A 144179-nucleotide genomic window follows, 5' to 3' on the forward strand; every position below is an offset into this window, starting at 1 on the left:
AGGAACTTCTTTAATGGTCAATGTTTCTCATGTAATAATTTTGGACACAAAGCTGCTCAATGTGTTGCTTACAAAACTATCATGACTAGAGAAGCACGAAATCAAAGGAATGTGACAGGGATCAAGAAAAGTTCCTATAATAACTTTTCTCTTCTTGAAAATGAAATAGAATGCTCAATATGTAACAACTTTGGCCATGAAGAATCTGAATGCAGGAGTAAATTTCAGCAAATAGCTCAAAAACAACAAACTCCATTAAATCCCAAAATATGGAGAAAGAAAGAATCGCAAATAGAAAGATGTGGTATAGCCTTGTATGCAGAAGGACAAGAAAACTAGTGGTACATTGATAGTGGATGCTCAAAACACATGACATGTGACAGAGAAAAACTACACTCATATAATGCCTTAGAAAAGGAAAAGAGTGTCTCATTTGGAAATGACACTCCTGCTATCATAAAAGGTAAAGGCTCTATTTTATTGAAAGGAAAAGTTAAAGATGGGAATGTTATGTATGTTGATGGCTTAAAACATAATCTGTTGAGTGTGAGTCAAATGTGTGATCAAGAAAATGAAGTAGTTTTTCGATCAAATGGATGTGTTGTTCGTGAGCTTGATATAGGAGAAATTGTGAATAAAGGGATTAGAACTCCAAACAACCTATACATACTCAAAGGAGGACAACAATAGTGTTATCTAAGAAAAAATGATGAAAACTGGCTATGGCACAGAAGATTGGGACATCTAAGCTTTTCTCTAATAAGAAAAGCATGCAGATTCCAAGTTGTTCATGATCTTCCAAATATCAACATTCTTGAAAATACTATATGCAAATCATGTCAATTCGGTAAGCAGACTAGATCTCAATTCATCGAAAAGGAAGGGTCAGCTAGTAAGCCTCTTGAACTTGTTCATACTGATTTATGTGGTCAAACAAGGAAAAGGTCACCTCATGGAAAAGAATACTTTATATTGTTCATTGATGATTTTTCCAGAATGTGTTGGATAGGTCTTCTAAAGCATAAAGATGAAGCATTTGAAAATTTCAGAGACTTCAAAGCTTTGGTAGAAAATGAATCATATCACGAAATCAAATCCCTCAGATCTGATCGAGGAGGGGAATTTACCTTAGACGAATTCTCTGACTTTTGTGAACAACATGGAATAAAAAGGCAGTTCTCCACTGCAAGGACTCCTCAAAAAAATGGAGTGGTAGAAAGTATGAATAGAACTGTTCAACAAATGGCTCGTGCTATGCTAGATGAATCTGGAACTACTGCAACCTTCTGGGGTGAAGCTACATTCGTCGTCATCACTATTCCCAATCAAGCAAATGTTCAGGTAAACAACACTCAAACTCCACATGAACTTTAGTATGGTAAGACTCCTACTATAAAATACTTCAAAGTTTTTGGAAGCAAAAGATGAGGATATAAATGTTACAACAAAATACTTGGGAAAATTATTGAAAGTATTGATGTTGTGGTTGATGAAGCATGCAAAAATCCAAAACAGATAAAAAATGAAGATTATGACAATGAAGAAGATGAGGATCATTTTCCCACATCAAATCACACTGATTCTGAAGAAGAAACCAATGAAGCACCAGAAGAAGAGATAACGATAGAACAAAAGACTTCGTACATGTATGTTTAGAAAAATCATCTAGAAGCTCAAATCTTAGAACAAAAAGGGGCAGGTGTGTAGACTAGAAGAACCATTACCGAAGCTTCAAGCTATCTAGCATTACTATCTTCCATTGAACCTCAAAATGTAAATGAAGCATGCAAAGATGAATGTTGGGTCAAGGCCATGAATGAATAACCTGAGAAAATTGAAAAGAATAATACTTGGGAATTAGTTCCTAGACCTCATGATAAGAATATCATAGGAACTAAATGGATATTCAAAGAAAAGCTGAACAAAAATGGAGAAGTTATTAGAAACAAGGCCAGACTTGTTTGTAGAGGATATGCTCAAAAAGAAGGTATAGACTTTGAAGAAACTTTTGCACCTGTTTCTAGACTTGAAGCCATCAAAATGTTTCTTGCACTTTCTAGTTTTCAGAAATTAAAAGTATACCAAATGGATGTAAAATCTGCCTTTCTTAATGGAGACTTAGAAGAAGAAGTCTATATTGAATAACCAGAAGGATTCATTCTTGGAAATGATGAAAAACTTGTATGCAAACTCAGGAAAGCTCTTTATGGTCTAAAACAGGCTCCAAGGGCATGGTATTACCATCTTGACAAATATCTCCACCAACAGGGTTTTTCAAAGGGGTCAGCAGATAGCAATCTATATACAAAGATGGACATTCATAAATTGCTAATAATTGTTGTGCATGTTGATGATATCATTTTTGGTATCAATGAAGAATCCATGAGTCAGAATTTTTCTTCAGTAATGCAGCAAGAATTTGAAATGTCCTTGCTTGGTGAGCTTACATACTTTCCTGGTCTACTAGTTTAGCAAAATAAAGATGGTATTTTTCTCTCACAAACCAAATATCTCAAGTAGATTATGAAAAAGTATGGCATGGAAGATTCTAAACCAGTATGTACTCCAATGGTAACAGGATGTAGTCTAAGCTCAAATGATAAATTAGAAACGGTACATCAACCAACTTACAGATCCATGATTGGCAGTCTGCTTTATCTAATAGTACCAGACCGGACATCATGCATGCAGTGCGAATAGTTCGAAGATTCCAAGCAAATCCAAAGGAATCTCACCTATTGTTGGGAAAAGTATCCAATACGGAATGACCCTATCCCACTCTAAGGGTGATAGTACCTCAGCAACAACCGAATGCAAAGCTATTCAAGATTACTTCTTTATGAGATGTAAGAGAGAGGAGGAAGAGATCCACTAACCGTTATCTTCCGCTAATGATTGATCCAATCTTCCCTCTTTGCTGCTTGCTCCCAGCTCCTTGCTCTTTCACTGACCCAGCTACACAAAGATCCTGCAAAAGCACAAGAAAAGGAAACTACAAGAAGCATACATCCATAATTGATTCAAGGATTAGAATAAATCAAATATACAAGCATCAATACGCCACAGAGACACATGCATATAGAAGAACCTCAAATGCTTTATTAATGGAAGAAGTAAAGTTCTGAGAGTGTTACAACCATAAGAGGCCCAATCCAGCAACACCTCCCAGCAGAAAGAAATCTCCTCTTCACCTCCTTCAAAGCAATCACCCAATAGTTCTATACTCAAACCAACATCACTTCCTTACATTCACAAGATTCCAGCCTCTATAGACCTCATGAGAGAGCTCTATATATAGGAGTTTTGGAGAAAGGATGAGTCAGCTTGAGCTTGGCATGGAGCTGACTAGTGTCCTCTCCCACTTCAGTTATACTTCAGTTCTTGAGTCCACTTGGAGTTTCTTGCTTCCACTTGGAGATCTAGATCCTCTTACTCATCACAAGGTGAATTCTCTGATCCAAGTGTCATTTTGGAAGCTTCCTGGGCATTTGACACCTTGCAGAATGACTGTGCCACTTGGCCAATCTCGCCCAGCGCAGGTAGCCTTCATTAGATTTGACATTCAGCGCAGGTACAGAGTGGAGCAGTTGACATTCAGCACAGATGCTCAGTGGAGCAGTTGACATGATCCAGAATTAGCTTGTTTTTGAGTGTTTTCAGGTGGAGAACTGATTTTCAGTGCTGTGGTTTGCTGACCTTGTTCCTCTAGGGGTAGGAACAACATGTTTAGGGACTTTGGATCCCTCAGATTATTGACATTTCATGCTTCATGCTGTAAGGCACAAAAATGTCTATAACAGTTGCCCCCTAAAGTATGAGGTCGTTTATCGGGTGAAATGCTTTATCAGGAGGATCCGAAGTTCATTCAATCGTTGAGAGGTGCCCTGTAATAAAATACAATACAATACATTATTTTTCATTCTGTTTCATGATCTAGCTGAGGCGGGCATTCCCATGCTCAGCTTTATAAATTCATTTTGGTACATAGAACAGACGATCGTCTGATGGTAGACTGATAATTCTCTGCTGAAATTATCATCCTTTGAGTAGGATGATCATCTGCTGCAATGATGTACATATCAAATGTCTTTATATCCTAAATATATATCGCAGCCCGGATGGATGAAACTAGATCCGGGGTCTTCAAAACTCGTTCGATCTTCACTCTAAGTACAAGTCGATCCATGTGAGAATTGCGCTGAAGTCGAACATGGAAAGACATCGCTTGATTACCGGTCAATAATGTAAACCGTTAACAAGCGCGAGAGGAATCACCAATAAGGACAATGACCCTCAAGGTACTGCAGTACAATTCACGTGGTGTGAATAAAGGACTTGGCGTCGAACACCACGCAAAATCTTCTGGTCGAAGGTCATTGATGTATACCTGTCGCCGGAAGTGAGAAACTTGCCATTGAGGCATGCAAGCTTCAAAGTACTGGGGGGTTTGTTCCTAGATCAACTTCTTGGATAATGAGCTGAAGTCGACAAGAAGCGATCTGTCAAAGGAGGGCCTTAATGAATCCGACATCAATGACACGGAACGGAGCTAATGATTTTAGTGGAGGTGAAAACAACCTGTGAGATATGATTCAGGGTGGCGATCATGGGTGGATGAAGGATAATGTATGGCAGTGGATGGGACACGGTTGACTCTTTCTGAACATATCTCTTGAACATATAACGGCACTGATGTGATGGATTGGTAGCATTACCCCAAATGTGGATGGTTTGGCGAGGACCATGGTGATGAGACCGGTGAATGAAACAACCCAACCCGATGTGATACGGAGGACAAAGTGTCATGTTCAAGAGCGACTTGCTACCATTAAAGCTTTGAGGTTCTCCCAATTTTTCCCCAGTCATTTCTGACCAGTACCTCTTTATTTTTGTCAAGCTTGAGGAGGATAACATATGCTTGTTCTATAACCTGCCCTTCGGGCAAGCCCATCGCTATGTTTTAACGAGCCTAGCGATAGGGAAACTCGTTCTCGTCTAAAGACAAGTTTGTCGCTATTTAATCATTTTAACGAGTCTAACGACAAGGAAAACTCGGTCCTTTTCATTTTTAGAGAGTCTGAAAAGGTACAGAAAGTTAACTCCAAAATTCCTTTTTCGTCATCTAATCCCTTAAGTCCGAAAAAGTATAAAACAATACAGAAGGGATGAGTTTTCGATAAATTTAACGAGCCGAATAAAACAAGCGCTCGACATTTTTGTGCAATAATCCCTCAGGTCCAAAAAGATTAAAATCTAGAGGAGGGATAGCTCTTCCGATCATTTTAACGAGCTAGAAGGCCAAAACTCGGCAAACTTTTCATATTTTACGAGTCAGGAGAAAAGAGCTCAAAGAAGACTCGTCTTTTGAGGAACGAGTGATAAACAGGGATAGCAGCAGATTCCAGGTACAGGTTGGAATTTTCCAATCACGGCAGTGTCACAAGGATGGCTAAGTGAAATCACTCTTCGCAGCTGTTCCTCAAAATGGGTAAACAATCATATGCGGGTGAACGATCGGCCAAATGGAATGGAGGTGGCAAGTGCAAACACGACCAAGGCTTTTTATGGCTAATAAATTTACGATCACAATGGTTATTTACCGGGATAGGTTCATTTTTTAATGAGCTTAAACTCTGGAGGAAACTCTTGCTCACGCTTTTCTATTTTTTAACGAGCATAAATTCCACGGTAAAACTGCTCGATCTTATGTTTATTTTTTAACGAGCATGAACTATGTATAAAACTGCTCGGATCTCGCTTTTCTATTTTTTAACGAGCATAAATTCCGCGGTAAAACTGCTCGATATACCAGTCATAAGATAAGAAATGTCTCCTGCAAGATTCCAATTTTTATAGAGCTTGCACCTCACATAAGCTATGCTCCCTCTCATCCTTTCTTTATGCAAGTTCGGAAACGGCTAATCCCAAAAACAGATAAATAACCACTCCTAGCTTGCACTCCAAAAGGTTTGCATGCCCCCACGTATAAAGTACAATTTCAAGGCTGCCCCTACTTATCCGATAAAACATTTGTTTTAAAGGGTGAGGCTTGCCTCTTCCTGGTTACCCAAAGATTTTTTTGTTAACACCATCAAACGAAAACACTTCCTCGGCACTGTCTACCGAAGTAGACAATGGTGAATGACCTTTGTCAAACAAGTAACCTTATCAAAAGAATCTTGTTCTAGAACAACCCCTCTTCCATCCACGGACGGGGTACGGACTAGTCATATTCTTTCGCGGAAATTCTACCTTATACCCAAGGTTTCCTCTGCCCGAAGCAGACCAGGATGCATGCCCCCTGGGTTCCAGTCCCATCTTTCCGAATCACTCGCACTCATCGGGAAGGAGGACTGGGGGTGGAGACATTTCTTGAGTGAATAGACCATTGAGGGTTGGTATTTGACTATTTGCGATGCGTGATCCTGGAAATGAAAGTTGGTCTACGAGCTTGACCATTCTTCCTTCGTGTGGAAAACACATTACTCTAAAGAGTGAGGAGACTATAGCTCCCATGCAATATATATAGTCTCGTCCAAGGAGTAGGTTATAATCCAAGGGTCCTTGAACGACCATCACGTTCATTTGAACGGTCTTCCCTTTCAATGTAACAGGTACATTGGGGAGGATCCCTAACGGTCGACTAGTTCCTTTATCAAAACCCGAGAGATTTCTTATCTCAGGCAAAAGCTCCAGGGAACCTAGTGCTTTCCAAGCAATAGAGGAAAGGATACTCACAGATTCCCCTTCATCAATGATAGTTCCAGCCATTACCATTCTATAAATTTGGACGATGATTCTGAATGGTATACTGGCTGGTAACCGGGGTCTGCCTAGTTGGTTCCAATCAAAGGACACAACCAGGTTGCTTGGTGGCGGGACCGAATACACGGCCGGATACGACCCTGACGATGTTCCTTCCTGCGATAAAGGAATGGGCGCATTGCCCTGATGCTCATCAGAATCTGTGTTGATGAAAAGAATCTGGATGGTGTCATCCTTATTCTCTTCAGTGAGGGTGTCATTTGAAGATGAATCTTTAGTGACGGTGTCATTTGAGGATGAAACCTCTGAAGGAAGAACCGGGTCAACTGCCGTATCGACCTTTAGACTTTCGTCTGGTATGGATTCAGTAGGTTCATTTTCAATGACTGACGCTTCAGCTGACCACTTGAGAGGGCCAGCTGTATTTTCAACCAACGAAGGACTTGGCACGAGTTTTTTGTATCCAGGAGGAAGCATTACCGGTGAAACCGGACGATCTTCCAAAACTCTCTTCGCTTCGTCTAAGAAGGAACAATGGTGGATGGCATGATCGCCTTTACACAGTTTGCACGGGGATCTTATTCCCCCTCTTTGTCTTGAACCTTCACTTTCGCTGGTTGACGGTAAGCATTCAACATGGCTATCAGAGGTTGATGCTCCCGAATTGTGCAAACGAGGTGACCAGTCCCTTAGTATCCGGGGAATACAGGGACAATCTCTATGGAAGTGGTCTCCTCTACATATGACACATGGCGATTTAGGCCCGGTCTGTGCTGTGTGTGGATTTTTGTCAGATGTCTTTTTCTTGCCCCCAGTCGCCTTAGGCTCCTTCTTCTTCTTCTTCTTCTTCTTCTTCTCCTTCTTCTCCATGGGAGCTTGGCTTTTGCCGGCTCTACCTTGCGAAGATGAAGGATTGGAGGAAGAGTTATAGGAAGTTGAAGGCTGGTGGGCAGCTCTAGACTCATCTAACTGTTGACTCGACTGTTCAGGAACCATGGTGGTCTGAACTACATTAGTTGAGAATAGCCAAATAGGCAGGCCAATTGTCAATCCTGGAAGCGACAATGTGGCCATGTGGGGCACACCAACTTCTCCCCAAGAGGAGAAAGGACTAGGATTTCCATCATGTGGAATTCCTTGGTTGGGGCGTTCCATGTTCTCAACCTAAGATCAACGCGGGAATAGGAGGTGATTATGTTCCATTTAAAATAAATTTTATAACGACGCTTAGACACAACTTGCTTTTTCACTTTTTAAGAGTCGAGAAAAAGCTAAAGATGACTCTAGTCTCCTTCGATGTTTTAACGAGCCCGAAGTGACAAATGCTCGGATGGACTTTTTCAGTTATAGAGTTTGAAAAAGGCCAAAAGAAACTGCTCTGGAGTTCTAGGCAGAGGGTGTGCCAAACTTTTCGCAAAACCACATAATACGTTTTATGGTACGAGTGGTCGATCTTCGTGAATGCTGTGTTCACTGCATTGCGATCAGTAGGGCGGCCGACACGGTTTCCTATTGGATAAAGGCTTTGTTCCTATAGGGGTCTCCCAATATATACGCGACGGTACGTGGGAGCACAAGTCCGTATTGATACTTATCGCTTCACCGTGGAGGAATCACCCAACCACTCAACGCTAAGATATCACGTTTAACGACGCCGGAACACGTCTCTAGCTTAGACCTCTATGTGTTTGCGTTATGTTTCAATGCGTTGTTATGTAAATTCAATTTATTTTAAGGTTGATCTTGTTTAGTAGTTTGCCTTTAAGGATCACCACGAGATGTATAGTAACACTCCTAAATGCAGTCTAAGATGATAAGCAAGCTTTTCAATCTTTCAACTTTGAAAATCTTAACTACTGAGGGAAAAGAAAGATAACACCTTTTCACACAGATCATAGAGCACACACTAATGCATTTTTCCTAAATCAACATGCAAGCTGTCATAATGCACATGCACAATGCAGGTATTTCTTTTCTCTTTCTTTAATGTTGGCGTAATACAAAAAGAAAGCTGTTGTATAACTTTGAATTCAATTTCAAGTGAAAGCAAACAAGCTTGTCCAAAATCAAAAGACACCTTAAGATTTACTTGTTTCGACACTAGAAATATATAAACTCAAACCATATGACGAAAGCAAAAGCTCAATCAGGTATGAACAGCAAACAAACTAACTCTTAGGATCAAAACGACACTTAATCACAGGTCTAGATCTAAGAGGCCACAGCAAGACTAGTTCACTTTCGTTATGGGAAAATGTAAATGATACAAGAAATACACAAAGAACAAACACAGTTTCTTTATACAACCGAGGCGGAATAGTGGCAAGGAAAGTTGGTTTCAGATAGGTACATTGACTGGTAACAGGCAGCAAAAACAAGGGTGAAAACAGGGCAAGAAACAACAGGAAACCCCAATAGCACAAGGCAAGACTGGTCCAGCGCAGGTGGTACACAGGCAGTTTGACCTTCAGCGCAGGTAGCCCCTTCGGGAACTGCGCTGAAATGCAGACAGCCTTCACATAGCCTGCACTAAAGAATGAAACTTTCGTTTCTCTTGGTTTCCGGGTCACAGATTGCTCAAAAATTCACAGTTTTTGGCCAAATCAGAAGCTATCAGTCAAGGACACACTAAGGGATGACAAGGAGGATGAAAAGCTATCACTAAGAGCTTATTAGAGTCCTTGTGGATCAGCTCTTCAAATCGTAAACTTGCCCAGAAACTGAGCTAGAGTAGCTGCCCTCTACTTTGCATTTGAAAGATTCAAATACAGTTCGATTCGGTACTCCCTTTGTTTATGAAATGAATAGCAAAAACACAAACAACCGACAAGATACGATCCCCAGCGGAGTCGCCAATTTGTTGTTGGGAAAAGTATCCAATACGGAATGACCCTATCCCACTCTAAGGGTGATAGTACCTCAGCAACAACCGAATGCAAAGCTATTCAAGATTACTTCTTTATGAGATGTAAGAGAGAGGAGGAAGAGATCCACTAACCGTTATCTTCCGCTAATGATTGATCCAATCTTCCCTCTTTGCTGCTTGCTCCCAGCTCCTTGCTCTTTCACTGACCCAGCTACACAAAGATCCTGCAAAAGCACAAGAAAAGGAAACTACAAGAAGCATACATCCATAATTGATTCAAGGATTAGAATAAATCAAATATACAAGCATCAATACGCCACAGAGACACATGCATATAGAAGAACCTCAAATGCTTTATTAATGGAAGAAGTAAAGTTCTGAGAGTGTTACAACCATAAGAGGCCCAATCCAGCAACACCTCCCAGCAGAAAGAAATCTCCTCTTCACCTCCTTCAAAGCAATCACCCAATAGTTCTATACTCAAACCAACAGCACTTCCTTACATTCACAAGATTCCAGCCTCTATAGACCTCATGAGAGAGCTCTATATATAGGAGTTTTGGAGAAAGGATGAGTCAGCTTGAGCTTGGCATGGAGCTAACTAGTGTCCTCTCCCACTTCAGTTATACTTCAGTTCTTGAGTCCACTTGGAGTTTCTTGCTTCCACTTGGAGATCTAGATCCTCTTACTCATCACAAGGCGAATTCTCTGATCCAAGTGTCATTTTGGAAGCTTCCTGGGCATTTGACACCTTGCAGAATGATTGTGCCACTTGGCCAATCTCGCCCAGCGCAGGTAGCCTTCATTAGATTTGACATTCAGCGCAGGTACAGAGTGGAGCAGTTGACATTCAGCGCAGATGCTCAGTGGAGCAGTTGACATGATCCAGAATTAGCTTGTTTTTTAGTGTTTTCAGGTGGAGAACTGATTTTCAGTGCTGTGGTTTGTTGACCTTGTTCCTCTAGGGGTAGGAACAACATGTTTAGGGACTTTGGATCCCTCAGATTATTGACATTTCATGCTTCATGCTGTAAGGCACAAAAATGTCTATAACATCACCTTCATGCAGTCAAAAGGATCTTCAAATATCTTCAAGGAACACAAAAAATTGGTTTATGGTATCCTAGAGATACAGATCGTACACTTCATGCATATACAGATGCAGATTGGGCAGGAAGTGTTGATGACAGAAAAAGAACTAGTGGTGGTGCATTCTATATGGGTTCCAGGTTGGTCTCTTGATTCAGCAAGAAACAAAGTTCAATTGCATTATCTACAGCTGAAGCAGAATACGTGGCTGTTGCATCTTGCTACACACAATTACTTTGGATGATGCAAACCTTGCAAGATATTCACATCATATGCACTCCACCCATCTCCATTCTATGTGATAATACAAGTGCCATCAATATTTCAAAGAATCCAATCATGCACTCCAAGACCAAGTAGATACCCATCAAATATCATTTCCTACGTGAACAAGCGCTTGAACAAAATGTCAAGTTGGAGTATGTTCCCTCCAAAGAACAAGTTGTTGATATATTCACTAAACAACTACTCAGAGTGACATTTGAATATCTCAGACAAAAGCTGGGAGTAGTTTCTGCATCATCCTGCTGTTAAATCCTATTTTTCAGAAAAAGGTGGTTATATGCGAGTTTCATGAAGTGGAGTCACATACATACATGAGTTTCTGTGGACACAGCTGTGTATATGTTGGTTTAAAGAAAAACAATGTGTCAGACTCAAGAAAAAAGGGGTCTATTATGGATCTATCAATTATCTGCTCTATTTGATGATGCTTTCAATCTTCTTATATATTGTGAACAGGTGGAACAGGTTCAAGGGGAGAACATGGTTAATGATATTTTGGGAACTATTGATGGACATTTACAGGTTGCTGGTTTGGATGCTGGATGATGATGCTGGTAAATGTTGCTAATCATAGTTGTTGATGACTATCATGGTCTTGTTTAAGACATTTGGTCTCTATGATATATATCATGTATATCTTTTACTGTAACGGTCATGAAAAGACCTAACTTGTAACCCCACTATGCATGGGATGAATGATGTAATGTTTCTTGACTTGTATAAACAATTGATATATCCCCACTTGGTTGGGTGGATGAGTCAAATTTGGTATATCCCCAATTGGTTGGGAGATGGATGCATGTATGAGTCATTGGTGATAGGCAAGTCATTTGTGATGTATGTACAGAGTCATGTTCTTCTTTTAGAACATATTTTCGCAGACTTTTCTTATGGTCAGGGGGAGCATGGACTTGATCATGGGAGCTCAATCAGCACTTCAGCATATCATAGAATTCAACATCCACTTAGGGGGAGCATGCACTTAGGGGGAGCATGATCCTTTGCCCTTGATGTCAAAGGGGCAGAGTGACTTGGTGTGGTTGTTGCCATCAAGTACAAAGGGGGAGATTTTTATAATTATGATGTATGTGTTGTACTTGATGGAAACCCACTTGTAGCAGAAAAACCCTCTTGTATATGGTAACTAGATGAATCTACAAAAGATATATCATATGTGACAAAACGCATGACAAGAGTGTTTACAAATGTGATGAAATGCAGGGCAGCTTCAAGGAATCAGGTCAGAAAGCAACTCACTCAGATGATAGACCACAATACTATAGGTTAATAGCACAAAGTTACAGATCAAACCACACAGAATGAAGAAAGAAAGGTATATGCAGGTTCACCATTGACCAAACCATGTATACATGCAGATTCACTGTATACAAGTCGTGTATACATACACATGCACTTTCACGAAAGGAAAAGCGCGTATACCTTGGAAAACTTAATGTTTGGTTCGAAGTATTTGGTCCATGGTATTTTGATCCATGGTATTGGTCCAAGGTATTGGGTTCGAGGTATTGACCCCAAGTATTTCGTCCATGGTATTGGTCCTAAGTGGTTTTGGACCATGGTATTGAGAAAGACCTAAAACTATAAAAGGAGGAGAAGAGCATAAGGCCAAAGTGTGCAAGTATCAAATATCTGATATAGTGTGAGATCTAATATGAAGGTTATTGGCTTATGGTGTTGTGATGGATCTGAACTAAGGAAGAACCTTAGCGCTTGATGAAGGATAAGATCTAATGATGCATCAAGATCTTAAGGCTTGAAGTGAATTATATTTATGTGGTTTGATCATGTATCTGAATAATTGGCGCATGTTGTAGTCTGTAAATATGATGATCTGGGTATGATTGAAGTCTGGAATATTTTTTATGTTTAAATCATCTTTTACAAATCTGTACGCAAGTTCACTTCATAAAAGAAGCATATACATGATGGTTCTACATATCAAAACAACGTATACATCATAAATTTGATTTGCAGATCTGTACGTTGGTTTGCTTTGAGGAAAGAATGTATGCACGTAGGTTCGACACATGGAAGTAGCATATACCTTATAAAATATGTTTTAGTTGCTTCTATTTTGCTGTTGCAGTGTTCTAGGTTATTTCTTTGGTTTTGGTTACTGTATTCTGGTGACAAAATTCTGAATGATCAGAGTGATTGATTGATTCGGTTGTGGTTGGCTCAAAAGGGAGATTGGTTGATGTAGATATATTTGATGATTGAATGATGTTGTTGATGGATCCAGTCTGAAAATTTATGAAACGTGCTCCCTAGAAGAACAAGAGAAGGTTGTAGCCTTCTGTAGGCTAGCACCTATGTACTAGTAAACATATCAGCTAGTACAAGAGCTAGGGGGTTGTAGCTCCCTTCCAATAGAAGCTGGAGAATGAGAGAAGGTTGTAGCCTTCTGCAGGTAGAAGCATGTGTATTGGTAAACAAAATTATCTTATTATTAAAAGGAGAAAGAGACGATTGCAATAGGTGGTTTTCACCCACATTTGGTTTCCACCTTATATCGTGGTGTTCATGTGTGTTTCTTATGTGTGATGATCTGTTCTATTTTACTGCACCTGGTTACTATTTATATGGTTCTGATGCTCTGATTAAAGATAAATATATGATGAACTAACTAAGTCATAAGTTTGTTGGGTATACGCTAGTTTCTCTAAACATAGTTCTGTGTACATGCGAGTTCCCTTAACTAAAGTTGCGTATATAAATATGATTATCGAAATGAAAAATTATTAGTTTGATAATACTGATTCATCCCCCCTCTCAGTATTATTTCCAACAACCTGCTCTGTCATTTCTGCACATTTTCTTCTCCCGCTTTAATCTCCTCCGTTGATCTGTCTCCTCATTTGACGACCATCGCATCACCCACTCGCAAACTAGCTTGGCCCATCTCCACCATTGATCTGCCTAGCTAGATCTGAGAGCCATCGCATCACCCACTCTCCAACTAGCTTGGCCCATCTCCACCATTGATTTGCCTAGCCACATCCGACACCTGTCACGCCATATCGCACAGATTTCTGTCTGATCATTATCCTCCTGAGGGCACGCGATAAGAGTGGTTTCCCCATGCTAGATGTCTCCTGGGGAGACTAATTGCGTGAAATCTCAAAATATAGCTTATGGTTTTAAGGGCATGCAAAATACAGCTTATAACCTCCGCAAACATGCTTCCATTTCCGCATGTTTGTTTTCCCTGCGATCTAATCTCCACTGTCCATATGCCAATTCATCCTACCTGTCCATCTCTTGACTTAGCCTCTACAATATAATCTTATTCGTCCATCTTTTGTTAAACCTGTTCATTCATCTATTCACTCAACCTTTGTGACATAATCCCCACTGTTCATCTTGTTAGTTAACCCTATTCACCCATCTATCTACATACCCTCCTGCAATGCGATCTCAATGGTTCATTTTTCTTTCACCCAACTAATCCAATGGTTCTTATGCACTATTGCTCATTACATCCTCTTTTGACCAATGTTTATCTTCGATTGCTCTTCCTCTTAACCACTGACTTAGCTTAGTTTAATTTTCTTACCTGTTAGTCTATTTTTAATGCTTTTACTTCTGTAACTTAGAGAATTAGCATTAGATTAGTGATTGCTCTAGGAATTCTACTTAGCATAGTTGTTTGATTGGTTAGCTAGGGTGTGATGTGAGTTTAGCATTACATGATTGTTTTCTTCATTATTGTTGTAGAGTAGCTCTCCCTTAGAATATATTTTCTCTTCTTCTATCAAAATCAAGCTTCTTCGGACCCTATAGAAGTCTGGCTTGGAACCCCTGGGGTCTCTTGCTAGATGAGTAGTGACAACAGGCAGTACCTTCACTTCTACTTGTGCATATATCACTGTAACCTCCAAGTTTTTATGAACCTCGGATTAATAAGTAAAGCCGGTAGACCTGGGAGTTGCAGCATTCTTGCTGCAATACCTAGGCTCATCAATCAGTATGCCATGCCGCGTGAGGAGATGTCAAAGAATTCCATCTCATCCTAGATGTACCTGTGCAGGCAGCCACGGTACTTGAGAACCAAATGCTTCTCAGAATCCTTGATACCCAACTTCGTGCGAAGGGTATGAAAAACATTGGTAAACTTTGGCACATCTTGGTCCCTTCCCTGTCGCAACATTGTCCACTTTATGTATTTATCCTCATAGCTCCCGATAGGGTAGTACTACTCCTTGATGGCATCCCGGAATGAGTTCCAAGTGGGTGAAACTAAAAATAGTGAGTTCGTACTTTCATCCTTCTACTCACAATAGGTTTCCCACCAGTCCTTGACGTGGGGGGCTGCTTTGAGAAGTGAAAAAGTGATATTTTCCTGGCTGGAAAAATCATGAATGGAAAAATATCCTTCTAGCAGATTTAACCATTTATCCACTGCATTTTCATCTATATGACCCTCAAATATGGGAATGTCAAACTTAACTTGTACCTTAAAGGGTCTAGTGCTTCCAGAGTAGCCGCCGGAAGTAGATGCATCGCCCTTGGGTAGCCACTGAAGGATTTGGGCAAAGTTTTCCATCATTGCATTCCTTTGTTGCTTGAGGGCTTCTTCGAGCAAGATTTTGATAGGATCTCTTGCCCCCTCGTCTTTCTTTTCATTCACCATGGAAGGCCATCAGGATTTGCAAATCTAGTCTTGCAAAGGTTCAACCGATTCAAGCCCTAACTCCTTATATCCCAACCTTATTGGGGACATGTAAAGAAAATAGAGAAAGAGTAGACTGCTCTGATACCACTGATCCAGATTTAAACAGGAATGCAAAAAATTATAAATATAACCATAAATACAAGTATACATACAAATAACACTTCATTTCATTAATATCAAATAATGAAATATGCTTACAAATAGAATGGAAATAAGACTAGCTTGGGTAATGTTAGCTTATCTCTGAGAAGAGATGTGATAGCTACATGCCTCTAAAATTCATTACAATGAGGCTCAAGAGCCTTTTTATTATTGAACAATAAGAGAAAACCCTAAACAACCAAAACTCGAACCCGAGGAGATATAACACCAAGATTTTATGGGCCCCGTTAAGGTTAGTTGGACAACCAACTTCCCCGGGTCGTGACTTGGTCATATTATCTCTGTTTGAGGCGCATGATACCTCATTGTAAAGATATCTCAGAGGACTATGATGGAAAAGATGAATGTTTAGATTGCCAAAAAAACGTTGTTTAGGGCCTCAAAATGGCTCCGGAAGTTTAGGACCCGAAAAACTGCTAAAAATAGTAAATTGTGCTACAGTTAAGGAAACTAAAAAATTGAAAGAAAAAATGGTGGGGGTCCAAGTGGAATTGGCAGGTGGCCACCAATATCCAACTGGATAATTTGTGCTCCTGATAAGTCAAGTCCCAACTTGACTGCTATCTTGTAGGTCTGAATCTGGAACTCAATTGGAAATAGGACTTGCTTCGCATAAACAAGTTCATAGGGAGTATGTCTTGTAGTTCTTCTCCATGTGGTGCAGTAGGCCCATAAAGCTTCTAGAAGCTTTTCTGCCCAGTCCCTTCTGTGAAAGTGTATTGTCTTGGTGAGGATTGCTTCAATCACTTTGTTGGTAGATTCTACTTGTCCATTTGCTCGTGGATGGTATGGAGTAGATTTTTGATGCTTGATTTTATATTCTTCCACTATATTTTGCACTACTATGGATGTAAATTGGTTTCCTTGATCTATTATAATTTCTCTTGGGACACCAAAATGAGTAAAAATATCCTCAAAAGCAAATAAAACTACAACATTTTCAGTACCAAAATAAAGTGTTTTAGCTTCTACCCATTTAGTAACATAATCAGTGCATACAAGAATATATATTTTTTGTTTTGAAGATGGATTAATTGGCCCAAAAAAATCCAAAGCCCATTTTTTGGAGGCTTTAATGAGTACTTGAGGTTGTAGTGGCATTAGGTATGAAGGAGTAGGTTTCCCCATTCTTTGACAGCTATCACACCTCTTAACATATTCCTTGGCATCCTTAAAAAGGGAAGGCCAATGATATCCTAAGAGAAGGACTTTATAAGTAGTTCTTTTGTCAACAAAATGACCCCCACATGGTTCATCATGGCATGCTTTAAGTATTTCAGGTATTTCATCTTCCCTACACACCTCTGGATGATGAGATATGGTCTTATGTTGCATAATTCTTCATTTATCCATGAATAAGATGCACTTTTTTGGATTATTCTTCTCTTTTCTCTAGGAAACAAATAGGAGGGTAACTTCCCTGTAACTAAATAATTGGAGATATCTGCAAACCAAGGTGATTTAGTAGACTCTGCAAAAATATATTTATCAGAAAACTTATCCTCTACAGGTGTATCATTGTTGTCACTTTGAATTCTAGATAAAAAGTTAGAAATTGTGTTTTGCTTTCCAGGTCAGTCCAGAATGGTGATATTAAATTCTTGTAATAGTAATAGCCATATTGTTACTCTACCATTAATAACTGGTTTATTCATTAAATATCTAATGGAAGAATGGTCTGTATGAATGAAAGTTTCATAGCCAATGATGTAATGTCTAAATTTATTAATGGCATGAATGAAAGCTAAAAACTCCTTTGCAGTTACAGTATAATTTAGCTCTACAGGAGTTAAATTTTTACTGGTATAATAAATGGCATAAGGAGTGAGGTCTTTTTGTCCTAACTCAGCTTAGCTCCTAGAGTTGTGTCTGAAGCATCAGTTGATATATGGAAAGGAAATTTCCACTTAGGTCCTTTTAAAATGGGTGCTTCGAAGATCTTGTTTTTCAAAGTTTCAAAAGCCTTTTGACAATCAGAGTTCCAACTGAAATCACAATCTTTGGTGAGTAATTTGAAGAGTGGAGATGCAATCTTTGTAAATTTTTATATGAATCTTCTGTAATATCTAGTAAAACCAAGAAAACTTCTAACATCTCATTGACAACTTGGGATTGATAATTTGGAAATAATTTCCACCTTAGATGAGTCTACCTTAATTCCATTTCCTGAAATATGGTGACCTGAAAAAATTCTTCATTAAGCATCATAAAACAATTTTCATGACTTAATGAAATATTTTCTTCTTTTCATCTTATGAGAACGTTTTCTAAATTTTCAAGTGCTGAATCTTCAAAAGAATTTCCATAAACTGTAAAATCATCCATATACACTTCCACACAATCATGAGTAAGATTAGAGAAAATTCCTAGTACTTCTCTTTGGGATGTTGCTAGGGCATTGCATAATCCAAAAGGAAGTATTCGATAAGAATAAGTCCCCCATGGAAAAGTGAATTTGGTTTTGTCTTGATCTTCATGGTCTACATGAATTTGATTATACGCACTAAAATCATCCAAAAATAAGACATATTTTTTTCCTGCTAATGTATCTAAAACTTGATCTATGAAAGGATGTGGAAAATGATATTTCAAATTTTCTTTATTCAACTCCCTGTAATCAATTCATACTCTCCATTTTCCATTTTTCATAGGAACGATTACTAGGGGTGAAACCCATTAACTACCTAATATTGGATAAATGAAATTTACATTTAACGGTTTCTACAATTCCTCTTTAACAATTTATTTTAAGTTTGGATTCATTCTTCTTTGTGGCTGTCGAACTGGTCTAGCATTTTCTTCAATATAAATATGATGCATGCAGGTTTTAGGATCAATTCCCTTCATATCAGTATATTCTTATGCATATGAGGAAGAGTTTTTTTGCAATATTTCTACAAGTTTGTTTTTCTGTAATTCTTCCAGGTTTTCATTGATGTTCAATATTTTTCCCGGAAAAAATTATATCGAAGAGTTTCCAAATTTTTCCATAGAATATAAATACATTTTTCTAGATGATAGATATTCAATATTACATTGTTCTTGAAAATTTTGACTATTGTCACAATATAAAGAGGGTTCATTATTTTCTATTGAATTTAAAATTTGATCTTATTCATTTATTTGTGAAATAGTGAAAATTGGTTGTATATCATTATCATCATCTATCCATTCTTCATTTTCTACTTCTATCATTTTTTTTGTAGGTGGGTACAATGTAAATTTCTTTGTTGAGCTTCCATCTGAGATAAACATGTCTCCTGATCTACAACTGATAAAAGCATCGACTATAGATAACCATGACCTTCCTCAAATTAATGAATGTCCTCCTAAATTATTCTTAGGTGTTAGAATCATGAAATCAACAAGATATTCTGAAGAATCTAAGGATACATATATATCTTCTAACACACCATCATGTTTAATTACAGATCTGTTTGCTAATTGTAACAATGTTGGTGTGTATTGAAGATTATGAAGTTTTAAGTTATCCATAGTTTGTTTTCTCATTATGTTTATGGCTACTCCTAGATCGATCAGTGCATTTGGTATTTCAGTTCCATTTATGTGTGTTTTCGCAATGGGGCTTCCTGGATCTAAATATTTTTGAATTGTTGTCTTCCCTATCATGATATCCGCAATTCTCCCAACTAGATGAGTTATTTTCATTTCTTTTCTTTTTCTTCTTGATCCTTTAGTACTCAATTCCATAATTGATTTTGCAAAAATCAATATTTCTTTTATTGCTTGTAATAAAGGAATTTTTATAGAGACATTTTTCAATTCACCTAACATATCATAATTAGGCAATATGATTTGTTTTTCTACTCCTTTATCGATTTTAAACCTTTCAAGAAAAGGTGGTCCTGATATAGATACTAAAGATTGTTATATAATAGGAGTATTATTAAAATGTGTAGGATTTTTTTTTTCAATATTTTCTTTCTAAGGAAGGGAAATCTCTTCTTCAGAGTTATTATTATCTTTTTGAGAATTCTTTTCTATTTCCTAAATAACAATAGATGGTTTCTTCCTTTCTAATATTCTACCAGACCTTAATTGAACATGTTTCAGATCTAATGGAGTTATCATATAAGTTTCAGGATTTTGTACTTCTAACTTGTAAACAGGTTGTGAAGTTTTATTGTTTGGATTAGGGAGTGGTTGAACGGGTAATTCATTTAGTCTTTGTGAAAATGGAAAATAAAGTTGTGGACTTACATTTTGAGCTTGAGCTTGAGGTAACTGGTTTTTTTGATGGAAGTATTGTGGAAAATTTGGATAAGGTGGTGGATATTGTTGATATTGAGAGTATCTTCCATAAGGATTTTTCCATACTTGATTCGAAGATTGTGGTTAAGCCCAAGGCTTCCATGGCATAGGTGGATTCCAATTATTTTGTGAAGATTGCACAATTTTTTTAGGATTAAAACCTTGAGTTTGATTTGTTTGAGGATTTTTCCGTGGTCTTTTGGCAATAAAGTAAACAGGGTCTCCCTGATTTTGAATTCCTTGTTCACTAAACACAATGTTCAGACCTAGTATAGATGGACATTCTTTTGTATCATGATTTTTTGCACATATAACATAGGTTTTTATGCCTTTTAAATCTAAAGGACGTTCTCTCAGACCATGTTTCTTTCTAAACCTAGGACAAAAGATGGATAATGCAGCATTTTCAACTTTCTGCTTGTTTTGTATTTTAAGGGTGTCAATTTTCTCGCTGAGACTCCCTAAAATATATGTTTTAAAGTTATCAAGAAAACTACTTATTTCTGCCCTACTTACTTTTTTCGATTGTAGATTTATTTACTCTTCATAAAAGATGACCCCTTGAACTTTTCCCTGTTCTTTCTTTACCTCTTGAAATATGTACACATAGATCACAAATATATACAAATGGTAACTGAGAAATATCTCCTTTTCCCATTACATTGACAATATCAATCCACTCATCTTTAATGGATTTGAGTAAGAGAGCTTTCAAAGTTTCCTTATCCAAATTATTCATTTTCGCCCTTTTGATATTATAAACAAATCTTTCGACAAAGTATTCAAGATTCTCATATTCTTTTTGTACCATTTTAAAGACTACATCTTTATTGCTATGAGGCATAAAATAATCCTTATATTTCTCTAAGAATGCATCTTTCATTTGTGCCCATGTCTTTACAGAATTCGTTTCTAAACTCATAAACCATTTTAATGTTGAATATTTTAAGGTGGCAGGGAACAATTTTAGTTTTTGAGCATCATGAAGATAATCATATGATTTACATAATACTTCAAATTCAAAGAGAAATTTCTTTGGGTCTTTACTTCTTATTCCATGAAAATTGGGGAAGATAGAAGGCAAGATGTATTTCATTATTAATGTTTTATCCTCATCAAATATAGGGAACCCAAAAAGTTCTATATTTCCTCTTCCTCTACCTCTACCGCCTCATATTCCACCTCCTCTGTTTCCTCCTTCTACTCCTCCAATCCTATGTTTTTCACCATTGACATTGTGTACTTCTCCTTCTCCTTCTTCACCCATGATGGATTCCTCAGAATATATATCTGGTTCTACAGCAGGATGATCTAGGTTTTCCTCTAGTTCTTTTGGATCCTCTATAAATTGTTTGAAGTAAGTTTCTTCCTCTTCTTCTTCAATAGGCACTTCCAACTCTTGAGTTAGAAGTTTTTCTCCAGTTGAAGATAAAAAATTATTCTAGTTGTTGGAGATGTAGGATCTACTTCTATTATAGCCTCTGTTGATGAAGTTGGTGAACCTTTAGATTAGATTTCAGATCTTAATACTTGAGGAAGTCTATATTGGACTACTATGGATGGAATTCGAGTTTGTGTGGGTGGTGTGGAACTATGAGGTTGTGGTGGAGTGAGTGATGATGTAGGAATTAAAATTCTTCCTCGACCTAAAAACCTACATCTAGAGTCTCTTTCCCTATGCATATCATGTTTTTATTTGGTTTTTTCTTTTAAGGCTTCTATTTACACTTCCCTAGCAACGACGCCAAAATGTTTGGTAAAAATTTAGTTTTCTTAAATTGCAAGAATAAATTATCGACTAGAGTTGGTAAAATTATGAAGTGCAAGTGCATTATATATGCTAGAATCCTTTCCCTTCATTTGTAAGATGATGGTTATGTTTATTTTGGGATTTTCATTGTTATCTAGAGTTAGATTTCTACAAATTAATAAGTGGAAGTTAAGATATTGTTAGATTTAAACTACCAGGTCATATCTATATTGAGTATCATCCTAAAATATATTATGTTATTCATCCTAAAATTATGAACCTATCTAAACACTTTGCTTCTATAAAACGGGGTATTGAAATTATGCTAATGATCCTTCAAAAGCTTCTCTACAAAATATATCTAAAGAGCATGGAAGTAATCTTCTAATTGCTAACTACATAGTAGATACAAGTTCTAATTCTAAAATCATGAAAATACTAACTGTAATTAAGCGAAAAAAGTTGAGGAACTAAACATTAAATGACTGTAAGCACAAACAAAATAACGAAATAATTGAGTTATAGTGAGATGATGAAAACAACAAAGTAAGTAAATTTAAACTAGAATGCAGTGATAATGCAATAACAAAAAGTGATTAAATGTAAAAAAGCATAAAGAAATGAAATGAAATAAACTAAAACCTTGACTATCTACAGGGACCCTCCGCATCTAGTAGGTGTAAATCACACTCACACACACATAAAATCATAGAAAGGTAACTTCAATGAATACAAGAACAAAGTTTTGTTTCACAATTGTTCAGAAATTAACTATTACTTCCTCCTCATTATTTACAGAGGATACATAATTATATATAAAATGCATGCTCAACAGTTTGGGACTTCTATGCCTACAAGTCTGTTAATAAATCCTTATTCAAATTTGAAACTAAATAGAAAAAGTGTTATCTCATCAATTTTCTATTTGGAAAGCAAATCAAGGAAACATGATGCATTTGGACTTTTGTTGCTACATTCTTGACCCATGCGTTTGACCGCACCACTATGTCATTCCTTTAGTGAATTTGCTCAAGCGAATAGGAGGATATCCATGAAGGGATCAATCTTCAACTACCCATGTGCTTATTTACTTCATTCACACATGAGAACCCTGCAAACCATGGAGGTGGCTACAGGTTTATAAAATAGTTGCAGAATCATGTTAATTCCGTAGCTAATTCAATCTTTGACATAACAATAAGACACATTAATGAATATGAAAAATAAGGCATGTAAGAGCTTTTACCTTATCAAAATCTATGATTTACTACTTTTATTGAATTGATAGTGATGATGAAAAAGAAGAAAATGGAGAAAAATGGATGTCAAAACAAAACAATTATGGAACTCTACAATATATATATATATATATATATATATATATATATATATATATATATATATATATATATATATATATATATATATATTTGTTTACCATGTCTATTATGTGATGATTTATGATTTACATGTTACGCAAATGTCTATCTAACACATAGTTATCCAATGCATCTATTAATGTATTCATGCATCTTGGAATGTGATGATAAGTAATAAGATCAAAAGTCTTGTTCCAAGAGACGAACTCACAAATACATTCTAAAAATCTGAGGGTTTCTAACTAAATATTTTCCATTAAGTTGTAGTACAATGAGTTGTGAATCAAGTTTCACGATTAACTCTCTAATGCCAAGAATGATAGCTTCTGACAAAAGTACGATGACTGCACTATATGTGGTAATGTTATTAGTCATATGACCTAAACATATACTTTGCAAATTCACTAACTCACCATTAGGGTCATAGATTTTCCATGCAGTAGAAGATAGATTCTGTGTACTACGATAAGAATCATCAGAAAAATCGATGTAATGGTTGGATGACATCTACAAACCAAGTAGAGAATTAGGTAAGCAGAGGAAAACATTTGCAAAAGAAAAGTAACAAACCAAAACCACACTACACACTAATGAAAACACACTAATATACAAAAGTATTTACATGAAAAATCATGCATAATTCTTCTTTAAGTAAAGCTCGTTTCGAGGCTTAGCGAAAGAATTTCCTTCATAATCTGATAACTCATAGGCACCTTTTTGTAAAACACGTTTAACAATGTAAGGAACATGCCACATTGGTTTGAATTTACCATCTCCCAATTTATCATTGGCTTAATCATATAGAAATACCAAGTGACCCTCAGAAAAAAACACGATGAGAAATAATTTTATCATATTGAGCCTTAACTCGTTTCTTCTGGGCTTCAATTACTAACACTGCAATAAGGCGAGTTTCATTGATCCTTTCGAGGTAAATTAAACGTTCCTCCTTAGGTGAGGTATTAGGGAGTAATTTGATAGCTAGTTTCAGTGAAGGAATTTCACACTCAATCAAAAGAGTTTCCTCTAGACCATAGACCATCTAAAAGGGTGTGAATCTAGTGGTGATCTTAGCTGCGGTTTGGTAAACCCAAAGAGATGAAAATACCATGAGATTCCAATTTGATTTATGCATCTCAATGGTGCGTTGAAGAATGGTAACCAAGACTTTGTTGACTGCCTCAACTTGGCCATTGGCTTGTGGAGAATAAGGAGTTGAGTTGTCATGACGCAAACCTAACCGAGCAGTGAGCTCTGTCATCATGTAATGTTGGAAATGAGATCCATGATCAGTGACTATGGCTTGAGAGACACAAAATCAAGTTATGACATGGTTGAAAATAAATTTAGCGGCATTTTTACTATCAGCAGCACATGTGGGCATCGCCTCGGCCCATATAGTGAAATAATCAATGGTGACGATGATATAACCATGCCCCCGGCTGAGCAAGGGTTACATTTCATGAAATCAATACCCCATTTAGAAAAGGGGCCAACAGTAACAACTGGGTGTAGGGGTGTGGGTGGGTTATGATGTATATGCTTGTAAATCTAGCAACCATGACATTTTTGGACTGCTAAAATACAATCTTTAAATATCAAAAGCTAGAAATAACCAGTGTGAAGGATTTTTTGAGCAGTAGCATATCCTGAGATATGACCACCACAAGCCCCATAGTAGTAGTCATTTAGGACTCTCTCATCTTCTTCAAGTGTTAGACATTGATGAAGGATAGAATTGACATCAACATGGTAAAAAGTATCGCTAAAGATTCGATAGGGTTGGGACTAATGTCGAATGCAACGACATTCAGGATTGTACAACTCTAATCGAAAAGTTTGGGTTTGGATATAAAAAATAATATCCCTGTACCACAGGTTAAGGGTGCTGATGGGAAAAAGAGTTTCTTCGGGAATGAACTCATCAAAACTTATAGATGTGGTCATGGAGGGAAAGTCACAAATTAACTTGGTGAAAACCAGTGATTTCTTTTATTTGGCATTGAAAATTCCAAATGAAACTCTTGAAGGATAAAAATCCACTTAGAATACCTTTCCCCTAGTAACAGACGAGTCATAATGTAGGTCATGTGGTTGCATTCAGAAATCACAATGGTTTTCCACAAGAGAATATAGTGTTGAAATCATTGAACATTGTGAACAGCTGCTAAAGCAAGTTTCTTGACATGGGCATATCAAGTTTTAGCACCAATAAGATTTCAGCTTAAGTATTAAATCACGTGTTTGTTTCCATCATCATCATCATCTTGCACCAATACCATGGCAATAGTACTTTCGATTGCATCCAAGTACAAGAAGTAATCATGGTGATAATTGGGAGGATGCAGTAAAGAAGCACTAATGAGGGTGTTCCATAAAGCATCGAAAGACTTTCCAAAAATTTCATCCCAAATAAATGGGATCCCCCTTTTTAGCAAATGAGTAAATCCTTTGGCAAGTTCAACATAAATGGGCACAAAATGATGAAGGAAATTAGCTTTCCCTTGCAAGCTCTGCAACTTGTGTAAAGATGATGGAGTGGGTAAATTCACAATGGCCTCAACTTTGAGGGGGTCAATCTAGATGCCTTCTTTAGATACAACAAACCCTAGGAGATGACTAGATTCGACACAAAAGACACACTTATGTGTATTTAAATGAATATTGTAGTGTCTACAACAAAGAAAACTTACTCTAAGGTGGTCAAGATGTTCATGACGCTTAGCAGAATGGGTTCGTAAGCAGTCAAGATATGGTTGAATGATGTGTTTAATGTCATGAAAAGCAGAATACATCGCTCATTGGAAGGTAGCTATTGGGTCTAAATTGTGTATGAAAATTAGAGTTTCATTTATTATCAATTCAGGTAAGTAAACTTTGAGGATCATCCACTATATATGGACTTAGAGACATACTAAACTATGCTAGGTGAAGAAATGCCAAAGCTCCCTTATAGGAGGTCTTTCATTGGGATCTCCAACACCTATCTAGTCATTTAACAAAATGAAATCTAAAGACATTGTGACAAGTGTAATAAATATTAAAGCTCCCTTACACGAGATTGTTCATTCATATTTCTAATCATCTTAATCAACAAATTATTTAAACTAATGAAATCAAACAAATTAGATTCATTGAAAGAAACAGTAATACTTTCTTACAAAAGGTCATTCATTAATATTTCAAACATATGAACCTAATGAAATTTACAAACAAACATAAAATGAATTCTTACCAAAACAAAAGTGTACTTGCTAAACAATGGGGGCCCTTCCAAGGATTCACAAGCACATCAAAAGAGAAGTCAAATGTAGAAGATCAAAGAAGCTCCATTTTATTTATCAGCAATTGCAAATTGCAACTACAACTTCTACATCCCAAGAGGCTCTAAAATTTCCATTACAATGATTCCAAATTCTAACTTCTCATTACAACCTATAAGATCCTAAGGTTCCAAATTCTAACTTCTCAATTCTAAATTCTAAATTCCAAAGTTACAAATGAAGGAGATAACACTCCTATTTATACAAAAGTTATGATAACAAACTCATAATGATGATCCACTATTCCGTCTTCAAATCCACATATCTCTAAACCAATGGTGACACATAAGCCTATCCTCCATGATCTTCTTCATGAGGTCCATGATCTTATCCATGAGGTTCATGATCTTCCCAGATTCGAATTTGAACATAGAGTGCCACATAAGGGTGCCTTAGAAGCTTCCTTTGTACCTACACATTTCGGTAAACTCATTCTAATGGTTAGGTATAAGTATAAGCATATTATTTTCTAATGTTTAACCACACATTCACTTAAAAATAGTAAGAATTAATAATGTTTTGGAAAACACAAAGGTAACCCATATAATGATGAAAGTGAAGCAGATGTGATGACATGGTGGTGGAATAGAGGTGAGAAAATGTGTGAATGGAGTGAAAGTGGATGTATTTTAAGGATAATTCTTTGGCCCAACATACCCCCAAACTCAAGGTATTGCATGTCCTCATGAAATCTATTACATTACTTTTTGATACTTGAGCTTTGGCTTAAACTCTGCATGATATCATTTACTTAACTTTTGCAAAGTGTTTTTGATGAATTGCAACTTGGTTGGTGTTTCCGGGAAAACTACTGTCGATTCGAACTGCTAGTCCCACTAAGCTGGGTAGCTATCTTAGAAACAAACAATCAAAGAAATTCAGATTTCCTTTAAGTGTAATAGATAAGAGGGAAGAAAAGAGGACCAATTTGGATCTTCTGCTTTGATCCTTGCTTGATTTCTCTTTCCCTTGATAGAATTTGCCACTCCTCTCCTACTTGTCCCACTTTAAAGAGTCCCTATAGAGTCAAAGTAATAGAAAACCATCAAAGAATCTCTATCTAAAACATCATAAACAATGCAGAATCAGAAACACATTGACCATACAATTGCATTCATAAACAATAAGATTCACAAACACACGATTATATGGAGGAAAATTCAAAGAACTTTATTAATAGTAGAAGAGAGGATTACAACCCAAATGTTTGATCCAACATCATACTCCTAGCATAGGAGCCCTATTCACCTCATGAAAAGCAAGATCACCCAACAATACAATGCCTCTTCTCACAAATAAACCAACAACACTTCCTTACAAATTACAAAATTCCATCCTCTAGATCTCTTAGATGAGGGATCTGTTTATAGATGTCTTGCAAGGGTGTGAGTCAGCTCTGGATTTTTTATTAGTGTCATTCCACTGATAGTTCTTGGTTCCACTTGGAGATTTCATTGATCTCTTACTCATCCCTGGGCGAATTTAGAGAGGAAAGTGTCATATGAGAAGTTTCTGGAAGATTCCATGAGCTTCCACTTAGCAAACTGTCTCTGCCATTTGTTTATTCTCGCTCATCACACCCTACAGAAGGCCATTTCAGTATGCATCACACCTTGCTAGTCTGGCAGCCAGTATGCATCACACCTTGACCATGGAGTAGTCAATGTGGTCCAGTTTTGGCCAGTTTTGAGTATTTTTTCAGGTGGAACTTCTGGGAAATGATGTAATCAGTTGACCATGATCCTTTAGGGTATGAAACAACACTTTTAGGGACTAAAGAGATTTTGGTTTATGGACATATGAGTTTGGAGTTGCGGTGCCCAAATATGTCTATAACAGTTGCCCCCTAAAGCATGAGGTTGTAAATCTTCTGATGTCGGGTGAAATGCTTTATCATGAGGATCCGAGGTATTCGAACTAGAAGGTGACTTGTATGAGATACAGTGCAATAGATCATCATCATATTATTTTCATGATCTAGCTGAGGTGGGCATTCCCATGCTTAGCATCATAAATTCATTTTCATGTACATAGGACAAAGTGATTCTTCATATGAAGAGTCATCTTATTTTGCTTAGATGACTATTTGTGTAGATTATGTGCACATTTTATGTCTTTATGTTCCTGAATATATCGCAGTCCGAATGGATGAAACTAGATCCAGGGTCTTCTAACTCGTTCAATCTTTTCTTGATTGTAAAAGTCGATCCATGTGAAAAGATGTTCTGAAGTCGAACATGGAAAGACATCACCTGATTACCAGCCAATAATGTAAGCTCTTAACAAGCACGAGAGGAATCACCGATAATGATAATGACCCTCAAGGTACTACAGTACAATTCGTGTGGTGTGAATATATGAGCTAATGTCGAACACCATGCAAAATATTTTGGTCAAAGGTCATTGATGTAAACCTGTCACCGAAAGTGAGAAACTTGCCATTAAGGCATGCAAGCTTCAAAGTACTGAAAGGGTTGTTTCTAATTCAACTTCTTGGATAATGAGTTGATGTCAACAAGAAGTGACATATTGTAGGAGGGCCTTGATGTATCCCACATCTATGACGTGAAACAAAGCAAATCATTTTTCTGGAGGTGAAAACGAGCTGATGATATAAGGTTCAGGAATGGCTATCATGAAAAATGAAGGGTGAAGGTATAGCAGTGGATGAGGCGTTTGCTGGATGGTGAATTCTCTGAATGACTTCTCTTGAATATGTCGAAAAAACTGATATGGATTGGTAGCGTTAACCCCACGGATGGTATGAAGGACCAATGGTGATATGGTGAACGGAATAACACAACCTGACTCAATCATGGTGAGGGAGTGAAAGTGTCATGTTCAAGAGCGACTTGGTACCAATAAAATTCTTCAATTTTTCTTCCCTTTTTCCCCAGTCATTACTGACTAGTACCTCTTTATTTTTGTCAAGCTTAAGGAGGATAACATATGTTTGGTCTATAATTTTCCCTTTGGGCAAACCTGTCGCTATGTTTTAGTGAGCGTAGCATCAATGAGACTCGTTCTTGTTTAGGTGGACAAGTTTGTCGCTATTGTTTTAACAAGTTTAACGACAAAGATAACTCAGTCCTTTTCATGTTTGGAGAGTTTGGAAAGGGACAAATAGGAAACTCCAACAGTCCTTTTTCATAGCATAATCCCTTAAGTCTGAAAAAAGTATAAAATAATATGAAAGGGATGAATTTTTTATCGCTTTAGCGAGCCGAGAAAGAAAAGTGCTCGATCTTTTTGTTTGATAATCCCTCAGGTCCAAAAATATTAAAATATATGGGAGGGATGGTGTTCCCCTTATTTTAACGATCTGGAAAGGCCAATGGCTCGACAATATTTTTATACTTAACGAGTGTAAAAATAGTTTAAAAGCGACTCGTTTTTTAAGGAACGAGTGGTATTTTCGGGTAGCAACTAGTTCCAAGTAAGTTTGGAACTTCTCAAAACATGGTAGTGTGAAGAGGGTGGCAATCTAAATCACTCATCGCAGCTATTCCTCAAAAGGGTAAACAATCAAGTGGAAGCATATGATCAACCAAATGAATGGAGGTGACAATAGGAACACAACCAAGGTTTGAAAAGGCTGATAGTAGGGCAATCATGAAGGTTATTTACCGAAGGTGGATTCATTTTTTAACGAGCTTGAATTGGAAAAAACTATGCTCAGTGGCAAGTTTATTTTTTAACGAGCTTAAACCTTACAGGAACATTTCTCTTGATATTGGTCAGAGATATTTGGTTTACCATTTAACACGTTAGATTCTTTCATCGGTCGCTCAACCTGCTCAATTTCTCCATCAAATTGATTAGAAATACACATAGACATGCCTGAAAGTTGAATTAAAACTAACATTTTACTTGAAGTACATGAATAGTAACATAAAAGTAGTTTTACCCCTCATTTTTACCATTTCATTTCGAATTTGGGATTTTGGAGCTCTGGAGTGGTTTTCCCCCTCAAATTTCATCAGCTGATTTCGGGAGATCTAGTGGACTATTCTCCACACTGTCAGGACTAAGTAGGAGCTAACCCTGAGCTCTTAATTTTCATTCCATCTTTTTCTGATTTTGAGCAATCTTTTCCTTGGTTCTAGGCCCCTGGGGTGTAAAGAATGCGTTCTCTATCCATTGCACCTAGTTTGCATTGAAAAGTACGATGCATACTGAGATGGACACTTGCCAGTCAGTATGCATCTCACCTTGCTAACTGGCAGGGTGCGATGGGCGCAGAAAGGAAACTTTACACAGTGATTTTTCATGAAATTTTTGCCTATTTTTGCTCAAATTTGGATCTTAATTCATCTGTTGCCTGTGACTCAGATATTTATTGGATCAAGATGGTCGTTACATGGCATGAACGCGAACATGAAGAAGAAGACAAAATTGCCTTACATGATCAGGGTACTGTTACTGCATTGTGAAACTGTGGTTTTCTCAAATTCTTCCGTATATCTAGCATGAGGCAACAAATCAGTTTGTTGCAGTATTTAATCGATGCTTGGGATCCGATCAACCAGGTATTCCAGATTAGAGGCAAATCTATTCCACTAACAATCGAGGATATCTACTTTTTGATAGGGTTATCGAGGCGTGGTGCCCCTTTTTCACTGTCGGGATCCGCCCGTGGGGGTGAATCGGCGAGAGATTATATCCGTCAGCTTTGTAGAGATGGATCTTAGCCTAGCAGATATGGCAAGATCAATATCCGGGATGTCACTAATTAGTCTTTGAGGACCATTTTATTCACCTTTGCTAGATTTGCTGGTAGTGCGGCTCTTCTTTTGGCAAATAGATCTTATGTGCAGTATGCTCTGGAATGCCTGTAACCAAAGGTATTCAACTAGTGTGAGGCGGTACTTCTGTTGATAAAATAATAGCTCTCTAAGGTAAAGAATGGAAGATCCAACAACATGGGCTATGGTTCCATTTTGACTACTTTTGCCTTGGAGAGGATCCCACTGATGCAGCCTCAGCACATTTCACTAGGATTGCCAGCACCGAGAGAAACCAGGATGCAGAGATGGGTTGATCTCATGGCTAGACATGCTAGTCAGCCACAGATTTCTTTCTCTGATGCCTTCCTTGAGTGGTTCGACCATCAGGAGATGGTCTTCATAGAGTATCCATATGTCGGGATGGATTTCCGTGGTGACCCAGATTTGGTGTTACCACCTTGTGAGCAGTGGAGTGTGATAGGTAAAGATGATTTGACCATATATTTGTTTATCAGTTTTATACTATTTTTGTGATTTATCAAGACTTCCCATGTACTTGTGCAGATGTTGGACCTGTGCAACTAGTGGCATGCCCAAGGGTGGCAACTAACATTCCAACAGGAGAGGTTGTAGGTAGGGTTGTCCTTCATGATCTAGACACAGTAAAGACCCTGGCAGTATTACAGGATCAAATCGAGGGTCTTACCCTTGATATTTAGGATGTGAGGACCGAAGTGTTACCTTTGAGGTTACAGTGCCATACTACTAGCATGTTGAGTCGATGGACTAGGCTCTTGCATATGATCGCATAGGCAGTGACATGTTATCACCAACATCATTAGTATAGGATGCTTTTTTGTATTTGCTTTTGAGTTTCTTGGTCGCATGACCGTTTTTGCCTTGTACACAAAACATTATGTGAAACTATAAACAGTTACATATTTTTGATTTTCGGAGTTTATTTTGGTTAAGTTATGTGATCCAAATGCAAGTGTTGATATGAAATGCTTTTCTTTACGAATGCTACAAATGTCTATCTAACACATAATTCACTAATGAATCAGTTAATGTGTTTAAGTTTCTGGAAATGTGTTGATATTGAATGGAATCAAACTGCCTTTCCAAAATCCTAACCCTTAGGAACATACGATAGGTAGCTAGGTTTCAAACTAAATAGACACTAGTAAGCTGTAGAATGATGAGTTGCGAATCTAGCCTGACAACAAGTTGACATATGCCATGTCAAATGGCATTAGAGAGAAGCTCCATCAATGTGTTGTAATCAGCGATGTTGTTCGTTTATTGACCAATACATATCCCTTTGAAACTCACTAACTCACCGCTTGGAGCAAAGATGGCCCAGGCTGCAGAAGGTAGGTTCCGCATTCTATGACTAGCTCCGTCGGTGTACCCAACGAATGTTTCCAAAAAGTCCAATGTCTACAACAAATAAAAATTGGATTACCTAACCAAAATTACAATTCTTGACGAAAACAAAAATGTAACAAAAGCATATCTATAAAGAGATTACTACGCTTGATCAAGCATAGTACTGCTTAAGATACAACCTGTTTCGGGGTTCCGATAGTGGAATTCCATCATAATCTACCAGCTCGTAGGATCCTTTTGCTAATACTCTCTTAACAATGTAGGGGCCCATCCATAATTATTCGAACTTACCTGCTCCTAATTTATCAGAGTCCTGGTCATAGATCAAGACCAGGTCACCTTCCGAGAAGACACGAGGCTTGACATTTTTGTCAAATTGCACTTTGACACATTTCTTATGTGCTTTGTTAGCCAGTGCAGCATCACGATGGGTTTCATCCAAGTGGATTAGTTCCAAGAAACAAGCCTCTTCCTCTGAAGTTTCGGGAAGTAGATCGATTGTGAGCTTGAGAGATGCAATTTCACACTGAATTGGCAAGACAACTTCTAGACCATACACCAACTGAAAAGGCATAAATCTGGTCACATTTCTCACTGAAGTCCTATATGCCCATAGAGTTGAGTACAGGATCAAATGCCAATTCCGTTTGTGGACTCCAATCATTCTCTGCAGCATGCGCTTAAGGACTTTGTTGATCACTTCAACTTGTCTGTTAGCCTGCGGATAATATGGAGTAGAACTATCATGGGACAGTCCTAATTTGGCAGTCAATTCAACCATCATGTGATTGCGAAAATGCGACCCATGATCTACGACTATAGCCTGTGGAACACTAAACCCAGAGACTACATGATTGAAAAATAAAAGAGTAGTCGTTTCACCACTATTGTTTAATGTAGGCATCGCCTCGGCCCATTTTGTAAAATAGTCGACAACAAATATGATATACCCATGCCCCCGACCGAGGTGGGGTTACATGTCATGAAATCTATGCCCCATTTAGCGAATGGCCCAACAAAAACTACTGGATGCAGTGGTGCAGGTGGCAATCTGGTTTTGCGATCAAAGATTTGGCAAGCCTGGCAACTTCTGACTACAATTATGCAATCTTTGAAGATTGTGGGCCAGAAGTAACCAGCTCATAAGATCTTTTGTGTAGTAGGGTAACCAGATAGATGCCCCCCACATGCACCTAAATGACAATCATTCAGGGCTTTCTCAGCCTCCTCATGCGTAAGACACCCTTGCAAAACTGTATCGACACCACGATGGTAAAGTGTATCATTGATGATCATGTAGTCTTTTGCTTGGTATCAAGTACGTCATTGTTCCGAGCGAGAGGTTTTAGGCCTAAAGGTTTGGGTTTGGAGATAGATTAGTATATCTCTGTACCGCGGGTCGCTTGATGATATCAGAAATAGAGTTTTATCCACGATTGATGCTTTAGATGTTAAATCGTTGGACGATGATGGGAGGTCACAAAGTAACTCCATGAAGACGAGAGATTTCTTTGATTTGGATTTGGTGAATTCCAGATCAAACTCTTGCAAAATGGCTATCCATTTGGAATATTTTCCCCCTAGTAATTGACATGACAGAATGTAGGTCATAGGGTTGCAATCTGACAAAATGGTAGTTTTGCAAAAGAGTATGTAGTGTCGAAATCTCTGTACTGCTTGAATAGCTGCTAAAGCCAGCTTTTCAACATAGGAGTACTTGCTTTCTATATCATTTAAGTTGTGGCTTAAATAATACACTGGATGTTCTATTCCATTGTCTTCTTGTACTAAAACCATTGTGATGGTTGTATCTGTAGCGACGAGATACAAGTTAAAATATTTTTGATAGTCAGGAGCATACATTAATGATGCTTTTACTAGGGAATCTTTTAAAGCATCAAAGGAAGCTTGTGCAACCTGATCCCAGTTGAAGGGTACTTCTTTTTTCAAAAGACATGTATAACCTTTAGCAAGTTCTGTGTAATTTGGAATGAACCTCCTTAGAAAGTTTGCTTTCCCTTGGAGTTTCTGAATCTGAAACAAATTTGAAGGTGGAGGCATGTTGATGATTTCCGGAACCTCACATGGGTTGAGTCGAATTCCATCCTTATAAACTACAAAACCAAGTAACCGACCAAAACCAACACAAGACACACACTTGTGTGGATTGAGTCGTATCTTGTAGTGTCGGCAATGTAGAAATATAGCTCTCAAATGTTGCGGGTGGTCTGTCCACTTCGTGAATGAGCCGGTAGATCATTGAGATACGATTGAACGATGTGTTTGATGTCATGGAAGGTGTAGTTCATTTCCCTTTGAAATGTTGCCCCTGAGTTCTGCAAACCAAACGGTAGTTTGTGGTACATGAATGTGCCCCATGGACATATAAATGCAGTCTTCGACTGGTCCTATGGGTGGTTATTGATTTGATTGTATCTAGAAAATCCATCCATAAATGGAAATACTTCGCATCTGGCACATTCATCAATTATCTGGTCGATGAAGGGTGTAGGGTAGTTGTCCTTTGGATAAGCTTGATTTACATCCCTATAATCGATGCACACTCTAATCGTTCATTGATTTTTCATCACAGGAACAATATCCAATACCCAATCAGTTAGAGGAATAGGATAAATGAAACCAGCATGTACAAGTTTTTCAACTTCTACCTTAATGGCAGCAGCTTTCTTCAGGTGAACCGGTCGAAGCCATTGTTGTACTGGTTTGACATCTGGATACATCTTGATTTCATGCTCAACGATACTCGAGTCAATTCATGGCATTTCTTCATATGACCATGCAAAGACATCTCTAAATTCATGAAAGAGAGCACTGTATATTTCCAGTTCTGAAGGAGAACAAGATTTTCCAACATGTATATTGTCTACAACATTAGGTTTGGTTGAGATATTAATGGCAATAGTTTCTTCAATATTGGATAGATTTCACTTGGAATTCATCATATTTACAGTATTTGATAGAAAATAAAAAACTGAAGGATGATTAAGGTCATTAGAATAATCTTCATTGTTATCTTGAAGCTGGGAATGATGGTGGTGATCTTCCCATGGTGCCTCTCCTATCATCATTGACTGAATGATTCCTTCATCTGTAGAATGTACATGAGACCAAGGATTAGAAGAGGTGCCATACTCTAGAGACCTATCTATCCAAACACTTGCCGAGCCTTGATTTGGGTTCACCACAAATGCCCAAAAAACTGATTGCTACAACAATTCTATAGGGCTTGGGGGCAACACCTGGCAATGATTGACACTATCAAAAGGTTCAGAGTTCTTCTTAATCTTTGTCGATGTAGAAGATATCATGTGACAGGTATCCACTGTGGCCACTTTTGTCAGATTACTTGGAGGCGGAAGGGCAAAAGTACCCATTAAGTAAGGGTCTTTTAGGAGACCTACTCTGATATTTTGAAGCAATTGAGAACTTCCATGGATCAATGGAATTCTTTCGGTAACTTGTGAATTTTTGGGGAGGAAGGTCAGTTGGTCAATGATTGTAATTCTACCTTGGAAGGGGAATGCAATCTTTATAAAATATGTTGACACAACAGTATCCATAGCATAAATCTAGGGCCTGCCCAGTAGGATATTGCAGTCAAGGTTTCCATCAATGACCTCAACTTCAATTTCTACTGTCTTGCCCCCCAGTTCGATTTGCAAGTTACTTAATACCCCATACGGCATGTATGTTCTTCCATCGAATGTTTTTAATGTCGTTGATTATCGTGACATAGGTGGAGAGCCTAAAGTTTTCCAGCAACTCATTGAAATAATACAGGTAGATTCCCCCTCATCAATGATTGTTTGATGAACACTTTTTTTGAGGGCTTTTACTTGTATGAGGAAAGCGAGCTGGGCCAGTAACTAAGGTTTGTATCCTTTATGATTAAAGGCCACTAGATTGGAATCCGTTGGATCAATCCCACCTATCACTAATAACAAAGCCTGCTTTTGGGAGGGGCAATTATGCAATACTTCAAGTGTTGACATAGTGGATGGCGATTAGGCCAGATCCTCCACTATATTATAATTCTGTGATACTCAAGCACGAGGATTAAACATCGATTTATGCATTACTTCCTTAGGTGGTTTTATTGTTAATTTAGGAATGATTGGTGGAACAACTTCTGGCGAAGTTGTTGTTGAACTACTAGGTTGATCTGTGTAGCCTTGCTATTCAATGACTATGGGTTCCCATAATCTTTATTCCTTGTTGATATCAAAGTACCATTTTGCTATTTTGAGATGGATAACATAAGCACTTGGAATGGGGAAGCATGATTAGTAGCAACCAGATTAGTCAATACCACTGAGGTATTTGAAGTCTTTAAAAACTTTGTGACCATAGCTCAATGTGGACAATCTCTTGTGTAATGGTCCTCATCACATATGAAACATGGTTGATTAGGTTTCTTTCATCCAGTAGGGTTTCTAGAAGATTTCCCAGGAGTAGAATCTTCTTGTTTCTTCTTTTTGTTTGTCCCTTTCTTCTTGCCCCTTGGTTGCTTTGGATTTTTGCCCTTGTTGGTTCACACGGCATTAATCTCTAAGGGAAGAGGTTCTTCATTTGCTTTTTGACTAGAAACTGCATGGGATTTTTTAGATGTAGCCTTTTCAATTTTCGTGCTTGTGGTACCATTCATGCCATCATCAACATGAGAGTCCTTGTGTGATTTAGGAGTGGGAGGAACAAAAAATTCTGGTCTAGGAGCGTCAGAAATTTTGTCATAGAGCATGCCAGATTGAGTATAGATCAAGTATAAATATTGTGCACAAGCAATGATTTGCTCTTCAGTGACAACTCCTCCCTTAGCCACATTCTCTGTAATAGAGGGCAATAATGACTTTATAAACCATTCAGCTAAAACCTAATCAGGAACATACATCTTTACCATTCGACGACGACACCACCACTCATGAATATGATTAGAAATGTGAGTGGCTATCATCTGTTTAAAGTTGGTAAGGAGATCTGTTCCCATTTCGTACATTATGGGTAACTGAAAATGGGTTGAAAAGGTAGTGGCAAGGGTGTTGAAATTATCGAACAAAGCTCTAGGAAATTCAATATACCATTTTTCTGCCAGACCAGTGAACGTTCGTTGAAAAAGGTGAACCTAATCAAATCATCATTCAAGGTGTTAGATGAGCACCACAAATGGAAGGTCATTACATGATTCGATGGATCTTCACCTGGATTTCCATTGAATTTAGGAATATTAGAGGGAAGTTTATGAGGAATCACTCCCCACCAAGGGGCGTAAGCAATTGGATCATTCGTGAACCAGTTTAGATCTAGTAATTCTAGAGTTGCTACAAAAGGCGACTATTGATTCAGGATAGGCGAAGCATACCTAGGGTAAGATGGAATCACCTGAGCAGTAGGTCTTTGCATACCAACATTATGTATTTTATGCTGATAACTTTGACAAGGGTGATGGGAATAACCATTATAGTATGGCTGTTGATAACCGTTTTGAAACTGTGGTTACATGTTACTTACAAAGCCTTGTTGCTCAAGTCCTTGGTAAGATTGCTAGAATTACGGTTGTTGATATTGTACCAGCCATGGTTGTTGGAAAATTTGCTGTTGTCCAATACTGGATGATTGACCAAGATGTGGAGAGATAGTACCTATTTGAGTCTAAGTCATTCTAGGTAAAGAGGCACTAACCTGAGGTTGTGATTGAACCGCAGAGATAAGAGGTTGTTGCAGTGCAACCTGAGAGACTTGAGGTTGACACAAAATAGGTAGTGCTTGTACTTGTGATACCGTCACAATAGCAAGTGTAGGAGGAATACTCGACACAGGTTGGACTGGTTGCATTGAATATACAACCCTTGGTTGTTGAGGCAATATTGGTACCCAATTGCTAGATGTAATTCCAGTTTGACCTGAATTTTGTTGTAAACTCTTATACGGTTGTTCTCCAAGAGTGTTACACTAAAAAATGTCACCTTGACTACTCACAGTTAGTATGGCTCAAATCAACAGTCATGCTACCCTCTTAGGCAAGTCTCATGCCTCTGTTATCCATCTCAAACTCAAAGAAGAGAGAAAGTCTTGTAAAAACTATGTTTATCTCTGGGGTCGCAGGTTCTCTCTAGCCTTACCTGCGGGGACGCTGACCATGTTCACAAAATCTGCGTCCATGGACGCTCTGTATGTTAAGGGACAGGTGCGTCCCTCTGTAAAAGGCAAAATGCGCGAGTTTTATCTTGAAAAAGTTACTTGTGGTTACTTCTAGAACATTCTAGAGGTCGGTTTGATGAAATGGATGCGCCTCCAGTTGGTTCATGTATCTCTATTAAGGGGGAACTTATCCCATCAATAAGGGAGCTATCCCACCCAAAGAGGGGGATGATCCCATTGATAGTGGACCTGAATAACCTCTTTACAGCACTATAAATAAAGGCATTGAGCCAGAAGGAGGAGAGGTTGGAGCTATACATTTTCTTTGGGTAAATGCTGCAGGATTTAGGTCTTCCATTAGAGCCTTTGTGAGGAGAGATTGTCTTCACTTGATTCTACTTGGGAGAGGGTGAGCTTTGTCAAAGTAGAGGAAAACCCTTGATGGACCCTGGGAGGAACTTGCACAACACCAAGGCCAGGTTGTAAGAGTTTCTTTGTTTCGTTATTAATACAAACTGGTTTATTTTTCTCAATAGCTTGTGTTAATGAGTTATTTCATGTGTTCCTTGGTCTGCATGTTGAATATATGTTTTATCATATGAAATGCAAGTGCTTGGTAATTGTTTGATTGTTTGTGGTTGCAGGAATTGACTTGAAGGAGGAGCTCATCCGGATCGTCAAGAACGGACTTCAACAACAGCGTTTTGGAATAAGGTAAGCCTAAACACTTGTAGTTTTCATGTTGTAAAAGGTGTATTTAGAGAAAGATCACTCCATTTTGTCTTGTTTGTCATTAGAACGTCTTAGACTTCTAGGAAGGTCAGTCGTGTCCGCACCCTTGACAAATTCCGTGTGACAAATTGGCGACTCCGCTGGGGAATCCATTAATGAGAGAGTCTTTTCCTTTATATGAACTTTGCTTTGAGAAAATCATTTTTATTTTCTGGTTTTTGACTGTGAGAATTAGTATTTGGGTGGCTTAGCTTTAGATTTAGTTAGATTTGGTTTTTCTTCATTTTTCCAGAAGGACGCACCCTCTGAGTACTGCACAGTGCGTCTTTGGACGCGCTGTTGCCGTTTGCACAGAGCGGGGCCGCACCTGTGACAACGGGTTGCCTGCGTCTTCCTGTAAAACTTAAGAAAATTCCATTTTTGCTTTAAATTGCTTTTAGATTTTGTTTTTCCTTAGTGTTTTCTGCCCAGATCCTTTAGTACCCTATCAAGAATTTTCACCTGAACTAGTTTTGTGAGCTTTGAGTGTTTTAGTGGTTTTCAACGAAGTTTAGACCTAGGGTTTGATTTTTGGAAAGGCTTTGTAGTGACTTTGATAGTAGAAAGTTGTCCAGCCTTAGATCTCTCTGGTTAGTCAACCTTCTTAGAAGTCGGGCCTGTCGTAAAGTCTCCTTGTGTGAGCAACTTGCCATTTGAGTTGTTTTGGGTCAAATTTCGAATTGCTTGTTTATAAAGTATTGATTTCCATTTTACAAAAAGAACAAAAAGATTAGAGTTTTGTTTTGGCTAGTTTTTGATTCTGTAATAAGCTAGTCCTTGATTTGATTGTGATCAAGTAAAACACCTTAGAAATAATCATTGTTAGTTTTGGCCTCGTTAAGATTGCTTAGAATAAATTTGCCTTTAGTTTGCTTATGAGTGCATTTTCATAGATTTTAATAGTCGTTAAGATTGATTTTTGGTTATATTAGATTTATTTGCTTTATTAAAAGAAAAATACAAAAACATCTTCTTTAAAAGTCTTGTTTCAAGTAGCTTTTTGTTTTTGAAAGAAGAAAAGAGTTTTTTTTTTTCGTGCATGTAAAGAGAGGTTATGTTTTTATGCTTGGAAAAGAAAAACGAATTGTTTCTTTGATTGTCTTCAATTAAGAAGTTGCTTTTATAAAGATTGCATTCTCTCAACTTTTTAGTTAAGCAATTCATCGAAAAAGTAAAGTAGTGGACAAATCATTCTAGGTGCATTTTGTAGTGGTTTCGAGTCGAGTCAACACACCACTGGTTTCACTTCCATCACCTTTTGACTTAAGAAACAACCTTAAAAGTAACGCTTAAATTAAAATCAATCTAGTAATCTTTATTTTTCTAGGGCTCTGAAGCACCAACATAGCTTAGGCTAGGGTCTTGGAGTAGGTGAGTACTTAACTCTCCAAGACTACAAAACCAAACAGATAGTCTATCTTGAGTAGAACAAATCCAATTGTTTCAGTTACATTCTGGGAAAGCTCCTCTTAAAGGAGAAGCACGAGCTCGTGTCCGAACCAGTGAGGGGATCATTCCTCCCTCGTTGGGAACGACGCCAGGCAGTACGTATTACAAACGGTAAACCTCGGATTAACCATTGTCGAGGAGCCAGGGGTCACTTATCGGTAAACCTTGGATTGTTGTCAAGGAGCCGGTAAGGGGATTGGAGCTTGCTACTCTGCCCTTGCGTGCTGTCGGAGTTTAGACTGTTCCCCCAGGTGTAATTGTTGTGATTGGTAACCTTAGTGGCCATAATATCTAGGATTCTACCCAAGGTGACGGTGGAGGGAAGGTCCCACTGTACCTGGAGCAGACGTCGGTTATACTCACTTGGATTTTCTGGGGGGTTCGCTTCACTTCGAGACGGTTAAAGTGGAGGAACTTGGTCCAGTCTATTCATTAAGCAGGTTGCCGGGGTAACTGTTCCACCCACCATTTCTGTACTGAATCCTGCGAGGTTGGGCCTAATCACCAACTAGCGCTTTTGGTCCGGAAGACTACTGTTTGTGTGTGGTTTGACGCTCTAGATTATTTAGGCGTGTGCTTCAAATTTGTTTGCTTCTTTAGAAGACTTTAGGTGGTTTGATTTGAAATTTTTACTTTGTTTTCGTGTGTTGTAGTTAAAAATCTTTAATTGTGGCGGAATTACCGAGAAGGTCCCGTCGAATTGCGGGCCAGTCTCCTGAAGTTGTTTCTGTGGCCGAATTGTTGAGAAGATCCCGTAGACTTAGGGGATCCCCTCCTCGAGACGACCCAGGTAATTTAGAAGGGTTAAAGGTCCTTGTAACTCCTCCTAGTGGCAGTAGAGTAGGATCACCTGAAGAAGGAGAATTTTCCTTGGTAGTCCATCCAGATTACCAAAGTTTAGAAACAGGTTACAATCCCGAAGCTGTTACAGTTTCCGAGCTTGCTGGTAGTTTTTCATCTGCCAGTGAAACAGGCGAAGAACCTGAAATTTCCGAACCTGTTACTCCAACTCCTAGTGTTCCTGATTCACCAAGAATAGAAAGAATTATCACCGAAAATCTTCCTGTTGGATTAATTGCTATAGAAGAACTTGTTCCAGAGGAAGAAATAGGCGTTTCTGATTCTGAAGATCTAATTACCCTTGATCTAAGGGAGCGTGAATCCATCTTTTACAGTCCTCCTAGAAGTGAATCTTGGTACCTTGCATTAACCAATTTTTTAGACAACTCAGTAGGTTTTTCTACACCTCGTACTCCTATTCCACCTAGAGGAATTCATTCTCCTGTAAATATGTCTGGTCAGTCATCTGTGTTTTCACAAAGTCCTGAATCATTTTTACATGGCGGTCCTTCTGTTCCTACTGGGTATCAATCACTTTCTGGTACCTTTGCGGGAGCATCTCCTCAACCCGTTGATCATGGGTTATTAGTTGGAAACAGTGGTAATGTACCATTGAGTATAGGTGATGTTTATATGATGTCAGGTTCAACTCCCATTAACCAACCTCAAGGTGGCCAATTACCGCCTGGGGGGCAACCTTCGTTAATGCCTGGGGGGCAACCTCAAGGTACTTCATTCGTGACTGGGGGGCAACCTCAAGGGTATCAACCCCAGCCTCAATATGTACCCCAAAGTCAACCTCAGTATCAATATCAACCTCAAGGATGGCAACCTCAAGGATGGCAACCCCAAGGGTATCAACCCCAAGGGTATCAACCTCAAGGATACCAACCTCAAGGTCAAGGTCAACCCCAGTATTCGTATTTACCTCAAGGTTATCAACCTACGGGTCAATACCCTGGTCAAAGTTATCAACCACCTCAAGGGCAATCATATGGGACTGCACCTTACAGTTATCAACCCTATCCTCAATACGGCTATGGATCTCAGTATCCTCAACCTGTTACGAGTCAATACCCTGGAATGTTAACATGGGATCCGTCACAGGGTCAACAGATGTCGCAACCAAGTATACAGTCGGTACCTCAAGCAGGACAACCTGCAGTTCCTGGTCCACCCCAGCAACCGCAACCTGTCCAGTCAAGTGTTCAGACCCCTGTAACTTCCGTAGTTACTCAGCCGCCAATTGCACCTGGTACTCCACCTCACACGGCTGCAGCAACTACCGCTTCATCTACCATGCTTACTTCTGGAGTATCGGCAGCTCCGGTTTCTACTGTCCCTGTAACCACTCCTCAGACATCTGTACCGTTGTCTGGACCCACGGTTCAAACCACAGTCCAGATGCCTGCAGGCCAACCTGGTACAAGTACGGTTGTTACTACTCAACCTCAATTTGTTCAACCTCCGTACCAGGGACAGTATCAACCTGGGCAAGCTGCCCAACAACCGGTTTACCAGTATCAACCGTATCCTGGGTACACTTATCAACAACCTCAACAACCCCAGTACGGTCCGGTTAATCCTGGTTTTCCAGGAGGATATAATATCCCAAATGCGACTCCTGTTCCTAGTTATCCTGGATATCCTCCTCCTGGGGCTGGTATTGTGACTCAGAGTTTTAGAGATCCTAACCGGCAGTTACCGTTTATTGCAACTTTAGATTTACCCGACTTGACGCGCCTAACGAACGATCCAATTCAATATCTTCAGTTCTGGCCGCCAATGCCAAATAAGTTGCCCAGCGATATACCCAAGTTCGAAGGTAAGTCTGGAGAGGATCCGTCTAATCACGTGATGACTTACCACCTCTGGTGTGCATCAAATTCCATCTCAGATGATTCCATCCGCTTACGTCTTTTCCAGCGTACACTCATTGGTCTCGCAGCCAAGTGGTACATTGAGTTACCACGGGCCTCTTTTTACAACTTTAGCCAGTTAGCTACCTCGTTCTTAACTCATTTTCAGTTACCAGTCAGATACGATAATGGTACAGAATTATTAACTTCGCTAAAACAATCGACGTCCACGTACATTTCTGATCACATCCATGAGTGGAGACGTCGAAGAAGATTAGTGAAAGTTTTTATCCCGGACCAAATCTTAGCTGAATGGTTTGTCAAATCATTATTACCAAGAATTACTGAAGATGTAGCTAAGGCCGGAGTAGTTACTGAGGAGCAAGTCATTGCTCAGGCACAATACCTTGACTTAGTTTACACTCAGTCGGGTACGTTACACGAGAAAATTCCGGATCTTCCAAAGTCAAACCAAATCGCTGCTGCTCCTTCGGGATCTCATGCCGCTGATGGTATGATTGGTATCGTGACTACGAAGAGTAAGAAGAAGTCTTCCAAGGCCTCCAATACTCCAATTATCACTTTGCCTGATTCTCCGACAGGAGAGTCTTCTCCTCCTGAACTTACCGCCGACATTCACGCTGTAGAGTCATCTACGGCCAAATCAAAAAACGGTGGAAAGAAGAAAGGAAAGAAGAAGGCAAAGCAGACAAGGCTCCAAAGGAGAAAACGGAAAAGTCGGAAACCAATGACGAAAAACGCAAACCTCGATATCCTTGTCTTATTTGTGAAGAAGATCATTTTACGAGAGACTGCCCTCATCGGGCCGAGGTAGTGAAAATAGTCAAAGGTTCTCCCACTCCTGCTGTGTTAAAAAATCCATTTCCAGAGCAGGAGAATAAGATGATAGGTTCTTCTTCGAATGCCAGTGAAGAACCCATTTTGATGATGTCTCATGTCAGGATTGCGACTCGATCGCAAGATTATGGTAGTAAGGCTCCTGTTGATGGTAAGGAAGCAGAATCTTCTCACTCTAACCCATCAACCTCAGCTCCTGGTTCCGATCCACTACAGATCGAAAAACCTAACCCAGACTTAGTGATTAAGCCGCCCGCCAAGGGTGTACTTCGAAGGTCTGCTTTCAATCCACATGCGAGAGCAGCCCAGAATTACAACATTGTTGAAGACTTAGCTGTTTCACCTTCAGCAATGTCGGCACTCGAAGTGCTGCAATCATGTCCAGCGCAACGGAAATTGCTTTTGTCGGCTATCGGAGCTGTCGATGTTCAGGACCCGAACCTAATGATCTTTGATCTAGAAAATAGTACACCGCGTCTCCCCCATCAAATGGCTTTCCAAATTCCAGTGATAGTCAAAAACAGGCCTATTCATCGGACTGTGATTGATGAGGGAGCTTCTACGTGTATTATGTCGATTCAATGTTGGAGATCGCTTGGTTCTCCTTCGTTGAACCAATCCCCCACCATCCTTAAGGCCTTTGATGGCCGTGGGTTCCGTCCGTTTGGTATTCTACAAGAATTGCCTATAGGGGTCGAAGGAAAAACCGTTAGTCTGGATGTGGAAGTGGTTGATGCCCCTCTAGACTACAACCTTCTTTTGGGTCGAAGTTGGTCATATGCTATGACAGCGGTCGTTTCATCGGTCTTCAGAGTCATTAAGTTTCCACATAACGGTAAGATCGTGACTATTGATCAGCTGACATACTTTTCATCCGATCCAGCCTCTTCAGAGAGTATTCAACATGTTGGTAAAACGACAATCCCTTATAGGGACATTGGTGTAGGTTTAGTTAAGGATTCCGGTTTACTGGGAACTTTTCCTCTCCCTCCACTCAATGCAGACCCTTCGTTTGCAACAATTCATATGATCACGTCAGAAAACATTATTTATGATGATCCTTGGTATGTTCCCTCTGACTCTGAGCTAGACTCACTCGGTGATGTTATGCCGTTGAGTCCGTATGAGATTGCTTATGAAGCTCTTATGTCTTTTACCGACTTTCATTCAACCGAAGTCGACCAAATGAATGTGGTCAGTGAAGAGTCACTTTTCACCTCACCCTTAGAACGGATAACGTTTCCCGAAGAAGTGTCATCTGACGAACAACTTCGCGAAATCCTAAGTGTAGATGATCTACCATGGGAAGATCTCCATCACAGATCTTCGTTTTTACCTAAGGATGATGCATTTGAAAATGATTTTTCATCTATCTTTACCGCTGAATATGTCAAAGACGCTCAGGATCCAACGAAACATTCTGATTCAGAGCTGAATTTAGGGAATATTTCTCGTACTATTCCCATTGATATTTCAGTGAAGCCCGGAATCGAGGAGAACATTCATATAGGTGCCGCATGTACTGAAGAAGAAATCCAAACTTACAAGGCCCTATTCCAAGAATTCCGCGACGTGTTTGCCTGGTCTTACGAGGAAATGCCGGGAATTGATCCTGCCATTGTTGTTCATGAAATCAAAACCTACCCGGATGCTAAACCCATTCGGCAACGGTTGCGTCAGATTCACCCTCGAAAAGCGGCTGCGATTAAAGCAGAAGTCGAAAAGCTGTTGAAAGCAGGTTTCATTTATCCGATCCCGTTAACGGATTGGGTATCGAATATTGTTCCCGTCAATAAAAAACAAGGAACAATAAGAATCTGTATCGACTATAGGGATATCAATCGAGCTTGTCCAAAAGACAACTATCCTACGCCTTATATCGATCAAATTATTGATGATTGTGCCGGAAGTGAGATGTTTTCCTTCATGGATGGTTTCTCAGGCTATAATCAAATCAATATTCTACCTGCCGACCAACCAAAAACGGCATTCATTTGTCCATGGGGGACATTTGCTTATTGCAAGTTACCTTTTGGACTTAAGAATGCCGGGGCCACTTTTCAACGGGCGATGTCTTATGCATTTCATGACATCAAGCACATTGTGCAACCCTATCTCGATGATTTGCCTGCTCATTCTTTACGTCGAGCTGATCACCTTGTCCACCTACGAGCAATCTTTATGAGGTGTAGGCATTATCGGATTCGGTTGAATCCCCACAAGTGTGTTTTCTGTATAGAAACAGGTCGATTGCTGGGATTTGTTGTTTCAAAAGCCGGCATTCGCGTCGATCCCTCGAAAGTCGAGGCTATCATCAAATTGCCTCCTCCTTCGAGTTTGCGCCAACTCCAAAGTTTGCAAGGGAAAGCAAACTTTTTACGCCGATTCATCCCAAACTACGCCGAGGTCACTAAAGGTTTTACACGGTTGTTGAAACAGAACGCACAATTCTTTTGGGACGAGATTGCCCAACAATCTTTTGATGCATTAAAACACGCGTTGACCCATGCACCGTTATTGCATCCTCCCAACTACAACCAGGACTACTTCTTATACCTCGCAGCTTCGCATTCCACCATTGGAATGGTGTTAGTTCAAGAAGATGAATTCAAAGCAGAGCATGTGATATATTATCTTAGTAGAACCTTAAATCCCACTGAGTTAAAATATTCGCATGTGGAGAAATTGGCCCTGGCAGCCGTTCAAGCTGTCCAGCGTTTTCGTCACTACATTCTTCTCCGCAAGACTACAGTTATTTCGGATTGCAACCCTATGATTTATATTTTGACAAAACAACTGCTAGGGGGCAAGTACTCTAAATGGATTGTTATCCTGCAAGAGTTCGACTTGGAGTTCGAGAAGTCCAAGTCTAAGAAATCTTTAGTTTTTGCGGAATTGATGTGTGATTTCCCGAGTGCTGACACAGAGACTGTGGCAGAGGAGTCCATTGCGGACGAATCTTTGTTTCTTATTAGCACTTTAGATCCGTGGTATGGGGATATAATCATCTATCTCCAAACCCAAACCTTTCGGCCTGAAGCTTCCAAGGAAGACCGTCGAAAAATTCGGTTTCGATCCCAGCAATACAGAATTATTGGAGATACACTTTATCGCCGGGGGGCAGACTTAGTTTTTCGACGTTGTTTAACTCACGAAGAGGCTGAGAGAGTTTTGAATGATTGTCACTCTGGAGCATGTGGCGGTCATATGTCTGGGTATGCCACAGCTCAGAAGGTGTTGCGCGCTGGCTATTTCTGGCCGTCTATGTTTAAAGATTGTATCCTTGCTGTCAGAACATGCCACAACTGTCAAGTGTTTGATCGAAAGATGCGCGCTCCACCTGCTCCTCTCCACCCTATAATTGCCGCTGGTCCATTCGCCAAATGGGGCATTGACTTTATTACTTGTAACCCTCACTCGGCCGGGGGGCATGCGTATATCATCCTCGCGGTTGATTATTTTACAAAATGGGCCGAGGCGATGCCTACATTCGACGCAAGCGGCAAGACAGCTGCAGTTTTCGTATTCAATCATATCATAACTAGGTTTGGTGTCCCACAAGCAATCATTACTGACCATGGGAGCCATTTTCGAAATGTCATGATGACTGAGCTTACAAGCCAGCTTGGTTTGCGCCACGATAGCTCTACTCCTTATTATCCGCAAGCCAACGGTTTGGTTGAGTCAATCAACAAAGTTCTAGTCATCATGATTCGACGGATCATTGGTATCCATCGAACGAATTGGCATAACATGTTATTTTCGGCGCTATGGGCATATCGAACTTCAGTGAAAAATTCAACAGGTTTCACCCCTTTCCAGCTAGTTTATGGCTTAGAAGCTGTGTTACCTATTGAATGCGAAATCCCATCACTTCAAATGGCTGTCGAATTACTTCCAGCTACTTCCGAAGAGGAGAAACGGTTATTATACTTGGCTAAATTAGATGAGACTCGACGTGACGCTACTTTAGCTATCGAGACTCACGCGAAACGAATGAAAGCTCAGTACGATAAAAATGTAACCCCTCGAAGTTTTTCGGAAGGAGACCTAGTACTATTATATGATCAAGCTAACGATAAGCTAGGTGCCGGAAAATTCGTTCCCATGTGGCATGGGCCCTACATTGTAAAGCGAAAGCTAGCAAAAGGGGCTTATGAGTTAGTTGATTTTGATGGGGACTCTTTGGGTAAACCCAGAAATGGACTTTACCTAAAGAGGTATTATGCTTAAAATGATGGGTATGGAGAAATTTTTAGATAGGTTAGATTTCCTTTCTAGCTAGCAAGTGTGTTAGTTTAGTCAGTGTGCTTAGCTTAGCGAGTGTGGTTTTTCGTCATTATTCTGGCTTATCTTGGTTTTACTCTTGATATTGTAGATGTCGACGCCTCTCCAAACATACATTGGATTTGCTGATGGTGCTTGTCGTAATACACGGAATATCTCTTCCGCAGCTTGGGTTATCTATTCGCCCTCTGACGAGTTAGTTTCTATGCATGGGGTAAGCCTCGGTCAAACAACGAATAACATTGCAGAATACAGTGCAGTGGTTGAATTATTATCCGAATCTATTTCATTTGGAATTCGACGTTTGATAGTGAGGTTAGATTCTGAACTTGTTGTATTACAGCTTAATAGAGTTTATGCCATTAGAAATCCTGTGTTATTAAGGTTGTTTTTGAGAGTGCGTCTCTTGGAACGTGAATTTGATTACATTGAATATCAACATATTCCAAGGTCTTTGAATACATTAGCAGATGCAATTGCTTCTCGAATGTTGGACAGACATTTACGATAATCATGCAAGTAAATTTAAAAACATTTCATCACATATGTTAAACAAGATAAGCCGGTAATAGTGATATATATAGATAGAAGTGTGTCAAAAAATATATACATCGTCTTCGATCATAGGTTTAAAACACCTTATGATCGGCAAAATGATAGTACAAAAAGTCAAAAATGTCACATGTGACTACAAAAGTGACTAGTCAATCACTGGTGGTGCTCTCTGTACGACACCACTGCGCGGGCTACCTTACGCAAAAATCTCCTAAACGGTCCAGGGACCGCGACTACGAAGCGCTGAAGCCTGATAGGAATGTCGTCCATAGTAGTCTCAGGTATATCTGCCGTGAGACGCTCTAGATCATGCTCCAACTCAGCTAGTACTTCTGCTGTCGCATCCTGTGGGGCCGGTACCGGTGCAGCTGGATGTAGTCTATCATAAGGCCGGAGGTTGGCTGGACGCTGTGGACCAACATCTGCATTTTGAAAAAATTTTACTATTAGTTTTGAGACGATATATATAAAAAATACAAAAAATACATAACTAGAAAACTTGTGAAAATAAAAGTACCTCTGTCGTCCCATTGTTCTCCCTGTGGAAGAACCATGTCCGGATCACCTCTGAAATCCATTCCGGCATACGGAAAGTCCTGTATCACAAAAAGCTGGCCCTCTAACCAGTCAAAATAACTATCTGAGAATCGAACTACTGTCGCGCCCTCGTCAGGATGCCGGGCCATCACCGCAACCCATCGTATCAGCTTTGGCTGCCGAGGACCCAAGATATCAACAGTGAGTTGCTGAGGGATCAGCATTGGAATTCTCTCCAAGGCAAAGCTCACGACTATAGGCCCATATCCAAAAGTCTTTAGTCGTCCGTTCTTTGCCTTGGTCAGTTGGCTCTTCATATGAGCCGACACAGCTTCACACCAGTTGAAAATGGTGCCTTGGTAACAGTCAATTGCCATCCGCATTTGGGATCCGGAAGCAATGTGTAAAGCGGCCGCGCCGCAAATTCTGGTAACCGTGAACGCTATGACTTTGAGTTCCGGTAGAGTGATGTGTTTTATCTCTATGCCTTTTGAATGGTGAGCCCCACGTGTGCACCAATCCTCGCGGAGACTATCAAGGGATTGGCCACCCGGCCTAGTCCCCGCAAGACTGAGTTGCTCACCTCTGTTTGGCAAGCCAGTGAGAAAGTATACATCCGAGGGCTCTATCTCGAGCTGGTGCCCTCCTATGTAAAAGCATTGTTCTTGTACGTTCCATCGCTCAACCAGCCATTCCAAGAATCTTACCTGGCCCCTCATGCCCGGTATGGTCCAATATTTGTATAATCCGCATGCTCTTAGGGCATCCAGGGAAGGTTGATGATTTATTGCAGCTTCATCTTCCTCTACATGCTCTCTTTCTCTCCAGTCTAACATGATTAATGCCCTGCACATCAAAAATAGCAATTAGAAATTGATTTGGGAATTTTTGGTGGTTTTTTGAGAGAGTTGGGGTTTTGAAATGCGCGTTTCTCGGAGGACGCACCCCGGCTTTGTAGCACAGGGCGCCCGGACGCAGCTGGCCTGAAGGCGGGCTGCGTCTTCCGACCGTTTTCCCGTATGAGAAAAAGTCGGGGGACGCAGGTCACCCGAAGGGCACCTGCGTCCGCCGAGAGGCGCATTCCAAAACCAAAACCCTCCCAAAAAATGAAACTAAGACCTAAAAATTAATTCTAAACGGATAGAAATGCAGAGTAGGATGTGTAAAATACCTGGATGAGACGGCGTTCGATTCCGACGGTCAGATTTTCCGCAGCGACCACGGGAAGTTTCTTGTCAAAAGCTCCTTTTTCAACCTCAACAGTGAAACGGTAAAAATGACATGGTAAAAGGTCTTTTTATAGGTTTTTTGGATGAATTAGTTCATTTTTTACCATGAAAAGATGTTTTTGAATGTATTTTTGCCTATTTTAAACAGGTATGAGTAATGTGTTGCTTTTGTGCAGGACAAAGGGATTTCGAGGGAAATTGTAATTTTTCACAAACAAAAATATCAGAGTCATCTTTTAAGCCCTTTTCTGACTCCTAAAACATGAAAAGATCGCCGAGTGTTTCTTTTTCACTCGTTAAAACGGAATTAAAAGACGGTCCCCTTTTAGCTCTTTTCTGACCGCAAAATCAGGAAAAGATTGCCGGGTTTTTGTCGTTTCGAACTCGATAAGGAAATAAAACGACGTGTCCTTGATCGCTTTTTACTTTTCAGGTCAACGACACTATTATGAAAGTACTCCTTGGTCGCAAGATCAAGCGGTTCCCCCAGGTATTATTTTATACTTTTTCGGGCTTGAGGGACACAAATATACGAAAAAGTTCAACGTGGAGTCTCCTTTAGTTTTTTCAGACTCTCTAAAATTGAAAAACGCCGAGTTTCTCCTATACTGGGCTCGTTAAAACTTTTACAGTAGAGGACCTGTTCAATTACAAACAGGAACGAACCACTCCTTCCTAGGGTTCGAATTTAAACTAGGTTGGACTCGTCCGAAGGATGAGCTTATAATCAAGCATATGTTATCCTCCTCAAGCTTGTTAAAAATAAAGAGGTACTTGCCAGAAATGGTGGGGGAAAAGAGAGAAGAATGAACCTGTTTGTCACCTTTTGTCTCAGAAGAAACTTTATTACCACTCTTGAACACGACACTTTTCATTCACCTGGGTTGGGAAATCTTTTACCTCACAGTTGACCAAATCACTTTGAAAGTCTTTAACCGGGTTTCGGGGATTAACTTTGAGTTATTCGTCACCAAGCCATCTGTTGTGTCGTTATGTGTTCAAGAGGTCTGCAAGCAAAACTTTCATCTGCAAAATACTTGTCATCCATTTGACCATCCCTGAGTCAGTCCTTACAGCAACATTTCTTCAACTTGAACAATGATTTCGTGTTGCGGGCTTGCCTGCAACGGGTCGCTTTCTATCGACATCGACACATTATCTAGAAAGATGACTTAGGAATCGACAGTACCTTGAAGTCTGCATGCATCAATGGCAGGTTTCTCGCCTTTGACGTCAGTTTACATCATTGACTTTCGATCAAAGGATTCCGTGAAGTGTTCGACATCAAAACATCTATTCACATTTCACGGGTTGTGCTTGGTACTTTGAGAACCATTGACATTACTGGTGGTTTCTCTCACGCTTGTTAACAGTTTACATCATTGACTGGTAATCAAGTGGTTTCTACCATGTTCGACATCGAATCATTTAATCACATGGCTAGAATCGTACCAATTCGGGAAGTAGAAGTGAAGACCCTGGATCTAGTTTCTACCATCCAGGCTGCGAGGAGTTTTGTATTCATTATCTATGTAGACTAATCATAAACAGATGGCTGCGTCCATACTGTGTCTACAAAAGTCTATTAAAATGATGTACTGCAAGATCATTCCTGTATCAGAATAGTTAGTCCATTAGTTAAAGTTTTGAATCTGAGTATGGGAATGCCTACCTCAGTGATGATATAATCTTATCCATGTATTTTGTGTTGAAAATTGCAGGTTCCAACCAGGCCATCCACAAGACAATCCTTGAAATGATAAAGCGCTTCACCCTTCCTAGAATTACAAAACCCTATTCTATTCCAGGCTTCGCACTTTAGGGGGCAATCTGTTACACTAAAAAATGTCACCTTGACTACTTACAGTTAGTATGGCTCAAATCAACAGTCATGCTACCCTCTTAGGCAAGTCTCATGCCTCTGTTATCCATCTCAAACTCAAAGAAGAGAGAAAGTCTTGTAAAAACTATGTTTATCTCTGGGGTCGCAGGTTCTCTCTAGCCTTACCTGCGGGGACGCTGACCATGTTCACAAAATCTGCGTCCATGGACGCTCTGTATGTTAAGGGACAGGTGCGTCCCTCTGTAAAAGGCAAAATGCGCGAGTTTTATCTTGAAAAAGTTACTTGTGGTTACTTCTAGAACATTCTAGAGGTCGGTTTGATGAAATGGATGCGCCTCCAGTTGGTTCATGTATCTCTATTAAGGGGGAACTTATCCCATCAATAAGGGAGCTATCCCACCCAAAGAGGGGGATGATCCCATTGATAGTGGACCTGAATAACCTCTTTACAGCACTATAAATAAAGGCATTGAGCCAGAAGGAGGAGAGGTTGGAGCTATACATTTTCTTTGGGTAAATGCTGCAGGATTTAGGTCTTCCATTAGAGCCTTTGTGAGGAGAGATTGTCTTCACTTGATTCTACTTGGGAGAGGGTGAGCTTTGTCAAAGTAGAGGAAAACCCTTGATGGACCCTGGGAGGAACTTGCACAACACCAAGGCCAGGTTGTAAGAGTTTCTTTGTTTCGTTATTAATACAAACTGGTTTATTTTTCTCAATAGCTTGTGTTAATGAGTTATTTCATGTGTTCCTTGGTCTGCATGTTGAATATATGTTTTATCATATGAAATGCAAGTGCTTGGTAATTGTTTGATTGTTTGTGGTTGCAGGAATTGACTTGAAGGAGGAGCTCATCCGGATCGTCAAGAACGGACTTCAACAACAGCGTTTTGGAATAAGGTAAGCCTAAACACTTGTAGTTTTCATGTTGTAAAAGGTGTATTTAGAGAAAGATCACTCCATTTTGTCTTGTTTGTCATTAGAACGTCTTAGACTTCTAGGAAGGTCAGTCGTGTCCGCACCCTTGACAAATTCCGTGTGACAAAGAGGTAACAATGAAAAGGCATACTGCCCCCCATATGGTGGAAATCCAGTGTTTAAAGGATAGATTGGCCTTTGAAGACATACAGGATCAATTTTTTGAGTTTCAACATAAGAAATACCAGATGAGACACCGGATGAAGAATAGGAACAGAGCATGTCGTCGAAACAGTTCTTGAATGGACTCTAGCTAGTTGTTGATAACTAGCCGGGACAAATGGTATACCAGCAAACATTGTAGGAATGGCAGCAGGAAGCTCTGCTATAGCCGTGTCAGTTGACACAGTCCTAGATGTTGATGGTTGCTTAGACATATTTAGTCTATCCAAAAGATTTCCTAGCGATTCGACAGGAACTTGCGATGAAGGATGATTAAACGAACTAACTTCTGTAGTAGAAGGATATAAGTAGATCCTAGTTCTAAAATGTAATGGAGTACTAGATGGAAGATCCTCTACTATCTCTTCTATGGAAATTAGTCTAGGTGGAAGAGGTAGACCGTCAGGTCCGTAAAATATTTCTGGAGCCAAAGAAGGTATAGCTTCTATAATAACAGATACTGGAGGAGTGGTACCTTCTAAATTCTGGAATTCAACTTCTAGATGTTCATGTAAGTGAACTTCAGTCTTTGGTTTAACTCTAGATGGAGTTGTCTCAGGTATAAAAGTGCCTACCGTTACACTAGGATTAGTTCGAATGTCCTCTTGTAACCATGGAGCTTCTTTTGTAAAAGCAGATGTACTAGAAATGATTGGAGTAATTGTAGTCTCTGACGATGTTGAAACCCAAGTTTCAAATAGATCATGTGAATTGGACTCAGTTAAATGAAACCATTTTTCCCAGAATGGTTTCATCTCTGGAGTCAAAGATGGTTGACTCACTAGTCTCCACAAATGACAGGGTTTTGATTGACTTTCTTCCATGATTGTGGATTACTTGATCAACTCAAAATTAAAAGGGAAAAAGTTATTCCAAATTAAATAAATTTTAAGACACTTTGATGCAACTTTGCTTTTTCAATTTTTAAGAGTCAAGAAAAAGATAAAGGTGACTCTAGTCACCTTCGATTTCTAATGAGTCTGAAGTGACAAGTGCTCAGATGGACCTTTTCTTTTAAGGAGTCGAAAAGGAATGAAAGTGACTACTCTAGAAATCTAGACAAAGGGATTACCAAACCAATCGCAAAACTGCAAAATACGCCTTGGTGATAAATGATAGAGAAATTACTAAGGACTTATGTACGACAGTCAATCTTCCCGAATGCTGCGTTCAGTGCAATGTGATCGATAGGGCGGCAGACATGGCTTCCTAAGGATAAAGGATATCAGCCTATTATGGTCTCCCATTATATACTCGACGGTACAGGGAGCACAAGTCCGTACTGGTACTTGTCATATCAAAGAGGAGGAATCACCCAAACTTCAATGAAAATGATAGTTACCAGGTTTTACGACGCTGAAACATGTCTCTAACCTAGACTTCTAGATGTGTTGTGTTAGGTTCCAAAGCATTTTTATGTTCATTGAGATTTATTTTAGAGTTGATCTTGCTTAGAAGTTTGTCTTTCAAGGTTCATCGCATGATTTAGATGTAAAATTCCTAATTATGCAATCTAAAATTATGAACAGTCATTTATTTTGTTTTAGCAATGAAAATCCTAGCTACTAAGGAAAGAAGAGTATGATTCTTTCAGAATAGAGAAAAGAGCACACACTAAATGCACTTTTCCTAAATCATGTTTCACACGCAGTCTAAAAGCAAATGAAAATGCATGTATTTGTTTTTCATTTCCTTAATGCGAGAATTCTCAAAAAGAAAACTAAGCACAGATCTGAACTATTTTCTTCAAAGCGACATTTCGACAATTTCTTTTCAAAAAAATGAAAGGAACACTAAAACAACACTTTTCAATTTTGAATGGAAAATTGCTTTCAACACTTCAAATATTAACAATCCAAATCAAATACAATGATAAAAGTATAATAAACTATCTAGAGGAGGAAGACTCTACGACACTCTTCTTTTTGACTTAAAATGATAGTTACGAAACTTTTTTGCATCAAAAACGACAGTTCGATTAAGCTACTTTCGGCAAAGGAGGACAGTAAATGATGGACAAATACATAAAAACATTTACAAACCCTAATCAATGGAGGTTGAATAATGTAAAGGAAGGAGGCTTTAGAAATGAGATATTGATCATGAACAATAAAACTACTGAATAAAGCTGAAAATCAGGAGGAAAAAACTAACTTTCAAAGAGAGAAACAGTATCAATCAATCATCGCACCTGCAAAACAGAGAAACAGGGATGCATCTCACGTGCAAAACATGGTAGGTGCAATGCATATAGGCTGCCCAGTTATAGACAGTGCGATGGACCAGGGAGCAAAACTAAGTTTGGTTTTCGCTCAAAATTTGCAGTTAAGTTCAATGATTTAGGCTAAGTTATGATGGACAGTAAAAAAAGAGTATAGGGGTATGATCTTATGAGGTTATCGAGCTACCATGAGGGCACTTAGGATGCTTGTAAGTCAGCTTTTTTAGTTCATAAACCAAGCCAGAGATTGACTGAAGCAACATTTATCTACTTCGCAATTGCATAGCAAAGGCGGTTTGAAGGCCAGCTGGCTAACTTCAGGCTCCGTCTGTAGTTTATAAAGCAAACAATAGTAACAAACAAACAAACTATTCAATCCCCAACGGAGTCACCATTTTGTTTTCGGGAAAACTATTGTCGATTCAAACTGCTAGTCCCACTAATATGGGTGGCTATCTTAGAAACAAACAATCAAAGAGATTTGAGATTTCCTTTAAGTGTAATAGATAAGAGGGAAGAAAAGAGGACCAACCTAGATCTTTCGCTTGATCCTTTCTTGATTTCTCTTTCACTTGATAGATTTTTCCACTCCTCTCCTACTTTTCCCACTTTAAAGAGTACTTGTAGAGTCAAAGTAACAGAAAACCACCAAAGCATCTCTATCTAAAAAATCATAAACAATGCAGAATCAGAAACATATTGACCATACAATTGCATTCATAAACAATAAGATTCACAAACACACGATTATATGGAGGAAAACTCAAAGAACTTTATTAATAGTAGAAGAGAGGATTACAACCCAGTTGTCTGATCCAACATAGAAGCCCTCTTCACCTCATGAAAATCAAGATCACCCAACAATACAATGCCTCTTCTCACAGATAAACCAACAACACTTCCTGACAAATTACAAAATTCCATCCTCTAGATCTCTCAGATGAGGGATCCATTTATAGATGTCTTGCAAGGGTGTAAGTCAGCTCTATGTTTTTTATTAGTGTAATTCCACTGATAGTTCTTGGTTCCACTTGAAGATTTCATTGATCTCTTACTCATCCCTGGGCAAATTCAGAGAGGCAAGTGTCATAAGAAAAGTTTCTGGAAGATTCCATGAGCTTCCACTTAGCAAACTGTCTCTGCCATTTGTCTATTCTCACTCATCGCACCCTATAGAAGGAAGTTTCAGTATGCCTCGCACCTGGCTAGTGTGGCAGCTAGTATGCATCACACCTTGACCATGGAGCAGTTAGTATGGTCTAGTTTTAGCCAGTTCTAAGTAGTTTTTCAGGTGGAACTTTTGGGAAATGATGAATCAGTTGACCATTATCCTTTAGGGTATGAAACAACGCTTTTAGGGAAAGCGCCCTTGGTTTATGGACATATGAGTTTGGATTTGCAGTGCCCAAATATGTCTATAACAATTGGTTCTTGTGTTTCAACCATATTTTGCTTGTTGCATTCAATTTTAATGTATGATATTTTCATAATTATAATTTGATTTTTAGTGCCAAGTATTTTGTTGGAATGCATCATGGTTGGTTCTTGTGTAACAACCATGATTGTGTTAGCATCCAATTAACTTTTAAGTACTTTTTTACAAAGCCATTTATATGCTCATGTAATAGTGAATATATTTTGAAAGTATGTGGGTTTTAGAATGTGATATATGAATATGGAAAAATATGAAGGTGACAAAGTATGAATGTAAATGTATCCCCCCCCCCAAACTGATGGTTTTGGCAATTTTGTGAAATGAGGAAAGGAATTTTTTTTCCAAAAATTATCATTCTTGTTTTTCAAGGAATTAAATGGTTAAAAGTTAGAAAATATCATACCTCAACTTACCCTTTCAAAAATGGATGAGAGTTGTGCATGTGTGGCTACAAAATTCTGATCATAGTCTTCTTCACTTGGCTGTGAAAATGGTGGATGAAGTCGAAAAAGTGAATCTTTTATTATTGCTGCATCTACTGCTAAATCTGTTGTTGGATCTTCTACTGAATGTTTGGAATCTACTATTGAATGCGGCTGGAAATGTATAAGGCTTGGAAGGTATACAAAATTCAGAATTTACACTTCCCCCCAACCTTATTTATTGACTTGTCCTCAAGTCATTTACATTAAAAACTGAAAAGTAATGAAAGTAATTCTGCTTCCTCTGCTACAAAATGATTGGTCTTCAAGTCTTCAATGCTCATTGGCACAATTCTTGTCATGTGAATAAATGTTTCGGTGTCGAACATAACAAGAAATTGTTAACTTAGTGGCCATTGATGAATGCCACTAGTCAACACGAGAGCTCCCATCTTTGATGTGGATGAAAGTCAAGATGCCTCGAACACATCTTTCTATGTATGAATGAATTTGTTATTGTCGAATACTCAGAAGATCCGATGAACGAGGGACATTGATGTATTCCCTTGTTTATTGGCATGATAGCTTGCCCTTAAGGCATGCAAGCTTCAAGGTGTTTTTAGAAAAATATTTAGACTCAAGGACTATGGGCTCAATGGTGTATGGAAGCAAGGTTTTATTTGTAGGGGTAGGAAAAAGGAAACTGACAATGAATAGGAAACTGGCAATGTGTTGCACCAAAGTGGAACAAAAAGCTTGGAAATGAGCTTCGTTGATTTTATTGGTGGGTTAGGTTTGATGAAAATGTAATGAAGTGTATGTGGATAATGAGAAATGATTAATGACTCTTGCTGGAAAAAAGTGAATTTTCGCATGCAAAATTACAAATATAACAAATTTGCTCATTAATTCTGGAATTTCTACTAAAATAGTTGAGTTTGACCAGAATTGACTAGCCACCTGTAGACGTCAAATTCAAGTGTGGATAGGTATTTAACCATCCTTGTATATTTAGGAACAAACCCCAACTCTTCGAATTTTCTAATCTATCATGCAACATGTCAAACCATTAAGCTATTATAGGAATTTGCAAGAACTTGTAATTTTCTAGAAATTTTGTTTATGATCTTGGACTTGTTCTTTAGAATTTCTCATGAAATTGGTCTTTTGAAGACCAATTGTGCAGACAATTAATTTCCTTAATGATCATTTTGTCACCTGAAATCTGCAAAAAAAACTTGGCATAAAAAAACATTATTGTGTTAAAAAAGGAATGGCCAATTCCTTGATGATTCTTACGCAAAAATTAATGCCAAATGAAACAGTTTAAGGAGACTCAAAAGCATAATTATAGTCTAATTCTTGATGTCGATAATAGTCCATTTCTAATAAATACCCATGAAAAATAAATTAGTTACGTGTGTTAGATGGTTCATGGAATGTGCATGGAAAAAATCTTTGCATTAGAGATTTGTTGTGTCCCTTTGAAATCTGCACTTTTCATCATGGATGTTTGATATACAAGCTGGTATGGAAGCCACGAATAAGATCAACAACATTGTATGGCTCACATTGGAAAAAACCCTTCGATTTCCTCAAAAACATCTTGTTTGACACAGTAAAATATAGGGTACTTTGGCACAACCTACACAAAAATCTACTTCTGATCATATGCATAGTTCATTTTAAACAACTGCCCACTCAAACAATGATGGAAATTGATTAAAGCTTGGAGCTGGTAAATGTGTAATCAAAATTAAAGATTTTTGTCATAGGTGCAACAGAATTGCACACTTATCTTTATGTTGGGACCAGAACTGGTATTGACTTCAAATCAAAAACTCTAATAGTCAATTATTAGTCCCTAAATATATAATTAAATTCCATGACCAAGGATTAATGTTCACATGTGGTAAATGAGCCATATAGCACAGCCAAAGAAACTATTTCCAAACTGAACTCAATGAACAATATTGTAACCTAAGCAATGTTGAAAGGAAATTACTTGCCCTTTTGCATTCATTTTAGTGAAATGAAAATCATATTTTTTTTGAAGTTTCCACAAGCCCCTAGATTTTAACCCTTGATAATTGAGAAAATTGTCGAGGAAAAACTGCGATTCTATTTATTTCCTATGTTGAACTGTTCTATGAATTGCAAGTCTGATACTCAGGTTTTTGTTCCAAAAAATCACTCATATTCATCAAATACTAATGCAAGGCACCAATTCTGCATTTTATGTAAACATCCTACCAAACAACTTGTAGGGCGTTGCACAAAATCAAATTGTTATCAAATAGGAAAATGAACATGCTCTTATGCACAACACACACATGTTATTGATGCACAAAGATTCACGAGAACGCGAGTATCCTTTGGGATTTCATAGCCCAATACCTTGCAGGACTCGGTAGATAAGCGATGGTACAATTTTAAAAACCATTTTTTCTTCACGCAGTCACTGAAATAGGGTCTCAAAGAACCATGATTTCCTCTCAAACCATTAGGATTCCAAGGAAACGATTTTTGGGTTATGTAATTCATTCCGTTATGGAAAACACCCATGTCTTCATTTTTCCATATTTGTTTCGGTTTGATAAGAAAACATGTTTCAAAACGACATGTCAAAACTACTACGTCCTCTGTTTGAGTTTCCAGTCAAAATGAATGTCGGAATCATACCCACCTCAAGGGCCAAGTTGCTTCTCATTCTCTCACCAAGTTGTACTTCTATACAGGGTCAAAATACCAAGGAAATAAGCTTGAGTTTCTCTACTACGTTCTTTTTGGAGTCTAGGCTAGTGTCTTTTGCTGGTGCAAGTTGGACATGGCCAAGATTTGTTGCTTGCTTGGCTATAAATGTTGCTTGAGGGAGTATCTCCTATGTAGAGGCTTTTAGTGGTCTAGCTAATGCTCAATTTCTATGAAGTGGAAGATATGCTACATTTGGTCCCACAGAAAATTATGCATGCAATCGATAATTATCAAATTGGTAAAATGGTGTCGCAAAATATGCATCAAATAGCTTAAATTGCTCAAATTTTTGGTGATTGCTATTTTGGCACTCAATATGGTGGCCTTATGCATGGAGATGTTTTGGATTCTTGGATACATAGCCTCACTACATAATTCTAAATCTTCCCAATATATAGTAAAAAAGTAGAGAAAGTCGCGCCAAAAGCAGCAGTTCATCTCGTTGTTTATGACGCCAAAAGTTCAATGCTGGGAGCTGGGAGCTATTGTTCAATGCATATTCATATGCGTGTACCTTCCCCTCTAGTAGTGAAAAATAGCAAGAGAGTGAGAATACAGTGTAGCAGAATTGTACGCAGCAATTCTGTACAGTTTCATATGGATCTGTACAGCCAAAATCGTAAAGCAGAGCCATATAGGCGCAGGAATAGAGCAAGTCATACAGTGGTTTGCTATTGTTTTTTCGATTTATATGTAGGCAGATTTATCATTTTTTGTACAAATTTGTTTTGCATTGATTTGATTTACCATGCAGTATGCTTGTTCAGCATAGTGTGGAGGTTTCCTTGTCAGATTTTGATCGAAGAAATGCGTAACTGATTTATTTGTTGAGCGTGAATTTATAGGCATGAATTTCTTTTATTGCTTCCACTATTTCTTTGTCTTTTCCAACTACTGTGTGACTGATGTTATTTTCAAAAATAGCATAGTCCAAACTTGGATGGCACTTTCTAGGGTGTTAGATTTTATTTTTTTTTATAGATAAATGAAACATGTATGGAGCATTTTATATATTGAAGCAAGTGGATACTAATGCATTATGCCTACAGTTATCACTATATATGTTACTTCAGCTATCACTATATATATATAAAACTTAGTGGTGAATGTCGATTTGCTTTAAGTTATTTGACTTGGTGATGTTAGAAGATAATGAGGTGCAGATTGACTTTAAAAAGAATCTTTGAATCTTATTCCTGGTCAACATGCATTATTGGATGTAGGTTGCCTTTAAAAAAGGCTTTGAAGGATTGAAAAATTCATACAAACAAGTGAAACCCGTTCTAGTGGCCAACAGAAACTACACTACACTTTGGCAGCACAAAAGTATAGCCATTGGCATTTTCCATATATTTCCAATTCCTTATTGGGCATATTCATTTTCATTTGTTGTTTGTTGTTTGCAAAACCCACGTTTTCCATCGATGTAATGCATTGTGTAATCAAGCAAATTGGAAATAGCTTTGATATGATTTATCAGTATTGAAAGCATTCTGGTGTAGTTTTAATGATTTGTGCAAATTCCGAGCAAGAGTTTTTTAGTTTAATTTTGAAAATAAATCAATAGATTTTCTAATCTTCCTGATTGCTCGAAGCACATGAAGAGAGCATACTAACTTATTGATTTTTTTTATTTTTTTTTAGGTTAGCGTGGATGAAGTGGCTCACGTAAATTTATTCATGAGAATTTTTGATGATTTTTTTTATTATTATTTCTGTTTTTCGAAAACAAGACTAAAAGAAAACCATATGAGATCTCATTTTATTTTTCTAATCTATTCTACCTTAACTTGAAAGATTTTTTATTTTATTTTTCTAAGTGAAAGAATGCTTTGAGTGAAGCCACCTACAGACTAAGAATTCAAAAATCCTCACATCAATATTTAAAACTTTTACCTAATTATTTGTGAGGATGTGAGTAACCTATCTTATTCTTGGAGTTGGCGCAAGTTTCTTTTGAAACCGGTCTTCAATATTATCATTGCTCTCCAAGAAGTACTTGTTTAACATCTTCAAATTTCTCATCTGGAGATGAATTAGTAAGAAATGAGGGGTTTGATAAAAATGAATTCAAAATCAAACTAAGTATGAAAAATCAGAAAGCTCAACTTGAACACCTTTATGAAGATCCTGCTGCAAGTTTCTTTTGAAACCGGTCTTCAATATTATCATTGCTCTCCAAGAAGTACTTGTTTAACATCTTCAAATTTCTCATCTGGAGATGAATTAGTAAGAAATGAGGGGTTTGATAAAAATGAATTCAAAATCAAACTAAGTATGAAAAATCAGAAAGCTCAACTTGAACACCTTTATGAAGATCCTGCTATCACCGGGTTTCACAAGTTAGTCCATAAAAAGAAATTGCAATAAAAATAACTTCCTAAGTCTATCTCTAAATCATCCTCCCTAGCAGCGACACCAAAATGTTGGGTCTAAAATACGTATGAAAATTAGAGTTTCATTTACTATCAATCCGGGTAAGTAAACTTTGAGGAACATCCAATATATATGGACTTAGAGACAAACTAAATTAAGCTAGGTGAAGAAATGCCAAAGCTTCCTTACAGGAGGTCTTTCATTGGGATCTCCAACACCTATCTAGTCATTTAACAAAATGAAATCTAAAGACATTGTGACAAGTGTAAGAAATATTAAAGCTCCCTTACAGGAGATTGTTCATTAATATTTCTAATCATCTTAATCAACAAACTATTTAAGTTAATGAAATCAAACAAATTAGATTCATTGAAAGAAAAATTAATACTTTCTTACAAAAGGTCATTCCTTAATATTTCAAACATATGAACCTAATCAAATTTACAAACAAACATAAAATGAAAGCTTACCAAAACAAAAGTGTACTTGCTAGACAATGGGGGCCCTTCCAAGGATTCACAAGCACATCAAAAGAGAAGTCAAATGTAAAAGATCAAAGAAGCTCCATTTTATTTATCATCAATTTCAAATTGCAATTACAAGTTCTACATTCCAAGGGGCTCTAAAATGTCCATTACAATGATTCCAAATTCTAAATTCTCATTACAACTTATAAGATCCTAAGGTTCTAAATTCTAACTTCTCAATTCTAAATTCTAAATTCCAAAGTTACAAATGAAGGAGATAACTCTCCTATTTATACAAAAGTTATAATATCAAACCCATAATGATGATCCACTATTCCCTCTTCAAATCCACATATCTCTCAACCAATGGTGACACATTACCCTATCCTCCATGATCTTATCCATGAGGTCCATGATCTTATCCATGAGGTTCATCATCTTCCCAAATTCGAATTTGAACATAGAGTGCCACATAAGGGTGCCTTAGAAGCTTCCTTTGTACCTACACATGTCAACAAACTCATTCTAATTGTTAGGTATAAGTAAAAGCATATTATTTTCTAAAGTTTAACCACAAATTCACTTAAAAATAGTAAGAATTAATAATGTTTTGGAAAACACAAAGGTAACCCATATAATGATGAAAGTGAAGCGGATGTGATGACATGGTGGTGGAATAGAGGTGATAAAATGTGTGAATGGAGTGAAAGTGGATGTATTTTAAGGATAATTCTTCAGGCCCAACAGTAGTGCTAGTATTTTTTATACCAAAATGGATTTTTTTGTAGGCAAAGTTTCACCATGGACAAATAAAAGCAGTTTTATGTTGATGAGAGGGAAGAATTTTAATCTAGTTGCAGCCAAAAAAATCGTCCATAAATGAAAAAATCGCACTCTTGACACATTCATCAATGATCTGGTCTATAAAAGTAGTTGGATAATTTTTTGTCGGACACGCCTGATTGATATCACAGTAATCAACACAAACATGAATAGTCCCTTATTTTTAGTCATAGGGGCAATGTTTGAAACCCAATTTGTGAATGGAATGGGGTAAATGAAACCAACCTTAAGATATTTTTCAACGTCTCAACTTATGGCAGCTGCCTTTCTAGGTTGCACTGGGTGAAGACGCTAACGAACATGCTTCACATTTGGATAAGTAGGTATTTCGTGCATAACTATACTCAGATATATGCTAGGAATTTTTTCATATGACTAGGAAAAGACGTCCTGGAATTTCCCAAAGAGGGCAATTTAAATCTTGATCTCATCTGGAGAATGAGAAACCCCAACATGGATGTTTTTGACAATTCCCGATTTAACAGAAATGTCGATAGGCATCGTAGTATTAATATTCCTCATGTTTCCCTCAGACAAAAATTCATGCACCAAAATATTCTTTTGAAGTGGGTGAGTCAGTGCATGGGAAACTAAGGTATCCTAACATGATGAAATCTATAGAATACTTGGGAGAAATGATAAAGAATGATGGGAATCATTCCAGGGAGTTTCTTCAGGAGACATAACCTTGGTGATACTCTCATCAGTGGGAAATCTCTCTTTAAAGGGATCTGGAGAATCCCAAGAACCAAGACAAGGGGACTCTGAGTACATGTCTAGATGCATACTAAGATTAGTATGACTTTCATAGGTCACCTTTGAAGCCAATAGTTTGATAGGTTTTTTCATTAGGTTGAGTAGCATAACATCACTAAAATATTCAACCTGATCATGATGAGTAACAATCCAAGGATTGTGCAAAGTGGAGATCATGTTGATGAAAGCGAGGTTTGGAGGTGGGAGGGAAAAAGTTCCCATTAGAGCAGAGTATTTAAAAATACCTTCCCCCACACTCCCATGAGTCATAATGGATTTCAGTATTTCCCACATATGGCACATTTCCATTCAAAGATCTAGAAGAGAAAAAAACTAACTAATCAATGGTGACTATTTTCCCCTCATGAGGAAAACAAAGCACATGGAACAAAGTAGAAACCACACAAAACATAGCATGGGTCCAACTTCGACCAAGTAGAAGGTTATAATTCGAATTAACATCACGACTTATACTTCTAAGTTAATGGTTTTCCCTTCCAACATTATGGGAAAGTTTGTGAGAATAAATTATGGACGAGATCCTCTGCCATCAAAGGATTCTAAGGTGTTAGTATACTGGTTGAGAGGGGGAGAGACAATATATTTCCAGCATGAGATAGACATAATGCAAGTCAAAGCGCCCTTATCAACCATGGTTTGATGAATCATCTTCCCATTGTTCATGACTTGGATTAAAAATGAAAGTTGATGTGGAAGACGTGGAACATGATTCTCTAGATCAAAGGTAATCAGACTTGAATCAGTAGGGTCAATTCCTCTTATAGAGGATAGTATTTCTTTCTTCTATGATGGAAAACTCTGGAGAACTTCCAAGGTAGACATCACCGAAGGAACTTGAGCTAAATCTTCGACAATATTGTAATGTTAGGAAGCTCACACATTTGAATTGTAAGATTATTTCCAAAGGAAACAATTAGAAAGTGGTTGAATAACAGAGTCATTACTAGGTCTCTCAATATGAGGAGGACCAGAACTGGGTGGAGTAGAAGTGGAAGGTGTATCAGCGACTTCTATCTCTACAACCTGTTTGGGAGGAGTCGGATATTCTTTTAACCAAGTGGAAATAGAAATAGGCACTGTCCCTTGAGTTCCTTTTAATAAACGACTAATTTTAGCGGGATAGGGAAAATCCTTGGTACAGTGATATTCCTCACAAATGAGGCAAGGATATTTGGGCTTACATTTAGATGCATCATCAATAGATGATTTTGGAGGATCCTGTTTCAGGATATCAGATTTGGCTTTTCCTTTACCCTTCTTTATACCTTTGGAGGTTTTGTCTTCTGCGGTAGACTAAACAAAATTAACCTCGAACGTTTTACAAGGAGAGTTGGACGCAGTGGTTGGAGAGTGGACGTTTTAAGATGTTCAAAGGCCTTTGTTGCTTCCGGAGTCCATGAAAATTCATCTTTCTTCAATAATTTTGTTAGAGGTGCTGCTATTCTCCTATAATTCTTAACAAACTTGCGATAATACCCTGTCAACCTGAGGAATCCTCGCAAATGCTTTATGGATGTGGGGATTTTCCATTCCTTAATGGCTTTAATTTTGCTAGGGTCTACCTTAGCTCCTTCATGAGATACAATATGACCCAGATATTCCACCTCCTGGACTCCAAAGAAAAATTTGGATCTTTTTGCATATAATTGTTTCTCCTCCAATAGTTGTAGCACCCTGTCAACATGTTCAACAAAAAATACTAACACAAAATTTTCTAAGGAATGGTTTGAAAATTGAATTCATTAAACCTTGAAATGTTGAAGGTGCATTGGTAAGGCCAAAAGGCATGACCAAAAATTCATAATGACCCTCATGAGTTCTAAATGTTGTTTTCAGAATGTCTTCAGTCTTCATTCTGATTTGATGATATCTTGAACGAAGATCCAACTTGGTGAAGTAAATTGATCCATTCAGTTCAACCAGTAATTCATCAGTGACAAGAATGGGGAACTTATCTTTAATAGTGAGCTTGTTGAGCTCCCTATAATCCAGACACATGAGCCATGCTCCATCCTTCTTGTGCACCAATACTACTAGAGCAGAGAAAGAAATTTGACTCGGTTGAATTATACCAACCTCTAGCATTTCTACAACCATATGTTCAATTTAACTCTTTTCGACATAGGGATATCTGTATGGCCTAATGTTTGGAGGAACACTTCCTGGAATCATATGAATAGCATGATCATGATCACGCATAGGTGGGAGACCTTTGGGAGTCTCAAATACCTTGGAATGATTGTCGAGGACTTTTTGGAGATATGGAGAAATAGATGATTCCGATGTGGAAACATCTAGCGAACATAATTGTGCAATTACACCTCTTTTCTCCTTTTTTAGAAGCTTTGTCATACCATTAGAGTTGATTATCTTTCCTGGTTTCCCTGCCATACCCCTTAATTCAACTTCCTTTCCTTCCGTAGAAAATTTGATGAAAAATTCTTGAAAATTAAAAGCTATTGTACCCAACGATTGTAGCCATTGGACTCCTAGTACAACATCAGCACCTCCCATTGGAATGGAAAGCATTGGGCTAGTCAATACATATTCTCCCATGGATAGCTTGATATTATGGTACTTTCCAGAGCAATTTATTGTTCCTCCATTTGCAATCATCACTTGACACTCTGGTGCTGGATATAGGAAGCAATTCAATTCTTTTGCTACCTTACAATGAATAAAATTGTGGGTGCTTCCTTAATCAATCAACACTATTACCTTTTTCTTCTTGATTTGTCCTTCTATCTTGATGGCTTGAGGAGTGGTAATTCCCGCCAATGCATTACAAGATATGGTCGGATCTATTTGTTCTTCATCTAGGCTTTGTTCCTGAAGTATATCCTCTTCTTTTGACCTTTCTTGCTCCTTTTCTTCTTCCTCATCACAATCTATGTAGAATAATTTCTTCTCGGCACACTTATGACCTTTAGTGTATTTGCTATCACAACTGTAACAAAGCCCTTTTGCTCTTTTTTCTTCCAATTTTTGTGGTGCCAACCTTATAGGTTGTGGAAGACTAAGGGCAACAACACTTCCGTCTTTATAGTTATGAGTGGCATGCTTCTTGGTTGCCATAATTTTGCTTTCCATTTTTCTTGCTAACCTAAATGCCTTCTCTAATGAATCAGGTTCCCAAAGGCGAACATCATGTTGGATATTATCCTTTAAAGACCCTATGAACACATCAATCCTATGCTCCTCTGGAATATCTTTTACCCTTATGTTTAGTTTTTGGAACTCCTCAATGTGCTCCATTATTGAACCCTTTTGTTTGAGACTTATCAATTGGCTAAAAAACGTGTTGCTTTTTGTATCCTCATAATGTGCTATCAATTCTTCCATAAAAATTTCCCAAGTGATAATTTTTTTACGAGAGCAAAGCCATTGATACCATACAAACTGATTTGGTTCCAAATATAAAGTTTCCATATGTACCTTTTGTGTGTTTTGCACATTATTGAGATCGAAGAATTGCTCCATCTGTAATATCCATGTTGCGGGATCCTTGCCATAAAACTTCCTCATATCGATTTTTAGAATATGGTGGGTCTTTGATCCAACATTAGAGTCTATGGAGTCATGATTAACATTTCTTTTGTTCTCATCATGAGTTTCCTTTAGTACCCTTTCACCATTACTGACCCTTTCTTGTAGCAACTTCTTCAATTCTTCCATGTTTGTCTTCAAATCTATCTTCAAATCGTCCATCTTAGCTTCTACGGCTTTCTTTAAACCATCCATCTTAGCTTTTACATCTTTCTTTAAACCATCCATCTTAGATTTTGTTCCTTTTTGTGCAAGTGACACTTGTTGCACTTGGTCTCGTAATTTTGCTATATCATGTTGCATTTCTTCCTCTTCTTCATATGTCATGCTAGAGCTTTCAGGTTTCTTACTAGGTGTTTTCATTTTCTTTCCTTGGGGCATCAATTACCAATAATAATGCTTTACTATGCCTTTTGAATTCCTTCAAACCAAGCTTACTCAAAAATTTAAAAAAAAACTACACACCTTTTTTCACTTTGTATAAGCCTGATATTGAATCTGATGTATCTTTGTAATTTTGAATCATCCAGTTCTGAAATTGCGACCTGTCGTAGCCATTTGTGTCCTCCTTACAATGCCACTAGTCTGATCCAAATTGGATTCTCCAAGAAAGAGTTATGCACAATCTCCCACAGCGACCTGATTATAGACTAGTTCAGTAGAGTGAACTTGTATGAAGTGCCACATGTCACTGTTTCGACCTTTGACTCTGACAAACATATACAAAAAAACTATAGTCCATCCTCTTTCTGTATCTTCTTACAAAATTTCAATCCGATGCTCAGAAAGAAAGTTATGATGATTTTCCCCAAGTCACCTGTTTGGAATGTAATTCAGGAGTCTACAGAAAGACCAAATTCCTCAGATCATATCTCCGCAAATATAGCGCCAAAAGCTCTGAAATTGGGACCTGAGGTTTAGCACGATTTCTTCTCAAATGGGTTTTTTTTTCAACTTCTAAAACATCGCAGAAAAAAAGTTATAGTGACATTTCATGAAGACCTATTTGGAGCAGCAAAACCCTAGAATCCAAAGCTCTGATACCAAATGTTATGAAACCAGCTCAAGAAAAGATAGAAAAGATAGATCAATGCCTTAGAATTCAGCCTCTTCGAGGGGGAAACCTCCTTTACATTACATAAATGAACAATTCTTGGATGATTCAAATGACAAAACCTCATTTCTATATATAGAAGTCTAAGGAGTCACAATATAATCCAGCCGACCTAACAATAATAATATAAAGCCACAAAAATAACAATAGAGGGATTCTATGGGGCACAGTAATAACAATGTGGGGGCAATAGGGGCTCAACAACATTAATAAGGGGTATAACTACAATAGTAATGGGGTAATCACTAGTATTATAGGGACCCAACATTAGTAGATTAGCATTCAACCTTCAAGGAAATCTTATGCACAATCATGCCAACTAAGTTACATGCTATAAAGCTCAAGTTGTACATAACTTGTGGAAAAAAATAATCTGACATGTGATGTTTAATACTTGTCATTTTATTCAAACAACATTTCATTCTTTAAGGCATAAACTTGGTCAAGTACGTAAACAACATGTGCTCAAATAAAAACATGAAATTAAACTTTTCTAATAGTCATGAATTGTTTTTAACAAAAGCAACTAAAAGGATTTCAATCAATATCATGTAATACTAATTTCATCTCCAAGATTTGGTTGTTGTTTAAATGGACATGATACCAAGTATTTTCAATTTCACAGTTAAAAGACAAACAAACAAAATAAATGTTCAAAATACAATCAAACAATAAAGAGAAGATATCATGGAATGGACAATGAAATTATAAGAAAATCGTTTACCTATCCACCGATGTATTGTATGGCATTCCTAGAACATTTGCTTGTCCAAAAAAACCAATGAGGTGAAAGAATCACAACATTAAAAACCATAGGAATCCCTACTAGAAACATTTCCAGAGTCGATGCCTCAGATTCCTAAAGTATCTTCAACAACAAATGAATCATATCCAAATCATGGTCGATATTGTCTCCCCATCCTTTTTCCAATCACATTTCCTGTAACCTACCCACACCAGAGTCATGTAACAATCAAACGAAGGCATTGACATTCGTTTTTATCTTTTATATCCATAAACTTTGAATCTAAAAATCTTTTAACACAAAACAAATATAATACTAATATTATCTTATATATTTGGATGTTGTTTAAATGGATATGATACCAAGTATGTTAAATTTTCTAGTTAAAAGACAACAAAATCAAAGAGAAAGTTAAAAATACAATGAAACAATAAAGAGAAGATTTCTTGGAATGCGCGTTGCAATTATAAAAAAGTTTTTTTACCTATCCACCAGTGTCTTGAATTCCTAAAATTGCTTGCCCAAAATAACCACAAGGTGAAATAATCAAAAGATTAGAAAACATAGGAATCCTTTCTAGAAACATTTCCAAAGTCAATGGATGAGGTTCCTGAAGGATCTCCAACAACAAAAGAATCATATCCAATACATTCTTTGCATTTTCTCCCCATCATTTTTCCAATCCCATTTCTTGTAATCTACCCACACCTGAGTCTGGTAACATTAAAATGAAAGATTTTATATTTTTGTAGAAAAAAATGGAGATTTATCAAACATGCTAACTGCATGGTACATATACTCATAATCATTTGCAGAAAATAATATTAAAAGATTTTATATTTTTGTAATAAAAAATTAGAGATTTGTCAAGTAGGCTTATTGCATGGTACAAATTTTTTTTCTGCAAATGTATCCATAAATATGGTGGATCTTATTCATAAATATTTGCAGAAGATTTGTCAAGCAAGAAACATGTATGGCTTTCGAGTCCTAGTTGTTTGAACGTTTGACATATTTGATGTAGATTTAGTTTTGTTCTTCTTTATTTGAGCTTTGAAGTCCATTCATTTGGTGAGCCTATAATAAGAGTACCTCTACCACCATAACCCTTACACGACGTAGGTGCCTAACTGCTTCCCATCCTGCAAGTTGCTACAAATGCAAAACAACAAGAGCCATACCCACAGATTATTACAGACTTTGACTGTTAACCTAACCATTGTGAGTATGAAAGGGAATTTTACTATTTGGAGGGCCTAGAAGGTTTCCTAGAAGATCACCTCTCTACTCTCCAGAGTTGGCCTTCAAGGTTTTTAGATTTGATTGTGATTTTACTTCTGGTCTCTTTATTTTATATAGGAGTCACTTTGGAAGCCCCACTTTTTATGGATGTCATTATACCTAAAACAGTATCAATGACCTACTTTAGTAGTCATTTGTTGGAAATTGATACATTTAACTTATATTTTCTTATTTTATCTTATCTACCAGTTTAACATGTCCAAAAATTGTTTTGCAACCAAACAAAGATTCTCAATAGATGCACTAATACAATCATCAATCATCCAAGTGAAGCTTAAGATATCAGTTTAGGCATAGGCAGCAAAAGAAAACAATTTTCTATTGAATAGCCAGTATTGAATAATATTTTTGAAATATAATAACATAAACAACTAGGAAGAATGTCAACACACCTCTCTTTCAACCCCTCAACAACTACCATTAGCCCGCTGTAACAATATAATATTATGGCCAACCAAAAAGAAATAAATTTGAAATGAAATGATGATGACCTTGGGTGCAAATAAACCCTGAATATTTTTCGAGAATCAAGCTCCAAACCTGCAATTTTATCTTCAACCCCAAATACAAGTGTCTACACAATTTCTCCACAATGAATTATTGCCAATGGATAGGAGGCATCCTTTTATAGGCTTGCTTTACACTTTATATGGAATAAAATATAAATGAATACTCTAGAATTTCCTAGATGTGGGATGCTCTAGTAAGAAAGCCTTCATTATGACCTTGAGATAATCAAACCATCCAAGTGTCACCCTTCTTTACTAAATTCTCCATTAAATATTGTTTTTCATTAACATCTATGCCTTTGTAGAGGCTTCTCCATGCAACAACCCCTTAAAATAGGGTTGATTCATCATAAATAACATTATAATAATGCCAAACATATGCATACAATTTCTTAACAAACAAAATCAATATTAAACTACAAATTTTTGTGAAAAATGGTTCCATCAGTACAACGAAGATTAATTAAATTAAGAATTCACTTTAAGTTTCAACGGGAAAATAAAAAATAGATATTAAAGGATTAGATGCATTTAAATAGGGATTAGAAAATGTTATAAAGTGTTACGTGTTCTAGCCCTTACCATCCACCATGTTCAATAGCATCCTCTGCAGAAGCATCAAACATGCCAACCATTGAAGAGTGCATGAAGATTGTCTCCAAAAATATACCTTTTGTATATTTGGCCTAATATCCAAAAAAAAGGAGGTGCACTATTTAGATTATTGTTTGATGATACTCTAACTTCCTCATTGATATCTTCAAAGTAGCCAACAATTACACTAATCAAAGAAAAAATATAATAAAGAATTCTTACATGTCAATATTGTTTAGGCTGGGGAATTGCAAGTTTTTTGAGAACATCATAACCAATGAATGAGTTTTGCATGATAAATATTAGCAAGTATGAAATCTATATAAAGATGGAAGATAAAACACACACATGCAAAAATAGGAAAAACATGAAACAACTATGAGAAGTGGCCCTAAATATAATAGAATCAAAAAGTACCAAAACAAGAATATAGACATAAAAATCAAGATATTTCAAGGTTATGAACCAATGATAATTGCATATTTCCTAGGAAGAAAAAAACCCAAATAATAAGGTTCATCCAAGTTATAATGGTCACAATTAGGTCCAACTACAAATTTCTTCCACTCATATAAGTAGGAAAACATTGTAAGACATGGATCGTAGTGGGTTACATGGCTTCTCACTAATCAAGATAGTGCAATAACATATTCATGATATTTCCATTATGATTAGATAGGATATTACCTCTATTTGATTCATTTCACGTGCTTCACCTTTGTCAGGGAAATCCAACCTGGAAGAAAGGTGTGTTATAGCATAACCCTATTGCTTGCCATCCAAGCAAGGAGCTTTGACGGACCAAAGTATAGTCTTGTGCACGTTGCTATAAAGTGAAAAAGTGGAATGATATGGGAGCCACTGAGAAATAATTTGTCTTATGGTATTGTTGGGGTATGATTGATTATATAGTACTAACCATTATAGGAAGGTGCAAATGGGAGGAGTATTTGTTGGTAATACAATATTTCCTAGAAGTAGGACTACCTAATGCAGGCATATTATTGGATTCAATTATCTCATAACTTAGGTGCTTGTGTAAGATTACATACATGCAAACTCGAGTGATCTGAATTTTACTTGTGTAATAAATGTGGGCAACTTCTCACTAACAAGAATTTTCAACCCAGACATGGTTGAACTAAAGGACTAAAGGAAATTATAAGATAACATAAGATAAGATAATTATGTTAATGTAAAATAAATTACCACACAAGTATGTCAATTCGACTATTAAGTGTAATGAACTCAATACAAAGGAGGAGTATTAAAAAGTATACTATATAAAGAACAAGAAGTAGAAACATGAAATCTATAAGCAAAAACACAAGAACACCATCATATTCAAGTGCAGGCAGCCACAACAAGAGGTAGATGTATAGAGGGAAAGGATCTAGGGACTAGTTCATGATATACTAGATCTACCTCCCCAAACATTAGAGGTTTAATGAAGGAAACTCAAGATAGGATGATGCCCTGAAGAAGAGCCAGGGGAAGATTTGAAGCCTCTTCTATGTGGTTGTGTGGATGTTATAACTTGCTATTGATGTCTAGGTGATCTGATATGTCTGTTGGTAAGTGATCTAGTATGGCGATATCTTTGACATTGATGGGGAGGGGGAGTGGCCCCTATGGTATGAAATGATATAGAGCTAGAAGCAATGTTGTCACCATCCTATCTCTTAGTGACATCCCCTCATCTAAACACTCACACAAGGACAAACAATATAGAGATTGTCCAATTCCTATTTGATTACAAAGAACACATGTAAAAAATTGTTTCGCAACAAAAATAAGGTGTGGACTAGTTGTGGTCCACACAGTGATGTTATAGTCCTGGATTCCCATTGCTATTACATTATCTGGTGATGAATCATTTAGAACTTCCATGCATATATCAATTTTTTTGACTACCCAAAGACCATAGAGAATTAGATATGCCTTAATGCATTAGATGTCACTGAACCATTAGCACGTCCATTATTAATGAAATTAACTTGTTATGTTTTCATTATTAGTATTATATATCTTAATTATATTTTATTATTATCAAGATTAATTCCATGAAACAAATAGAAGAATGCGAGATATAAGCACACTACCAGGGAAAAACCCCCCTCGAGGGGAAAACCTAGTCACAAATTCTTCCTTCATTGGATTCAAGATGAGACGACCAAGATCCTTACAATCTAAAATATATACTCCTTCCATCAAGTCATCCTTGTCACTATAATACCATCGAGAGAGCATCACTATAATAGAAATCAGCTCTGAGACCTCCTCATTGTAGTGCCATCGAACCCTTCTCATTGATTTTCACTTAAATCTTCATTGATGAAGCATTGAGCCCTTACCACTATAGTCATACCTTTAAACTTAGACCAAACCATGATTAATTTAGTTATACATTTATTCATTGTTGTGGTACCAAAACAAAGTTATTGAACCTGTGTTAATTCGAGCTTCATGTCGGAGATATCTGCACTTCATTACAGAGAGATCCAAGCTTGTCATTATGTGATTTATGCGAGCTTCTTCTATTGCGATTTCTTACATTATAAATCATTATCATCAAAACATCCTTAAATCCATCCATGAATTTTACATCTGACTTCTCTAATTGAATAATTTTGGTATAATTTTTGGTAGGAGTAGAATTTATCTTTTTGGAGACAATATTGGGCATTACATTAGAAGATGCTCCTCGGTCCACTCAACAGTTCCACACAATATAATTAAATATTTTCAATGTTAAAAAAATTAGGTGTTTGTGACTTTGCTTGTTTTCTTACAACAACAACATTCACAGTAGTCATCTACTTTGTTTCAGACACCTCTTTTCAATCAGATTTATCCTAGGTTTCTGCATGTTTCTCTTTTACTTCAAATTTGCTAATGTTTTCTGAAGTGAGCAAGGTAATTTTTTGAAGGTCTTCTCTCTGACAAGGAATGCTACAGATATCATTCATGGAGATGTTTGATTTTGTTTTCATGTCCTCAATACCACTAAATTCCATGGCCTCTCTTGTTGAAGGAAAAGTAAATAGGTTCACTTTTCATTGTGACTTGTAATGATAATATTATGAAGAAAAATTGTGTTCCTTGCATCATGGGTTTCATGAGAAAGATGTGTTTACCATTGGTCAAAGAATTCTTCTTGATGTCTTTAGGATTTTTATGTATTATCATAAATATTATGAAAGTCATAAGGTAAAAGGTCAAAGGATATGTTCCAAGATAAGTGTCACTATCATCTTGCAAATCCTCTCTACGAATTGTAGTAAGTCTCCTTGACATGTCGGCTTAGATTCAAAGGTTGTCCTGTCGGCTTGATGTATCATCATTGACCTATATATATATATCTATATATATATATATATATATATATATATATATATATATATATATATATATATATATATATATATATATATATATATATATATATATATATATATATATATATATATATATATATAGATATATCTTTGGAATAATATATATATTACAGTCATCAGAAAGGGAACAAATACACTGTGATATCTAATCGGTAAGTGAAATTCAGATATCTCTCAAGAAGCTCGATATATCTCTCGAGGTTTATAAGTGAAGCTCATATATCTCTTGGAAATATTGTCTTGACATATCTCTCAAAGTCTTCAGATCTCATATTACAGTCATCTAATATACAGCGGACATATTTCTAAGGATAGAGTCTTAGAATATATCTCAAAAAATTTGACATATCTCGAAGGATAGAGTCTCAGCATATATCTCAATAGCTCGGACATATCTCGAAGGCAGAGTCTCAGTGTCCCGGTATTTATCTCAAGGTCTTCATATATCTATATGTGAAGCTCAGTATGCTTTCCGGAAGCTTTTAAGGATATCTCTAAGCCTATCAATCATGCTCGGATATATAAGCCTAAAAGGTATCCTCGGGACATCCTTCATATCTGTGATATATCACTCACTGTAATGGATATACTTCAGTACTTATAAAAGGATTACATATATGCAACCACAAAAACAAATTCTCAACATAACGTTATCTGCTGGCATAACTTATCTCTGGTGTAATCAACAAGGAATCAAAGGATTTTGGCATGTCAAGGAAAGAAGGTGTTGAAGATAGTGACCAGATAGTGAAGACATAAGGAGAAGGAGAACAATGAAGTCAAGACAGTGAATCAAAGACCAAGCAATGCATAGAATAGTGACACTTATCTTGGAGGTAATCTTGTGTTTATTTTGTCAAGGGTCTTGGTATTCATCTAAATATCTATAAGAAGATATTCAAAGGTTTTACTCTGAAGAGGAGAGGTTTTTCCCTTGCTTGGAGCCAACATCCTATGTACTTCTTTTTATTTTTGATCATCCATGTTGATAATTGTTTGAATAATTGAAGAACACACTAATAAAACAAAGTTGATTTAAGAAGACAACACAAAAATTTATCAACAAGTTTGGAAGAATCACTAAATCATGAATTTCCCTAGATTCTTCAACATGGAATAAGAGGTATGGCTCATGTAGGGAATGAAGGAGATAAACTATATCAAAGTCTCAGTTATAAGGGTCTCAGTACAATCACATTAAACAATGTCTCGGATAGAAGTGTCTATACCAAAGTCACTGAGGAAATATCTGCAATACAGATATGTCTATTCCAAAACCTTGATCTTAGATTGGCTAGTTTAGTTTGTAACCTTTAGATACTCCATGTGATTCTTAGATATGAAATAAATTAAATTGATCCTATATATTCTAGAATAAATCTAACTTGGAAAATAAAGGCATAGTCCCGGTACCATCGTTTTGCTTGAAAGCATGTATTGCAATCCATTATTAACTATTCTAAGGAAGGACTTGCTAAAATATAAAGGGGTATGAAAGAAGACATTACAAAGGTTTGTCAAAAGTCACAAGCATGTCTCTATTATAAAGTTTTGTTATTCTCTTTGTCAAAACCAAGCATCTACACTACTAAAGCTCATCTTGTTTAGCTCTCTTGAATCGCAAAAGATTATTGTTTGAGGTAATTCATCATCCAATAAATCTACCACCCTATTCATTTCTAAATTGTTTAAATGAAAATAACCTTAAAAGGTTCTCTAGAAACCCTAACCTAAGGGAATAATGATAAGATTTCAATCCCTAAACCTTCTTAAGGATATTAATGATAAAAATTGCTACACTGTTTGACATAAATTGATGAGGTGTGAAACCCTAAACCTAATTATGGCAATCAATGAAGAAATTGCTATACTAGTTGATTTATTGGTGATTTCATAGTCAAGTTTTTGAAATGATCACAGAAGCCCTAACCTATTAAGGTTGAAATATTGAACCCTTGAAGTTCTAATATAATTTTCTTTGGCGATGAATCAAAAACCTAAGTTTTGGTTAGGTCTACAAGCAAGATCTGTGCCATGAAAAGTCCTAGGAATGAAACTCTAGGTACATGTTTCCTTTACGAGCTTAGTCTTGGTCAATGTATTGTCTAACTATATAATGTGTGTATACATGATGGCTATCTCCTAGAAATATATGCTTATCAAATTTTCTAAAGATTATGGGATCGAGGGTTTGATAGTCAAGCCCTAGTCAAAGTTTGAGAGTTCTAAGATAATGATTGAAATCTAGGGTTTGTAACTAAATCCTAGTAATGATTAAATTTTCTAGTATGTGTATTCATCAGAATCTATAGATTGTGTGCTAAAAAATTATAGATAGAGAATATAGGGTTTACATCAAACCTTTGTAGAAGCAATTCATGCTGACAAAATCTAGGGTTTACCGAAAACTCTAGTAGATATTCTATCATATGGTTTCTCAAGTTATCTAATCATGATTGAATCTTTGATACGGCTTAGAGTTTGTATCAAACCTAGTCTAGATGACTAAAGTAATTAAGAGTGTAATCTCTTACTAATTATGAAAAAAAATGTAAATGCTTCTGCTACTATAAAAGTTTTGTTACAATAAATTCATGTTTCTATAGAATTAGTTTGTACTTGATGTCTAAGTGGTGCAGGTACATAATATTGGTAAAGAAGCTAGTAAAAGAAGTTGACATGATCAACATGAGATCAAAGAAGCTGTTGGAGGAAGCCTATATGACCTAAAGATAAAATGAGGTATGTATTCTTGTATTTAAGTTTTATAATGTCATGTCATATGGTTGCAGATCAATACTTCTATCTTGAGAAGCATGATCGAAGGAAAAATGATCTCCTCCTCTGAAAGGATGCAGAAGGACAGAAGTCACACTAGATGACATCAACATAATATGTCCTCATATGAAATATGAGGTGGTTGAATGCAATTACATAACTCTAATTAGAAAACTATAAAAGATGTCTGGGAATGGAATGTGTAAGGAAGGAAGAGATCGTGAGATATGCAACCCTAATGAAGGCAATCAACATCCAAAATATTAAGAAGATGACTAGAAAATCTTCTGGAAATATATGAAGACTCTGATGGAAAAATATGTAAACCATTTCACAATGTATATATTTGGGAGATGTGTCAACATGAATGCAGCATGCTGATACCTACATAAATATGTCATAATAAAGAAGCCATCCAGCAAAATCACTATTTAATATTGAAGCTATGAAATGATACCAAATCAAAGTATGGGAACAAGAAAGCATCTATGTGATGAATACTTTGAAGCATAGACAAATGACAAAAGGACCTGACATGTATCAAGAAGGCCACTTTCCACAAAGGGAGCAGTGACATGACAAGCCAGGAAGGAAAGTGATTGATGGTCGTTGCCCTACCTAGAAGAAGTTCAAACAAAGAATTCATTACATCACAAGGATATCAAGCAACTAAAGGCGGGAAAATTTTAAGAACCACCCTAAATTTATATGTATAATAAATGGGCTAATCCCCATGATACATAGGAAAAATGGGAGGCGATTTTATCAATAATATAATATGTATATATAATTTTTTTGGTGAATCTCTCACCAGATTATATTATCTTGTACAGTGATGGAGAATCTTTCACTAAATTATAAAATCTTGTAAGATCTTGGCAAATATTTAATTGAAAAATAAAACATTGTGAAGTCTTGGTGAATGTTTTGTTAAAGTATGAAACCATATATGATAATAAGAAAACATATTCATTAAACTGTAATTTACTAACATACATGTTTGGAAAAAAGAAACATAGTTTTCTCTTCCTACAAACAATGTTCCAAGTTTCAGTGGTCATGTTTGTCAAGGTTCTTACAATACATTCTTTCATATGCTTCTATTAGTTTTGATAATATTCCACAACAAAGTTCTTGTAGGTGTTGATATTGACAACATACATGTTCGGAAAAAAGAAACATAATTTTCTCTTCCTACAAACAATGTTCCAAGTTTCAGTGGTTGTGTTTGTCAAGGTTCTTACAATACACTCTTTCATATGCTTCTATTAGTTTTGATAATATTCCGCAACAAAGTTCTTGTAGGTGTTGATATTGACAACGAGTTCTGTCAAGGTAGGAGAGATTAATCTTTTCTCTACAACTTTTTTCAAGCTACCACTTTTTTCAAGTTATCGAATTTCTTTCTTATTCCATAGACTCCAACTGTAAGATAAAAAAAAAAACACATCAAGTTTGTTTACCCCAACACGCCAACAAGTAGCAAACTCCAACTATATTATATAAGAATGTATTAGGTATCCCAAAGGCTTGAAGGGGATCTAATTGAAAAAGTGACCATTGTGAGCATCCTTCCAATCAATATATGAATATATAAATGTAGATTTATTATTATTTTAATTGGAAATCTTCAATTAAATAATAAAATTTAATTACGTCTCTCCCAATCTAAATTGCTTATTAGCATAATTCGCTACCCTCATAGGTCTCGCATTTTTTAACGGCGTTGTAACATGTAGATTAATTTCATTTTTGGTGAACAATCTCCACCTTTTAGGAAAATATGGTGCAGTGGCTCCAACCCCTACCCATCATTAGGACAAACTAAGAATAGCACAAAAGATGAAAGGTTGTACAAACCAACTTATTTTTCAAACAACTAATCCAACATCAGTACCTAAACTTTTTCATGAAGATATCATATTGAGAATGTTTGAAAAATGGTGAGAAATCTTCTACGAGGGTGATGGGGAAAAAGTGATAAGGTTTCATTATTTTGAATTTTTTTTTGTTAAATTAGAAAAAGTTAAAAACCAATATTAATGGATATATTGGTATTTTTTACTAAATTTTGTGAAGTGACTAAATGTAGCTTTAACCATTCACCTTAAGATGTTTTTACAATATAATTTCCTAAGTCTATTTAATATCTTCATTATCATAAAAACCAACCTATATCCATCTTAACTCCACATCTACCACTCTTAGGGGGATGAAATCTATTTATCCCTTTGAGGGATTGGCAGACCCAGAATTACGATGGATCTAAGATGATAGAATTTCCCCTTTAAATAGTTTATGCTCACATGAATACCATGGTATTACCATGGGTTATGATAAACCTGGAGCTTAAAAAATACTATTAGTAATTTATAAAAATCAATAAAATTAATAATTGATTTTTATTTTATTTTTTATTTTAACCAAGGTAAAATGTTTAACATACATTAAATTACAACATCCATTTTTACTCTTGCTCAACCAAGCCCTGAGAGGGATCAAATATTTTTTCACTCTATGCTAGTTTGCATATCATGATATTTGATCCCTCTCAGGGCTTAGTAGATCCAGAGTAAAGATGGATATATGCTGGTTTAATTCCCCCATTTAAATAGGCTACATTCCATGTGAATACCATGGGTCAATACCATGTGCCATTTTTATTTTTATTAATACTAATATTAGGGTTAATAATGTTTTTTGCATCGTATTAATAATAATCTAGCCGATGGTATTTGGCCCATAGTATTTTGCCCATAGGTTATGGAATAAATATAAAAAATGTTTTATTTGTTTACCATACCTCTCGTTTATTTATACTTTTATTAATTTACCATACCTATTTTACAAATATGGTATTTGTCCCATAGGATTCACTTAAATAAAACCTCTTTTTTGAGCCTTCATAAATAGAAAGAGGGTTATGGACTAAATATAAAAAGAGGTTTTATTTATTTACCATATGTCTAGTTTATTTATATTTTTATTTGTTTACACCCTTGCATGTATATAAGGTGACTTATGGAGTAAATATAATTTTTTATTTATTTATTTACCATACCTCTCATTTATTTATATTTTTATTAATTTACCATACCTCTTTTATAAATATGGTATTTGGCCCATAGGATTCACTTAAATAAAACCTATTCTTGAAAACTAGGGCAAATGAAAGGTTGTAACTCCTAATTTGTAAAAATGTACTATGATACAAAATATTCGCCCACTAAAAATTTAAAACCCCTTAATTTCGCCTAAGAGCGAACATTCACCCCTAAAATTTTCCATGACTAAAGGACACATGAAGAAGAATTTGTTGATGAATGGACAAGTCCCTAGCTAAGAGGGAGTTATAACAAGTTCCCAATTACAAAGGAGCTTGCACAAGCTCCTTCTCAAAGGAAAATTGGGCATGTATTCCTCAATTAAGAGGACGAGATAGACACAACATTATTGTATTCACTTGGGAATAAATAATGAGAGGATTGGGTAATCACCTAGAATCTGATACTCTTTAAAGATGCATAGGGCATCCAAGACAAGAGTAGGCAAGAGGATTGATATTCTTTGAGGGTTGGCAACCCAAGACAAGAGTAGTCCTACAAAGTCATACTTAGTGAACACCCAGGTGGGTATGTACCTTGAGAGACAATGACTAAGGTGTCTATAAGTCATTGGTCTCACCGACATTATGCTTTGATCTATTAAGAGATAGAGTTGTTATTCAAGGCCTAGCTATGTGGCAATCTTGGTTATAATGATGTTATATAGATGGGTTACTTGTCAGACTTTTTTTATGAGATCTCTTCAGTGTGGAATAGCCATGTACCATTTAATGAATACCTCCCTAGTTAAGAGGGTGTGTTGAAGGAAAAGTAACTAGTTTCAGTTTTCATTATGACTTGTAACGATAATATTATGAAGAAAATTGTTATTCCTAGCATCATGGGTTTCATGAGCAATATGTGTTTACCATAGGTTAAATACTTATTCTTGATGTGTTTAGGGTTTTTATGTTTCATCATAAATATTATGAAAGTCATAAGATCAACGTTCAAAGGATACACTCCAAAATAAGTGTCACTATCATCTTTCAAATCTGCTCTACAAACTACAGTAACTCTCCTTGACATGTCGGATTAGACTCAAAGGCTCTCATGTTGGCTTGATGTATCATCATTGACCTATATCTATAGTGGTAACATAGAGTCAATGTACATAGATATTTGGAATAAGATATATATTACCATCATCAAAAAGGGAATGAATACACAGTGATATCTCTTGATAAATTAAATTTGGATATATCTCGAGAAGCTTGATATATCTCTCGAGGTTCGTAATTGAAGCTCAGATATCTCTCAAAACAACTATCTCGGAATATCTCTCAAAGTCTTCAGATCCCATATTATAGTCATCGAATATACAATGGACATATCTCTAAGGATAGAGTCTTGTCATATATCTCAGAAGCTCAGACATACCTCGAAGGATAGAGTCTCAGCATATATGTTAATTGTAGGTATGTTCTATGCTGATAGCAAATTTACTTCAATTTTCCATATTAGCTCAAAATCAATTCTAGATTAGAAATCACATTTAGCATGATAGTAAAATGTTGATATAACATAAACATAAATCGCAGAAAACAAGCCAAGACAAGAGGAAACAAGATGCGGTGCTAGCCAAGGACAAACCCTAATGTGGGGAAACCTTTGATCAATTCTTCTTATATGTTCTTCAATAGTTCAATTGAGAGAGAGATAGTACATATACATCAGAAGTCAACACTTTAACTTAACAAGAAAAGAGAAGATATATTCACCATGAAGATAACATAATGAGGTAGTTGATCTATTCTTAGGTGAAGGCATACTTCTTCAATTGAACCTCCAAGGTGACTCCATCACCATGCTGCACCCATCACTGTGCTGCACCTCATCATCATGCTGCACCTGACACTGTGCTACACCCAATAACTGAGTTGCTGTCATCATTATGCTACTCCCATGACTAAGCAATACCACATCATCATGTTGTACTCATCATCAACTAGTTACTCCAATGCATCGAGCTGCTACTACATCTACATGCCCATCATTACCATGTTGTACCATTGTGTTGCACTATACTGCATCCATGCTTCCCACAACAGTCACTACATTTATCATGCTACATCCATCCAAGTATGATGCATCTAAACATACTATCAATACAACCATGTTGATGTTGACAATACAACCATGCTACATCTTATTACATCATGTGTTGCACCATACTATGTTTCAGCATACTGTCCATTGTGCTGCACTGTACTTCCATTGTGTTCAGTCCTCTATGCTACTAGCTATGGCCTGCGGCCTAGCCCAACAGCAAGTAAGGTTGAGTTATCTTTACCCTTGAACAACAATGTCTTCCTCTTATTGTTGCACAGTCATGAGGGTTGAGACAGACCTCTCCATTGACTATGTTATGCCCCTTCGTTCTCTGCTATTATAACACCACTAGGACATTGTTTAGGTAGCATCTAATTACAATCTTTAACATGCAGCATGTACTTCTTTTATGGACATCATTTAGGTCTTCACCATGACTGTGTTTAGGTTTTCACCATGACTATGTTTTAGGACAACTTCACCATGACTGCATTTTAGGGCAACGTCACCATGACTTCATTTTAGGGAAACTTCACCATGACAATGTTTTAGGGTAGCTTCACCATGATTGCATTTTAGAATAGCTTCACCATGATTGCATTTTAGAATAGCTTCAACATGATTGCATTTTAGGGCAGCTTCACCATGACTACATTTTAGGGTAGCTTCACCATGAATGCATTTAGGGCAGCTTCACCATGACTTCGTTTTAGGGCAGCTTCACCATGACATTGTTTTAGGTGGCATCTTCATTAGGTAGCATAGCTCCTTCTTACCCATGACATCAACTATGTCTAGGGCAACTCCTTAACTCCATTTAGACCTATGGACAGAGAATTCTACCTTCATGACTATGTTTAGGGTTTCACTAGGCCAGCGGTTAAGGCTTGCTTCATACCAGTGTTTAGCCTTCTCCATGATAGCGTAGAGCCTTCTCCATTAGGGAAGCATTATCTCTTAGTATCTCTCCTCTCACCAAAACCCAAAGACAAGTGGAGAGGAAGAGATTACAAGAAGAGTGTGTGCACAAATGACTAGCAAGCCACCTCTTTTTATACTAAAATGTTGAGCACAAGTGTGGGAAATTTTTTTGTTATCCGACCTTGACGAATTGTCCCATAACACAAATGAATTCATATCTCCATGAATACTTATTAGAATCATATGATATTTAGATCAATCCTACACCTCTCTACAAGAGGAATCCAAGAAAATATTAGCTACCATGAATAAGTATACCCATATGGAGTTTGGACCTAGTTTCCAATTTTAACAGTATATCTCAGAAGCTTGGACATATCTCTAAGACAAAGTCTCGGTACTTATTTCAAGGTCTTGGTATATCTATATGTGAATCTCAGTATGCTTTCCGAAATCCTATAAGGATATCTCGAAACCTCTCAAACATGCTCAGATATATAATCTTGAAAGGTATCCTCAGGAAATCATTAAAAAATGTGATATATCACTCACTATAATGTATATACTTTAGTACTTATAAAAGGATTGTGCATATGAAACCACAACAACAAGTTCTCAACATAATGTTATATGACGGCATAACTTAACTTTGGTGTAATCAACAAGGAATCAAATGGTTTTGGCAAGTCAATAAGAGAAGGTGTCGAAGACAGTGACCAGACAGTGAAGACATAAGCAAAAGGAGAACAGTGAAGTCAACACAATGAATCAAGGGGAAAGCAGTGCAGAGAATAGTGACACTTATCTTGGAGGTAACCTTGTGTTTATTTTGTCAAGGGTCTTGGTATTCATCTAAATATCTATAAGAATATATTCAAGGGTTTTAATCTCAAGAGGAGAGGTTTTTCCCTGGATTAGAGCTAACATCTTGTGTACTTGTTTTTATTGTTGATTGTCCATGTTGATAAATGTTTGAAGAATTGAAGAACACACTAATAAAACAAAGCTAATTGAAGAAGTCAACACAAATTGTTATCAACAATTTTGGGAAGAATCACTAAATCATGAATTTCCCTAGATTCTTCAACAACTCTATTCCACTAGATTCAATATCATAGTGACCTTTTTAGCCATTGTAATGGATTCAAAGATAACAGAAATTGAATCACATGCAAACTCACATGCTGAAAAGGCCAAACATTTTACAATTTTCTGCAATAGTTTACATGATTTAATGGTGTAAGGATAGACTTGAATGGTTATTCATATCCTTTAATGTGATTCAAGATACTATTGGATGATATAGATGGAGAGTTGGAGGGAATGAGACAAAGTAGGCGATTAACTTTAATGCATGTGTAAGACCTTAATGACTTACAGTTCACATACTGGAACATGAAGGGAAAGAGCTCTAGCCACTAGCCCTCTTCCATGATGGAGGTTGCAAGCTCGGAAATGGTGTTGCAAATCTTTTTTTAAATTATGGAAATCAACATAGTTTGATTTCCCTTGGTTTCTTCTTAACTGGAACTAAATTGGAAATCTAGGAAGAATGACAAACTTTAAGATGATATTCACATCCAAAGTTTTTTCAATTCTTTCTAAATCAATGGCTCCGATGTTGGATGTACCTTTCTCAATTTCTGTTAGATAAGTTTGACATCTTCTTGGAGGGGAATGATATGCCAGATTATCCTTGTATCATACACTTTTAGAGCTTCATAGATCCAATTTTAATAGTTTTCATTATATTTTGTAGAAAAAGTGGTGTGAGAAGTGCCAAATCAGTCACACTGTCGCTGCAACATGACCTTTCTTAGCACTTGGATTACAAGATTCCATGTATATTTATGGTGATTCTTTACAATTCATGACTCCTCATCAGTGCAATGGCAATGTTTTGTTGATGCTCTGCAACATGGTCTCGGATCTATATAACAATGGTATTTACCATTAGATCTACGTAAATCCAAAGTAGCCAAATGGTCGTGTCATGAGTTTTATCTCTATGACCTTAATCATAAAAATAATGTCCTAATAGATTTATGAAGGTGGGTACATAAAATTAATTGTATTGTATTGTTGGAGGTTGTAAGTTGATGGAGAGTTCGTGTGAATTTATTTTACTTTTGATTGATTTCATGTGAATTGTGACTGTAGGTCTGAGTAATTATGGGTTCCATAGTTGTTCTGTTCACCCAAATAATTCCAAACATTGCAGACTCTATTTTATTATTCCACTGCCTTCAATCTTCTTGCGACATGTTCTAGTTTGGTCCTATTTACTTCCTTCATGTTTAGTTCCTAATTTGTATCATTATTACACCCAAATCAACAACGTTTGCCAGTAAATTATGATATGTTTGTTGTTAGGTCACACAAGTAGGTTAAAGAAATGAGTTGTTGTTGCTAAGTTTGTATTTTTTCAATTTTTTTTCTGCTCCTGGATATAAAAATTTGGAATTTGATGTCACATTGTAGTCTTAGACACTAACAAAACAAAACCAGGGTTTTTTTGTTTTCCTGGGAATACTTACCAAACGTATCTTGATAAATCTTTTATCTGATCAAGATATAAATATGATATCATTGATTATTGGAACAAATTATCTTCAACACAATCTATCAGTTTCCTAACAAGTACAGGGGAATCTCAAATTTCAATCCTGCAAGTTGTCCCAACCATGCCCAGTAATTCAGATTTTGGATATCGAATAACGTTAGGGTGTGAGTCTGAGCCCTTATTGTAATATACTTTGGTATTGTCTGGTCTGTATTCTGGAATGCTGCTCTATGATTGAGGATTTATGTTAAGGGATTCTCTAAATTTGATGAAATGGTTTGTTGTAGGTAGTTACTTTAGGGTTTGGTTTTTGTCATTTATTTTGTACTTGTTGTATGCATTTTTGTAAGTTGGGCATATTCAGGACTATTTTTCATCATCTTTGGTATATCTTTGCACCCATTTTACTATGTTTTACACATTTTGTTCCTTTTAAATCTGCAACAAGTCAATCCACTGTCAAAATTTGTTAGCAATATTTTCTGACTTTACCCTTATAAATGAAAACTATCAATACAATCCCATCAGTTTCACACCATTTTAACCTATCTTGACCACTATTTTATTTTCAGTCTTCTCAACCTAAGAACACATATTTTTCCATGTCTCCTCCTCCCTTCATATTGCATCCAACACCAAAACAAATATGTGAGTCATGAAAACTTCTATAGTTCACTGAAGTACTTATGCCTGTAACACAAACAAAATTATTTTGTTCAATAACATATCGGTATATTCCAATCATCCCCTTGGATCTTATAGGCTTTCTAAATAGTATCTAGACATATTTTCTGGACTTTAAAATCTCCCCCTCTACATGTTTGGCATAAATTGAAATATTCATCTAGCGTAAGAAGAATCAAGGTCTGTGAGTTTCAAATGGATCTATGTAGAATTATTCAAGTTGGATTCCCCAACTGTAGCTCATGAACATATCTCACGTAAATTCACCCTGTTTGGTACAATATGTTCTATACAATCAATCTCATTTATGGATTCGTAGGCTTGTAGAACTGAATTTCGGTGAATGTAAAGATGGATAGGCTTGTTCAAGTGCCTGAGAATGAGGTGAGGATATATTTTGAAGTGGGATGCAATTGTAGGACAACAATTCACCTCAAGAGTTTGATCGAAACCATGCATATTGCATTCAAGGTGTAGACTTATACTACTGATAATTTTTTAGTCAAGCCTCCCAATGGGTTCATATCTCCACTGGGTGAGTTTTCTTTTGAAATAATATTAAAGACAATGAAGGATCTCCTGGAGGAGTGTTACACAAGATTTTGTCACTGTCCATGTACTCCTTACTCCTTGATCCTGGAGAATCTTTACAGTGAACCCTTCATGAAGAAACTCTCATTGTGTCCCTCTTCATGAGCAGAACAATTCCCTTTTGAACCATTTTCCCAAAATCTTCTGTTTTTCCCAGTTTACAAGACCAATGCTAATGGCCCTTTTCCTACTCATGTCGATATGCAGGTATTAACATTGTCCCTAGCATTGATCAGAGTGACTGAGCTTTGTTCCAGTCACGTCGGTCCTCTTATGTAAAAAATTTTAAATAAAGATCCAAAGCTTCCAGCTCTAGAAGCTTTGTAACAGAAGTGTGGTAAATGGTTTGGCTGGATGGAGTTGAGGATGTCAATTTGGGATTCTTTCCCCTATAATGATGGAACTACCTCAAGAGATAAGACCTTATCCCATGAGAAGATGATCCATCTCCCATCCATTCATGCTATATAAACCTCCCTTATTCCCAAGCACAAGCTAGTGTTAATGTTGGTGTGCTAATGCTAATTAAGTTTGGAGTAAACAACAAGATATTCATAGTTGTAGCTCTCTAGCTGTGTCACGGAGAAGTGTGAATTTGATTTAGTGTGAAGCCTAAAGGGAAGAGCCTTAAAACTACTATTGTTGAGGCCATCATGGAATGCTAGCAGAAGTGTGTGGGAACCTGGTTTTGTCAGAGGAGAATGGAAACGTCAAGACAATGGTTGTAATCTGTTCTTGATTCAATATATATGCAACTATTGATTGATTTCCTACATGATGTGTCATATTATATGTTCATGGCTTAATGTTTCTTGACTTGCTAAGTAGGTTGAATTATAATTTTCTATTATCACAGTTGTTGTTTTCTATTGTTTACTTGTTTGAGGTGTTTGAATAATGAAATGAGAGTTAGTTGGAGTGAGCAAGAAAGGACATCATCAAACGAGATAAGCGCACTAAGACATTGGCCCTCTTAATTGGTTATAACCTAAGGAAATCTTCCATAAAATGTATCAGTTGTGGCTAGACCCATTATCGGGCTAGAGGAATTTGTTTGTGTCCACATTTATAATTTTACTTCACCACAAATTGGTGACTCCACTAGGGAGCAGATCCTTCTGTTTGTCTTGTTTGAGATTTCATGATTTTGTGTGAAATTTTCTAGTTCCACTTTTTCACTTTGGTTCTGTTTCTTTTCCTTTCCTTACTAGTTTGAGTTTGAAATTCATAGTAGCAGATATGGTCCCAGCTTTAATTTCTTTTTTTTTTCTTGGCTCCCTCGCTCAACGCGCTTAATTCGCTGACAGTCACACTAATTAGCAAAATATGTTGAGAAATAGTTGCTCTGACCTTCCTATGGTGCTTGTTGTCAGTTAGGAAGCCGTGCTAATGCCTGTAAGTGAATATTAGGGTTTGTACCCAATCTTGGCCAATGTGCTTTTCTCTCATGATTTTGGCCCTGTAAGCCTTTTATATTGTTTTATCCATGACTAGAAGGCTTCATTTAGCTTGGTTTGTGTGCTTGCTTGGTTTAGCCCACCCTATGATGTGTTAAGTATGGCCCTGTGTAAAGTTATTTTTTATTTTTTCTTTCAATCGCTCAATCAAAGCTATGTTTAGCCACAGATTCATGCTGATTAGGCCTATTAGTGCTAGTTTTAGTTTGAAAGTCATGTCAGTCATGTCGATCAATGCTACTTTTGGCCCAAAAGTCACTCCGGTCTCTGAGTTAAGAAAAAGTAAGAATTTCTCCCATTCTAGTGCCATTGTGTCTTGACCCTCAGAATCGCTTCTTCCACCCATAAGTGACTAGGACGGTTTGTTTGTTTCATTTTCAATTGAATGAGTGAATGAGTCTCATTTGTTCTCTTATTTCGAGTGTCTCTTTTCTCTTTCCAAGCATAGATTACATTGCTTGCTTTGTTAATTGAAGCATTTATGTGTTTGGCTGGTTCAATTCAGGGAAGAAGTTGTTTTTAGTTTCATTTATCATGCTTGTTTGTCTGGAATTGTTAAAATTTTCATTTAAAGTGCTTTATGTGAAAGATTCATTTTTCATTTTATGAAAAGGAGAACATCATTCTAGTTTACTTAAGCAAAAATATTGCATTAGTAGCATTATTGAGAAGCTAGAATTTCCTCATCATAAGCATGGAAATGAAATGAAACTTATTTCGTTGTTAAGGGAAGATTAAGTGCATTTAGGACATGCATAAGTGAAAGTTTTCATTCTTTGATTGTTGCATTGATTTTGTGCTCTCTATCCATCAATTAGTGTTAACTTTCATCGAAGATTTTTTTTTTTTGTTTGTCATATAGCTGCATGTAGGAGTTTTTCCAAATGACAGTGGTAGGGCCTTGGTAATTGAAACCTAATTCAAGATCAACCGTCAAAATTTATTGAATTAACCTAAGGAAGCATTGAAACTTAATGCTCACATTTAGAGGTCTAGGCTAGAGATGTGTTCCAACATCTTTAAACCCAGTAGTTGTCGTTAGCTTCGGCACTAGACAGTGCTAGTATAGATTTGTGCTACCCGTACCATCGAGTATATAAAGGGAGACCCCACTAGGTTTTCAATCCTTTATCCATAGGAAGTCGAGTCGGCCACCTTGCAAATGTGATACACCGAACACAACATTTGAGGAGATTTCCTGCCCATCCTTCTCAGTTCGCTGGGAGGTATTCTGTAGTTAACGGTTACCTAGTAATCCTTTATTCCTAGAGTACCCCGAGTAATCATTTTTTATCTTTACTGACTCTTTAAATTTTAAAATATCATCGATCACTTGTCCTTTTGAGCTTGTTAATTTTGAACGCGACTAGAGTCACCTTTCATCCTTTTCTCGACTCTTAAATTATGAAAAGGTAAAGTTTTGTTTCAGTGTCTTAAAATTAACTTCCCACAAAATATTCCTCATTAAATTTATCTTCCTTAGTGTTTCTTTAAAGACTATTCCAATGGCAACATTCCCAGAGTCTACTAGTTAGGGGTTCCCCTCAGATGGGAATCCTTTTCCTTTTCCTTCTTTTGGAAATGTTGGTGCTCCTTATATGGAAATTTTGTCCCTCCCTGGGTTAACCATTGATCTACCTGTCTGGTTCTTTTCTACCTCGGTTTTCCCGAGTGTCCAGAATCCTATCCAAATGTCTCCTTCATTTGAATCACATCACGATGATTCTAAGGTTGACCCCTCACCTTCTTCCCCCATTTCTTCACCCTCCTCTTCTACTTCGCTTGGTGAAAGTTTTAAATCTAGTAACCAGGAGGCTAAGAAGAAGAAGATGAAGATGAAAAAGAAAAATTCAAATAAGAAAGACGCCAACCATGCAACTATTACTCTAAATGCACTTCTTGTCGATAAACCTTTTGATCCTCCATAGAAGGTCAGATTCCCTTTCAAGTTGTGTAAGGGTGACCATTTGCTTTGAGATTTTTCTGGCATTCCCAAAGTCCTAGAGGTATGGTCTCAAAACCTGAACCAACCATCCCTGTCGACCTCTAAAGATCATTTCAATGCTACGCCTTCAGATAATCATGGTAAGAAGAAGGGAAAGATTATATTCCCCTATAGGTTATGTGAAGGAGGGAATTTTCTTCAGCTTTGTCCTCTTATGGATAAAGCTTCCAAAGTTTTGGAAAACCTTACAGCTCCTCAACCCCAACTTCTTGTTGGTTATCAAAGGCTTTCTTCTAACCCTCTCCTGATTGGTAAAGATTCATCTCTTTCCCATCATGCTCTTCCTGAGTGAGACTCTCTTGTGTCTATTCCCAACCAACCATTGGTCAAAAAGAGTGTCGACTTGGTTCTGCTGCCAATTGCTCACTCTGTTCCGGAAGAGAGTGGTGACCATACTGCTCATGTTCTTCTCATATCCTCATATTCTCATGAATCGAAGTGTGACCCTCCTATCCTAGTTGTTCAAGAGATCGCTTCTCCTATTCATGTACATCGTGGGGGAAGTCATATGATACCCCCACCAAGTAGTTCTGTCATCTCTTTCGATTTGGGTCCATTGACTGCTTTCCACCTCCCATCTTATGTGCCTTTCCATATCATAGTACAAGCCTATAATATGGTAGTACCTGGCACTATATTAGATGAAGGTGCATATGTTAGCATCATGTCTTCTACTACTTGGCAAGCTTTGGGTTCCCCATAGCTTGTGCCTGTCACCTAGAATCTATTGGATTTCAATGGAGGAACCAATCAACCTTTAGGGATCCTTCCGAAGTTCCCTATTACTTTGGGAGGAAAGACTGTCTATATAGACATGATGGTAGTCCAAGGTCCCTTAGATTTCAATATTCTCCTTGGACACAACTATGTTTATGTCATGGGAGCTCTTGTTTCTTCACTTTTCTATGTGGTTTGTTTTCCGCACGAAGGGAGAATTGTTGAAAAGTGTGCAACAAGAAATGCTTGTTGAGAATGCAACAAGATGATGGATCTTAGTGGAAAGGATTTGCCTTCACTAAGTGGGCCCGTAGGAAAATTATGGCGCAAAGTCTATTTTTGGATCACAGCAGGAGTGATCACAGCAGGAATGATCACAGCAGGGGTGATCATAGCTGGGGTGATCACAACAGGGGTGATCACAGCAGGAGTGATCACAGTAGGGGTGATCACAACAGGGGTGATCACAGCAGGAGTGATCACAATAGGAGTGATCATAGTAGGAGTGATAAAAGTCTATTTTTAGACTGCTAGTCAAAAATAGAAAAGTCAAATATTATTGTCTCATAATAATATTTAGACTATAAACTTTATCTTATCCTCTTGGAGCACTTCAGTTTCAGCTACAGATGTGGCACATGCAGCTATTAGAAGGAAATACGTTTTCTTATGTGTTAGTTGAGCTATTGCATGCAGGACATCAGTTAGAACTCATGTGGTTGAGTTCTCTGGAGTTGGATGAGCAGTTAATGGAGTTGTGTTCAGTTTGACTTAGTTGAACTAATTGTATTTAGTCTAACTGATCAATAGACTAAGTGATGAGTTGTGTGAATTAGTTATTAATTAATTCACTAATTATTAACTCATAATGCAACTGAAGAATACATCAGTTAACTCAGTGCATGTACAGTTCAGTGGAGATAGGTGTTAGAGGTTGAGATTGCTATCAGTTGTGCATGAGATTGTGCATATGCATGGGATTGAGTTATGCCAATGATCTCTACGTAGTGTGGGCCAATACCAAGTGAAATATAGCTTGTGATCATGTGATTTACAGTGTGGGTGATTTTCACAAGGTAAATAGGAGTTTGGATCAGCCATTCTCATTCATTCTTAGTAGGTATTGTGCAGTGGAGGCAGGCAAGCAGCGAAGGAGATTTGGAGATTAGATCTTAGTTGTATTGTGTGTAACAGGTGGAGATAGTACTGAGTACTTGTGAGGAGTATTGTACTATGTATTGTTACATGTTCTCAATCAATATAATTGTAGGAATTTACAGGGTAAGTTCCACAGAAAGAATACCAAAAGGACACCGCTCACAACCAGATCTCAAATCAATACACCAGTATTTTTGACGTGGTTAAAACCCTCAGAGTGCAAGGAGGGAAATAGTCCACGGCCTGTCCCAACGTGGGTACTACAGGAAATTTATTAATCAAAGAATGAAAATTTACATAAGCTTCTCTCATGCACGGATTACCCGAACAATGACCCTCCATGCGCTTTAAATAGAACTCATGGACCAATCGGGTGTCAAGCCACGGATCAAGTGTCGGTAATACCGAGGTGAGAGTGAACCGTCGGATCACTACATATCGTGACCGTCGGATTGTAAGTTACAAAATGTACAACGGTAAAGAAACACACTTTACCTAACTCTAACCTAACTCTATACTAGACCAAGTTGAACTTAACTATATCCTATGTGTCGGAATATCCTAACATCCCCCCTTAAGAACAACTTGGGATAGGATTGAAGGATTTACAAATTTGACACAATAGGAGAAGGAAGGAGGCACTAGAGCCTATCCCCCCTTAGTGACAACTTCCTGAACTCCAAGCATATATCGAAGTTTAGTGAACTTCGCCTCTGTGAGAGCCTTTGTGAAGATGTCTGCAACCTGATCATCTGTTGGACAATATTGCACTTCAAGAACATGGTCATGAATGAGCTTTCTGATGAAGTGCATGTGTAGTTCAATGTGTTTGCTGCGCTGATGCTGGACTGGATCTTTGCATAGCTGAATGGCACTTTGATTATCACACCAAAGTGTGGTTGAATGCTGCTGCTCAAAGCCAAACTCTGATAGGATCTGACGAAGCCACAAGGCTTCCTTACTAGCTTCCACGGCACCACGATACTCTGCTTCTGCTGACGAAAGAGAAATGGCAGCCTGTTTCTTACAAGCCCATGTAATAGGTCCTGAACCAAGAGTGAAGACATAACCGGCAGTAGACTTCCGATCATCAGGGTCACCAGCCCAATCAGAATCAGTGAAACCAACTAACAGAGGAGTTGCTTTGGCACTGTAATGAATCCCAAACTGTACTGTACCTCGAACATAACGAAGTATTCTTTTAGCTGCTTTCCAATGACTTTCACGGGGGTTTTGCATAAAACGCGCAACAAGGCCAACAGCAAAGGAAAGATCAGGACGAGTATGGGTTAAATACAGGAGTTTTCCGACAAGTTGACGGTATAAGGTAGCATCAACTTCAGGAGAGGTACAAGAGACTGAAAGTTTGACTCCAGACTGAAAGGGAGAAGGGGCTGGCTTACAGTCTTCCATGTGAAAGTGACGAAGAATATCACAAGCATACTTGGACTGGGAAAGGAAAATACCCTCTTGGGATTGCAAGACTTGAAGACCGAGAAAATAGTGTAAATGTCCTAAGTCTGTCATTTCAAATTTCTTTTTAAGGCTGGACTTCACATGGTTTATAAGGTTGGGATCAGTACCAGTAAGAATAAGATCATCAACATAAAGAACAAGGATGATAAGAGAGTTGCCCTCTTTCTTGGTGTAGACAGTATTGTCAGAATGACACCTAGAAAAGCCAGATTCTAAAAGAAAGCTATCCATTTTGGCATACCAAGCCCGAGGAGCTTGCTTGAGGCCATAAAGGGATTTCTTAAGTCGACAAACAAGGCTGGAGTCTGTTTGTATGAAGCCAATGGGTTGTTCCATATAGATTTCTTCCTGCAAGTCCCCATGCAAGAAGGCAGATTTAACATCCATCTGATGGACTTCCCATTTTAAAGAGGCAGCAAGGGAAAGAGCAAGGCGGATGGAGTTCATTTTGGCAACAGGAGAAAAGGTTTCAGTGTAGTCAATGCCTTCAACCTGTGAAAAGCCCTTAGCAACGAGACGAGCTTTATGTTTATCAACTTTCCCATCTGGTCCATACTTGGTTCTGTAAACCCATTTACATCTAACAAGTTTGCGTCCCTTTGGTAGAGGAACAAGATCCCATGTATCATTTGTCATCAATGAATGATATTCTTCATTCATAGCTGCTTCCCAATGTGGATGGCCTGAAGCTTCTGCAAAAGTGTCAGGATCATGATTTACTGGAGCTTGAGCCAGTAAAGAAGAGGCTCTTTCAAACTGAGAACGTGTACGTCGCTGATCTGTAGGATCGCCGGCAAGATCACCTGCTGCATCCCGAGTGGCACGGACCCATCTTGGAAGTTGAGGATCCTGAGAAGGTGGGGGAGGATTATCATCCTCGCTTTCATCATCTGAAGAAGAAATGTTTTCAAAGATAGAAGAGATAGGAAGAGGTGGCACATCCGCCGGACTAGGCTCGCAGGCCGATTTATTTTCATCAAATTTTACATCTCTTCTAATGATAACATTTTTGGACTTAAATGGAATAAGTCTATAACCTTTTACATCTTCAGAATATCCAACAAAAGTACATTTCTCACTTTTAGGTTCTAAAGCTTTATGCTTTTCATCTGGAATATGGGCCCATGCTTCACTTCCAAACACACGAAAGTGACTTACATCTGGTTTAATGGAACTCCAAGCTTCTTCTGGAGTGATATTCTCTAGAACCTTAGTAGGAGTGCGATTGATTATATAATTTGCACAATTAATTGCTTCGGCCCAAAAACTAAGACTGAGTCCTTTAGATTGCAGCATACAATTAGCCATTTCCTTTAAGGTGCGGTTTTTCCTTTCAGCTACACCATTTTGTTGTGGAGTGTATGGAACAGTATGTTGCATTTGAATTCCATTTGCGGTGCAAAAGTTGATGAATGTGTTTTTAACATATTCTCCACCATTATCAGTTCTTAGCTTAAGAATTTGATGTCCAGATTGTTTTTCAACAAATGCTTTGAAGGCCAAAAAAGTGGTAAATACTTCGCTCTTGAGTTTTAAGAAGTATACCCAAGTGCGTCTGGAGAAATCATCAATGAAAGTTAAGAAGTACTTGCAGCCAGAGAATGAAGCAACAGGAAGAGGACCACATAAATCACTGTGCACAAGCTGTAAAGGGGCTGAGGCGTGCCAAGAGGCACGTTTGTCAAAACTGTCCCGATGATGTTTTCCAAGTACACATCCGGAACAAACACCATCTCTGCAAGATACCATAGGAAGACCTGTCACCATATTTTCTTTACATAGATGCTGAAGGGAGCGATAGTTTAAGTGACCAAATCGCTCATGCCAAAGTTTGCTCACTTCATCATTATGAGCAACAAATACTGAGGGAAGATTGGATGACCCAAAGTTGTGAAACTTATACAACCTTTTGGAATCATCAGCAAGACCAGTAGCTAGAATCTGTTTAGGATCTTTTAGATCCTTGATTACAACATCATGAGGTGAAAATTCAACAATTTTACCTTCACCTGAATGAGTTATCTAATAGACAGATAGAAGGTTGCAGGATAAGGTTGGAACACATAATACATCATTAAACTGACCATTGTCTAGATGAACAGTTCCAGTCCCTACAACATTAAGAGATCTATCATCACCAATATATATATTTTTGGTGTTACAATCATTTAAAGAAGAAAACATGGCTTGGTTTTTGGCCATGTGACAAGAGGCTCCAGAGTCAATGAGCCACTCATGAGAATGAGAAGAAGAAGAAGATACATTTAATGCATAACCAGACTGAGATGATTGACAATGAGATGCAGAAAGTGCCATTCCGGAAGTTGAAGTTGAAGTAGGCTCCACATGGATGTTATGTTTCTTCATTGCGGCTTCCAAGGCTTCCATCTTCTTAAAGCATTTAGATTCTAAGTGGCCATCTCGATTACAAAAGTTACAATGTCTATCAGTCTTCTTCCATTTGTTTTTATTGGTCTTATCATTTTGCTGAAATGATCTTTCATTTTGAGGCTGAAATGGTTTAGGACCATACTTTTGAGGATATGACTTCTTAGGATTCTTTGAATTTGGTTGCTGCTGGGCGGCTAACGCTTTCGTGGAAGAGTTTCCAAGATTAAGAAGACCAAGGTGTAAGAGTTTTTCTTGTTCTCTTATTAAGGAATCACAAAAGGAGTCAAAGGAAGGGGGCTTGTAGTCTTGTCCTTGACAAATGAAAGCTTCTCTTGTAGAATGGAAAGTGGAAACAAATACAGAGTAGGCTGGTCCCAACTTAGTAAGGATGGAATAAATAAGGTTACCATCGTCTTTCTTAACTTTAACACCTTCCAGGAGATATCTAAGGTTCTTGAATTTGGACAAGAAATCTTCAATGCAAGAAAAATTATTAGGATCCAAAGTAAGCAGCTCATTTTCAAGTTGATGGGCTCTAATTTCATTTTTAATCCCAAAAACTTTAGCAAGTTTTTCTAATGCTTCATGAGGAGTCTCAAGTTCCGCAATGTGGAATCTAAGATCAGGAGAAATAGACATCCCTATCAAACCACGTGCTTGATCTTGTCTATTTTCCCATTTTGCCGCCTTGTCTTCATCTTTTGGTTTCTTCTCTTGGTCTGTGGCTATTCTGAAGAGACCTTTACTTCTAAGTAAATCTTCGATGTAGGCTACCCATTGGAAGTAGTTAGTGCTGTCAAGAATGACTTGGCATGGGCTTTCCATTTTTTAAAAAAAACTGAAGCTGAAGATGTTGAAAGTAGGTGTTCCAATGGATAGATTTCGAAAAAATAGGCGGTTTTAAAAAAAACGGCTCTGAAAAAGGCTTCCGGATGAAGAAGTTATGGCTTTTTGAAAAATAATTGTTGAAGTAGCCGGCAAAGTGCGCGAATGTGCGGGAATGAAAAAAATCCGCCCCCACAAAATGGAGACTTGAACCCAAGACCTCTACTCTCTTAAAATAGCTTTGAACCAATTGATCTATACAAAAAATTTGAGAGAGAGAGAGAGAGAGAGAGAGAGAGAGGGGGGGGGGGGGCTCGGTTTGCGTGCTTGCCTTGAGAAAGCTCTTTTTCCCTACAAAACACAAAACACAAAACCCAACACGAATATGCAAAGAAAAACGAACCTTGCGGCTCGAAGTTAGCTTTAGCCAAAAAACTAGAAATTTTTAAAAAAAAATCTCAAAGTTAGCTTTAGCCGAAAAACTAAATATTTTTCTCAATGTTTCTGATTTTCCGAGATCACACTAAGGTGCAGGGAAAAGAGCATACGCATGAGAAAAATCCTTCCTTTCTGTTTCTGATTTGCCCAGATCGCACAGAGTCGCAGGGCAAAGAGCATACGCAGAAATGAAAGGTATAGATCCGGTTAAAAAAAAGGCTAAATAAACTGAGACCGAAATAAGCAGAGAGAAAATAACAGTAAACTGCAAAAAAAACACTGTATACCTCCCGATCTGAAAAATGACGCAGCTAGGGCTACCAAAAACCTTTTCGCGTGAAACGAAAGGGGTTCCTCACTGGAATAGATGCTCCGAACGCAACAGAGCAGTCCTCTCGGCCCGAAAGCAGTCAGAAACAACAGATCTAGGAAACGACAGCCGCATGCAGTTCTACCGGCTTCAGATTTGGATCACCAACGGACGCGGCCCTCAAATAGCTCTGATACCATGTAGGAATTTACAGGGTAAGTTCCACAGAAAGAATACCAAAAGGACACCGCTCACAACCAGATCTCAAATCAATACACCAGTATTTTTGACGTGGTTAAAACCCTCAGAGTGCAAGGAGGGAAACAGTCCACGGCCTGTCCCAACGTGGGTACTACAGGCAATTTATTAATCAAAGAATGAAAATTTACATAAGCTTCTCTCATGCACGGATTACCCGAACAATGACCCTCCATGCGCTTTAAATAGAACTCATGGACCAATCGGGTGTCAAGCCACGGATCAAGTGTCGGTAATACCGAGGTGAGAGTGAACCGTCGGATCACTACATATCGTGACCGTCGGATTGTAAGTTACAAAATGTACAACGGTAAAGAAACACACTTTACCTAACTCTAACCTAACTCTATACTAGACCAAGTTGAACTTAACTATATCCTATGTGTCGGAATATCCTAACAATAATATACAAATAGTTGGGGTTTTTAGCGAGATGATTTCCCCGGGAAAATACTGTTTTGATATGTGTGATTGATGCTTCTGTGTGCACATGTTTTTGTTTCTGCTTCTGTAAATTGATGATCAACGTAGAGGAGGTTATGTATTACACATGTTCCACTTATAAGTGTATAATCAGGATAATCTCTGTGAATATGTGTCATATTATTCAAAATTTATACATGGTATCAGAGTGCTTTGATTTGTAGAAGGAGTTCTACATGATATCGAAGTTGTATTGATCATCAGATCTATTATTCAGGAAGTGTTTACATTTTATTTCTTCAGGCAGAGTCTGTAATCAGGCAAGGTAGCCTCTGGATTCATCCTTCTTTTGGAAGGTGAGATATTCGGTGAATGCCTGTACAGTCGATCTTTGTACAAGAATTACTTTGTTCTCACAAATTTTAGATCGGAAGCGGTTTAGTTTTGAGCTGGTGGAATTCATTTATTCCAAAGCAAAAGCGAGACTCAGAAACATTCAGTGTGAAATGGAGACAATATGCCCCCGTATCTCATGAGGTTCACCCAATGCCGGGATGAGCTGGGAAGTGTGGGGGTAACTATTGAGGATGAGGATATGGTGAGTCTAGAACTCCTTGGCCTTCCTAAGAGTTGGCATAGCTACCAAGACTCAGTGAATGGAAGGGAGAAATTGCCAGGATGGGAGAGACTTTGGTCGGATCGTGTGCAAGAGGAGATTAGACGGCGCACCAGAGACAGTTCTTCATCTATGCATGATGAGGAGAATTGTGCCTTAGCAAGTAAGGCGAAGAAGGGGAAGAAGAAGGTTTCTCTTTCCGAATCCAGTTCTTCCAATGATGGGAAGAAGGTTGACAAGTCGAAGGTGAGATGCTTTCGTTGTCATGACTTGGGTCATTATGCTACTAATTACCCAAAGAAGATGTCCAAGAAGGGATCCATGGAAGGATCTGAAGGTGAGGCAGCCTCACTTTCTTCACAGTTTGAGTTGGACTTCACACTCTTCGCATGCATGGTTTCATCCACGGTGGGAAGTGGTTGGTTTCTTGATAGTGGAGCTTCTTTCCACATGACCGGTGACAAAATTTTGTTTAGAAATTTGGAGGAGAAAGATCTCCAGATACTCATAGGGATGGGTAATGATGAGAAATATAGTGTCTCAGGTGTAGGCACGATTATTTTTTAGAGGGAGCATGGAGCTCGCCTTACCTTGACCGATGTCAAGTACGTACCAGGACTGAAGAGAAACTTGGTGTGGATCATGATGCTGGAAGACAGAGGCTATGATGTAGTCTTCAATAAGGGAAAGGTTTTCCTTAGACACATCATCTCTAGACAGCTAAAGAAGATTGGTTCACGAGTCAAGAACCTGTATGCTCTTGAGGTTCAAGATGCATGCAAAGCCTTGAGCACCGAGGCAACTGATGGAGACTTGGTGGTTGAGAGGGACCGTATATTACCTCTCGACATGCAGAGCTAGAAGAAGTCTTAGACGATTGTGGAGGAGCCACGATTGGTGCAACAGCTTCAGGAGGTTGTGGAGCAGCCACAACAAGGGAAGCTAAGAGGAGATTGAGTAGAGAAATATACTCATGCAGAGACCTCCAGTAGGGGGAAACTTCAAGCCAAGTGGGCTGAGGGATCGCATGTAGCCATACCTCCAAGTAGGAGGTGGGGTGATGTGGATTGATCGTCCCAAGGAGGAGGGGCATGATCCTTGAGGTACCCAACCTCTTGGAAGAGACCTTGCTACGGGAGCCACAATGTGTAGTAGCAGGAACTGACTAATTGGATAGAGACAGATGCAGATGGAGCGGTAGAGAGAGTGAAAGTGCAGGGAATCCCAAGACAGCGCATAGCATGCAGGCTGCAGCAATGTGAGAGGCACAAGTGTTTTACACAGTTCTAGATCGCACAGAGAGGTCTGCAATGGTGCGAGATGCATGGAGATGTTACAGTAGCGCAGATCTCAAAGAGGGAGCACTTGTCAGTAGCAGGTAGAGCTTCATCATCAGAGTATGTTCCTAGCCCAACAGAGTGGTCAGTTGGGAGTGTTTTTGTTCCAAGTGTTGTTGGAGCAAAGTGGACCGGGCAGATGTGTTGCAAGAAGAACATTCCAGAGTTACAGGATCGGGCTGGAGAGGAAGCCTTTCTTGTTGAGAGGGAGTGTTGAAAAGTGTGCAACAAGAAATGCTTGTTGAGAATGCAACAAGATGATGGATCTTAGTGGAAAGGAGTCACCTTCACTAAGTGGACCCACAGGAAAATTATGGCACAAAGTCTATTTTTGGACCATAGCAGGAGTGATCAAAGTAGGAGTGATCAGAGCAGGAGTGATCACAGCGAGAGTGATCACAGCAGGGGTGATCAGAGCAGCGGTGATCACAGCAGGAGTGATCACAACAGGAGTGATCACAGCAGGAGTGATCAGAGTATATTTTTAGACTGCTAGTCAAAAATAGAAAAGTCAAATATTATTGTCTCATAATAATATTTAGACTATAAACTTTATCTTATCCTCTTGGAGCACTTCAATTTGAGCTACAGATGTGGCACATGAAGCTATTAGAAGGAAATACGTTTTCTTATGTGTTAGTTGAGCTATTGCATGCAGGACATCAGTTAGAACTCATGTGGTTGAGTTCTGTGGAGTTGGATGAGTAGTTAATGGAGTTGTGTTCAGTTTGACTTAGTTGAACTAGTTGTATTTAGTCTAACTGATCAATAGACTAAGTGATGAGTTGTGTGAATTAGTTATTAATTAATTTACTAATTATTAACTCATAATGCAACTGAAGAATACATCAGTTAACTCAGTGCATGTACAGTTCAGTGGAGACAGGTGTTAGAGGTTGAGATTGCTATCAGTTGTGCATGAGATTGTGCATATGCATGGGATTGAGTTATGCCAATGATCTCTGCATAGTGTGGGCCAATGCCAAGTGAAATATAGCTTGTGCTCACGTGATTTACAGTGTGGGTGATTTTCAGAAGGTAAATAGGTGTTTGGATCATCCATTCTCATTCATTCTCAGCAGGTATTGTGCAGTGGAGGCAGGCAAGCAGCGGAGGAGATTTGGAGATCAGATCTGAGTTGTATTGTATGTAACAGGTGGAGATAGTACTGAGTAATTGTGAGGAGTATTGTACTATGTATTGTTACATGTTCTCAATCAATATAATATACAAATAGTTGGGGTTTTTAGCGAGATGCTTTCCCTGGGAAAATACTGTGTTGATATGTGTGATTGATGCTTCTGTGTGCACATGTTTTTGTTTCTGCTTCTGTAAATTGATGATCAACGTAGAGGAGGTTATGTATTATGCATGTTCCACTTATAAGTGTATAATTAGGATAATCTTTGTGAATATGTGTCATATTATTCAAAATTTCTACAAGAATTGTGATTATTGATCAACTGTCGTTCATTGGTCACTAAGTGCATCCTTTGTAACCATCGTTCCCTATCGTCTCTTGTTTGCAAGCAGTACCTTCCCTGCCACAGGCCAATTATGTGGCTGCCTGTTCCGTCTCCGTGTCTTTTCATGGTCACACAGATGGTATAGTACATTATGTACTGGGGGCATTAGAACCCGATCTGTCTTTGGTACCAAATGACATGTATTCTTCCCAAAGCTTGGCTCTTCCATCTAGTGAAGACCTCTTGGGATCCATGTTCTCGTATGGTCCATGATCAGATAAATGAGGATAGTTCCTAGCCTTGTGTCAACCTCATGAAAAAATGAAACAAGAGGTGAGCATAGTTCTTTGTCTTGTGTCAAGCTCATTAAAAAATGAAACAAGGGTCCGAGGATAGTCATTTTGCTGTGTCAACCTCGTTCAAAAATGAAGCAACTCCCTTTTCCAAAATCGAGTCTTTGATTAAGATCTCGTAAAATACCAGTCGAGTCTTTCTAGGACCTCAAAAGTGAACCTTCATTCTATCCACCTAGTTAACTAAAATGAAGCTTGGGGGGCATGTACCTCAATTGAATCATTATGCTGGGGGCATGCAAACTTATGGCAAGCATAGTTTTTCATTTCAAGCTTGTGTAAACATGAAACTAAATCCAAGAAGAGTTCTCCATGGTTCAAGCTTGTGTAAAAATGAACCCATGCCCAATTGATTTTCGTTTTTATCAGCTAATTTATGCTAGATGAGCTTCGGTTTTTTAATTCCATCGCCACCATCTCTTTGGTCGATCATATGCTTTCACTTGGTTGTTTTTCCTTTCCTGAGGGACCACAGTGATGAGTAGTTTTATTAGCTAGCCTCTTGACCATTACATGTTTTGAGTAGTTCCACCGTTACCAGAACCATTTGCTACCCTTTATACCACTCGTTCCTCTAGGAAAAGTCACCTTTAAGCTCTTTTCTAACTCGTAAAATATGAAAAGATCGTTGAGTTTTTTTCTATTTTTGACTTGTTAAACATAATAAAAAAGGGGGGTCTGCTTTCAAGTTCTTTTCGATCCTTTAAAAGTGAAAAGATAGCTGAGCCCTTGTTGTTTCGAACTCATTAACAAATGTGAAACGTGGTGAGCTCAATATAAGTTTACCCCTTTTTCGAGTTGGGAGGAACTATTCACAAAAAAGGTACTCCTTGACTGAAATGGTCAAGCATTTCTCTCAAGTATCATTTTCTACCTTTTCAGGCTCAAGAAACATAACTATACGAAAAGGGACCATGTGGAATTTTCTTTTCCGTGTCTTTTTCAAACTCTCTAAACATGAAAAAGATATTCAGTTACAACTTTGTCAGACTCATTAAAATATTAAACGACATTGAATTTGTCATCATGAAAAACATGAGCTTCTCCTTCCTAGGGCTCGTTAAACTTGCTAGGTAAGATGCATCCGAAGGATGAACTTACAGTGAAAGCATATGCTATCCCCTTCAAGCTTGAGATTAAAAATAATTGGGGTACCTGCCAGAAATGGTGGGGAAAAATTTGGAAATCTAATCAGTTGTGTTGGTAGCTCACTCTTGAACATGACACTTTCTTCTTCGTGTCGAGTTGGGATATCCTCCTTTTATCATTGACCTTCCTGGGTTGGGCCATTTATTTTTGCCATCCATTTGGTCTCTACCTCATCATCATGACCACTAATGCTATGGATCCAAAAGCTGCCAAACTTCCAGTTGTGTCGCTGATATGTTCAAGAGTTGTCCTTCTACAATTACATTTACCTTTGATTCTCTGTATCATCCAAAATCAATTTGAATCCTTTCGTCTCATGTTGATGATGTGGGAAACATTATGGCCCTCCTTTGACACAGTCATTTCCCGTTGACTTCAGCTCATTATCTGGGAAGTTGACCGGGAGACTCCCTTCCAGTTCCTTAGAGCTTGCATGCCCTAATGGCAAGTTCTTCACACTCGGCGACAAGTTCACATCATTGGCTTTTGATCGGGTGATTTCACGGGTGTTCAACTTCAGTTGCTCTATTCATATTCCGTGGATTATGCTGATAGTACCTTGAGGAAAATTGTCATTATTGGTGATTTCATTCGCGCTTGTTAATATATTACATCATTGACTGGTAATCAAGCGACTTTCTATCATGTTCAACATCAACACATCTATTCACATGTTAGAATTTGTACTTTTATCGGGTCGTGTTGGAGCACAAGACCCTGGACTCAGATCACAAAAGTCCACATTGTGAAATGATGTGACATGGTTACGTTGATTTACATGTCTCTTTCAGATGGATGGTTGCAGCCATACCATGAGTTATCATATGTGATCCTTCTCATTATTGGATGGTTGTGACCATACCTTAGTTTCATTATGATCCTCTTTAATGGATGGCTATGCCCATGCTTGGATCCATTTACATGATCGTTCTCTGGATAGCTGCATCCATACCATGATTCATGTATCATTTGACAAAGTTTTTATTTATGTATATGTATCTGTACTTTCCTGTAGGTTTTCTAATGACAGACTACGGTTCCCTGCACTGATTCGTAAAGCATTTCATCCCTCACTCTAGTTCGGCCTTCACGCTTTAGAGGGCATCTGTTACATAGAATTTTGTTACTGTCTTTGTACTCCCCATTCCTTGATCTTGGAGGACCTCTAAAGTGAACCCTACATGCTTACCCTTCATGAAGAAACTACCATTGTGTCCCACTTCATGAGTAGAAAAATTCCCTTTTGCAGCATTTTCCCAAAATCTTCTAATTTTTCCAATTTACAAGATCAGTGCTAATTTCCCTTGTCCTCCTCGCACCGATATGTGGGGATTAACACTATCCCTAGCATCGACCGAAGCGACTGAGCTTCGTTCCAGTCGCGTTGGTCCTCTTATTGAAAGTTTTTTAAATAAAGAGCCAAAGCTTCCAGCTCTAAAAGCTTTGTAACAGAATTTTGGTAAATGGTTTCGCCAAATGGAGTCGATGATGTCAGTTTGGGCTTCTTTCCCCTATAATGATGGAACTACCTCAAGAGATAAGACCTTCTCCCATGAGAAGAGGATCCATCTCCCATCCATTCATGCTATATAAACCTCCCTTCTTCCCAAGCATAAGCTAGTGTTAATGTTGGTGCGCTAGTGCTAATTAAGTTTGGAGTAAATAGCAAGCTATTCATAATTGTAGCTCTCTACTTGTGGGATGGAGAAGTGTGAATTTGGTTTAGTGTGAAGCCTAAAGGGAAGAGCCTTAAAACTACTATTGTTGAGGTCATCATGGAATGCTAGTAGAAGTGTGTGGGAACCTGGTTTTGTCAGAGGAGAACGAGAATGTTAAGACAATGATTGTAATCTCTTCTTGATTCAATATATATGAAACTATCAATTGATTTACTACATGTTGTGTCATCTTACATGTTCATGGCTTAAGTTTTCTTGACTTGTTAAGTAGGTTGAATTACAATTTGTATATTATCACGGTTTTTTTTTGTTGTTGTTTACATGTTTCAGGCATATGAAGAAGGAAACGAGAGTTAGTTGGAGCGAGCAAGCAATGACATCATCAAACAGTATAAGTGTACTAAGAGATAGGCCCTCTTAATTGGTTCTAACCTAAGGAAATATTCCATATAATGTATCAGTTGTGGCTAGACCCATTATCGGGCTAGAGGAATTTGTTTGTGTCCGCACTTATAATTTTACTTCACCACAAGGAGTTCCATCATTCAAAGGATAGATTTCTTTTAAAGACTGCATTGACGCCTGACTGCAAAATGGATGGCAATGAATTACCAGATAAGGTGTCTAATGACTAGTTTGCATCATGAAAAAATAGGTTCTTGTAGATTCCAAGTTGAAGGTTGTTTACATTGGAGGCTTCTTGTTTCATCATCTAGTTGTGAAGGGTGATGTAGATTCTATCAAAAAAATACTTAAAAGACATAATTGTTGTAACCATGCTGATGAGAATGGTAGAACAACATTGCAGATTGCTTCAGCAAGTGGAAATTATGGGATGTTGAAAATGTTGTTGAATGCACAAATTTTATGTTTCAAGATTTAGTCACAGAAGTGAAGTGAATTTTAGGCGAGACACTAAGCAGTGGAGGCTAAAGAATGGGAGATGAAGGGGAGGGTGGAATACTAGAATTCTTAAAGTGGGAGACAGAGAATTTGCTATATTGTGAATTCAACCATTTTCACTAACAGAGGCATCACATGCAGACTCGCACGCTGAAAAGGCTAAACATTTTACAATTTTCTGCTACAGTTCGCATGATTCAGTGGGGTAAGGATAGACTTGAATGATTATTTGTCTCCTTTTATGTGCATCAAGATACTATTGGATGTTATAGATGGAGAGTTAGAGGAAATGAGGCAAAGTAGGTGATTAACTTTAACATTGATAAGCCCGGTCAAGTAAGTTTTCATTGTCCTTCGAGCAGATAATCATGGGTAAGGTAACTTTAGGGCCTTTTAACTGTTTATTTGTATAGTATTTTTTTTCTATGAATTGAGTTTAGTTTGGGTGGTTGGGTTGAATGCTTCTTATTCTCCTCATTCTTCAATCTGTCAATCTGTATTGAAGGCTTTGAGTTTTCTCTATTCTCTAAGCAATATTTATGCAAACTGTTTTCCCCGGTCGTAACTAGTTCCCAATATTTTGAGTTATCTATGTTCTCTAAGCAGGCTTTTATGAAAATTGTTTTAAGTACAATATATTTTTTGGGTCCTCTAATATAATTCAGAAAACAATGTTTAAGGCCCACTTTTTTTGTTGTTGCGTGAAAAATATTGGCCAAATGTATCTTACTCCAATCAAATAGTTTTGAAAGATTCATAGTTGTTTAGATGACTATATTTTAACATTAAGTAGAACAACAAGTAGGCTAGAATTCTTGTGCACCACTGAATTAAATTTTAATATGTTACCTAGGTTCTGTTTGCAGGTGGTATTTTTGCAATATACTCCTTGTTATGTCAACATGTGAACATTGTTGGGAAAAGTACTGGTGAACAGTTTCGCCATTTACCGTCAGATGAAAGGCTGAAATTTTTCAGTAAAGGACATGTCCAGGATATTTCCTCCGGGACAAAGCAAATGCTTGAGAAAAGTTCAACTGCTCAAAGAATTTTGCTAATCTTTGTTATGCTTGGCACTAGCATGGTAATTGAGAAAAGTTCAACTGCTCAAAGATTTTTTCTAATATTTATTATGCTTGTTACTAGCATGGTAATTGGAGATGGAGCACTGACGCTTGTAATATCAAGTTCATCTTTTACCTCTAAAAACTTCATTCATCCATCTGCATTGAACCCTTTTTTAAAAGAGTGTAACCAAACCTATTCGGAGGTACACTTCATAGGATTCAAGACTTGAATGAGAGAATACTTTTTAGGGTAGGCTACCCTTTCATTAAGGAGTGCCATAGTACAATGATTTTTTAAGGGAAATCATTCTCTTTCTCAAGCTTCAAGGTGAGAGTGAGGATCAATACAAAAATATTCATAGGCATGTGACTATTACCACAATATTTCACATCATCATATCACTCACATGCAATCGAACTTGGTTTGGGGTGATAACAACCATCCTACCCAACCATCAGATATAACCCCAATTGACTCACAGTGTAGTGAGTTTTTTCCATAGAAGTTGTGTATTTTTCTTCTTAGTGGTAATGTTGTCTAGAATAGAGAATCCCAACAAGGGAAGCCTAGTGTCTCAACAATAACCCATTTATGAAATTCGCTAATGAGCACAGGCCCATCTAGGTAGGGCCTGCCCTCTCTCTGCTGCATGCCAAAGTAAGCTAATAGACTTTAACTATTTTCTTTCAAAAAGTTGGGATCATAATGGAAGGTCTGTAAGGACCTAATAACCACATGGTTATATTTAACCTCAGGTCAAACCAATTCACACTCTTTAAATAATAAGTGAAATTTCCAGTAAAGATTATTATTCACAATCCTTATCCTAAAGTAGTATGTTGATGTTGAATACAGGATTCAGAATCAAGGTTTAAATATTATTATTCACTTTACTGAACCATAAAATCATTTCTTTGATGCTTTCATTCCAACTATATCTTACTCTTGTTATTTCAAATTTTCGACTTGGGTAGTGCTCTCAGCTATTCAAGGAATCCAGTCAAAGAACCCAAAAATGAGCCAGGGTAAGTATTATATAGAGCAATGATATACCCTTTGACATACAAAATTATATCATCTTTGCAGTAAAGTCTAAAGTCTATATCCTTCAATTGAGAGAGTTGTTCAAACATATTAAATAACAACAAAGTATTTGTATGTCTGAAATATAATTTGTTGCATACTGCTGATTATGGATTCCTTGAAAACCCTGCTAGACATTATAATCCCTAAAATTCTTGAATCTTTTGTACATAGATGTTGTTGTATTGGTATTAACTATAATTCTTGTATTTCTCTTCTTGCTTCAAAGGTTTGAAACATCCAAAGTGAGCTTCCTGTTCTCCCCTATAATGGTTATGTGGTTCTCTTCAACAACCATTATTGGGGCCTATAATATTGGAGCACATTATCCAGGTGTATTCAAGGCATTGTCACCTCACTACATTTTCTATTTCTTTGTTGAAAATCATAAGAAAGGATGGGTGATGCTGGGAGTTGTTTTCTTATGTGTAACAGGTTTGTGCTCAATTCAAGATATTTTATAATGTGTGCCTTAAAACTTTGAATTTGTTTACCTTTTTCAAGTCAAAGAAATATCTTTTCTTATGTTTTTAAACACTAATTTCATATCTCACAGTATATATCCTCTAATCACTTGTTATTAAGAGAGACACTACCTTAGTTGGCCTTTTATTTGTTTAAAACAGGTGCAGAGGCAATGTTTTTTGACTTGAGCCACTTCAATAAGAGATCTATTCAGGTTCAAATGATTTCCATAGTCAAAATATCATTCCATCTAAGTTCTATGGGTGTATTATTGACTAGAAAAATAAGAAAATTATGCTTCTAAGATCTATGGGTGTTTCTTGGACTAGAATCATAATAAATTTTTACTTCTTGTTGCAGATTTCCTTTTCTCTGATAATTTATCCAGCTTTAATTCTCACATATGCTAGCCGAGAAGCTTACTTGATCAAGAATCCAGGACATATAAGTGATACATTCTACAAGTCAATACCAAATGTTGTGTATTGGCCAATGTTTATCGTTGCCACTTTAGCAGCAATAGTTGCCAGTCAAGCATTGATTTCTGCAACCTTCTCAATTATAAAACAATCAATGGCTCTTTGGTGTTTCCCTCGAGTCAATATTGTTCATACCTCACAAGACAGCGAGGGTCAGATTTACTCTCCAGAGGTTAACTATGTCCTCATGATTCTCTGCCTTGCTATTGTGGTGGGTTTTAGGGGTGGGCCACAAATCACCAATGCCTTTGGTAAGTGCTTATTTCTTTGTTTCTTTCTTTTTGAAACAAATGTACCTTATATTTCATTAGTGCACAAAGAAAAAATGCTTTATACAATCTTACATTGCCAGCAAAATTAGAGGAATGGGCATTATCCCACATATAAAAGGAAAATAGGACAATCATGCCTACATTGCTAGAAAAATTAGAGGAATAGACACTATCCCACGTATAAAACAAAAAGAGGACAAGCATGGCTATGTCTTTGGCTCCAAGTTTAAGAGAGTTAATGGAATTTTGCGCTGTAGGGGTTGATGTGGCTTGGGTCATGCTTATTACAACATGTTTAGTGATCTTAGTCATGCTTGTCATTTGGAACATACACATTTTATTTATACTATCACTTTAATAGTGTTAATGGAATTTTGTGTTGTGGGGGTTGTTGTGGCTTGGGTCATGCTTATTACAACATGTTTAGTGACCTTGGTCATTCTTTTCATTTGGAACATACACATTTTATTTATAGCAGCATTCTTCCATATGTTTGGCCTTGTAGAAGGCATCTACGTGACTAATGTTCGGTCAATTTATTGAGTAAATTAACAAAAATATTTTAAATATCAATCCAAGTTTGTAGAACTTAGAAGCATGTCGAAATATATGGATATCAACTATAATCAGCTTTAGAATATAACTTATGGAAACTAAAGGAAATGCAATAAACTAATTACAAGTGCTTATTACAACTATAAAATTCAACTAAGTAATTTCTAATTCAATATGTAATAAGCAGGAGAAGTGGCTGCTAACTTAGGAGAACTAGATTGACCTTCTTCTACAATACTACTTCATAAACAAAAATAAAAAACCACTAATGAACAATAGCTTAAGATGCATAAAATAATAATAGAAGAGGCTCCTAACTAAGGAGGACCTTTTTGTTCTTCATTAAAAATTTATTCATCATTAATTCCATTGTTAGAAAACTAGAAATTCAGATAATCACTTGAAAGCAAGAAAGAGGAATTCTAGTTTATATTCTTTGATCATATAGAAGGAGAGTTTAACTTAAACACTGGTTTTTCCCTTCTTATGCATATTAGAAGTAAACCAAGATTCATCAGAAACATAATAAATCATCATACATCTAATTAAATAAAAAAACCTGAAGCAAAACTAGTTTATAAAAATTAAGCTAAATTAACCATGAAGTGTACTTAGCTTGGTGTGGGGGCCCTCCACCCTTTCCTTGCACACTTGAAGAGATTATCAGCTACTGAAAACTCAGTCAATCATCCACAACATTGAAAAAAAAGAAAAGATAGAACAGGTTCCTCAAATTAATTCAAAATATTCAAAAATCTCAATATGAAATTATACAAATTCTACATATTCATGCCTTCAATGTTTTGGCTTAAATAGAGAAATATGAAACAAATTGGTCTAAAATTTCTCTAACATCTATGCCTATCCTTATCTTATAGATCCAGGTCAAGCTCATCCATCTAATCACTCAAAATCTGGAAAATCCCATGAAATCCTAAATCTAGCCTATTTCTTAGGGATTTCCTAAATGATTGGTCCTGTTTGACCATCTTTGACTGGGCCTATTCAATCTCGGTTTGACCGAACCGATAGGAGCACGATCAATCTTAGTTTCCAATATTTCCATAGATGTGCTCAGCTCGTGCCCAGGTGTCCTACAAGTATGACATCAATGAAGACATTATGGAAATTTCTAGTCTTATCCAAAAATGCACTTAAAATCCATTTTTTGTAAAAACATCTAAAAAATGAAAAACTTAATTCATATACCTAAATATCCATAAATTGGTCAATATAGGATGTATATGGATGGTAAATGGATGGAAATCATGTAAATTAAGTGTATTTAATTAAGAAAAATTGGATCAAAAACGAGGGCCAACAATTGCCATGCTGAATAAAGTGCCACAAGGAGGTTGGGTTCGCTTTGTAATTTCAACAATATTCCTTCCCATAATGCTCTCTTGGAATCATGGAAGAAAGAAGAAGTACAAATATGAACTCGAAAGAAAAATGCAGATAAAATATATGTGTGCATTTTTGGACAACAAGGAGATTTCTTGAGTACTAGGAGTCTGTTTCTTCTGCTCTAACAACAAGTTCCAAGGTTGATGTTCTAAATATCTTTTTTCTGTGCCCAAATTAGTCGACTCATAATTCATAGTAGAATTATTTGTTTTGAAATTTACATATTTTCTAGATATACTCCTTTACCCATACCATCTTGACAAATACCCATAGATTTTGAATGCTCTTCATTGTCTAATACTACATGCTTAAACATGCCCTCACTAATCAAAGAATTGGATAATCTATTGATCGTCATTGAACACACACAAGTTAGTGACATGGTTTGGTATTAAAGGCTTAAAAAGTATTTCAATAGAAATATGTTGATAGAATATCATCTAATAGAGCTAGCCTAGAAGAAACTATAGCTAGAGTGTTCGCAACAATATTACATTGAGGAATGGACACAATACTAAAAGCATAAAATTCAGTAATCAAGCTTCATACCTCAAATTGACAATTCTCCAAATGAAGCAAAATAAAATGGATGGAATTCTTTACCTCCCATAATATTATTTTTAAACCAAAAATTTTAAATGTTTCACCTTCAAATCAAGAACCTTTTCAAGGCGTATAAAAAATAAGGGTATGCCTTTTCTAGGGATCAATCAATGTACAGTCTTCCCCTACACCCTCTAGTAACATAGAACCATCATAAAACAATGTTTGTAAGTTAGCTTCTAATTAGATTAGAAGATCTAGCACTATTTATATCCACAAATAGAACAATTTTGTGTGGAGTTGAAGATATTGTCTAGGAAGATGAAAGCAACAGGATATGTCCACAGTACAAAATTTGTTTTGAGTGATGTGGAGGAGGAGAAAAAAGAACAGGCTCTTTGTTACCATAATGAAAAATTGGCAATTTGGTTTGGGCTCATCAACACATCACCAGGGACTGTTATTCGATTTATCAAGAACCTTAGAGTGTGTGTTGACTACCACTCTACAACAAAGGTCATCTCTAAGATTGTTGCGTGAGAAATTGTTCTAAGAGATATGAATTGTTTCCATAATTTCAAGGATGGGAAGTGTTCTTGTGGAGATTATTGGTGATTCCAAGTGAAAAAAATGAAAGTCAAAAGCATGTATGGTCTAGGGGAAAAGGCAAAGATTCAGCAGTCTTTAATTACCATTGTCTTGTGCTCAAAGCTAGATCAAGAGAATATATTTGACATCTCTTCTACTATGTGCAGATTAAAGTTTATTGTTTTCATGGGTTTTGAAGGCCAAATGGGTCTTCTTTTGATATTCATTATGTAATGTTCGAAATGAATTCAAAGTTCATAGCTTTGGGATTTTTGTATTTTTGCATTCTACATTTGATGCTAAAGAAACACCTTTAAAGCTTTCAAATAAGGTAATAATCTGTTTGAATGGTTCCTTGTAAATAATTCATAATTATAATGATGCTAACTAGCTTTTTTAAATTTTGTTTAATTTCCATATATTTAGAAAAATATGGGTGAATAATGGGAGCCTAATGTCAGATACAGACAAAGCTTCGATGTTATTAAAATTACTTTCCAGAAACATGCCCCCTGAAATATTAAGATATGTAACACAATTTCATAGTGCTCATTGGTACATGTGAATTTCTGGGAGTTATCATGGAGAAATAAGGGGTTAGGGAGAGAGGCAACAGCTAAGCACCTAGATAGATTCCTTCAAAAAGAGTTGGGTTCTTAATGGATTCTAGAAGATTCAGTTCTTGGGCAGGATCAGGGAGGAGATATGGTCTCCTTCCAATTTTTTTCCAAGTGGGAATTTGGGACATCAACCCCTCACCCCATACTTTAATTTTACTTCCTGCATTAAGTATGTTCATGGTGATGGAGAATGTGCCATGCAATTAAATCCAAAAATCCTCATCAAAATTAAAAGTATCACTAAATTCTTGGTAAAGAAGACTTTTCACATTTTTGGTGCTACTCTTCTTTACATATAAAATAGAATTGATAAATTATATATCGGCTTTCCAAATTTTGGGTTTTCAGAAGACATCAAAGTCACTTTAGCTACATTGGAGAAAGAGAGAGGGAACCTTTTGGCATGGAAATGAGCTAAATGGAGAATAAATAGTAGAGCCACTTGGATCAAGGATGAAGATGAGAGTACAAAATTATTTTCATGTCACACAAAATGAAAGAAGGTGCAAAATACGATTTGGAAGATCACTAATGTGAAAATACTAGAATGTACTATATTTTATGATATCTAGAGAAACAACACCATGATCAAGGGGAACATGTTCACCCACAATACTATCACCAACAGGTTGAAAATGTTCAACAATAAGGTTCGGGGTTGACACTACAACAATATTTTAGTTCTCCTGAAGCCATTGAGGTATGTATACATGTTTAGATATTTTCTTTATTTGAAAAAGTGGATGTATAAGTGCCATCTTTTTCACCTCCAGTAAATTGGAATCTCTACTATTATCACTCAAGCTCTATTAAGTGATAAAAAATTCCTTCATCGGCTTTTGGAACAACACCCAAAATTGATGTAAATGCTCTAGGTATCTTTTATAACTTCAACAATTTTTTGATAGTGACCTTGAATGTTGGAGTATGTTAGTTACATTTTTTCGAATAGTTTGTTCTATTTTGTTGAATTTCCATGATCTTGGGTCTAGGATAGAATCTTAAAATCTCTAACGCTACGAAACCAAGAATCTCAATGATACTACTTTGCACAGCAAAATATAAACAACAGTAAATCATAAATGCACAAATATAGACAACGTTTTACAATTTTCAACCCAACTTCATTATATTAATTAACATAACATACAATTGTTTAGGGGTCCCTTACTAGGGATAATAACCCTCATACATATATTGATACAAGACACAAAAATATGTCTTAGTGTCACTACATCAACAAACAATCTTCCCATAAAAGATACATTGACCATCTAGATGACGTAGTCAACTCTCTCAGCTCCTCTCAGTCGTACCATGTACCTACCCAATCCTTCAGCCCCCGATATGCAACGCTTCCTCTATCAATGCTCTAACTCCATCTAACCACTAAACCTTGGCTATCAAATTTTCTCACTAATTGTTCCTTAGTCCATCAAGGAAACAACACATCGAGACTTCTATCGAGTTGTTCACAACTCCACTTGTGAACAACTCTCAATCTGCCCAGTGTTTCTCCTCAACTACTCAAGGAATTCAGCCCATTATGTTCTTCCTGCACTGCTCCAATGAAAACAAACATAGGGTACGGGGGATGCCACCTATCACTACAAGGTGTCCATCTCCCACAATGAACACAGGCTAGGAGAATTTCCAATCATCTATTATAGATGTCCTTATCCATAAACAAGTCTCAGGCTCCACAAACCTATTCCTAGTTTATCAGATCCTTGATCTCATCAACTGTCACACTTGCAACCACCTTTTTCCATCAAGGTGTTGCTCACCGGGCTCCAACTTGGACACTATCACGTTTTCCTCCAGCAAACCATAAGTTCCCAATCCCATCCACACTTGGTCTTCTCTCACACTACCCTCCAATAGTCCATGAGAAACCAATCCATGTTGTAACATCTGCACCTATCTAGGGCATCCTCCAACCTAGGATACCCTTACACATGACCACCCATGGAATTCACCAATTTTCCCTTTGCTCTAAAATAGAGGATCTATCGCACAAATCTAGGCTCCAACAATATGTCCTCACTTAGGACACCATCAATCCATCATACAAGATTCCATCTACAAATCCTTCTTCTATTATCCTCTTTCCACTCTCTTGATGTGGCTGTTGTCACCTTGGTAGCTTGGTAGACTTCCCAACCATCCACATGGGCTTCTCCAAACATCTCCTAAGGTCTCCTCAAGCTACCCATCAACTGATCCAATTTTTGGTCCAAAAATTAAGGACCTAACATCCCTCCAAAATAGTGTTGTAATGGTGTTTTCTTCTACATTTGTGATAGTTCTGGTTAGGGAATGTGTTGTAGCCATAAACCCTCATGATAGTTCATAAACCAGCCTTCAAGGGGTGGTGGCATAACTTGGGAAGCCTCTTCCTCACCCATGTTGCCTTCTTAAGGAGATAGTCCAGCCTTGAAACCCCTTTATGCAGCTCCAGCTATGTGCCAAGTCCTGTGGCCTAGCACAACAACCCTAAACCATGAGACGGTCCCCCTTTTCGATGCCCAAACACACCCCAACATAAAGCATTTTGACCCTAAGCAACTTGGCCCAACAACAAGGTTACTTGGCCTCTAGAAAAACAGTCTCAACCCATTTTTAAACCCAAATATAGTGTGTTTTTCCTGCATCTCACTCAACCTCCATCACATAAATTCGAACCTCCTCCATGCTATCTAAGGCCTCTACTCATTGTTGCAGCTAGGGAAATCTCAAAGCTTTTTCTTGAGAGGAAGTTGCACTAAAATGGATTTTAAAACAACTCCAATTCACCCTCTATTTATAGCCAAATGAGGGGCTCCAATGAATAGATTAAGGGACACATCTATTGGCTAATTTTTACATCAAGCCTACATGACTCAAAAACCAATAATTATTTGCCAACTTCAAAGATTCGTTTCTCCACTTCTACAATTCAGAACTCGGCGATTCTTGAAGCATTGGATTCTCCTTTCTTCCCTTTGTTGTCTCATGTCATCACATGTAGAAATGTGCTTCTAAAATTTCTCGAAAGATGATTGGGTGCAAAACCACCAAACTTGGGTTTCAAGCCCACAAGCCTACTTGTGGCACTTTGATCTCCAACCCTCAAACACTGGGGCTTGGAGTACCTCCCAAGCTACAAAAAAATCCCCACTTCCTCTTAGTGAGGGAGGTACTCCCAAGACTAGGAAGTAAACATCATCATATGGTGACAACACTCGCGAATATGGTGTCCATCACTATAGGATACCCTTTAAAATGAATCCAGAAACCTTAGTAGTGCCTCTGCCTCATCACATCTAGACCTAAAGATCCCAAACCTCCATAGGGCTTCTCCCTCTGAGGCTTAACTCCCTCTAAACCTGTATGAGCTCCACTGGGTCAATCCTGCAAGAAATCATCCTCCTGGATCAAATACCACGCATACAAATCCCTCCGATCTCAGATATGCAACATCAAGATTCAACGAACACTCTAGCCTGTCAACCAATAGTCCATCACATGAAGCCATCTCGATCAACCTGATCTCGTCCATGCCAAAGAAGTCCTTGAGTTTTCCCAGCCATCAATGACAAGTCACAGGAAGCCCATGATCAACAACATGTACTACAACAAACTATTGTTCTCCAGGCTCTCCAAAAATCTACCAGACCTCCCAACCCATCTCTCCATGTAACCTGTCAAGACCACATCTCCATGTCCTCAGCAGAACCCTATGCTTGATGATCTAGACACTAACAACTCCCTCTGAGTTGCTTCATTGTGCACACTTTGATTCACTCTCCCTCAATGTAGCTCAGATACCCTCTGATACCATGTTGAATATCCACGATCTTGGGTCTAGGATAGAATCTTAAAATCTATGATGCTACCAAACCAAGAATCTCAATGATACTACTTTTCACAATAGAATATAAAAAATAGTAAATCACACATGCACAGAATATAGACAACCTTTTACAATTTTCAACCCAACTTCATTATATTAATAAACATATAATATAATAGTCTAGGGCTCCCATACCAAGGATGATGGCCCTCATACATCCACTGATACAAGAAAAAAGCTAGGGCATAGTGTCAGTGTATTGACAACCAATCTACCCATACAAGATACACTGACCATCTAGCTGATGTAGTTAACTCTTAGCTCTTCTGAGTCGTACCCTATACCCACCTGTTCCTTTGGCTCTCGATTTGTAGCTCTACCTCTATCAATGCTAAAAGTCCATCTGGCCACTAAACCTCGGATATCAAATCTACTCACTAGTTGTGACTTATTCCATAAAGGGCACAACACATCGAGACTCCTATCGATTTTTTCACATCTTCACTTGTGAACAACTCTTAATCTGCCCACTGTTGCTCCTCAGCTACTAAGGGACTTCAGCCCACTATGGTCTTCCTGTGCTACTCCAATGAAGACCTACATAGGGCATGGAGGGCTGCCACCTATCACTGCAAGATGTCCATCTCCCACATTGAACATGAGCTAGGAGGATTTCCCATCATCTATTGTAGATTTCCTTCTCCACAAACAAGTCTTAGGTTCCACAAACCTTCTCCTGGATGATCATACCCTTGAGCTCATTAACTATTGCTCTCGCAACCATCTTTGTCCATTGAGGTGTTTCTCATTGGGCTCCAACTTGGACACTATCACGATGTCCTCTGGCAAACCATAAGTGCCCAATCTCGTCCACACTTGGTTTTCTCTCACACTCTCCTCCATTAATCCATGAGATAGCAATCCATGTTGTAGCATCTGCACCTAGCTAGGGCATCCGCACACCTAGGATAACCTTACACATGGTTGCCCATAAACTTTACCAATATGCCCCTTGCTCTACAATAGAGGACCTATCGTGTAAATCTGGGATCCAACAATATGTCCTCACCTAGGACACCATCATTCCATCATAGAAAAGTCCATTTGCAACTCCTTTTATTTTCCTCTTGTCTCTCTCTTGATGTGTCTATTGTCACCTTCTCTACTTGGTAGACTTCCCAACAATCCACGTGGGCTTCTCCAAACAACTCCTAAGGTCTTCTCAAGTTGCCCATCAACTGATCCAAGTTTTGGTCCACAAATCAACGACCCAACACCCCTCCAAAACACTTTAGTAATGGTGTTTTGTTATGCATTTGTGATAGTTCTGGTTAGGGCACGTGTTGCAACCCTAAACCCTCATGACATTTCACAAACAATCCCTCAAGGGGTTATGACATACCCTGGGAAGCCTCTTCCTCGCTCATGTTGCCTTCTTAAGGGACTAGTCCACCCTTGACACCCCTTTACACAACTCCAATTCTGTGTTAAGGCCTATAGCCTAGCACAACAACCCTAAACTGTGAGACAATCCCCCTTTTCGATTCCCAAACACACTCCAACACATAGTGTTTTGACCCTAAGTAGCTTGGCCCACTAGCAAGACTACTCGGAGAATAACAATATTGACCTTCTTTTCAACCCAAAGATAGTGCACTGCTTCTGCAGCTCCCTCGACCTCCATCGCATAAATTCAGACCTCCTCCACGCTATCTAGGGCCTCTCCTCCTTGTTGTAGCTAGGGAAATCGCAAAACTCTTTCTTGAGAGTATATTGCACTAAAATGGATCTTAAAAAAACTCTAATTCACCCTCTATTTATAGCCAAATGAGGGGCTCCAACGAGTAGATGAAGAGACACATCTATTGGCTAATTTTTACATCAAGCCTACATGACTTGAAAACTAACAATTATTTTCCAACTTCAAAAATTCATTTCTCCACTTCTACAACTCAGAATTCAATGATTCTCGAAGCATTGGATTCTCCTTTCCACCCTCTATCATCTCATGTCATCACATATAGAAATGTGCTTCTATAATTTCCCTAGACACAATTGGGTGCAAAACCCCCAAGCTTGGGTTTCAAGCCCACAAGCCTACTTGTGGTGCTTTAACCTCCGACCCTCAAACACTAGGGCTTGGGGTACCTCCCAAGCTACAAAAAAATCAACATATTTGACTAATCCTCACTAGGTGATTTGGTTGTAGCATCTGCATTTTTTTTCTTCAATGGATATGTTCACCTTCCTTGGTTAATAATCTATTTATTTCGCAGTTGCATGCGTAGCAATACAGATTTTTCATCTATAACAATTTTCACATTGATATTTCTATCATGTGCTTTCTGTTGCATATCCTCATTGTATGTGTTATCTGGATTTCATCACATGTTTTCCATTACATCAAAAATACCACATACATTATTAATCTTTGTAGTATGTGCTATGTAGATTCATGCATGAGCTAGTTAACTATTTTTTCCTGATTACTATATACTCATAATCCATAATGCCATTGGCCAAACATGCAATGCACATGGTGTTGTATCCTTGAAGTCTCTTTTTGGACTTGATTTTGGGTCATCAGACCATAAAACTGAAGAAAAGTTGAAATATGTGTTTTCCATGTTGGACCTTCATACAAAGAAAATAAATTACCATAGCACAAATGTTTCATTGCACACAGGGACTACCTTAGAGTAGGTAATAGACCTTGAAGCTAATGTGTTTCTTTAAGCATGTTTCATTTTAATCTAGTTCTTTCTTGTCTTTATTTATTTCTCCTAACTGATAATTTATGATGGCAGACTCGGATAACTATCCGAGAAATTCTTCATTTGTTAAATAAACATATAGGTATAATTTAGCTATCAAAAATGGTTCCAGAAAATGAGCTTCCATATTCTGCAACTAAGGTTGCAGTTTCATCTTGGGAGTTGCCACCTCATCGATCTAATAATCCTAATGAAGATTTCAAAAGAGTTATCACCCTCCAATGAAAAAACCAAATAATGAGTCTAGAGTATTGAAACAGTTGATGATTCTTATTTTGTAGGGGGTATTGCAGAAAATTTATGTGGGAGTGCCTAGATTCATCACCAGATAGGCCTACATTTCCTATGTCTTCATTAAAGAGAAAATTGGCTTAAGTGGATGGCCCAAATAGGCATCAGAGAATTGATGGCATTGGTTCAAGAGTTGTGGTAGGAGCCAAAGCCACTATCTTGTTTGTTCGTACAAGAGGTACAATTGTTTCCTCATCTGGTCCAACTAGAAGAGACACATTTCAACAACACAAAGCTAATACTAGTAGACCACCTTCTATGCATGTTGATGATTATGTTGCAAGAGAGAGAAACAATGATGGCATGAGTAGCAACTCCAATGTTGTTAATGTTCAATGTGGAGGGTCTATTGGTGGTAGGCCACCATCTATTCATGTGGATGAATTTATGGCTAGAAAACATGAATGCCAATATCCAGTAGCTTCAGCTGGTGGAGACCTGCAAAAACCTGTGCAAACACTGCCACCTGAGACTGAGAGCAGTGTTGATAAAAATACTAAATCTAGAGAACTGAAGTCTCACCTTGAAGATGACTTACAAGAAATCAATATTAAGTTGGAAGTTGTTTCTGAATCAGAAGACTTGTTGAATCAGAATCAATTTTCCTTTTGATTCAAACCAAGATGAATCAAACCATCCCCCCTTCCTCACTCTTTCAAGCAGCATAGTTGGATCCTTTCAATAAAATTAATTTGGATAGTGCCCCAGTTCACTGGGACTACTATTTCTTTTTGCGAATTCAAACAATCCCCCTCCCCCTCTTTCAAGAAGCACAATTGGATCCTTCTAAGAAAGTGACTTGGAGAGTGCCCCAGTTCCCCAAGATTAGTATCATTTTTTACAGTCCAAATCATCCCCTCCACCTCTTTCAAGTAGAACAGTTAGGTCCTTCTAATAAAAGCAATTGTAAGAGTGCCACAGTTCACCAGGACTGCTATTAGCCACATAATAAAGAGATATAATGTGATGATTATAAAATTTTAAGGTGCTAGTGAGGACCTTCCAAGCCACAATTGGAAGATGGGTGCCTAAGATAAGCATGGAGTTATGCTTAATACTTGAGCTTTGTCAGGGAACAGGTAAAAAAAAACAAATATATGACACCTCAAAAACTAGAAAACTGTAGCAATATTGAACTGAGGTCTCCAGACCTAATGAGTACCATTCTTAATGACTTGCATTCAAGGTAAGGGGAAAAAAACATGAAGGAATGCACACATAATAATACCACTAATTTGAAACCTTCACTTAGTAAATTTTTACAAACATGGACACCTATCTGATAAAGTTATTTTTGAAACAAAAATTTAAAATGAAATAACAAATAAACAAACAAAAGACTTACTAACGATCCAGAAGACTTAAAGCATCCAAATCAACTCTAGCCACTATATCAAAAGTGTTGTCCAAGTTTCTGAAACTAAAGTTGATATTCCCTTGAGATCATTTGAGGATTTGAAAATGGAACATCAATTTGTTGCCCCCACAGAGGAATGAGAGGACATTAATTTTGCTGGTAAATTATACCCACAAATATTTTTGGGTACAAGTATAATTGAAGGAGGGTAAACATGAGAATTACAGTGGTTAGAATCCATATTGCATAAAAAATCATCAATGCTCCAATGAAATATTGAATGAAATTTAAAAAATTCAGTAGAAACACCATGAATGCTCAGCATCCCTAGCACCCCATTTTTAGGAATCCTCTATCTTACAAACCCACTTCAGAAACAAGCCCAATTTCGTAGAAATAAGATCAGAGTTTATGACACAAATAAAATATCTGTAAAATGCAAATCTAATTCCGAGAGGAGCCTAATCGGGTATAAATCAAACCAAAGTTAGCATTCCGAGTGACGATTTTCTAGTCATGTTGCTTCAATCTGAAATGAAAGAAGGTTGGTGGCAAGAATGCCATAATTTAAAAAAGAAAGTAAATAATCACAGAAATATCCTATACAAGATTTCGTGCCTCCTCCTGAACCATTATGAAGATAAGGGTAAGGTTTTATCCATTAATCCCTTTGTTTTTTTGTTATAACAATTAGATTGTGTTTGTGTTTGAAGTCCATGGGAATGAACATTGTAAAGCAATATTGTAATCATCTATTATTTCTAATTTTCCAATGTAATCAAGTGAACTAGATATTAGTTTGAAACCTAGGATGTGTTGAGAATAGAGGTCAATCTCTAGAGAAGAGCACATTTGTGAATAGTTTATTTTTATTTGACACACATCTTGGAACACTAATTTTGGATCACAGAGAATACTTTGTCAAATGACCTGACAAATTGAAAACTTCTTCATTAATAAGGCAATATTAGAGAGTGGAACATATTTATCCAAAAAAATTATCAAACACAAGATGATAAAGAAACATTAAATGGTAATAGAGTATAGCTTGTTAAAGGACATGAATGATTTCAAAACTATGCCCTGGAATAAAATTTGCCAAGGTCAATATTTACCTAATAATTGAGGACAACGATGCTTTCAAAACCACATCTTGGATGTGAATGCCTTCATGGCTACATCTTGCACTAAAATTCACTAAGCTCAATATCTACCCAAAACTTTTACAGAGTCCATAAAATTGAAAGGGCACTTTTACATCATATTTCAAATATCTTGTATAGCAATACATAACAAAATTTAGTGGGTTAAATAAAAACAGAATAATAAATTTCCCACTCACTAGGGTTGGGGAAAAAAATATTCAACGATCATTTGGGGCAACATAAAAAGAGAGAATTTGCAGGATCAAAAATTTCTCTGCATATTAATGAAAACCACTCCTGTAAAACTCCTAGACCATTTGCAAAATCTATCAGAATTCCTCCCTGTAAAACAATGGCTTCTAAATAAGCAAGTGGCTCAAATGGATCCACAAGAAGTTGAGATTTATGAACTAAAATTTAATGTTGTTCATCATGATATTCTTATGGTTATGGAAGCATAACCATTACTAAATACCTCTTAGACTTGAAATCAAGAAGGGAGTTATATTCAAGTAACCAAAAATGAGCATCATGCAATGGTAAATGTTGAATAAGATTGTTTAAATCTAATCGGCATGAACTTACCATCAATAGAAAATCTTCCATGTCATATTTGGAAAGCTTGAGAATGGCATGAAGGCCCTTATAAATGAAGAGGAATGGATCCCAACCAATAAGGAAATCCTCACATGTGTTTCCTTAGCTTTCATTGCACCAAAGGCTGGACCCACCAGAGGGATCATTGCGGGAACCTCCATTGGAAACATCTCGATGCAAGGCATCCTCAACTTATCCCTTAGGTAGGGGCTGATCTACTTTAACTCTTTTGGGAAGAGGCTGGAAATTGATTCAATAAGCTTGAGGATTTTATCAGAGAGAGGAGGCTTCAACCCATATGGGATCACAATGTGATGGCAATTTCAGTTTTTGAGAGTTGGTTTCCATAGAAAAATAGCTTAGATTGGGCTCCAAATGGAATGTACAAAAGTGATCTTTGGTATTTATCTATGGCTTCATGTCTAGAAATGATAATGGGATACTCTTACAGTATAAATAAAGCCCTAATTTGTACTAGAATGGTAGTCTGATGCTCTTAAGATGAACTAAAAGCTGGGAATTACTTACCAAGTTTTGAATATATCGAGAAGAGGGCAGTTGCTTTAGGAAGATAGATATTTCCAACGACAACTATAATAGATGCCTATGAGTGTTTGAATGAAGATTCAATTGTGGCATTTGATATGGATCTACCGCGATCAATGAACTGAAGATTCCCAAACTCAAACATAGGTAATGGCATTTGTGTAGCTGTTTTTGCAATCAAGTGTGGGGAATATGTGCTCCAACCTGAATGTTTCTCCAATCCAATGCTTCGCTAGCCGACCTTTCGATCTGAGTCACTTCTGTCATTTTCAGTGCTAACAGAGATCAAATTGACATGACGAGCTAATTCCCCAGTTTAGCATATGCGTAATGCGAGTGACGCTGGAATTCGATATTGGGTCTGCCACTGTCAATCGACTGAAGATCTAATGGTGGCAATCGATATTGGGTCAGCTAGTGGTAAAACCATAATTCACGACTCTCTCTCATATGTCATTTTCCCGCCCTATGAAAAGTTTGTGGTTGGGAGGGGTATTGTAAAGAAAAATTTAAGTTTAAATTTTTAATAAGTGTTAAAATTTTTCAATGCTAAGAAAATAGATAAAATATTTTATATTCACTTACATATTTTCATTTCATTTGAGAAACTAATAAGTTTTTACATGTTTTTGGTGGTGATATTAGGTGGTATTTATTATAATAATAAAAATAATAATAATCTAATTTTAAGGTTATGTTTTTATGCAATGATTTTTCTATTAAAGTTTATGGAGGAAAAATGTGAGATGTTGGAAGGAAACAAATGCTTTTAACTTGGTTGTATTGAAAATATTTAGGTGTTCTTGCATATTAGGTGGGTAAAAATAAAATAGAGTATATAGTAGATGGATTTAATAGTTAAAAACAAGTGTTAGTTTATTAAAATTCATATGTCAAATTTGGAAGGAGTAGGATACACATATTTCTTTAGGTTAAATATATTAAAATTGTTGCGTGAATGGGTTGTAAGACCCTATGTTTTCATCTGGAGAAAAAGCAGTTCTCTCCTAGTCATTCACATGGTTTAGGTTGTTATAAGAAAAGTAGGTATTTTTCCTTAAGACGTGAATATTTCATTTGAAGCAGTGCGATAAGGTGGTTTCAATGCAGCATTAAAAGAGGGAATGAGCATGCACATTTGGGATGCTAGTGTTAGGTTTCCCTTTAGGCATAAGTGCACATGTAAGAAGAATCTAATAAAGGTTGATGAGTTTGAATAGTTAGAGATGTTGGAGTAGGGTTGTAGTCTCAATTAGAGGTTTAGATAAGTAATTTAAGCAACATGAGAAGTTGTGAAGCATACTTAAGACATTTGACATGCTGCATGAAGGAAACTTTGTAGTGGTACTAAGTGAACATCCCTTAATCAAAGTTCATACCCTCTCCTTAGCACTACCACTTTGCAAGACGAAGAAGAAATGTGAAATAGATGTGCAAACCATTAAATAAGTTGGAAAGTTTGCTTTAACATATATAGGTGGTCATGTCATGTTGCAAAAGGAGGTGTTGGCACACTCCCATTTTTGATAATCTATCAACCTTTGAATTTAATTCCCTGTGAATGTAATCAAATGATATGACCCTAAATATTCTAATAAGCTCCATAATTCTAATCATCCTTTGATCCAATAAAGAAGTGTATAAGGAAGTATAACCTTTCATCCAATCTAGAAAAGCCTTTGAATCCCCTATGACTTGTAATTTTAGATAGTTGAAGTGATGCAATTAAAATGACTAACATAAACGACTAGTGTAGATGTTGTTAGGTAGTCATATTTTTGTTCCTAGACACAACAGAATATAACATTAAAAAAGATAAATAGAATACTCAGGAATTCTTCAGAAAACTGTCTTTGTTGATCTTCAATTCAATTACAGAATCAAACTACCCTACACACACAGTTGCAGGGGTTTGCGCACCCAGTTGCAGTCTCTACCTAGGCCTCTGTGCACTCAGCTGCGTAGTCTTTCTTTACTTATCTAAGTGCATGAAGTAAAGCCTTCTTTTCCTAGAATCTTCAATCGTCCAATTCTCTATCTTTTCTCCATCTTATTCTTCTCTACTAACTCCCCTTTAGACTTTCTAAGACACACCTATTTATAGACCTTTCATACAATTCCATGTTTCGTGGATCATGGGTGAATCTTAGAACTAACTCAAAACTTTACATAAAAAAATGGTCTAAGTCCCTTTCACTCCTATTCATATACGTGCTCCACATCCAAAAATCGCAGAGACTTTACATTATTTACAAAATTGTACCAAAAATTGGGTTTGTCTTAACTTGAACTAACCCAAGGGACCCCATCCCAACAGAATAAAACAAAGCAAGGGTGTACCTACCTGCCGCAACTCAGGAAGGATGCACTGATCCATGGCTTGGTTGGTTCCTCAACATCTAGTAATCACCAACCCTTTCCTATCCCTTCTTCTGCCTTTTATCCTCTACTCCACCCCTAGGCCCTAGACTGCCAGTTCCACTTATTTCCTGCTCAGATGACTCTGCCTTTGGTTTCCTCTTCTCTATACTTTCTCAGCTATTCTTGCTCTCCCCCGCCACTTTCTCGCAACTACCAGACCATTCATGGTTCCTGTTCCACCCCTCGGCTATCAACTCCACAGCTCAAATAGTCATCCCTGCCACTTGTTCATGTCTTGTCTTCCCACAAAACTGAAAATGAAGGCCCCAACATGAACCCTAATGATCAAGTGACCCAGTTGAGGGTGGCATGAGTAGAATAATGCATCTACTGTGTATATAGCATTGTCACCTCTTAGTTTGTATGAAACCCTGGGTTTATAAATTAGCGGTTGGTAGCTTTGGGAGTTGTGACATTCTTGCCGCAATACTGGGGCTCATAATCAGGGATGTACGACTAGGAAAACACCAATTAAAATTAATGGTGAAACCATCTCCTACACATGGAAAACCTTCAGTAGGTCTCAGGCCTGAAATGCCACATGGATGAGATGACATTAGCATGATTTCATCTTGAGCTAACATCATCTCAATGTCTCAATGAGCAGTGAGAAATGTGTAGTAGTGAGAGTGATGAGTCGAGATGGAAATAATTACCAAAAATTGATGGAGAAAATTCATGTCTTGGTGGCTCTATCTTTAGGAGCTCACCATGGTAATGGACAAGAAAATGTGCTGAGGGATGGGAGGTCGAGATGAAAATTCTTCCAACTATTTGATGTGGAAATACTTTGCATCATCTCTCACCATTTGCAAAGTGCACAGTGTGTGGAAAGTTGAGAAAGTGTGCCGAGTGAAAAAGGCCAAGACAAAAATTCTTCCTATTGATTCATGTGGACACACATTTGTCTCTCCTTGAACATTGTTTTATGTGTCATGAAAAATTGGACCGAGATTTTCTTATAATGATAAATGGTCTTAGGCAAGGTACGTGCTTCACACCATTGTGGCATGTTTATGAGAAATGTACTGACATGTACCTCTTCAAGGATGATATGGAATAATATATGGAGTGTCATGTGGGCACCATGTTGGGATAAAGTGGAAATCTAGTGTTGTGGCAAGAGGTTATCGATCAAACCTTTAAATGGCCATATATTTTGATCCAAGAATTAGATTAAGGAAAAAGTACATATTATTGGAGTCTCTCAATGAGATGGACACAGTGGTGATGTTTGTTTTAGGATTGGAGGAGTTTGAAAAATAGAAACTTTTAAGAATCCATTTCCATGATAGGAATATTGAGGTTGGGTCAATGATATTAATGCCTTCTTTTGCCTTTAGGATGGTCTATAAGGTGGAATGGAGTGTTACATAAGGGTTTGACTAAGCTGGAAGGGGAAATTTTCTTTTGATTTTGATTATCTACATTGAGTCAAGAAACACCATTGTTAGATTAGGAATTGTGGGTAAACAACAACTTACCAATAGGGAAATAATCACACGTTATGAGGACTAATCTTGGATATGGTTTGGTGGGGATATCCACATCAATCATGGATGAAAAATTAAGGGCAATAAAAGGAGAAATTTATGGTTTAGAAGGAAATTAATTCATAGATTGGTTCCATTGTAATGTTAGATGATAATAAGTGCAGAGAGAGGTGCGTTTAAGAATGCTACAAAATTTTCATAGATATTGGTTCGAGAGTGGAGTTTCAAAAATAAAATTTAATAAAAATGCATGTTTGCATATAAGATGGCATATTAGACTTGAAATTTAGGAAAGGGCTCAATGTATTGCTACAATTTATATCTCAAAAATCATTTGAGTTGCACCTAATGTTCCCAAATCCCTTCATTGTAACCATGGGGATAAAATAACTCTCTCAGTGTTGCACAAAAGGTATGCCACGTGGTGATTGGTCCAGAGTCAATGTCTGTGGTTATCTTGTCATTTAATTTTATTAAATGGAATACTTCCCTCGCTTCTCAACTTGTTCCAACCAATAAGAAATAAGACATTCTAAATGAGATGTGCTAAAACTAATACTTACTAATTCAAGCATGTCAAATTGAGTGTTGAAATAAAACAATGTGTTCCTAGTATAGGAATCTACCTGTGCTTCACTAAATATTCAAGTAAACTTGGGAAGAGTCACATGTGGATCCCAATAAACATTGTCACTAGAACTAGATTGATTCGAAGTATTCATTGTCTTAATCTATGCTATATGTGCCATGAGTTATTGGTGAATATGTGTTTGCAGATCCATAACTTATCATGTTAAATTGGGAGATATTTATCCATTAGTGTTCTCATTTCGAGCTATGGGAACCTTTGTGATCTAGGTTGAGGTTGCAATGAATACTTTGAATGGCCACAACATAAATCAAGGCAAACTTTACTCTAGGTCCTTGAACTAAATGAAATTGAACACCTTGAACTTAATGTAGCACCTTCAATTAGCTTTAGTTAAATTCCTTCAACTTGGGAATCCATTACTTGAAGATGGACATCAAAACAACACTCCAATCAACTTTATCTATAGTGTCCCTATTCTTGCAGGATGTTGCATTGCATAATGATGATGTCATCTTATTTTAGGAACTCACTATTAAATATTGACCCAATTTTTGATGACTCTTTGTCATTCTTGCGACAATTATTTGTAGCTATAATGACAAAAGGATATTTCACAAAACATCACTTTTGGTACAGCCATAATTTTGACATCTTCTTTTTCGTTAGAGTTCTGATAATACAAGTCATCAAAACTTTTACAACAGTTCGTCACAAACCCTTGTCGGATGACTAAAGATAAGAAATATTTTTTGTGTTGTCGAAAAGTGTGTTGCAAGACCAACAACAACCTTCCATAATTGTGACGTTTCTTCCATCAAAAAGTTTGTCGCAAGACCGAAATTTTCAATAAAAAAATTTAAAATATTGTGATGAACCTACCATAATTGTGACGTTTTTGTCGTCAGAAAGAGTGTCATAAGACCAACTTTTTCACTGATTTTTTTAAATATTTTATGACAATCTTGCAATACTTGAAACATTTCTTTCATCATAAATTGAGTTTCAAGACCAATGGAAGCACTAATTTTTGAAATATTTTTCAACAAAACCTACCATAGTTGCAACATTTCTGTGATAATAAAGGGTGTCACAAGACCAATATATTCAATAATATTTTTAAAAATATTGTGATGAACCTACCATAGTTGTGATGATTTTGTCATCGTAATGGGTGTTAGATGATTAATTTCCATGCATCATAAGACAGACAAACTTTAGAAAGGACGGGCATCAAAAGACTCACGATTTGGAAATTTAAAGAGAAAAAACTACCTCAAATAAAATCTTCATCTCCATTAGACCCTAAGGATTCCCCATAGGGAATATTCATGATGATCATGGGACACTTTTTAACATAGGAGAAAAATAATATTGTGACTAATCTCCAATTTTTATACACCCAAATATTCAAAGAGTGTAGTGAGGGGAATAATCCCATAAATTGTTTGATAAAGCCCTCTTTATGTTATCCTAAGAGCCATTGTATGGGATTAATTGACATGAACCACAATTTTTGGGATATTAAATTTCTTCACAAATTGAGCCTACTTGGAGAAATGGAACCTCAGACCACCAAAAACCAATGTATTGAAAGCATCGATATGAGGATCAGGTGGAGGAGGCGAAGGATCAAGCCCTATAGAGCCTGAAATCATCAGTGAGGTGGCTAGGGTTTCTTCTATTCATTCCCTACCAATATATTTATGAGGATAGATTATCTATTTTATCAAATTAAACGTGATATATTATTAACCAAACTAGATTTAATATTTGGTTATCACCAAATACGAGTGTAGGAGGAAAATATGATAAAGACCACAGTCAATCCCAACAATAATTGCACCATTGAATTCTGCTACCATTCAGTTTATGAAACAAACCAACTATATGTATGAGATTGATCGGTGGCATTATTCCTCCTCGATTCTCATGTAATGGTGTACTTGGATGGAATCCTTGTGCTTAGTGAATCTTGGGAATATATGTGTGTTTAGCAAGGGGAAACCATCAATAAATATGCAAAATCTCTCTTGTATCAATAAATCCAACCAAAAGTTTTGTAAATGCAAACATGAAGTTTATTTTTCTTTTCCATATTGTTGATATCATAGCAATCGGAAGCATTTGCACTCCCTCTATGTGTTTACATTGGAAGTAAATTTGAGTCCCATTGACCTACTTTGTGGTCAATAATTAGAAAATATAAAATTATCGTCTTATTTAAACAATGAGGAAGCGTCGTGGAGGTTACTTAGATAAGATAAGTAAATAGTAACATATAAAGAAGTGTGTTATGTTCAAAGAGCACTTACACCCAAGAGATGTGAGACATGATTTCAACCCCAATTACATGTTCTATTACCTAACGATGGGTTGTAATTAGTCAAACCAACCAATTTTGACTACTTTTATATTAACCACTCTATTTTGAACATATTTTAACGGAAAGGGAAATTGATCAAAACTAGTTTGAATGATAGTTTTGACCAAAACATTCTAAAACCAGGAACCATCTTTATTCAGATTCTAGTTTGATTGGTTGTGATAACACTATTTCAAACAAAGGTGAATGCATCACACTACTCCATGGGATCCATGCTCATTGTATGAGATGGATTGGCTTTCTATCATTTGGAAATGTTTCCCAATTCAATTTTGAAACAAATAATTTTTTGCATTGGTACAAGTTGTTAAGAAATGGAAGAATTACTTAATGGAAAAAAAAATATTATGCATTATGGTCAACAACCATCACAATATATGCAAGCACAAAACCAAATTGCAATGAGCTGAGCAATGTAAATCGATGGGATTTTTTTAACAATTCCATTTTTTCATAAAAGATGAGAACATAGTGAGAAACAATGTGGAAGACATGTATGCCACTAAACCATCAAATTTTAACATTAGGAGCTATCATGAATATTGGTCCATTTGATCTTGTAGAGTAGTACAACGAGTTATATGAGGAGATCTTGTCAATTTGATCATGAAGAGAAGTACAAAGAGTTGTATGAGGAGATACTTAATTTTTGTACATAGATCGACAATCTAGTATCCATAGACATCGTAAGAAACCAAACCATCAAATTTATATGTTAAAGAGGTATATCTCTATGAGTTAGGGTGCTTTGCATTTTGAAAATAAGGAAACCAAATCCAATTATTAAGGGTATCTCACACTTGAAAAGACATTGCCACATTTTAAAATATCATTAGAGAAATTTTGAGGTCTAAAATGGGCTTCCTAAGAATGTTATAAAATAATAGTGGAAATAATAAAATAAGATTAGATTACATCATCAAACTTTCAAGGGGAAAAAAAATACTTTTTTCAACACGTATTTTCAACTTGTCTCCCTATGGTTTCACTCAAATTTTGAGTGGGATCACTCATTGGATGCAAAATTTAATTCCTCATCCAAGGATTACCCATGTTGTATACTTTCGAGCGACCCTACTAATTGAAAAATGAGAAATACATGAAAAGCGTGATTGTAATCATGTTTTTCATGTATTTCTCATTTTTCATGTCGTAGAGTCCATCGAAAGTATGCAACATGGGTACACCTTGGAAGAGGTGTTAGCGTCAGTCTTTGAACCCTTCCTCTAGTGATAAAACATGCTCTTACAAAGTGATTTTAAGGTGTCAAGGTCAAATTTTGTCATTTCAGTGAGTCTTCAAGCAAAATTTGGTCACTAGGTATTAGGTCTAGGGTTTATTTTCACTCCTTTCAAAGTTGTCCAAATGTCGGTCCATGTCACCATTCAGCTGAGTGTAACATCATTTAGAGGTTTTTCATCATCATGTCAGGTTCCAATGGGTCTTTTTACACCTTGTTCATGCTTCAGTTGTGCTTAGGTAAGGTTCATTTCCCTCTCCTAGGGTTTTGAAGGTAATTTCTCTTGGATGGTCAAATCATTAGTAAAAATTGTATCCTGATGTTCATACACCTTCCCCTATCCTTAATGTACATTATTAAACACTTCCCATCACTGATATCCCTCAAGTTCCTCATTTTCACACAAACCCTAGTTTCTTGCTACAACTTGACAATTTTCTAAGCTAGGCCTGTGTTTGGCCCTTTTGGACCCCTTCCCCTCACACAATCTTTGAAATTCCACTTTCCCCTACTTCCTAACATCCCTCCCTACTTCCAAATTTTTTTTCAAGAATTTAGAAGCCCCTTATCCCCTTCATTTCACTTCATTTCAACAAATCCCCTGTTCCACACATCGGGATAGGTTTTACTCCAATGATGTTTGTAAGCAAGAAAAGATGAATTTGGAAAACGTGAGAGTTTTTTGTCCACAATGGGCCAAGGAAGAAAAACCTCCTTCTCTTTTTACACAGGTGTCATGGTTTTAGAGAAATGTCAAAAATAGAGTTGCCTTAGGAGAATTGATGCACCTCTGAAGTGACCTTGGGAAAAATCAAGATTTCTCCTAGCTTGGTTGGTCAAATGACTTGCTTGATGAGTCAAATGATAACTAGACACAAAAATATTTCCAATTAACTATCATGAGCTCAATTTGGGGTTGAGGAAGACCTTCAAAAGTTGACTGCAACAGCACTCGGCCTTGAGGTAGCCTCATTTTGCACATTTTGATCAGTCTTGGGAGATTTGACTTTTGACAGGGAAAATGAACTCCAAATTGAAAAATTAAAGTTGGGTTGGAAAGTAGACTCAATAATATTTCCAACGAGCTATCCTAAATCCAATTTTGACACCAGAAAGGCCTCCAAAACTTGTCTGAAAAAATTCTTGTGCACTCATCCAACACGGTGCATTGGGTAGTGATTTACAATGTATTTTTATAACAGGCGTGACACATTGAGGTCACATAGGTCTAGAAAGCCTGAAATCCATTCAAATCTTCCTCCAAAGCTCCAAAATTTCAAATTCTTCATTCCACAAGTAAGTTAACATGTCCGTATTGCCAACGTATGAGTTTCCATCAATGTTTATGGTGTTTCAATAGGTTAAAAACAAAACCCTAGTTCCTTGCAAAGTTGTGTTGAGAAAATTGCCTAGGGTTTGCAAAATTACAGTTTTATTGTTGTATCCCATTTTCATTTTGCTCTCACTACACTTCACTCATATCACTTTCCCTCTCCTCTTTCATTCACACTCACCTATCCCCTTATCCCTAAAACTAAAAACCCTAATACCTAATCCCACTATTCCCAAACCCTAATTTGCATCTCTAAACCCTATCACTCCCTAAAAACCCTACAACTAGCATCAAATCCTCCCCTCATCAATCCCACTCATCCATGGATGCAAAACATAAAAGAAAACCGGCAAGCAGCAAAGAGAAGGAAACCCAAGTTGATAACACATAAAACAAGAAATTCAAGATAATCGTGAATCTTGGCTTGAGAGGACAAACTTGTACTTGGAGAGGATGTTGGAGAAGGCCAAAAATGATAAAAACTTGTTGAGGAACATGGCATACCACTACTTGTCAAGAAATAAGATGTGCAAAGCAAGAATCAAGAATTTGAAGGCCAAATTGAAGAAAACCATGAGGAAGAGAAAAGAGAAAAATAGACTCTAGATCTTAGCTGAGGCTTCCTTAGCCCAACACAGCACCTGATGAGGAACACTCAGCCCAAATTTCAAGAAATTTGGGAAACCTTTTGCAAATTTTGTGGCCTAAAAAACAGGTTTTTCTGCCCAACGCGCAGTGCCACTTGGCGCGCGCTTTTGCTAGAGACCTCCTTTTGAGGAAAACTCAGTATTTTTGGATTTGTCATGGAAAAATATGAATGCGCTCACATGGCCAAGAAATTTGACAGGTTTTGAGTTCCAAAAAGGTCAAAAAAATCTCAAAAATAACCTTTCTGCCCCTTTTTCGACACATAGGAAGCAGTGTTGGGAGAACTCAGTTTTGGAGGGGAAAATGGAGGCCAAATTTAGAAATTACACTTGTTTTGGAAATTAAATAGGCATACCTTTTCAACAATCTCACTTGGAGAAAATTTGGTGCATGGAAAGGCCTCCAAAATCAGCTGCAAAAAGGAGCTACGCATAGGGAAACCAACGCGGCGCATGGGATGAAATTTTCTCATTTTGGCCAAAAAACTCTGTTTTTTGCCTAGTTTCTTCACAGTTTGACTTTTCTAATAGTCAAAATCATGATGTAATTTAATGTGAATTGATGTATTTTGATGTAATTATGCTAAATTTCCACTCATAGAGGTAGATTCATCATGAAAAAGTAATTTGCAACTGAATGAATTAGTTACTTTGGTTTTAGAGGCATGTTTTTCCACTGCCTACTTTTCAGTTCTTAGTTTAGATCTTGTTGAAACAGCTCCTAAACTCATGAACTCGACCCCTAAAGGGTAGCATGAGTTGTTTGATGCCTATATCTAGTAGTTTTTCAGTCATTGAAAATGGTTTGACTCTTGTGAATGCTTTGAGCATTATTGTACATTCATTTTCAGCATTTTGGCAAGGGGAATTGCCCAGGATTTGTAGCACTTTATGGGATTCTTGTGGCATCTTGATTTGGTATTGTGTTTCCTTCTGTAATTGCAATTTTATATGTGTTTTATGTATTCCATCATCTCTCTTTGTTTAATATTAACTAAACAAACCCTAGGTAGAATCCATTGAAATTGCAGTGCTCTACCTAGGGTTTGTTTAGTTATTTATGTTTTCAGCTATTGAAGAGGATCCCCAAGTTTTTCATGCCCTCTCCAACTCCTCACTAGTCTAAAAGCTCTCCATCTCACTTAATGTTGAATTTCTAAACCATTTTCCTACCTCGTCCCATAGAGATCTCTACAAGGTTGTTTCCATTCCTCGGACCCAAATCTGCCTTTCACATTTGAGCCAACAAACCCATCTTAAATTCAATCAAACACATCTATACACATACCTAGCCTAAAATCAGTCTTTATATCAGTCATCTCAAACTTTATTACCCATGTTTTCTGGGATTGATAAGGAGAGAATCCTCTCCTGGCCTGGTAGGGCTAGCTACCAGGTTAAGCATGGTTTGATGTTACCCTAGATCTTTCCTTTCTCAGCCTGAGGTAGATTTAGGCCCTAACAAGAGGAACTAAATTTCACATCCAACGAGTGCTCCCACTCAAAATTTGAGTAAAACAGTAGGGAGATAAGTTGAAAAAGTAGTTTTTATTCTTTCTTTTTTTTTAACCTTTTTACTCCAAAAATGGTGAATCATCCCCCATGGTTGATATCATCATCTCTAATCCTATTGGTTCTTATCAAGTTGATTTTGGTTGTGCATTTTTGTTTTCAGGCCCATTTTAGACCTCAAAATTTATCTAATATATGCATGCACACTTTTAAATATAATAAAGCGAAGTTACTCTTTGTTGAGATTGTATACACTAATATCCCTGCCTTAAAGGACATGTTAGCCTCGCTGACAAAAGGCAAAAAATTGGATCCATATATGCTCTTAAAGTTTCCAAATTTGCTTAAAAAAATCCGAAGGGATCCAAAAATGTTGTTGAAATCTTCAACATTTGCTCAAGATCATCCAAAGGTCAAAATTGCCGCAAGAGGAGAGCCCTTGGAAGGGCGGAAATACACTATCAGGAGGCAAAAACGCTTGAAAAACGATGAAAAAACAAAATCGCAGGCTTTAAATAGTGAAAGAATACCAGCCGTTAGATCTAGCCAATCAACGGCCCAGATCTAAGCAGCTAATTGCAATCGGCCGAGCAGAGAGGATGATTTAAGTATGGGTGCAAGACCTACCGATCAGTGATCTCCGATGATCGGATCAGCAGGTCACATCGGTGAGGCATTGACAATTAAAGTAAAAGGCCCCAGGCATCAGTGACATGTGATTGTGATTGATCACATCTCTATATCGCATCGGATATACAAAGGGAGAAGGCATATACACATGGGCGACTCGATAACTAGACCTGACGGTTATATACAACATATTCAATAAAATTTCAGGTCTACAGTAAGCCTGTTTTAAATTCATTTTAATGTATTTCGTTATATAATGAAATATAAAGGGAAAAATGGCAGTGCCGATTACGGTGAAGCCCTTTCCCGAAATGGTCCAGGAAGTGAAAAATATAATTTTTAAAGTCCACCAAAGTCCATTTTCTAATGATTTTCAATGTTTTGGTGCATTTTTGAAACACTAAGAAAATGACAAAACCGGAAGGATTTCAGGGGAGCCAAAGGCGATAAGTGGTTTAGGGCAAACTCTGCCTGATGCCATACAACTGCCACCACGTGTCCAGGACGAGGAGAGAGAAAAATGGCCTCATCGGGTGGTTAACTCCAGTACAAAAGAGGCACCCGAAATGGATCACCACCATTAGATCTAGGACTCCCAGATCAATGGTGGAGATGTATTATCACTACAAGGGTGGACCTGAGAGTAGAAAAACCCATATCTAAGGATTTTTTAAGTCTAAAAAGGACACAGAGGGGTGGGATTTCTCATTGTTGCAGTGTTTTCTGTATGAAACAGAAAACAGTCATGTATTAACATAAAGGGGCCATTTAAAGGGATTATAAGGGCCCGAAGACCCATTCCACCATATAACAGAGCCCGGGAGACATATTGCCAGGAAACAGGGGTCAGAAAGGGAAAGAGAAGGGCCACAACACGTAGCTCGCCCGAAACAGAAACATCATGGGCATCAACAGCACAACTCAGCCAAAGACAACAGAGATCATGGAGCAGGCAGCACAGCTATCCAAAACAAATATAAATATAAAAGGCCACAACACAACTCATCAAAAAAATCATCATAGGGCATCTCTAGCATGAGAGAGCTCCCAGACAGTGCATCAAACAACCTGAAGGTGGTTATTCCTCTGTCAGAAGGAGAAAACCTCTGAGTCATGCTTGCCTATGGAGGGAATCAATCAGTTAACAATACAGATCAGGCAGATTAAGACTCTGAGCCTCTTAGAGCTCAGGAGCATTATAAATAGGCTATAAATAGCTGAAAGTAAGATGTAATATGGGTTCAATTTCTGGAGATTGTTCCTCCTCTGTTCCTTCAAGCTTCTCATCTTCATTCTAGCAATATAAGCTTCTTTTGCTATTATATGTTCAATGTCCATTCTCGTTGCTATTCTATGCTTGCACTTGAATAGGTTAGGTTTTTTGCTGTGTCTAATGCCAGATAAGTGTCATCTTATCTTTGCATTGATAAATTTGATCTACAAGTCTCATTTACTTCTTGTAGCTAGCCATTCGTATGTGTTTATTTATCCAATTTGTTGGTACAGTCAATATTCTCCATTTATCCATTGAATCTATAAATTATTGAGCATTAGTGGTCTAAAGCCTTGTATTGGTGAGAATGTTCATGCATGTCTTGAGTGAAAATAGAGCTGAAATGGTTATCTGACTTGATCCAAACCATCATCCATTCCAATAGTTCTGAGAAAAATATTGAAGATTATATGTTACCAGGCATCTTTGAGCTACAACCTAGGAGAGTTTCCTAGAGTGATAACAAAATTAGCATCGTTGTCAAGCAGAGGAAACTGAAGCTCAACTTCCCTCGGAAATGACATAGATCCAGCTTTGATGATAGACAAAGTCTAGGAACGTTTTTGGTTGTAATCATCTATTTGCCGACTCTACTGGAAGCTGAACCTCTTGGCGACTCAAGTTCATAGTTTTGGCTCAGTTTGTGAGGCATACTCCGAGAAATCCTCAGAAGCTACAAGCTAACCCAATACCTGGCCCTAAAAAAATCATCAAAGAAAGAAAGGTATTGCAGAAAGGAGCATCAGGTTTAGGTAAACCTAAATAATCTCCTATATCTCTTCAAGAAAGGCCTATAATAGGACAAATACATGTTGAGAGTATAGCATCTAATACTAGTAGTGAAGAAAATTTCTTAGAGATTCATAAAGCTCTTTATTCTTTAGGTTTTCCTTTTGTTGTATGCCTAAAAGAAACCTCACCTCCTATCTATCATACTCCTTTAGTCTTATCAGTAACTCCTCAACCCTCTATCATTCAAACTACTAGTAATCTTTTAGCCACCACATCTATGGCAGGCCCACAAGCACCTACCAAAATGGAAAGAATCATAGCTGCTAGGTATGGACCTCTAATACTGCCCACTCCTTTGAATGCTATGCCTATTGGAGAAATTCAGAAGTATATGCCTAATTTCACTGGGATTGAAGGTGTTTCAGCTGAAGAACACCTTAAGTCATTCTATAACTATGCTTATAACCTGGAAATTAGTGAAGATGATGTTTGGATGAGATTCTTTGTCCAAAGCCTAGATGGAGAGGCTAGAAAATGGTTTAGAGAACTGACCCCAAGATCTATAGCAGATATTGAGGCTTTAGATGATGCATTTCTAAAACATTGGGGGGATAAGAAGGATCTCCTTTACTACCACACTGAGTTTGGGAACTTAAAGATGGAAAATGGTGAGTTGTTATCTGATTTTAATAAGAGGTTTAACTGCATGTACAACAAGATACCATCTGAAGTAAAACCCACCACTACCTCTGCTAGACTCATCTATTCTAGTGCCTTTGATTCAGACTTCTATTTGTTGTTGAGGGAGAGGCGATGTGCTACTTTGGCTGATATGTAGGATGCAGCCTTGGAGGTAGAATCAAACATCATGGAAAAGCTCAAAGGTAATGTTGATGGAAGGAGATAGAGGGGTGAGCCTTCATCATCTTCAGATCCCAAGATCAATAAAATGGCCAAGATGATAGAGTCATTAACCTCTAAAGTTTCCAAATTAAAGGTTGAGCAACATTTTGGGAAAGGAATGGTTCCTAATACCTTTTCTCCTCCAAATCCAAATCTGTATAGAAGGGAAAATGACCAGCTGCATATCCTGCAAAGAAACAAAGATGCCAATGAAAAGCAAAGGGTGAAGGTCACTTTTCAGAATGAAATCATGGAAGAAGAGCAATTTGAAGAAGGTGATGAGATCGATTGTATGGAAGATAAAGGCAGTGCCCCCTTTTTGACCTTAGCTGCATATGGGAAGTCATTATTCAATGAGAAGATCATCCAAGAGTGGAACGATGTAGCTATTCTACAAACTGAAGAGGAGCACAAATATAATCTGAGGTAAAAGATGAATAATGCCAAGGAGACTCTTGTTCATAAAGCTGTTGTCCCTGTAGAACAACAAGCTAATAAGTAGAAGCAACTAGTAGTTGATCCTATCATCCTCAAAGCTCTAGCCATAGAGGTAAGAGGCCTTGACAAGTCCCCTTCTTCTTTCAGTTTTCAATTAGAAATTCAAAAGCCAAGAATACCTATGCCTTTGATTGAACTAGTGAAGAATGAGTCCTTCAAAGCATCCATCCTTGAGTATCTTGAGCCTAAAGCGATCAAAGCCTCCACTAACTATGTAAATCTACAAGATGACCAACCAACTGTTATTCTCAGCCGAATGATTAAAAGTTGTGAAGACAGTTCCCCATCATTCTATGTTTCTCTGTCTATTCATGATAAAATCCTTCATAATTTCCTTCTGGACACTGAAGCCAGCCATAATCCAATTCCCAAGGCTGTCATGGATAACCTCGGTCTTGCCATTACCAAGCCTTATCAGTTGGCCTCTACGCAGCTTAAAAACCTAGTTTGCCAGATCACAGAGGAAGAAGGCCCATAGATTTGGGACATTTTCTTTGATGGGGCTTGCTCTAAGGAAGATGCAGGAATAGGTGAAGTCCTTGTGTCCCCCATAGAGGAACACATTGATTCATATTTTATATTAACTTTTCAGGTCACAAATGATACAACAAAGTATGAAGCAGACCTTATCATTCAGCAGGTGTACAAAACCTTCCAAGCAAAACATCCAAGGCTGAAAGAATACAGAAATGAGGTGAAATATAGACCATCTGTGCCTGATAATACCAAATGCTGGAAATTTTTTGAAGTAGAGGATCAAATCAATAGGATTTTGCAAGTCTTTGATGATTTTGCTGATATGCACATTGACCAAGAGAAAGAAACCTTTGATAGAAAGGTAAAAGGGTCAATTTTTAGTTTGGTGACTGTTTTCTCAAAAGGAATGCATCAAAGGAAGGATATGTTTTTGATGGCCCAGTCAATGGGTTGTTCTTCGAACTTTATTTCAATTAAGGCTTTCAAGCCTTGGTATTGTAAATATGTTGTTTTCAAGTTTTTATTTCATGCTAAATAGACTCCATGCCAAATGCAACACTAGGAGAAAGATTTGATCTTTTTTTTTACAACAAAGGCATTATTCTGTAGTTCTTGAAACCTCATAGAGAGGATTTCATCCCCAGAAGGAGCCAGTGTTAGCCTCACTGACAAAAGACCCAAAATTAGATCCATATATCCTCTTAAAGTTTCCAAATTTGTTTAAAAACATCCCAAGGGATCCAAAAATAGTCTTGAAATATTCAACATTTGCTCAAGATCATCCAAAGGTCAAAATCGATGCAAGAGGAGAGCCCCTAGAAGGGCGGAAATACACTATCGCGAGGCAAAAACACTTGAAAAACCATGAAAAACCATGAAAAACCAAAATGGTAGGCTTTAAACAGTGAAAGAATACCAGCCATTAGATCTGATCGATCAACGACCCAGATCTAAGTGGCTAATCAAAATCGGCTGAGCAGAGAGGATGATTTAAGTATGGGTGCAAGACCCGCCGATCAGTGATCTACGATGATCAGATCGACGGGTTGCATCGGCGAGGCATCGATGATTAAAGTAAAAGTCCCTGAGCATCAATGACATATGATTGCGATTGATCGCGTCACTATATCGCATCAACTATACAAAGGGAGCAGGCATATGAACATGGGTGACCCAATAATCGGACTCGACAGTTATATACAACATATTCGATAAAACTTCAGGTCCACAGTAAGTTTTCTTTAAATGCATTTTAATGTATTTCATTATATAATGAAATAAAAAGGGAAACACAACAACGCCGATTGCGATGAAGCCCAGACCTGAAAGGGTCTGAGAAGTGAAAAATATAATTTTTAAAGTCCGCCAAAGTCCATTTTTTAATGATTTTCAATGTTTTGGTGCATTTTTGAAACACAAAGAAAATGAAAAAACTGGTAGGATTTTGGGGGAGCCAAAGGCGATAAGTTGTTTAGGCCAAACTTCGTCTGATGCCATACAGTGGCCGCCACGTGTCCTGGACGAGGAGAGAGAAAACCGCCCTCATTAGGCAGTTAACTCTAGTACAAAAGAGGTGCCTAAAATGGATCACCATCGTTGGAACTAGGACTCCCAGATCAATGGTGGAGATGTGTTATCACTACAAGGGAGGACCTAAGAGGAGAATAACCCATATCTAAGGATTTTTTAAGTTTGAAAGGACATAGAGGGGTAGGATTTCTCATTGTTGCAGTGTTTTCTGTATGAAACAGAAAACAATCATGTATTAACAAAAAGGAGCCATTTAAAGGGATTATAAGGGCCCGAATACACATTCCACCGTATAACAGAGCCCGGGAGACATATTGCTAGGAAACAGGGGTCAGAAAAGGAAAAAGAAGGGCCAAAGCATGAAGCCACCCAAAACAGAAACATCATGGGCATCAATAGTACAGCTCAACCAAAGACAATAGAGATCATGGAGTAGACAGCACAGTTGTCCAAGACAAACAGAAATATCAAAGGCAACATCGCAACTCATCAAAACAAGTATCATGGG

General features: G+C 37.5%; 1 protein-coding gene across 1 annotated transcript; it reads left to right on the forward strand.

Annotated features, from left to right (window-relative positions):
- Positions 1–32668: 32668 nt before the first annotated feature.
- Positions 32669–113807, forward strand: LOC149191570 (potassium transporter 6-like). The gene is made up of 8 exons (XM_089406697.1): positions 32669–32687; positions 109249–109569; positions 110425–110475; positions 110708–110968; positions 111160–111212; positions 111359–111728; positions 112111–112267; positions 113627–113807. Exons 1-8 carry the CDS (start codon positions 32669–32671, stop codon positions 113805–113807), a joined length of 1413 nt encoding a protein of 470 aa, XP_089262823.1.
- The last annotated feature ends 30372 nt before the right edge of the window (positions 113808–144179 follow it).

Source organism: Pinus tabuliformis, chromosome 2_2 (assembly GCF_031772625.1).
Source record: "Pinus tabuliformis cultivar Carrire ecotype Pingquan chromosome 2_2, CPIR1, whole genome shotgun sequence".
NCBI classification, from domain to species: Eukaryota; Viridiplantae; Streptophyta; class Pinopsida; order Pinales; family Pinaceae; genus Pinus; species Pinus tabuliformis.

Bases quoted from the DNA above. Each gene is read 5' to 3' on its own strand.
- LOC149191570 (XM_089406697.1), top strand. The intron at 110,476-110,707 runs GTAAGTATTATA...TTTTGTACATAG, and splicing joins GAACCCAAAAATGAGCCAGG to ATGTTGTTGTATTGGTATTA. The intron at 110,969-111,159 runs GTTTGTGCTCAA...TGTTTAAAACAG, and splicing joins TGTTTTCTTATGTGTAACAG to GTGCAGAGGCAATGTTTTTT.